Source organism: Staurois parvus, unplaced genomic scaffold (assembly GCF_062004578.1).
Source record: "Staurois parvus isolate SC_StPar_1 unplaced genomic scaffold, SC_StPar_1.0 ptg000145l, whole genome shotgun sequence".
Lineage (NCBI taxonomy): Eukaryota > Metazoa > Chordata > Amphibia > Anura > Ranidae > Staurois > Staurois parvus.
The window spans coordinates 824,143-968,321 of NW_028317941.1; the positions used below are offsets into that span (position 1 = coordinate 824,143).

Sequence of the window (144,179 nt, forward strand, 5' to 3'; positions counted from 1 at the left end):
CACCAGAGGATAAAGATCGTTATTGTAAAAGTGAACGCTCTTAGCAACTCCTAATTAGAAATAGAAGCCACATGGCTAAACCTAAAAATCCTCCTGGTGTAACGCATTACGAATTGGCTCTGCTGCTGACAGGCAAACACACGTGACTAGGCTGTTATTGCGCGGAACAGTGCCACCTACGGGCAGAGCACGGTAATGCACACGCAGCACGTTGTTTTCGTGAGCGTCTGACATCATCACGCTAGCTGGAACTCTTCCTTCACAAGCGGGATCCGCTGTGCGCGCGCTTGATGCTGTATGACACAAGGCGCGCTCTCGCCGGGCAGAAGCGGTGAGTGTTTTTGGGGGTGGTGGCCAGGACTGACTGCTTACCTGTCGGTAACAGGAGCACTTCCCGCTCATGTAATACAAGCTGCCCTCTGGTAGGTTACTGACGGGTGTGGTAAGGCTTTCTGAAGTGCTTACATGTGTTCTCTCACGGGCACAGCTTATCTGTACTATCACTGTCAGCACTCAGCTGTGATTGGTGGGGTCCTGGCCTCAGTGCTTGTGCAGGGCTTGCAGCCCTCACATCTAGGCTGCTGCTGGATTACTTGCATTGCTTTCATTTATGGACAGTGCTGGGTCACCAAGTACTAACTAGACTGTAGGCTTTTCAGGAACATGGCTTCACATTCAACTTCTGTACATTCGTAAAGATGCCTAAACTCAGTTATTGACAGTTTACGAGTCACTTCAAATGGCTGTAATCAATAATCACTCCGATCTCTACAGGAAGCATACATTTAAAACACTGGAGATCTATATATAGGCGGCACACACCCAATGTATCTTGGGGCTACTGTGTTTATGTAATGTCTCCTGTTCACACCCAGGTGAATCAACCATACATGCCAGGCACCAACTAAAGTCATTTAAGCCCGGATATGGCTGGAGGCCGTCGGGGCCCAAACCGGACATCTTACTGTCGTACACCCCTCTGTGACCCAGGATCTGGAAGTGGTGCTGTCCATGGTGGAACACCTGCTGTTAGTGGAGTGAGATCCAGAGCCAGGTAAAAACTAAGCAAAGTTCTCTTCTGTTGTAGCCAAGGGACAAGGTTTTGATTATAAAGCGGAACTAAACCCATCGATTTAAAGTGTTACTAAACCCACAACTGTAAAGTCAGTCTGTATAATAATATTATACAGTATTTAGCGCCAACAGTTTGCTCAGCGCTGTATATATGCAGTAAAGCATGCTTTTTATACTCACTGTGGAGCCTAAGGGGTTAATCCTCTGCATTGTGTAAAAATGCTGTTTGATCCTGACTTCTCTGATCCTCCCCTTCTTCCAGTGCCCAACTCATTTCCTGATAAGACCTATCATGTGGAGTCACTCTGCACATACTGTTTGTGTATTGCTAGAGAGGTTGTGTTTTTTTTTTTCCTTGGTAGAGTGCATATGATCAGCACAGGGCAAATCAGCACTGTCCAGGCAGAGGTCAGGGGTCCTGCATTCTTCTAGAGCAGAAGGAAAACTCTTCCTACAGGCTTTAACCATTGCTCTGCTGGACACTGATAGAAGTCACGCTATATACTGCGAAAAGGTATTTAGCAGTTTATATTTACTAAAATAATTGCATTTCCATGTTCTGTGTACTATGGGAGACCAGATAGAGTGAATGCAGGGTCCTGGGTTTAGTAACATTTTAAATAACAGAACTAAAAACACCTGTCCTTTACAGCCAAGGAAGCTGCCATCATAGCCTCTGTTTGATCTGCATTTGCGTCGGTGCTGCACATGTGATTATGTTTTGACACTTGTCATGATGGCTTGACAGTCCATTGAGAAAACAAGCACTTGACCGTTATTATAGGCATGCCTTAGAGTGAGCTCTACAAGCTACAAATACTGTAGCTTCTGACTTTTAATATTAGGACACTTACCTGTCCAGGGATCCAGTGGTGTCCTCACCTTGAGCCGATTCTTCAGTTGGGTGCTAATGCCGCCATCTTGATTAAGGGGATGCGGAATGGGCCCCAGCCTAATGGGACCTTTTTAAGTGTCCCGTATAGCTGTGGGGGAAAGAAGGGGGGCCAAACTTCCAGCTCAATTAGTCAAAACAAAGTACATCACCCCCCCAAAATAAAAGTGCCAAATGTGGCAAGGGAGGGGGGGAGGAGGTAGATAAAGCAAAGTTCCACCCAAAAGTGGAAGTTCCGCTTAAGGCCTCATTCACACCATATGTGCAGAAAAACTGATGGAAACTGGCACGCAGATTCCACTTGAAGAGACATCCATTTTCATGCAGGCTTCAATGAGTTTTATACACGTTGCAGACTCCTGCATAGAAAAAAAATCTGCATGTGATGCTTGTGGTGTGAACAGGGCACATAGAAAACAATTGATTATGTTGTGCCCTTGCAGAACTCATGCAGAAAAAAACGACATTTTTGCACCATGGTGTGAACGAGCCCTGAATGTAACTGCTTTGGGAAACAGCTGGTGGGTTTAATTCTGCTTTAGTGGAACTAAACCAATCGATTAGTTACCCACACACAGCTAGTTACCATCTGAGCATTGGTAGTTTTGACTGTTTACATGCAGCTTAAAGTGGAACTGAACTCATCAGTTGAATTGTTTCCCAAAACCGTTACATTCCAGGCACATGCTGAGAATGCGAACTCACATTTGCTTGTGCTCTCAACCAAACTGGCAAACCATCAAATAGCTGTCATAACTGATCACGTGTGCAACATCATGGCATTTGAAGATCAAACTGAGGCTAAGATGTTAGTTTCTTTGGCTGAAAATGATAGGAGGGTTTAGTTGTACTTTAACGGTTTCCCAAAAACAGTACATTCAAACCATGCCATGAATGATAATTGTCATAGTTATTAGTGTGCTTATGTTGACTTTTAACTGAACTGCCAAGCCATCGAATAACTGGTGCCATAACTAATCACATTTGCAACACCATTGCAACTGCAGATCAGAGGATACAATGGCAGCTTCCTTAGCTATAAAATATAGGTGGGTTCAGTTCTGCTTGAATTATTTCTGAAGAAAAAACTAATTAGAAGTGACTGTTACAGTTGGTTGCAAGCTTACTGTGATTCAGTAAGGACGTGGGTTAGGAAACCATTCACAATGGCATGCTTACCCTTGACTAAATTCTTTTTGATAATTATATGCATCTCAACACTGTACATGCATAACTGCATAGATTTGTATCCTGACATTGTTTAGATCTGCTGGCCCCTGAAATTCTCTTCAGTAACCATACACTGCTAGTTACCATCTGATCATTGGTGGTTTTGACTGTTTACATGTAGCTTATATTGAACTGTACTCCTCAGTTGAATTGTTTCCCAAAACCGTTGCATTCAAGTCATGCTGTGAATAACTGTTGCTTGTGCATTTGACCAACTGCCAAGCCATCACATGGCTGGTGTCATATCTGATCACATGTGCAACAACATGACAATTGCAGATCAAACCGAGGCCAAGATGGCAGCTTCTGTGGCTGTAGGGAATAGGAGTGTTTAGTTCTCCTTTCATAGCAGCTGAATATCTTCTTGAGAGCATTGAGCAGATTTGAGAGATTGCCAGGAAAATGTTAGATGCATAAGGCTGTAAACCTAAACCGCAGGTATAGTTCCACATTCCAGATACACAGCTGCCGCGTACAGCCAACTGTGGTAATGAATGGGTCTGTAAGTGGGTTTACTCTGCTACTTGTGCTGAGGGAAGAATGGTTTAATGCATGTAGTGGTGTGAACCTGCGTACAATGGCTAATAACCATTCGGCTGTATGCGACACCTATGTGTCCCAGATGGGGAAATACGCTTGCAGTTTGCTTTATACAGCCTCATGCACCCCTGTGCATAAGGCCTGATATCCATATCAACAAAATGTGTGGGGTTTTTTTTGTTTGTTTTTTTACCATGGTGACAATGTGGAAAACTTTTTTTTTTTTTTTTTTTTCCCCCCAGATTTGTACTCTACGTTTTTCTTTTTCCGTTATCTGTTTTTAAAGACCCACTATAGTGAGAAAAATTCTGTATGGGGTAAATACCTATAATGGTATTTTCAGTATGTGTGTTTCACAGGCCTTTATTTATATGCCAAACTTTCCAGGAAAGTGAAAGGTTTTGGGTTTGGGCTAAGCTATTATACTCACTATGGTTACTATGGTAACCATTTTATTCATGTGGATTAAACTTTTTTTTTTTTTCCCCCCAAGAGAACATTTTTGGAGTTGGGCTTTAATCTGTTTGCCAGTTACTAGATGTGACTCTGTAAAGATGTACTTGCAAATAAGATTGTAAATACTTGCTATTCCAACTGCCTGTGCCACTGAACACTGCTATAAGCAGAAAAATCAATGACTGAAGCCTCATCAAAAACTGCCACTTGTGGTAATGTTGGATTCTTGGTCATCCTTTTGACCCACACATGTCACCACTGTATCCTGTAGGGATATGGGGTTTGGCGGGAGGAAAATGAACGCAAAGGGCGAGAAAGAGACTGACACGCCTGAAGACTTTGGTCAGTAATTTTTGTTCATCATAGTAGCACATGGCAAAGGTAGCAGAAGAGGTAAGTATTTGCCATGGTCTCTGCAGATATATCTTTTATTAGCAACTTTATTTAAATGACAGTCATTTTAAAGTCCTTTTACAACTATATGTCCATCTAAGCCCTGGTTCACACTGATGGGGTGTGGAAAACGCAGCAATTCCTGTGAGTTTCTCAGACTGCATAGCAATTGCACTGTGTTTTGTAATCTGCTGCGGGTGTCCATGGAAAGTTAATGACACCCCAAAAGCAGGTTGCAAACACAATGCTTTTGACTGAAGCGGAATAAACACCCATGCAATCCAGTTCCAGTGTGGGGGGGGGGGGGGGGGGTTGGAAGTTGCCTGCACCAAAATGAATGGGCTCCAATTGCACTGCACAGAATCATGTGATTTGCACAGAAATGTGGTGTGATTCACAGTGTGAACCTAGGCTCAAACTACACAAATCTCATGGTGACACTGCTGCACTGGGTTTACTGCAGAACAAACACAGAAATGTAAAAGAAAGTTTGACTATATTGAGAGTCCTCATTTCTATTAATCAGACTGTTTTCCTTTTTCAGAAGCAGCTCCAGCACCGGCTTGTCCAGCCCCCCTCTGGCTGCTCAGACAGTGGTACCTCTACGGCACTGCAAAATCCCTGAGCTACCTGCAGATCGCCACCTTCTGTTTGAGCTGCAGCTTTTTATGTGTCACCTCATTGCCTTATTTGTACACTACATTAATATCTACAAGACTGTTTGGTGGTATCCTCCATCTCACCCCCCTTCACATACATCTTTGGTGAGTCCTATAAATGGTGGCTATTTTGCCATAGAATAATTATTTTAAAATGAGGTAATGACAACTATATATTAAAGCAGGGAAAGTGGTTCCAAGGGCTTCTGCCACTGGCCACCCCTGCAGCGGATTTAAATCTGCCCAACAGTGGCTTTACTGTTCTTCCTAAGATTTCATTCATGTACTGCTGGGTGAATTAATATCAACCTGATGGTACTGGTTGAGCTCCTGATGTCACCACATTGAGCCAGCAGAATGGGACTACAGGAAATGTATGCACTGAGCCAATGTGGGACAAGAAAAGCTCACTCATCCCTAAGGTAAGTAGCCTTATTTTTCCTTACTCTGTGCCCTGCTTGCGCTTTGAAATAACGGGCCAATCTTATTCGATAATGATTGCAGACACCAGATGCCACCACTTCACACAGGAAACCATATTCCAAAATATTTTCTTTAGCGTTTTGCCTGATGATTGCACCGTCTAGCTTTACACAGTTCAACATTGTTAAATATTATTTTCATGTTACTGGGGCTCCTTGAGAACTCTTAAGTACTTATTCCTCAAAGGTAAAGAGGTTGAGAAAGGGCTGTATTACAAATATTTTAGAGAATTAAGCCCCGTTCCAGCCTAAACAAAATTTTTTTTCAATTTTGAATGGAGCAGAGAAGGGTTAGAATCTTTTTTTTTTTTTTTTTTTTTTTTTTTTTTTCCTTAAGACATTTATGATCCCTTTTGGGGAGTAATGGGAAGACCCTATAAGACATAAAAACCTCACTAAGGTTCTACACGTTACACCTGCTTTATTAATTACAATGTTTTGTTGCGGTCTATGCCTCCATTGGAGGAATGTAATTTTCTAAACTGTCCCTGGAACGCCCTCTCATCGAGACAGGAAAGTGAAAGGAAATCCCTGATGGGTGCATAGATATAATAATCTGACAAAGGTTCAAAACCTTTCCCTTTGTCAAAAAAAAAAACCCAAAAAACTTGACTGAAGGTGGCTTAACTTGATTTCATAATCTGTATAATACCCTGTACATATGAAAGATCCTGCATTACTAAACAAGAGAAGGTAAGATTTTTTTTTTTTTAGTATACACTGGGTACATGAGTATTGAATACGAAAAGTCCAATAACCACAAGCACATCCTTAAGATGGGTGTGTGCATTGTTTGTTTGAAACCAGATGGTCTGAAAAAATGGGTAAGTGGACAAGTCTGTTTTCAATCCAGCATTGTGCCTGTCTGCTGCAGCTCTTCTCTCCTCTTCCTGTATTCACTGGAGGCTCTGACAGTAGCGGGAGCCAATGGCTGTCAGTGAAATCCAGTGAGGAAGGATGGGGGGGCAGGGCCGAACTACACTATGTGTTTATGGGCACTCTGATAGGAGGAATGGAGAGCACTAATAGGGGACCCCAAAAGAGAAGGTTTGGGGCTGCTCTGTGCAAAACCATTGTCATACCAAGTATGACATGTTTTTTCTAAAGTAAATCTGTCATGAGAAAACGACAAAAGCTACCATTTTTCACTGAACTGAAACAAGTAGGCAGATAAAAAAAAAAAAAATTACAAGTCCATATTCTGGGTCAAACACTCAAAGTTTTCAAGCCAGAAGGGTCAGCTGGATAGCTGCCAAATTGCATTTTCAAAAGAAGTTATCAATGGCAGCCTCTAGGTTTCCTTTAGTTTATGCAATATTATTTTAAAAGATAGAACATGTCAGATATTCTATGACTATAAATGGAGACATGACTTGTTAATTTGAACATGGTTCATATAAAACTGATTCATCTGATTTATTTCATTTACTACAGAACTTCCACTTGATAGATTTTAATGTGTTGACACTCACCACGATTGTGCTCGCGCGAAGATTGATTGCAGCTATTGTACGTGAGGTGAGTCTGCAGAAGAAACCTCAGTGGAAAAGTTGTGTGCATGGTTTTTTTTTTTTTTTTTGTTTTTTTTTTTTTAACAATTTCTTATCTTTGATTCTGTAGGCTTCACAAGGAGGGAAGTCCTCCCTGCCGCACTCATTGCTTTTGGTAGCTACACGGTTTGCAGTTTTGACTGGAACGGGATGGAGCCTGTGCCGCTCCATAATACTTTTGTTCAGGACTCATTCATTCCTCAACCTACTCTTCTTATGTTACCCGTAAGTAAGGGTGTATTAATGGTGTATGTATTGCATTTACAGCTTTTCATGTGAATAGCATAAAGTACTGCGGTCACTATAGTGAATTTACAAAGCCTGAGTTTTTAAAGAGTGCAGAAAATGTATTCTGTTACAGCTTCTGTTGGGATTTAATCTGCTAGAATAATTTGGTGACAGGACTCAAAGAATTGTTACTTTTATGGTAAATGTGTTCATCTTTGGAGCAGATTTACGAAGAATGGAGAGTGCAAAATCTGGTGCAATTTTTGAAGAAACCAATCGGCTTCTAACTTCAGCTTGCTCAATTAGGTTTTGGCAATAAAAACCTGGAAGCTGATTGGTTTCTATGCAGAACTGCCCCAGATTTTGCACCTTCCAGTTTAAGTAAATAACACCCTTTGTGTTCCTGGACTAGCAATGGACATCAGTTTAAGGGAGCTTTAATCAGAGGATAACTAGTGTTTGACAAATTTAAATACTCCAACCCTAGCTTTTCAATGTTGCAGAAATCTGTATTTTTAATGAGAAATTTATTTGCCATATTTTATATTGTGCCAATGTACTAAACTGCACTTTAGAAAGTATATAAACTCATTCATATGTTTAATGTCACTTCCACAGTCATTCTTTAGGGCAAGATAGCAAGGTGTCATTAAACGCACCAATATATTCTGAAGTTGTGGGAGGGAACCAGAGAATTTGGAGAAGTTATAAAAATATGGAGAGCGCTTTAAAAATCCATGCAGGGTTTTCCTGGTGGAATTTAAAGCAGTTGCAAACCACCTGAAATGAAAAATGAACAAAGAGTATCCTTTTTAGTGTATACTTGCCTCAGTCCAAAACATCTAGTATGGTTCATGTCTGCTCTCTTCCCTCCTGCTCTCTGCATGAGTCACTGCTGACAGATTATGCCAACACCACAGAACTCCAGGGGGCAGCATGCAGAAGGTGATAGTCTCAGCTGTGCATGTTTCCCTATGAGACTGTGTAGAGGGGTGTGTTCTGATTCACTCCACTCAGGTTACACTCAGCTGTTTGCTCTGTTTTGCGTGTGTGACGTCATATCCCTGCTCCTTGCTGGAGCTCAGGAATTCCATGTAAAATGTGTGCTTTCGGAGGCTGTAGAGGAGAGCTGTTCACAGATAAAGAAGTGCAACATATGTAGGGGGGGATTTGTTTCATTTCTGTATCACCTGAGGCTAGTCACTTCAGCGGTTATACGTTAAGGGTTTATAACTACTTTAAATGCAAAAGAATAAATATGTAATGTACATAAGCTACTTTTCTTTCCAACTGTTATGCAGTTTCCATTTAGTTAATGCCTTTCTAATTTAGCACTTTGTTACAGGTTTGGCATGTACATCCCTTTTCTGCATCTGGGATATGACTTCCGGCGTTCAAGTCTTTTTGCAAATGTTCCTGGAGCCCGTGTTGGAGATCTAAGTTCTGTGGACAAGGCAGGTCGGGATTACCTGACTGTGCTGCAGCACATGTGGAGGCCCAGCACAGATCCTCTTCCCACACATGCATGCTGTCTCTCTCCTGACCTTATTCGCAGTGAGGTGCATTATCTGAAGCTGGACTTCAACTGGCGTGTGCGGGAGGTGCTTCTTAGTTCCATGTTGTCCGCCTACTATGTGGCCTTTGTACCTGTGTGGTTTGTCAAGGTACTAGCATGGCATATTACTTTATATAACTGGCAGGGGGTGGGTGTAAGGGAACAAATGGCTCATATCTTAAAGGGCAATTAGATGTAAAAAAAAAAAAATTGTCAATAGGCAGACTTTATTGCAGAAGAGACCTACAATGTGTCTCTTGCAAAAAAATACTTGCCTGCCTATTCGCAATCCTTTGCAGAAGATGCCCAAGAGGGGCCTTGGTTTCAGACCGTTGGAGCAAAGGTGAGTATTTGTGCCTTTAGGCCTTTTAACAGTCCTAAAGTCCTTGGTCATCAGAAAACTCCACTATTCAGTTGCCACTCCATGTGATTTTGTGCAGTGTTTTTTACTGGACATAGTTACCTTTTTCAGGAAAAGGGAAATTTCCAACATTGTCAACTTTCTAGCATGCTGGGAAATCTTTCATTGGTCCAAATTCTATATATTGTATATAAAGTAGGCATGTGCACTCAGCGGGACTTACAGTAGGAGGAATTTTCCCAGGTCATCTTCCAGGACGGCTTTATGTGAGATTGGCTCCTCCCACTAGGAAACGCATGATCCACTTTTTTTCAAAAAACCTCAGCCTACCCTCCGGTCCTCAGTTTTATGTGTTTCCTCCGGCCAGATAAGGCACGTCTCCTGTTATTTTATTATCAGGCTGTCTGAAGAGGTGCAAGGGACTCCTAGTACGGCCATCCCCATCTTGCAAGGAAGGGGCTTTTTTGGTATTTCTTCTACTCAGGATTTGTAAGACACTTGCTGTCTTTTTTACTTTTTTATCAAAAGTAGTTTAATCAATGTCAACGGTTCAGTGGGGTACTGACCGCCTTTCTCAAGATAAGGTTATCAGCTTCCTCTCTCCTCCTGCCAACAAACTCCCAGTGCATATATAAAGTAAAATTCTAGCTACATTTAGAATACATCTTATAATATTTGTAATGAATACAAAACTGCATGAAATGGTTTGTCTGAAGTTCAGCTTTAAAGTTAAACTTTCATGTTATGCTCTGTCACGCTAGTAGGTCTTTTGTTATCTACTGCTTTGGCCTACTAATGTTAGGGAAGCAAGTGCGTTATTTTTTCTCTCTCCTATAATGCCATGTGGGAGGAATGCTCTGTAAATCTTACTTGACATGTATGCCTAATGTTTAATGCATGTTGGACAAATCCTTGTGGGGCATAATTGGAGTGCAATGTTTTTCCAAAGCCATCCTCCAGGATGGTCGCGTGAGAGCAATAGGCTCCTCCTCCAGGAAACACAAGCACAGAGACGTTAAAAGCTGCCCATCCACTACTGCCCTTTTTGTTCGTGTGTTTCCTACACGCACATGCACAGCAACTCCTGTTTGTTGTTTTTACCCCTTCATTCCTAGGAGGTGCCTGGGAATGCTTCTCTAGACTCTTTGGCATCAACAGGCGAGGTGGTCTGTACCCAAGAGTGGAGGAGAGAGTAGGGGAGGATGTTTGCAGGTCGCTTTAGGCTACATCCTCCCTCCCCTGATGTGTGACCTTCGGTTCTCCTTGCCCCCTAGCTTTCCGTTTGAAGCTGCATGTGTGTGCAGGGGTGAGGAGATCCGTCTGAGGAGCTCCCGTGGGCTGTCACGGGGGCTCCTTGGTGAACACTGGCAGTACGGGTGGAGGTACGCGTCTATGCCAGCATCCCTCCAATTTTCAGATGGAATAGGACAGACCTCACTTCCATTGGTCCTTGGAGGTGCACAGGCAGTGAGTTCTCTGCAGGCTGCCTACTACGTCCTGGGGAGAGGATGTTGTGTGGCAGCCATTTTCTTGCGACCAGACCTATCCCTCAAAGGTGGGAGAATCCAGCTGAGATGGCAATTTTTTTGAAGCCAGGCACAGTCCCCTCTATGGTAAGACTGTGACAAATTAAAGGGTAAGTCTGGTGGAGGGCTCTATAGGTCCAGCCCTTTGAGGGTGTGTGCGTCCGCCTATTAGAACGCACACTGGACAAGCATGGTGGTGTCCAGGAAGGTGGCCTAGGGATTACCATGTGGTAAGGCAAGGCTTCTGTGGGAGTTCTGGTGGCCCACATTGCTTAGCCAACACTAACCCTTCCTGTTACACTCAAGGGCAGGGTGACTTCCATTTTATTTTCATTTTGGAGCTCTACCCTATGCTGTTTCCCTTTTTGGGTTTGAGAGGACACAGTCAAATCTTCAAAGTCAGGCTTCTGTATCTGGGAGTGAAGAGGTGTGTACCCCTTCAGGTGGAGGTCTGGTACTTCATGGTGTTCATATTGTGAGTGCTAGAGTCCTTCCTGTATTAAATAGGCCTGACCTGGAAATTTTGCAAAGTTCTCTGATGAATTTGTTGTTGAAAATTTATAAAGGTTAGAGTATAAAACGGAACCTTGGGGCATACCCCGGCTCAGCTTATTACATCCAAGTACAAGAACAGTAACTTGTTCAACAACATCCCCCACTAAACAACCTTGACTATGCAATTCCAAAAACAGTCATTGACCGGAACAGTTATAGGATTTAGAAAGGACCATGCATTGGAAGGGATCACAGAACCAAAACAAGTCGACACATGCATTCCACATTGTATTTGGAAAGCAATTCAAGAGTTGGTAAAGCATTAACAGTGAACAGAGTACTATGTACTGTACCCCCCCTTATGTATCCTTTACAGTAAAGGACGATTCCAGCCAGATGTCCCATATTTTATGGAACTTGCTTGAGTACCCCCTGGAGAAATAAGTTGATAGAGTGGAATGACCACGTTTACTAATACTTTCCAATTGTTTAGGGGTTAGTTGGTCTTCTGTTTTAGCACTATAGTTTTTCTGGCATTGAAGAGCAACAAACCAAGCAGCATTCTGGTCACCCTGGTAAATGCTAGCATGCTAACCAGACCCAGTAGGCATACCTCCACAGTTTGAGGGACCTTGATAGTGGTCAGGGAGTGAAAAAAGGAAATTATCTTTGATGAAAATATCCTAATCTTAGGGCAATGCCAAAAGATATGGAAAAAGTCTGCTGGTGTCTTTTTACAACTCCAGGATTGTGAGATTAGTGTTTTCACTTTAAACAGATGCATGTTTTGAAGGGGCCAGGGTTTCTGAGTCTTAGGGAGGGGGTTAGGGCTCTGTCCCCAGGTTCATGTAGGGAGGGGGGGTTAGGACTCTGTCCCCAGGTTCATGTAGGGAGGGGGGGTTAGGACTCTGTCCCCAGGTTCCTGCTTAGTATGGTTTTGCCATGCAACAGAATTGATAACTTTACTAATAGAGCCTGCCTGATGGTGGGGAATGCCCTCCTGAAAAAGTGAGCATTTCAGTCAGTGGTCTAATCCTGCAGTGGGTTCTCCAATGACCATGCTTACAGGTGAACTACCAACAAGTAAAAGGAATGGTGTTCCTATTTTCTCCTGACAGACTGTTAGAATCTCCCTATTTAGATGCCAGTGACTGGGGAAGGTTAGGACTTTTTTATCCTACTATTGTAGTCTTCTGTGTATTCGGACCAAGGTAGTGTCAGATCCTCTACATATCATTGTTTAAATTTTATATAGATGTGAAATATCTTGAACTAGTAGGCTCCATGCATACTGGGAGGTTTGATAATGCTGGTAACTTTAGCTGTGTAAAGCTTTTTCTTTGCAGAGTTTTACAGCTAAAAAAACTAGAAATACACTAGTCCTGGGTTTTTTTTGTGTTTTTTTCCAGCCAAAAAACGTCCCTGCCAAAAAAGCTGATCAGTCTTTGTGCATGGACACATAGGATAACATGCTGGATAGTTTTCGGCTTTTGACTTTTTTTTTTTTTTTTTTACAGCCAGTAAACAGTCGCTGTAAAAACGCCCAGTGTGCATGAGGACATAGTGTGGATCCTGCAGCATGTTATTGACAAGCTCTCAGGGTAAACCTTTTATACAAGGGCTGTTTTGACAAACCTGTGTTGATTGCTTGTTACACTTCCAGGCTCTTATGTGGAACTCCTCTTCTTTGGGTGTCAGCAGTTTCAATTTAACACTAGGTCTAGGCTCCCTAAGACCTTGGAAGCTGGAAGGCTTGGACTGTCTCCCACCTGAGTGTGGGCTGGATAGAAGCATTTATGACTACTTCAGTGTATTGGAGGAAGCACTGTGTATGCACCATTTCTATATATGTAGTATAATGTCCTATATCTGCTTCTATTCTAACTAAAGCCTTTTGGGAAAGTTTTATGTGTAGGGGTGGAATCTGTACCTAATGTAGGTTACCAATTTCTGCTGCACATACCAATTGAAATGCTCAACCTTAGTTTTCTATCACCTGGCACTCCTTGAGTGCTCTACTGCTTTGGTTTGTAATGAATTGGTATCCAAAGACTAGGTTATACCGATGATATGTGGCTATGCTAAAGTGTTGTTAAACCTGCAACAATAAAATCAGTCTGTATATGCAGTAAAGAATGCTTGTTATGCTCACTGTGGAACCTAAGGGGTTAATCCTCTGCATTATGTAAAAATGCTGTTTGATCTTGACTTCTCTGATCCTCCCTTTCTTCCAGTGCTCCCCTCTTATCTCCCGATAAGACATATTGTGTGGAGACACCTGCACATGCTGAATCTGGTGTGTATTGCTAGAGAGGTTTTTGTTTTTTTTTTTTTTTTGCTTGGGAAAGTGCATGTGATCAGCACAAGGCCAGTCAGCACTGCCTAGAGGTCAGGGGTTCTGCATGTTCCTAGAGAACTCCTACAAGCTTTAACCAGTGCTCTGCTGGACACTGAAAGATGTCAGAAGACTGCTCTAACTGCTGATGGGGGAAAAAAGTATTTAGCAGTTTATATTTACTAAAATAATTGCATTTCCATGTTCTGTGTACTGTTGGAGACTGGATATGGTGAATGCAGGGTCCTCGGTTTAGTAACTCTTGCGTTTCAGCTTTGTCGGTATTTTTGGATAAATACACCATAAATCTGACCTAATGCTTTGGCAGTATGTTCCTGCAGTGCATGCCTCATAGCTGAAATTCACTATGTTGTCTCTATATAAGGGATATTTCTTAGGGTATGCTCTGTCATACGTCTCATTTGCATAAGTGGGCCCAAGAATTGGGAAATTTCTTATGTGAATGCACCCTTAAATTGATGTCTGCTATAGGTCTGTTTTTAAGGGTGAAATGTATGTGTTGTGGTTTCTTCATAAATGAACACACTATGACTGACCATGCTTTTGCGGTATGGGTATATATGCATTGTTGTAATAACACAACATTGCTCACGCTTGTTTTATTTTATGTTCTATTTTCTTTTTTGCGATCATGCCCCATTATGAAATTCACTGTGATTCTGTTTATTTGCTATTTCCTATAGTATGTTTGGTGTAAGCCTATTTGTATAAGTGGCCCGTGTATGGGGAGGTTTTTTCTTGAATACCTTTACACTATTTTTTATGTCTTTTTGTAATATGGTTGTCTTTATGCATAAATGTACATGGCTAAAATGGGAGTATATAGATTAGGGATAAAACTTCCTGGTTGTTGGGATTTTATCAGGACCTTTTTTACCTTGTGACTATGGTTTTTGCTCATGGGTTCTGGTTGCTAAAGCTTCAGACAGCACACAATCATATCTTTCACATTCAGGCACACCAATTGCATTTCCTGGTCCTGTAACTGGAAAAGTTATTGGACATGGTTCCAGTGATCTACCATTTATTATACAGAATTTATATAGCGCCAACAGTTTACTCAGAGCTTTACAATATAAAGGGAGACAAAACAACAATACAGTTCAATACAAGAGGGTTAGGAGGGCCCTGGTCATTGGAGCCTACAATCCTAAGAGTGAGGGGCTGGTGGTAAAAAAAGATAACTGTGGGGGATGAACTGATAGGAGAAACAGAAGATTCAGTTATAGGATAGGATTCTCTGAAAAGAGATTTTCAGAGATCGCCTTAAAGTGGGCAGAGTAGGTGATAGTGGATAGATTGGTGTAGAGCGTTCCAGAGGAAGGGGGAGGCTCTGGAAAAGTCCTGGAGACGAGCATGGGAGGAGACAAGGGAGCTAGAGAACAGGAAGTCGTGGGAGGAGTGGAGAGGATGGTTTTGATGGTATTTGGAGACAAGGTTGGTGTTGTAAATTGGGGCAAAGTTATGAATGGCTTTATATGTTAATGTTTTGCATCGTATTCGTTGGGCAATGGGAAGCCAGTGGAGGGATTGGCAGATATGGAACGGCTGGTAAGGTGGATGAGTCTGGCAGCAACATTCATGATAGACTGAAGAAGGGGATAGCCTGCGATTAGGTGGGCCAATGAGGAGGGAGTTACAATAGTCAAGGTGAGAAATCACAAGGGAGGGAATAAGTTGCTTAGTGGTTAAAAATGGCATATCTTGGAGATGTTGTGGAGATGAAGCCTACAAGATTTGGACAGTGATTGGATTTGGGGCTGAAATGACAGATGTGATTCCAGGATTGCACCTAGTACCCTGGCATGAGGGGAGGGACTGATGGTTGTATTATTGATCTTGATGGAGAAGTCAGGGAAGGGGGCATGGGCAGGAGGGAATAATATGAGCTCAGTTTTAGAAAGATTTAATTTGAGGAAGTGGAGTGACATCCATGCTGGTATGTCACTTAGTAGGTTAGTAATGCGCAAGGAGACTGAAGGGGTGAGGTGAGGAGTAAAAAGATTAGTTTGTGTGTTATCAGCATAGAGATTGTACTTGAAGCCGTGGGAGTTTATCAAGTGATCAAGGAAGGAGGTGTAGATGGAGAAGAGAAGGGGTCCAAGGATAGAACCTTGAGGGACCCCTACAGAAAAATATATAGTGGCGAGAGGAGACAGAGTTATAGGAAACACTGAAGGAGCGCTGCGTTAGGTAGGATAGAGCAGAGTCTTGGAGGGAAAGCGTTTTTTGAGGATGAGGGGATGGTCAACCGTATCAAAAGCTGCAGACAGGTTGAGTAGTAAGAGTGTGGAGTAGTGGCAATTTGTTTTAGCAGTTAACCACTTGCCTACCAGGCACTTGTACCCCTTTCGTGCCCAGGCCAATTTTCAGCTTTCAGTGCTGTTGCACTTTCAGTGACAATTGCGCAGTCATGCAACACTACCTATATGAAATTTTTATAATTTTTTTCACACAAAAAGCTTTTTTTTTTTTTTTTTTTTTTTTTGTGGTATGTACTCTCCACTGGGTGTTTTTATTTTTTGCGCTATAAACAAAAAAAAGAGCAAAAAATTAGTTTTTTTTTTTCTTTGTTTTAATTATAAAATTTTGCAAGCTGGTAATTTTTCTCCTTCACTGATGTGCATTGATGAGGCTGCACTGATAGGTGGCGCTGATGTGCAACAATGATGGGTGGCAGTGCCCTGATGATTGGTGCCGATTCGTCCATTGACAATTGCCGGTTATCGGCAGTACTTTCCTCAAGCTGTGACAGCGTGAAGAAAGTAAAGCCAATAACCGGCAACTGCATTTACCAGTGATCTGCTGTGTCATTGGACACGGCTGATCACATGGTAAAAGGCCACTGTGTTTGGCCTTTTACCACGTCACGTGATCAGCTGTGTCCGTAGGACACAGCGATCACGGAGATCGCCGGGGGCGCGCGGTAGGGTGCGTTGAAGTTGTCTTTCGGCTATCTGTGGACGGTAAGTGGTTAAATCATTTAGTGAGTTTTAGTAGGGCAGTTTCAGTGGAGTGTAGTGAGCAAAAGCCAGACTGTAAAGGGTCAAGAAGGTTGTTGTCAGTGAGGTAGGAGCTCAGGAAATTGTAGACTAGGCGTTCTAAGAGTTTAGAGGTAAATCAGAGCAGGGAGATGGGTCTTGCATCATTCAGGGTGGAGGGGTCCAGCGAGGGCTTTTTAACCGGTTCCCGTCTGGCAAGTAAAACAAAGGCGGCCGGCAAAACGCCTCGTCCCTCCGGGTGGACACCATATGGCGTCCTGTCAGTCATGCGCAGTGCGCCTGCCCGCAGGGCAGTTCTGCGGCGTGATCTGTCACCGGCCGTGTACCTCAGACACAGCCGATGACAGATCTGTGTACCGCACCGTTGCCAGTACCATGTGACCTGCTGTGACCAATCACAGCAGGTCACATGACAGTTGTATACAATGGATGGCTTCCTTTCATGCCATCCATTGTATCCAAGTGTGTCTAGCTGTGACTGGTCACAGTGATCACATGCACAAGCTGGGCCAATTCACAGCTAAGCACAAAAAAAAAACCCTGAATGAATCAGTGTCATTCAGGTAAATGCTTGCTTATAGCAGTGATTCTTTGCTATAAGCAAATTGTTTAAAAAAAAAAAAAAAAAAATACTGATCACTTGATACTATGGTAACATTATACTACTTTGGTCATAGTGAAATATAAAAAAAAAATTAATAAATTAAAACAAAATAAAAATTATAATTTTTTTTTTGTACTGTCACCAGTCAGTGTCCCTGATCACCGCCATGCCAGTTATATGATGACGCTGTACTGCACTGGTGACAGTATGTAAAAAAAAAAGTGAAAATTTTCTAATTTTCCGAAATATGACAAAAAAAAATTACAACTTCAAAAAACTCGCCATGCCTCTTATGAAATGCATTGGACTGTCTACTTTGCAAAAAAAATGGTCATTTTGGGGGATATCTGTACTGTTCTGACATTCCTGGACCTCAAGAAATTAGATTGGCTGTCAGTACTTAATGATTGATCAATTTTCAGATATGAACCATAGTTTGTGAACTCTATAACTTCCCTACAGACTAAATAATACATCCTAATTTGGGTTATTTTCACCAAAGACATGTAGTAGAACACATCTTGGCCTAAATGTATGAACAATTATTTATTTGCAAACAAACAAAGAAAAAAGGTTTTTTTTTTTTTTTTCTTCAAAATTTTTGGTTTTTTTGTTAATTTAGCAAAAAATAAAAACCCCAGTGGTGATTTAATACCACCAAATGAAAGCTCTAGTTGTGTGAAGAAAATACGATTTTAGTTTGGGTACAGTGTTGTATGACTGCGCAATTGTCATTCAAAGTGTGAGAGCACTAAAACACTGAAGATTGGCCTGGGCAGGAAGGGGGTAAAAGTGCCCTGTATGGAAGCGGTTAAGTATGGGAGTGATCAGTGCATGCTTTAGAGGGGAGGGGACGGTGCCAGTAGAGAGGGAGAGATTGAAGATGTGCGTGAGGGAGCAAAGGATAGAAGAAGAGGGTGACCATAGTAGTTGTGAGGGAACAGGATCCAGGGAGAAGGTGATGAGACGGTCTTCTGACTACTTTAGTAGTAGTAGGGTCAAAAGAGGAAAGTGTTGAGGGAGGTTTAGTATAAGGTATGCTAAGTGGGATAGATGTATGTGTAGTGGAGATGCCCTTAAGCATTGCATCAATCTTGTTTTTGAAATGATTGGCAAACCCGTAAGCAATGGGTTACAAGGTTGAGGTGGAGGCGGAGAAAGTAGAGGGTTAAAAGCAGAGAAGAGATGACGAGGACTGAATGACAAGGTATTAATAGAGTGACAAAGTAGGCTTGTTTGGCAGCATGGAGGGAGGAATTTTATTTTAAGAAATCAGATTTATATAGAATTAATGCTTGCTGGGATTTGGGTTTATGCCACAATCGCTCCAGTCAATGACTGTCTCAAGCTGTCTGGTGTTGTCTGCCAAGGTTGCAATGGTCGGGGCCTGATACTTCGTGTAGTTAGAGGAGCAAGTGAGTCTAGTGTGGATGAAAGTGAACTGTTGTAGACAGCAGTGGCCAGGTCAGGGCAGGACAGGGGAGAGATTCTGTCAGAGGTGGTCATTTGCAGAGTAGAAAAGAGAAGGGTTGAAGTTGTGAAGGACTGTTGCCACTCTTTTGAACTGGTCACTGAGCCACCTTTTGGATTAGCTGTGACACTTATGACTTGGTAGTATGGACCTTCTGTCTTTTTTGGACTTTGCTGTTTTTAAAGCTTTTTTTTTTTATTTATTTTTTTCTTAAATGGCTTTGTACCCTCCCAAAATATACATCTCTGTAGTCTCTCATGTGACCGTCCTGGAGGATGACTTGGGAGAGACACGAGTTATTACCTAATAACTCCTTTTCCAGGAATCCTCTAGGACGGTAAGTTTCCCGCCCTAAGGTTCTTATTTTGGGTATGGGTGGGTCCGCTTGCCTTTTGGTTCATCTTTTGGTAATACTGCAGGCCAGTAGTGGGTGGAGAGCTTTTAACTTCTCTCTGTGCTTGTGTTTCCTGTAGGAGGAGGAGCCTATCTCTCATGTGGCCATCCTGGAGGATTCCTAGAAAAGGGTAATTTGTGTCTTTTTCTTCCTGCCTTTTGACCTTTTGTAATGTTTTATGATGGTTTACAACTACTGCTAAATCATTTTTTTTTTCTTTCTTTTCAGAATACTCAGTATTATGACAAACGATGGTCTTGTGAACTCTTCCTCCAAGTCTCCCTCAGCACCTCTGTAATCCTTACTCAGCACCTTTTGCCTGCTAGGTACTGTGATTTACTTCACAAGGCAGCAGCTCACCTTGGCTGTTGGCAAAAGGTAGATCCAGCACTCTGTTCCAATATGCTACAGCATTCGTAAGTAAACACTTATTTTCATAGATCTACATATCTGTAATTCAGTAAGTGATCTAGAAAAAAAGATAGTGTTTAATTGTAATATTTATTACATGATTATTGGACTTGCCCCAACTTTGCTAGTTTTTGGTCACAAAAATAAAATCCACTTTTTCCCCAAAATGGGGGATCAGATAAGTGGGTTGAGTTAATACAGGTTAACTGTGTGATTATAGTCCCCCAATCAAGGCATTTGCTTTGAAACACGTTTTTCCATCATCCGTAGACTCTTGGGTCTCTCTAATTACCATCCCTGGGATCAGGGTATTGCATATGTCACATCTGGCTTGGTGGTCACATCATTTCCAGTCTGGAGTGTTGCCGGTTTGGCGAGCGGCCATCTTCTTGGTGGTTGTTTGACCGGCACTTGTGTGGAGTGATGTCACTGGATACCAAGGCTCCTTGTCCGGATGGTCTGGTGGTCTCTACACCCATGTTCACTGGCTTGTAACACGTATAGTTACACCATCTATCTCCACATTCTATCAGGAGATATACCGTGGCTGTGGTGAGATCTAGCTGGTTCATTCTAGATGAGCAATGAGTCTGTTCATTATGGTGGCTATCTGATGACATGAGACATTTACATGCTTTACAAAGTTTTATAAAAATCTAATTTTTAACTGATGTACTAAACATTCCTTTGGATTTATGGATGGATATGCAGTCAGGTCCATAAATATTGGGACATCGACACAATTCTAACATTTTTGGCTCTATACACCACCACAATGGATTTGAAATGAAACAAACAAGATGTGCTTTAACTGCAGACTGTCAGCTTTAATTTGAGGGTATTTACATCCAAATCAGGTGAACGGTGTAGGAATTACAACAGTTTGCAAATGTGCCTCCCACTTGTTAAGGGACCAAAAGTAATGGGACAATTGGCTTCTCAGCTGTTCCATGGCCAGGTGTGTTATTCCCTCATTATCCCAATTACAATGAGCAGATAAAGGGTCCAGAGTTCATTTCAAGTGTGCTATTTGCATTTGAAATCTGTTGCTGTCAACTCTCAAGGTGAGATCCAAAGAGCTGTCACGATCAGTGAAGCAAGCCATCATTAGGCTGAAAAAACAAAACAAACCCATCTGAGAGATAGCAAAAACATTAGGCGTGGCCAAAACAACTGTTTGGAACTTCCTTAAAAAGAAGGAACGCACCGGTGAGCTCAGCAACACCAAAAGACCCGGAAGACCACGGAACACAACTGTGGTGGATGATCGAAGAATTCTTTCCCTGGTGAAGAAAACACCCTTCACAACAGTTGGCCAGATCAAGAACACTCTCCAGGAGGTAGGTGTTTGTGTGTCAAAGTCAACAATCAAGAGAATACTTCACCAGAGTGAAATACAGAGGGTTCACCACAAGATGTAAACCATTGGTGAGCCTCAAAAACAGGAAGGCCAGATTAGAGTTTGCCAAACGACATCTAAAAAAGCCTTCACAGTTCTGGAACAACATCCTATGGACAGATGAGACCAAGATCAACTTGTACCATAGTGATGGGAAGAGAAGAGTATGGAGAAGGAAAGGAACTGCTCATGGTCCTAAGCATACCACCTCATCAGTGTAGCATGGTGGTGGTAATGTCATGGCGTGGGCATGTATGGCTGCCAATGGAACTGGTTCTCTTGTATTTGATGATGTGACTGCTGACAAAAGCAGCAGGATGAATTCTGAAGTGTTTCGGGCAATATTATCTGCTCATATTCAGCCAAATGCTTCAGAAATCATTGGACGCCGCTTCACAGTGCAGATGGACAATGACCCAAAGCATACTGCAAAAGCAACAAAAGAGCTTTTTAAGGGAAAGAAGTAGAATGTTATGCAATGGCCAAGTCAATCACCTGACCTGAATCTGATTGAGCATGCATTTCACTTGCTGAAGACAAAACAGAAGGGAAAATGCCCCAAGAACAAGCAGGAACTGAAGACAGTTGCAGTAGAGGCCTGGCAGAGCATCACCAGGTATGGAACCCAGCGTCTGGTGATGTCTATGCATTCCAGACTTCAGGCTGTAATTGACTGCAAAGGATTTGCAACCAAGTATTAAAAAGTGAAAGTTTGATTTATGATTATTCTGTCCTATTACTTTTGGTCTCAAGTGGGAGGCACATATGCAAACTGTTGTAATTCCTACACCGTTCACCTGATTTGGATGTAAATACCCTCAAATTAAAGCTGACAGTCTGCAGTTAAAGCACATCTTGTTTGTTTCATTTCAAATCCATTGTGGTGGTGTATAGAGCCAAAAATGTTAGAATTGTCGATGTCCCAATATTTATGGACCTGACTGTGTGTGTGTGTATGTATGTATATATATGTGTGTGTGTGTGTGTGTGTGTGTGTGTGTGTGTGTATATATATATGTGTGTGTGTCATACATACAGTTGGGTCCATATATATATTTGGACACAGGCACAATGTTCATACTTTTGGTTCTGTATGCCACCAGAATAAATTAAGATGAAACCATCCAAATGAATTTGAAGTGCAGACTTTCAGCTTTAATACAAGGGGTTGAACATAAATATCAAGTATAAGTTTTAGGAACTGCAAACATTTTTATACACAGTCCCTCCAATTTCAGGGGCTCAAACTTAATTGCACAAATGAATAAATGAAATGTTAATTTTTAATATTTTGTGGAGAATCCTTTACTGTCAATTACTGCCTGAAGTCTGGAACCCATGGACATTAAGACTGGGTTTCCTCCTTTCTGATGCTTTTCCAGGCTCTAACTGCAGCTGTCCTCAGTTCTTTGTGTGTCTTTCTGCCTTTAGTGTTGCCTTCGGCAAGTGAAATGCATTCTCAATTGGGTTGAGATCAGGTGATTGACTCAGCCATTGCGGAATATTCCACTTATTTTCCTTCAAAAGCTCCTGGGTTGCTTTTGCAGTGTGTTTTGGATCATTGTCCATCTGTACTGTGAAGCGCCATCCAATCGACTTTGCTGCATTTGGCTGAATCTGGGCTGACAGTATATCTCTAAACACTGCAGCATTCATCCGGCTGCTTCTGTCTTCCTTCACATCATCAATAAACACCAGTGAACCAGTGCCACTGGAAGCCATGCATTCCCATGCCATCACACTGCCTCAACCATGTTTTACAGATGTCGTGTGCTTTGGCTCATGATCTGTTCCAAGCCTTCTCCACACTTTCTTCTTCCCTTCATTCTGGTACAGATTAAACTTAGTTTCATCCGTCCAAAGAAGGCTTTTCTAGAACTGGTCTGGCTTTTTTAGATGTTTTTTTTTTCTCACCAAGTCTAATCTGGCTTTTCTTTTCTTCAGGATTATGAATGGTTTGCACCATATGGTGAACCCTCTATTTGCTCTCATGAAGTCTTCTCTTGATTGTAGACTTTGTCAATGATACACCCACCTCCTGGAGAGAGTCCTTCACTTGTCTGGATGTTGCGAATGGGTTTTTCTTTACCATAGAGAGGTTCCTGCAATCATCCACCACTGTTGTCTTCCGTGGACGTCCATGCCTTATGTTGCTGAGCTCACCAGTGTGGTGTTCTTTCCTCAGAATGTACCAAACTGTTGATTTGGCCACTCCTAATGTTGCTGCTATCTCTCTGATGCATTTGTTTAGTTTTTGAAGCCTTACAATGGTCTTGTTCACTTGCATGGATAGTTTCTTTGAACGCATGATGTAGGTTCACAGGAGATTCCAAATGCAAATACCACACTTAGAATCAACTCCAGACCCTTTACCTCCTTTACCTGCTTAATTTATGAAGAAATAACGAAGGAGTAGCCCACACCTGGCCGTGAAACAGCTTTTGATTCAATTGTCCAATTACTTTTGGTCCCTTGAAAAAGGTGGGGATGGCTACTTTTAAGAGCTGTAATTCCTAAACCCTTCCTCCAATGTGGATGTACACACCCTCAAATTAAACCTGAGTGTGCACTTTCAGCCCATATCCATTCAACTATAGTTTGAATACATTTTGGTAAATACCTGACAAACTAAAATTGTGCCTGTTTCCAAATATTAATGGACCTAACTGTGTGTGTATTCTGTGCCAATTACTAGTGCACTGTTTTTCTTATTTTTGGATGTACTTGCTATGCCTCCATTCCTAAGGGGATTTTACAGCAGCACCTGGAATGTTTTGTCTACATTGTGCAATCTAGCGTCTAGCCTAGATTGCCCCCCCCCCCCACCTCTCAGCTTTGAGACTGTCATCATATTCATCTCTTCATTTGTCAGATAATACCTTATAGACTTATATGGGGATAACTCCAAGCAGATGACCACGTTTTGCAAGTGGATTACGTAGGGTCCTGATATCAATGGACTAAGAAATCTGCATTTTTTTTGTTGTAAAGGAAACAGATGACTTCTTTAAGACTAATTCAGTAAGTTTTGTTTGGCAGGTGGATGGAGGAATGTATGTGGCCCCAGGGAGTGCTGGTAAAACACAATAAGAATGTCTACAAAGCAGTTGGTCACTATAATGTGGCGGTTCCCTCTGATGTATCTCATTTTCGTTTTCATGTAAGTCGTGCTATGGTTGTTGGTTAGTAGTTAGAGGAAATGCAAAACTTATTTAAAAGCTGCACTCCATACTGATGAACATTCACCATTTACCCACTTAGATATTACACAAAAATATTATAATGTACTTTTAAATGCTGCTGCTATGAATACCTGAATTTGTCTTTTTGTTGGCTTTCTATAATTCCTGCATAACAGGACTCAAACTAGGATATGAAGGTACAGGGACAGTTGTGAGCTGTTAATGCTCCACTGCAGGTTTTTTTCATTGTTACTAGGGTTCATTGAGCAGTGACAGATTTTATACCTTATTTACAATGACCACCAATGTAAAGGGGTAATTTCTCATTGATATTCAATGTAAGGGGTTACTTTTGCACTGATTACCTGTTTAAGAGGGCATTTTCTTACGGACCACCAATGTATGGGGGCATTTCTCCAATGGCCCCCAATGTAAGGGGATATTTCTTCACTAAACACTAGTGTAAAGGGGAGAGATTTTTCCACTGAGCACCAATGAAGGGAACATTACTTAACTGACCATCAATGTAAAAAGACATTTTTGAGCGGAGTACCAATGTAAAGAGGACATTTCTTTGCTGAGCACAAGTCTAAGGGGGCATTTTCCACTAGGCTGCAATGTATAGGGGCCTTTTTTGCACTGACTACCAATGTAAAGGGACATTTCTACACTGCGCACCAATGTAAGGAGACATTTCTACACTGACCACCGATCCAAGGGAACATTTTTCCTGTACCAATGTCAGGGAGCATTTTTCTATTGACCACCAATGTAAGAGGACGTTTTCCACTGTAAGGGGACACTGCAAATAATATTTCTGGTTTTTATTTCTTTTCTGGACATTTGTTTCATTCCATAATTAGTTTTGTTATATAGAGTAGGAAAGTGCTTTAAAATCTGCTGTGGATGTCACGTATTCTAGGTGTGGCATATTTAAATCTTTCAGCAGTTTACTGTGGAATGCAGGGTTGATTGCGTTCAAAATTTGTTTCAAGGGTTCCTTCAGGGTAAAAAGGTTGAGAAAGGCTTCTCTACTGTATTGCAATGTGCTTTCTTTCTAAGACTGGAAGGGACCTTGTCAATGTTACTCTTTTTTTATAGTTCAGATAGCAGCATTGCTTCAATGCTGTCTGGCTGGGGTGCATGGATCATAGGACAAGTTAAACATAATTAAAAATCATATGTCGAGTAAGAGTGCCAGTTTCTGCTTCTCTCATTTTGTGGTTTCCTTTGGGCTACGTTCACACCATGTGCAAAGATGACTGTTTTCTGCAAGGGCACAAAAAAAACATTTGTCCTTTGTGCCCTGTTCACACCACAACACTAGTATCACTTGCAGTTTTTTTTTTCTGTGAAGGAATCTGCAATGTGCATAAAACTCATTGAAACGCTTTTGAAAACTAGTGTAAAATCCGTGCATTTTTTTTTTTCCCCCCATCAGTTTTTCTGCACGTATGGTGTGAATGAGGCCTTATGGTTATAATAATCTATCAAAAAGACAGTGTACAATATTTAAAAGCAGTCTCGTCCATCATCGGAGCATTCTTTAAGTTTTTTGAAATGGCTCTGTGTCTTCAAGCAGTGGTTTTTTTTTTTTTGTTTTTTTTTTGTTTTTTATAGTGGCAATTCAAATACTGGTGTCAGTAAAAGTGAGTTTTTAAGGCTGGAATACTGGTTGGAAACCCAACAAAATAGACCCAACAGGTGGTGAAACTAAATTTAAAATCACTGGACTTGCATGTCTACACCACACTATACTATGTTGTGTGAACGTCGGCGGGAAAAACCACCGAGTGTTTAGAGAGACATATCCGATTTGACCCTGTGGCAGGGTCATTCTCAGATCAGACTTCAGTGGATTCCTCTTCATGGAAGCAGCGCACAAAGGCATAGGCAGCATAAAAGGTATGTATTCAATCCTTTTTTTTTTTTTTTTTTTTTTTTTTTTTTTTAGGGTGTTTTTTTGCCAGAATCTCCCTGACGGTCGTTTTTTTTTTTTTTTTTTAAGGGAACCTTTCAGGATCCATTTGTGTATGTTCAGAAACCTAAAAGGATGTCACAGGAGCCTGATTAGTTCTTTGCTGTTTGCTAAATCTTTTAATGTAGACCTGCAAGCATTGAAATGTATGAGCTGCCTTTGTGCCATGTCTAAATTGATTTTCCAGGTGTAATCTTTGAGTTATCTAAATCAATGTTTCTCAACCTTTTTTCAGTTAAGGCACCCTTTAAAATTATGGACAGTCTTGAGGCACCGCATTCTGAAATGTGAAAAACTATTCTAATAGTTTTATATAACATAGCAACATCCACACATGTAGGACACCCACCCAGGTGATTTATTCTTCCAAAGCAAATACACTTTTGCTCACTGGTACTGAGTAGTATTCCAGTGTTTCTCCCTCAGTTTTTCTCCATCATTCAGCTAATGTGACCCCAGCACTGATGGCGAGGGGTGAGGGAGGGTCCAACTAGGATGCTGAACAGGCAGCTGACATCCTCGTTATCAACTGATGTCATTGATTGTCAGGACACCAGCGGCTAGAAGGTCTTGATGGTGCACAATGAAAACCTGTGGCTTTGTGTAACTAAAAGGCAGGCTTGTTCCACCTGCTGGGTTGTATACAAGTTTTGGGAAATTTTTAGACATTTTGCTAAGGCACCCCTGAAGAAACCTCAATGCACTCCAGGGTGCCTGAGCACCCTGATTGAGAAATCCTGATCTAAATCATAGTTTCAGTGTCTATTCAGTCACTGACCACCAAGCATGTAGCCAATGAAGTCTGAAATGTCTTCAATCCAGTGCTTTCTATTTGGTCAGTTCACTGACTTTCTAGGTAGTGAAGCCAAGATCAGGATGATAGCTCTGACAACTGCCTGTCTGTTTTCATCCGATCCAATGGAAGGGAATTGGATCCCCATCCATCCCTTTTCCCTAGCGGATCAGATCATGTCTGCGGGTGTAAATTGATAAAATGTCCATTTACACCCACCACTCTATAGAGGAGAATGGAGGTTCCGATTGGGTCCACCTGAAAAACGGGCAGGCGGGCCCGATCGGATTGTTCGTGTGAAAGAATGCTAAAGAAAACCTACTCTGACCTAAATACTAATTCTGCCATTTTCTGATAACTCTAATAGTCTAACTGGGTAAGCTGGTCTTAAGGCTTTGGTAGCCAATATGTAGATCAGGAGTTCAGACTTTTTTGGCTGCATACTTGTTCCATGTCAGGGACTCAGCATTTAATCAAGAGACAGCCAACAAGCTAGCATTTTCAGAAGTCAGCAAAGGTAACCTACATATTTTTCATTAAGTAGTTGGGATTCAGGAGATTTCGCTGCAAATACTGCTGATGTAATGTAATTGTTTTAATTTGTTTGCTCTTTTTTTCAGTTTTTCTTCAGTAATCCACTGCGGGTCCTCAACATATTGACAGCCCTCGAAGGATTACTTATTTTTTACCAACTGTATTCTCTCTTCTCTTCAGAGAAGTGGCACCATACCATCTCTCTAGCTCTCATTCTGTTCAGTAATTACTACGCCTTTTTCAAGCTGCTTCGTGACAGAATTGTATTAGGGAAAGCATATTCTTATACAGGGGTCGCCAATACTGAACAGAAGCTGAACTGACCTCCCCTGCACCAAAGCCCTGTATTTTTGTTACAAATTGCTTTGTTTCTTTCTGTAATTAAAAGCAAGAGAATATTTTTTTACTCTCAAACTGTCTGTGTTTCCTTTGTTTTTTTTGCTGCACGGTTTGGTTTGTGTTCTGAAACATATTTAAAGGGTCACAAAACAAAGACAAACTAATAGGTATGTGTTTGTCAGAAAACGTACACTGATAATCAGGCCCACAATGTATAAAGAGTTAACCACCCTCAAAACACAGCTGTTTTTTGTTAAAGTGACCCTCATTTGAGAAGTATGGGAGTTGCCACTGTGTAGGCTTCCTTGATGAGCATGTCACATGCAGCCTCCATTAATCTTACATTACAGATTCCCTTTAATCACTGTTGGCCATAGTGCTAGTTTCAAGGGTTTTATGTGTTTCTTTATTATATTAATGTTATAGCCTATGCACATTACCAGGTACAATTTACAGCACCAGAAAACCCTCCTAATTGTTAGACCTGACGAACTGAGAGAGAGCTCTAGTTTTCCACTAACAAGGAACCAGTCCGCATGATTCCTGATCATGTTATCACCATGTCAATTGTCCCTAATAGCATGGCTTTGTTTCTTAAAGATCTTAAAGAGCTAGGTCTTTCAATTACAATGATAACCTATGACTGTTGTCAAATTGAAGCAAGACTGCCAGTCCTGAAGGTATTTTGCTTGTTCACTAGTTAAAACAATTTGGCTCATCCCACAGAGTGGGGATAGGTTATATCCAAATCATTGGATTCAGGTGTCCCAATCACCTCCATGGCCACAGGTTTATAAACTCAAGCACCCAGGCATGCAGACTGCTTCTACAAACAGTGAAAAAATGGGTCGCTCCTCAGGAGCTCAGTGAATTCAAGCCTGGTACTGTGATAGGTTGCCACTTGTGCAGTAAGTCAACCGTGAAATATTTAGTAGCAAGGACATTTCACCGATGAACAGTTAGTGGTATTATAACAAAGTGGAAGCAACTGGGAACAGCAACTCGGCCATGAAGTGGTATATGCCACGTAAAATGACATAACTGGGTCAGAGCACAATAACGGCGTGTAGAGAGCTTCATGGAATGGGTTTCCATGACCAAGCAGCTGCAGCCAAGCCTTACATCACCAAGTTGGATGCAGTGGTGTAAAGCACGCTGCCACTGGAATCTAGAGCAGTGGAGACGTGCTCTCTCTGGAGTGATCAAGCTTCTCTGTCTGGAAATCCGATGGACATATCTGGATTTGGTGGTTGCCAGGAGAATGGTACTTTCCTGACTGCATTGCGCCAAGTGTAAAGTTTGGTGGAGGGGGGATTATGGTGCGGAGTTATTTTTCAGAGGTTGGGCTTGGCCCCTTAGTTCCAGTGAAGGGAACAATTAAGGTGTCAGCATACCAAGACATTTTGGACAATTTCATGCTCCCAACTTTGTAGAAACAGTTTGGGGATGGCCCCTTACTGTTCCGACATGGCTGCGTACCAGTGCACAAAGCAAGGTCCATAAAGACATGAATCAGGGTGTTTGGGGTGGAGGAACTTGACTTGCCTGCACCTCAACCCGATAGAACACCTTTGGGATGAATTAGAGCAGAGACCGCGAGCCAGACCTTCTCATCTGATGTCAGTGCCTGACCTCACAAATGCGCTTCTGGAAGAATGGTCAATTATTCCCATAGACACAATCCTAAACCTTGTGGACAGCCTTCCCAGAAGAGTTGAAGCTGTTGTAGCTGCAAAGGGTGGGCCAACTCAATATTGAACCCTACAGACTAAGACTGGGATGCCATTAAAGTCATGTGTGTGTAAAGGCAGGCGTCCCAATACTTTTGGCAATATAGTGTAAGTGTTTTAGCCTTCCCTTACTCTACTTAAAGTGGTAGTAAACTTTTTTACTTTTACATACAGGTACGCTTATAATAAAGCTGACCTGTGGGTGAAATGAATATCTCCTAAACGTGCATAGTTTAGGCGATATTAGCTTTTTTTTTTTTTTTGAACTTGCGCATGCGATCTGAAGGAATGGCATGCCTGTGCCATTCCTTCAGAGTACTGTGCCGTGGCCCAGAACTCCTGCTCGTGGGAGTGAGGTAATCGTGCCTTGGCCAATCAGATGGCCCAAGCTTGTGAAGATGGAAACTGGAGGGCTTTGTTTTAAGGCAAGTCCTTCATAATGTGCTAGTATGCAAAGCATACTAGCACATTATGACATTTCCTGGCAGGAGATTTTTTTTTTTTTTACCTGCAGTTTACTATCATTTTAAAGGAAAGTGTTTTTTTATAGTAATGATCCTAAGCTGGGCTGTTGGCTCTCAATCACTTGATGCTCACTATGATAGCTAATTAAAGCAGTCAACTGTATAGCCCATCCCTTCTTTCTCTTAAATTGAGAAAAAGATACATTGAGTGAATATTACTAAGCCTGGAGCAGACAGAATCTGGAACAGCTGTGCACTGATAAAGCTGCATTAAAAAATTATGCTACCAAAATTAGTGTGCTGTAAATTGCATCCAGCATTGTTCCTTCTTGTTGGAGGCTGCCATTTTGTTGAAGCCAAGAGCAGTCACTTTCTTAATGAAAACCGTCAGTTTCTTCAATTAAAATATGTATATTTCCAGCCTTGATTGTATGCCCTTGGCTTAATCAGACAGGAAGACTGAAAGAAGCTTTACAGTGCTGATGTTCACAGGCTGCCTTGTAAGTTTTTAAGGTCACTTTCACACTTGTCTGTTTTTCAGGCAGACCTGATTGGAAAGTCCATTGATCTCTATGGACAGGCAGGTGTAAACGGAACTGCCTACTTCTGGGCCTGATCAGGTCCGCTACAAAAAAAACAAGGGGAATCCTCCTCTTCCATATTGGTGGGTAGTCATGTGTAAACGGACAGGAGTCCTTTTACTCCCAGTTGCCCATAGAGAAAAGCGGCCTCTATCCATGTCCGCTCTGCAGAAACTGCGTAGGCACAGATGAGTCATCCACCTGCTCTGCTCCAATGAGCAGAGGATCTGTGAGCTGATCAAAACAGAATCTGCCCCATGTGAAAGGGGACTAACTCTTCTGTGTCTTCCTGGCAGGAGAATTTGTCCTGTCACCTCTTCTGCTTTTCTTTTCTCCCTCTTTTAATCTCTGTTCCCCCCACATAGTCTGTGTCATTTGTGTTGCTTTTTTCCCTTCAGTAAATCTTAAAGGGCAAGTTCACCATTCTGAACATGGTACAAACATTTAGGGTTTAACATGTTCAGCATCAGCCCCCGATTTCCCCCCCCCCCCTCCTGCTGCAAGCAAGCTGAGGATCTTCTCTCAGTACTCGTTGGCACAATTCAAAGAGAACATGGCTGTGTGGGGCTTCCAAATGGCTGTGTCATTGATTTACAGATCCCTATGAATCAATAAACTACCATGGCACTGTTGAGTGCTGTGGTAATTTGTTGATTCTTCCTGTTGGTGTGAAACTGCCTGCTCGTACGATGTACGGGCAAACAGCTCATACTGAAAGTCTGCAGGAGACCTGCATGGCACCAGTGATCTGCTGATCAACAATGCAATGCTTTCCAGGCTCCTAAAACAAAACTCGTAAATGCACTTTTTTTTTTTTTTTTTTTTTTTTTTTTTACCTGCAAAAATCTGCACTTACTAATTTTTTGTTAAAAGGTGGCCTTATCCTTTAAAGTTGTCAGCTGATTGGCCTCTAGTGACTCATCCTAGGTACAGGGCTGAGAATAGAGCGCAACTGAGCATGTGCAGAGCAGGATGATCCAGTGTATTACTGGATTTTAAACTGTGTAGGCACTTATTTTTAATGTTGTACTTAGCTATACCTGCAAATGGGGCCATCAAGAAATGATCTATCAGGACTTCATTTTCTGATTAAAGTTCTACTTTAACAATTTCCTACCTGGCCTATAGCCTATTGATGGCTGCACGGGACACACTTCCTCGTGACTAGGCATCATATGATGTCCTGTCAAAAGGAGCCGCTCATGAGGCCACACAGCAGCGTGATCTGTGACTGTGTCCATGGGATTCAGCTGATGACATATCACTACACCGCCTGTTGCCAGTGTCATGTGACCTCTGTGACCAATCACAGCAGATCATGTCAATTGTATTCAATGGATGGCTTCCTGTCATGCCATCCATTGTATACAATTGTGATGTTAGCTGTGATTTGTCAAAGCAGTCACATGGTACAGACGGCTAATCACAGCCCATCTGTATCATGTGGTGAGTGTTTCCCAATCACAGCTAATCACAACAAAAGACTGAATCAGTTTCATTCAGTAACAATGATTGCAAATATCAATGAAATACATTGATATTAGCAATCGTGTGTGGGAAAAAAAAAATCCTGATCACTTGCCCAGAGTAGTTCAATGTTACTATGGTAACATTGTATTGCTTTGGTCAGTGTGCTGAAAAAAAGGACACATTTAAAAAAAATTACATTATATATTTTTTTCTTACATACGGTCATCACTCATGTCCCTGATCACTGCCACACCAGTTATATAATAATGCTGTACTGGACTGGTGACAAAATGTAAAAAAAAAAAAAAAGTTATATAATTTTTTTTTTTTTTCATTCCTACATTTTCCAAAAAATTGTAACAAATTACAACCTCCAAAAAACTCACCATGCATCTTACTAGATACCTTGGACTGTCTATTTTCCAAATATGGGTAATTTGGGGGTATTTGTACTATCCTGGCATTGTCGGGCCTCAAGAAATTAGATGGGCCATCGGTACATCAGGATTGATCGATTTGTCAGATATATATACCATGGTTTGATTTTCACCAAAGAAATGTAGCAGAATACATTTTGACCTAAATTTATGAAGAAATTTTATTTATTTGCAAAATTGTATAACAGTAACTAAGAAAAAAAAAACTGATTTTTAAGTCTCAGGTTGTTTTTGTTTAGCAAAAAATAAAAAAACTTGGTGATTAAATACCACCAAAAAGAAGCTATATTTGTGTGGAAAAAATATATATATTTTTTTTTTCTTATGGGTACAGTGTTGCATGACTGCACAATTGTCAAAGTGTGACAACACTGAAAGCTGAAAATTGGCCTGAGCAGGAAGGTGGTAAAAGTGCCCGGTATTGAAGTGGTTAAACAATCTTTTTTTAGTGCCAGTGTTTTCTAGGCAGGATATAAAAAAAAAATCAAAAAAAATCAGTGTGTTATTGCTGTTTGTCAGCAGTAGAAGAATTTATTTTGGGTTGTTCTTTGGTGCAGAGTTAGGCTACTTTCACACTGCGGAGTTTTTGAAGCGTTTTGCGTTAAAGAAAGCGCCTGAAAAGCTCAAGAATAATGCTTCCCTATGTATGTGAATGTATAGCCATGTATGTTTTCATACTGAGGCATTGCGTGCAGCACCTTTTGAGGCATGTTTGGTGAGTTAAAAAAAAAAACACCCAAAAATGCCTTCTTCCAATTGAAATCAATGAATAATGCCTAAAAAGATACCAAAAAACACCTCTGAGAAGTGTTTTTGGTGCAGTTTTTAAGTCATGTCTTTACAAAATGCTCAGAAAGCAGGGCAAAAGCATGGTAAAAATGCCTATGCATTTTTGCGGCAGATCAGTGTGAAAGTAGCCTTAGGGTAATGCCAAGAAATATACAGTTACATTTCAACAAATATTGTTTTTACTATTTTAGGTCAGTTTTCTTTTGTTAGCAAACGTTTTCTTTTGCTAACAAAAGAAAACAAAAACACTAAATGGTGTTCCATTTGTCCTGAAATAAACAAGGTAAAATTGACCTGGATACACTAAGTAGTTGCAAAACTAGGTTCAGGCATTAAAGTGGAACAAAAGTAGGGTAAAAAAAAAACTTGGAAGTCAGACTCCTTTTTGTAGAATAGACATGCCATGCCTCACCTGCAATAAAATACACTTACCTGCCTGTTCACAATCTTCTGTAGAATGTATACAGAGCTGCACATGCACTCATGGTGTGTGTGAAATATATTAAACTGACAACTTTGTGTAAAGAATACATTTTGCTGGTGCAAAGCTCTACAGGCTCCTGCAACCAAAAATAATAAATGCACATTTTTTTTTTTACCTGCAAAAAATGTGCATTTATTATTTTTGGTCAAAAGGTGAACTTACCCATTTTAGGTTAGGTGTAACTAAAGGCAAAACCTTTCAGTTTTTGGTAGATTGGAGAGGGATTAAGATGCCTGTCATATAATTCTTTTTTTTTTTCTTTTTTTTTAAGAGATATCCACCTGTTCTTGATCTCAGCTTCATATTTAAGATACTGCCCTCATGAGCCTTATTCATCCTCTTTATTATTATTATACATGATTTATATTGTGCCAACAGTTTGCTCAGCGCTTTACAATATAACGGGACACCTCTTGATGTATTTAAGGGTCCTTTCACACAGGCCGGACCTGTTTAGTGGATCTGCTTACTCAGCGGGGGATATCTCCGCTGATCCCCGCTGAGTAAGCAGATGACAGCTCTGTGTCTGCTCCGCTGCTGCAGAGCAGAAACAGAGCTGCTCACTCTCCTCAATGGGCGGTTGGATGAAAATGGACTGCCTGTCTGCTTCGACAAATTGTATCCCCATCTGTCCCTTTTTGGCAGATCGGATCGGATGTCAGTCAGTTTAAAAGGACACGTCCGTTTACACCAACCACTCCTTAGAGGAGAATGGAGATTCCGATTGGGTCTGCCTGAAAAACAGGCGGACTTTGTCGGAATGTCCGTGTGAAATAGCCCTAAAGGTTTTAATCATGTCTCCCCTTTCCCTTTTTCCTCCAGATAGAACAACATGTCACTAAGGGCAAAGGTTTTTTTTTTTTTCCTCAGTTTTGGATAGAGTGGGAAGGGATTAGAACATTTGTCAGGTTTTTTTGCTGTCTATGCTCCTGTTCAGGATATTCACCCTTTCTGTTTGTCCTGTTTGCTATTATCATTGAAAATGAAAGTAAAACATAATCCCACATTTTGGCATGACTCCAGAACAGGAAGTGAAGGGAAATATCCCCAATGGGACACAGCTGGCAAAAAATCTTGCAAGAGTTATAACCCTTTATTGACATGAAAAATGTTGTACCGTCCTATGCACTACCAATTTGATACGTGATAATTATTATAATACAGGCTTTATATAGCTCCAGTTTACTCAGCACTTTACAATATAACTGGAGACAATGCAGCAACAATACAGTTCAATACAAGAGGGTTAGGAGGCCCTGCTCCTTGGAGCTTACAATCTAAGAGGGAGGGGCTAGTGGTATAAAAGGTAGTAACTGTGGGGGATGGACTGGTAGGAAGAGTAGAAGATTCCATTATTAGCTGAGGGCAGGATAGACTTCCCTGAAGAGAGAGATTTTCAGTGATCGCCTAAATGTGAGCAGAGTAGGCTATAGTCTGATAATTTGGGGTAGAGAGTTCCAGAGGATGGCGGAAGCTCTGGAGAAGTACTGGAGACAAGCATGGGAGGAGGAGACAAGAGAGCTAGAGAGTAGGAGGTCGTGTGAGGAGCGGAGAGTACGGTTTGGGTGATATTTGGAGACAAGACTGGTGATGTAATTTGGGGCAAAGTTATAAATGGCTTTATATGTTATTGTTAATATTTTGCACTTCATTGGGCAATGGGAAGCCAGTGGAGGGATTGGCAGAGAGGAATGGCAGATATGGAAGGGTTAGTAAGGTAGATGAGTCTGGCAGCAGCATTCATGATAGACTGAAGAGAGGATAGCCTGGGATTAGGTAGGCCAATGAGGAGGGAGTTACAATAGTCAAGGCAACAGATAACAAGGGAGTGAATAAGTTGCTTAGTGGTGTCAGAGGTTAAAGCGGAGTTCCACTCATCCTGTCAAAAAATAAAAGTCAGCATCTACAAAAACTGTAGCTGCTGACTTTTAAAAAACCGCCACTTACCTGTCCCTCGGTAGTGTGGTGTGTCCCCCACAGCCCGTTTCACCGGCCGTCCTGTGTTCCAGGCCCTGGCATCTTCAGTGTGGGCACCCGGCTGTGACTGCTTGCGGCTTCACAGCCGGGTACTCACTGCGCATGCAGGAGTAGCGCTGCGCTTCATGAATGGTCCTGTAGTCTTCTGGGACTTGTCACGTGTCCCAGAAGACTACGGGGAGGGAAGGAGGGAGGACACCTTCCGTTTCCAATCGCCTAGGCAGTCTGACAGCAATTGGGAGCCGGTACCTGTCAAATTTGGATACCCGCTCCCCACCACCCAAAGGTGCCAATCCTTAATGGGGAGCAGGGGAGCAGTCCTTAAAGCGGAACTTCCCCTTTTGGGTGGAGCTCCGCTTTAAGAACAGGCGTATCTTGGATATGTTGCGGAGGTGAAGTCTACAAGATTTGGACAGCGATTGGATTTGGGGGTGAAAGGACAGATGGGAGTCTAGGATTACACCTAGTACCCTGGCATGAGGGGAGGGACTGATGGTTGATGGTCTTGATGGAGAAGTCAGGGGAGGGGAAATGGGCTGGAGGGCATATTAGGAGCTCAGTTTTGGAAGGATTGAGTTTGAGGAAGTGGAGTGACATCCATGCCGATATGTCGCTTAGTAGGTTAGTAATGTGAGAGGAGACGGAAGAGGTGAGGTGTAGAAATTTATGATACATAACTTTATACTTGAGAGCAGGTGCCCCATTTGGAAACTTGGGCAATGCCCGGGGGCCCCATGAGATGCCCCTGGTACCTTTTTCATAGGCTTTTTTGAGTTTGGGCAAGGACACAGGGGCCCCATGATCCCCTATTGCCCGGGCGCCCCATGAGTTGTCAGTCCGCCCGATTGAGAGTAGCTGCTAACACCGGGTACATGTCCCCAGATACGTGATTGCTTTATACAAGTACACCATGATTTACTTCTATATAACCGTTTATTACTTTGTACAAAAAAAACTGTCACTTTATTGACACTTACACAGTTTTCACACAATAAACTTTACAGCCTGGAGCTGTAAGTAGATTGGCTAAACACACAGCTTGTACACTATACCACAGCCATAAAGATGTTGAACGACGCTGTGCTGGGATTACCAAGAGCCCATTGTCACATCTAGGGTCTCTGCTCTATCAGAACATCGGTTGGATGACCAGTGCTGTAGTGTGGATCTTCCCCTTTAAGCAGGTGGAACGCACGTAGTATTCCTGTGGTACGCACGCACGCACGTAGAGTCCGTTGACGTCTACGTAAGCCTGTTTGATCCGCGCCTTCATTAGATTGTCGTCTAGAGGCTTCCGTTAGTCAGACATATTGTCCCGAAGGAGCCGGGAGAGGCCCTGACTTACCGGGGGGCAGCATGGGTGAGAGCCGGGGAACTGTGACATGTGAAAATGGTGTTATGGGGCTCGGGCACAGCAGTACATGGCGGGCTTGGGGACTCGGGCACAACAACCCCACCCTGGAAGTCCCAGGGAGGGACAAGAGTGGTGCCCTGTGCCCTTGTGTGTGTGGTGGGCACTTTGCAGACCTTCATTACCTGTGTGCTCTGTATGGTGACCAATGTTAGGAACCTGTTCCTATAGGAACAGGAATAGGTCAGCCTTCAGGGGGACGGTGTGGAGCTGCTTACCTGTCTGTGACTGAAGGGGGGCGCCGCTATCTGTCATTCCTGGCTCTGTCACGTGTCCTCATTTACTCTGAAGGGACAGAGAGGACGGAACACATCTCTCCTCTGGCCATCACTGTCTCAGGCTCAGGCTGAGTCCTCATACAGGACCATTATTAATTTTTAGGGACTGCTGTATTGTAGCTAGGAGGTCTGTGTCAGCCTCGTCCAGGAAAACAAAATAATTTCTCTAGATATAACATGGTTCAGCTACTTTTGAAGATGGCGATAGGACTGAACCAGTCCAGAGATGGGCAATAAAAATGGTGGAAGGTCTGAGGGATGAAACATATCAGAGAGACTTCAGGAACTTACGCACTTGCTCTCCAGAGGATTTACACCCCCCCCCCCCTCTTCCTGACCAGGGCTTTTTTTTGTGATACGGCGATGCGTTACTTTTACTGACAATTGAACGGTCATGCAATGCTGCACCCAAATTAAATTTATGCCCATTTTTTTCCCCCACAAATTGAGCTTTCTTTCGGTGGTATTTGATCGTCTGTGTTTTATATTTTGCACTATAAACAAAGACTGACAATTTTGGGGAAAAAAAACTGTATTTTTGACTTTTTGCCATAAAACATGCCCAGTAGAAACAATTAAAAAATCAAATTTCGTCAAATTTAGGCCAATATGTGATCTGCTACACTACTACAATACGTGTAAATATTTGGTTTACATGAAAGTTATAGCATTTACAAATGGCGGTATATATACTTCGGTTTTTATTTTTTTTTATACAGGTATTGGCGGCAATGAGTGACTTATGGCGGGACGGTGACGGGCATTCTGACACTGGGAAGGGGGGGTGGGGGGGACTGACATCCCCAGTGACACTAATACAATGATTAGTGCTAATAAAAATCACTGACACTGCTCTGACATTGGGCAGGAAGGGGTTAACATCTGGGGCGATCAAAGGGTTAACTGTGTGCTGTGTGTTTTACTGTGTGCTGTGCTTTACTGTGTAGGCACACTGCTTTGTATTGCCCTGCTTTGCAGAGCAATACAAAGCAGCGTGCTGGAGCTGATGGGAGAGATCTGTATTGTTTACATACAGGTCTCTCCCCCATCTGTTATACACGGCGATCGCTGTGTGCCGGCAGGGAATCACTGGCCAGGACCCCGTGATCGACAGCTGAAGACGCCAATGGCGCGGAAATACAAAATCACATATTGTCATTTTGCACCGCCCTGCCTTCCTGTAGCAGTAGTTCTACTTTAGGGCAGTCGGGAAGCAGTTAAAGTGATTCTAAAGGTTTAATTTTTTTTAAAGAAAAAAATAACTATGTCTATACTTGCTGTGTAAAGTGGTTTTGCACAGAGCATCCTGGATCCTCCTCTTCCTGGGTCACCCGCAGGCTCCCATAGCCCATCCCTTCTGTCAGGTGCTGCCACAGTAAGCAGTTTGCTATAAGGGCACCCACTGCTCTGTGTGTGTATTAACACATGAAGCCGCTGCTCGCCCCCCGTCTCATTGGCTCACTGGCTGTGATTGATAGCAGTGGGAGCCAATGGCTCCCACTTCTGTCTGAGCCAATGAGAAGAGGGATTCCCGGGATAGCAGAGACTCCAGTGCACATCACTGCAACGAGAGGGTGCTTAGGTGAGTATTAGGGGGGGATGCTGCACACAGAAGTTTTTTTTTTTTTTTTTTTTTTTTTACCTGAATGCATGAAGGTAAAAAACATTGAGCCTTTAGAACTACTTTACAGTGGTTGTAAACCTCAGAAATGAAATATGAACCAAGTTTATCCCTCTGTAGTATGTATTTGTTTCAATCCAGAGAACGAAATGTCATTTCTGTCTGCTGCCTCATTCTTCTGCTATCTGCATAGCATTTCTGATGAGTTTTCTTGAAACCTAGAGAAAAATGATGACGGAAAGGCACAGCCTGTGATTGACAGCCTCAACTCTGTTCCAGTGTGCTATATGAAGGGGATGTGTCCCTTCCCTTCAATCGGGTCTCAGAGCTCTCCTCACTGATAAAAACTTCAGCTCCCCGTCCCCTGCTTTTCATAACTCAGAAATCCTGTGTAAATTTGCACTTTGAATGGATGTAGGGGACATATAGTTGTAGATAAATAAGTACAACTTATGTAGGAGGATTTGTTTTATTTATGTGTCACTTGAGGCCAGTCACTTCAATGGACATCCAATTTAGGGCTTGTTCACACCATGGTGCAGAGACGTCTGTTTTTCTGCACGCATTCTGCAAGGGCACAACAAAATAAATTGTTCTCTATGTGCCCTGTTCATACCACCACACTAGTATCATGTCCAGATTTTTTTCTGTGCAGGAATCTGCGACATATACAGTTAGGTCCATATATATTTGGACACAGGCACAATTTTAGTTTTTTCAGGTATTTACCAAAACATATTAGGGCTATAGTTATATAATGGCTATGGGCTGAAAGTGCATACACTCAGGTTTAATTTGAGGGCATGTACATCCAAATTGGAGGAAGGGTTTAGGAATTACAGCTCTTAAGAGTAGCTATCCCCCCTTTTTCAAGGGACCAAAAGTAATTGGACAATTGAATCAAAAGCTATTTCATGGCCAGGTGTGGGCTACTCCATTATTTCTTCATCAATTAAGCAGGTAAAAGGTCTGAAGTTGATTCTAAGTGTGGTATTTGCATTTGGAATCTATTGCTGTGACCCTACGTCATGCGTTCAAAGGAACTGTCCATGCAAATGAAACAGGCCATTGTAAGGCTTCAAAAATGAAACAAATCCATCAGAGAGATAGCAGCAACATTAGGAGTGGCCAAATCAACAGTTTGGTGCATTCTGAGGAAATAAGAATGCACTGGTGAACTCAGCAACATAAAAAGGCACGGACGTCCACGGAAGACAACAGTGGTGGATGATCGCAGGATCCTCTCTATGGTAAAGAAAAACTCATTCACAACATCAAGACAAGTGAAGGACACTGTCCAGGAGGTGGGTGTATCATTGTCAAAGTCTAAAATCAAGAGAAGACTTCATGAGAGCAAATAGAGAGGGTTCACCACAAGGTGCAAACCATTCATAAGCCTAAAGAATACAAAAGCCAGATTAGACTTTGCCAAAAAACATTTAAAAAAGCCAGACCAGTTCTGGAAAAGCATTCTTTGGATGGATGAAACTAAGATCAATCTGTACCAGAATCACGGGAATAAGTGTGGAGAAGGCTTGGAACAGCTCATGATCTCAAGCACACAACGTCATCTGTAAAACATGGTTGAGGCAGTGTGATGGCATAGGCATGCATGGTTTCCAGTGACACTGGGTCATTGGTGTTTGTTGATGTGACAGGAGACAGAAGCAGCCGGATGAATTCTGCAGTGTTTACAGATATACTGTCAGCCCAGATTCCGCCAAATGCAGTAAGATTGATTGGACGGCGCTTCACAGTACAGATGGACAATGATCCAAAACACACTGCAAAAGCAACCCAGGAGCTTTTGAAGGAAAAGAAGTGGAATATTCTGCAATGGCCAAGCCAATCACCTGATCTCAACTCCCATTTGAGCATGCATTTCACTTGCTGAAGGCAAAACTAAAGGCAGAAAACCCATAAAGAACAACTGAAGACAGCTGCAGTTAGAGCCTGGCAAAGCATCAGAAAGGCCGGAAACTCAGTCTTTGGTAATGTCCATGGGTTCCAGACTTCAGGCAGTCATTGCCAGTTAAAGATTCTCAGCAAAATATTAAAAATTAACATTTTATTTATGACTATATTTAATTGACAGATTACTTTTGGTCCATTGAAAAAGGGGGGATGGCTTTTCTTAAGAGCTATAATTCCTAAACCCTTCCTCCAAGTTGGATGTACATACCCTCAAATTAAACCTGAGAGTGTGCACTTTCAGGCCATATCCATTCTATAACTACAGCTTGAGCATGTTTTGGTAAATACGTGAAAAAAACTAAAATTGTGCCTGTGTCCAAATACAAATGGACCTAACCTGTATAAAACTAATTGAAACGCTCATGTAAACTTATGTCTCTGCGATTGAAATCTGCGCATCAGTTGCCATCAGTTTTTTCTGCACGAATGGTGTAAACGAGGCCAAAGCAGAACTAAACCCTCCTATCCTTTTCAGACAGGGAAACTGCCATCTTAGCCTCTGTTTGATCTGCAACTGCCATGGTGCTGTATATGTGTTATCAGTTATGACACCAGCCATTTGATGGTTTGACAGTTTGGTTGGGAACAAAAGCAAATGTGACAGTTAAATGCCCAGCTTGATTTTTTTGAAACCGTTAAATTGATGGGTTTTGTTCAGTTTTATGCCTCGTTCACACCATACACGCAGAAAACTGATGGAAAAATCGTACAGATTTTACTTGCAGAGACACGAGCTTACATCAGTTTTTATGCATGTTTCAGTAAGTTCAAGTGCAAATTTTTTTTTTTTTAGCAGAGAGATGTAACATTCTTTTACAAGGGCACAGAAAAAACAGTTTTTCTCTGTGCCCTGTTCACACCATAACGTTGATGTTGTGTCCGTTCTTTCCCATGGAGAAAACTGCATAAATGTTTAATATTCTTGCGCAGAAAAAACCTGCACATGATACTAGTGTTGTGATGTGAACAGGGCACATAAAGAACAATTGATTTATTGCTGCCCATGAGGAACGCATGTAGAAAAACTCACATTTCTGCATATGGTGTGAACTAGGCCTTCAAGTGTCACTAAAAGCAAACCCTTCTCTTTTTTTTTTTTTTTTCTCATTTTGGATAGAGTATAACTCCTATCTCATACATTATATTGCCAAAAGTATTGGGCCAGCCCTCCAAATCATTGGATTCAGGTGTTCTAATCACCTCCATGGCCACAGATGTATAAAATCAAGCACCTAGGCATGCAGACTGTTTCTACAAACATTTGTGAAAGAATGGGTCGCTCTCAGGCGCTCAGTGTATTCAAGCGTGGTACCGTGATAGGTTGCCGCCTGTGCAATAAGTCCATCTGTGACGTTGCCTTGCTACTAAATATTCCACAGTCAACTGTTAATGGTAATATAACAAAGTGGGAACACAGCAACTCAGCCACCAAGTGGTAGGCCACATAAAATGACAGAGCGGGGTCAGCGCATGCTGAAGCGCACCGTGCGCTGAAGTTGCCAACTGTCTGCAGAGTCAATAGCTAAAGAACTCTAAATTTCCTGTGGCCTTCAGATTCGCACAACTGTGCATAGAGAATTTTATGGAATGGGTTTCCATGGTCAAGCAGCTGCATCCAAGCTTTGCATCACCAAGTGCAATGCGAATCGTAGGATGCAGTGGCGTGAAGCACGCTGCCACTGGACTCTAGAGCAGTGGAGACGTGTTCTCTGGAGTGACAAAATACACTTCTCTGGCAATCTGATGGATGTGTCTGGGTTTGGCAGTTGTAAGGAGAATGGTACTTACCTGACTGCATTGTGCCAAGTTTAGTGGAGGGGGGGTTATGGTGTGGGGTGTTTTTCAGGGGTTGAGCTTGGCCCCTTAGTTCAAGCGAAGGGAACTCTTAACCTCCCTAGCGGTCTGATTATGTCCATATTTCTGTGCTCAAAGCGGTACCTTTTTTTGCATGGAAATATGTATTTGTTTTTATTGTAGGCCTGTAATTTTTAGGAATAACTCACTGAAATCTGTCCGAACAAGAGTCTAGTAAACATCCCGGGTATGTTAAAATTTGAAACACGAAATCATAAATTATAATGTAATAATCATAAAAAAATTAAATTATATAATCAAACCAAAAACACTGAAATTTGAAATAGAGCGCCAAGTTCGCACATCACTGAGCAGAGTCGCAAAATCGTTTTCAGTGTCTAATGATGAATTTCCCCACGAATCATTATCACTCAATTCTGCAAGTGATTCTAATTTACTATCGCTGGTCTAAAACCACTTTTGACCTAAAGGGATGCTTTTTGGATGCCATGGACGTTTCTCAGTTTCCAGGCAAAAAGAACAGTAAAAATGCAGGCAGAGCACAGGACAAAGCACTAGGGACAAAATGATGTGAAATGCTTTGAAAAAGTAAAGTTTTACTATGTGATTTTAGTGAATGTTACTGTTACAACTTTCAAATTTCCTGCCAGTTCCGTCCCCCGTATGTCCCGACTTCGCAGGGAACAGAACCCAGAAGACAAATGCCGGCATCCACTGGAGGACATTGCCGGGGTCACTGCAGGGGGGACATCGCGTGAGCGAAGGACAAGGTAAGTGCAGAAGGGATCCTGGAGCAACGCTGCAGGGTATTCCCGAGTGTAGCTTGGGGTTACCGCTTGTGGTGCTGAAACTTTACCCCGAGCTACACTCGTGAATACCACCAGGGAGGTTAAGGCATCAGCATACCAAGACATTTTGGACAATTTCGTGCTCCCAACTTTGAGGGAACAGTCTGGGGATGGCCCCTTCCTGTTCCAGCATGACTATGGACCTTGCTTTGTGCACAAAGACATGGATAAGCGAGTTTGGGTTGGAGGAGCTTAACTGGCCTGCACTTCAACCTGATACAACACCTTTGGAATGAATTAGAGTGGAGACTGCGAGCCAGGACTTCTCATCCAACATCCATGCCTGATCTCACAAATGCGCTTCTGGAAGAACGGTCAAACATTCCCATACACTCACTCCTAAACCTTGTGGACAGTCTTCCCAGAAGAGTTGAAGCTGTTATAGCTGCAAAGGGTGGGCCAACTTAATATTGTACTCTACGGACTAATACTGGTGTGCCATTAAACGTCCAGGAACCGCCGGCAACATCCAGGAACTGAGCTTTAGTTCTTGGTGCCACTTATTATTATTATTATTATTATAATACAGGATTTATATAGCTCCAGCAGTTTGCTCAACGCTTTACAATATAACGAGAGACCATACAGCAACAATACAGTTCAATACAAGAGGGATAGGAGGGCCCTGCTCCTTGGAGCTTACAATCTAGTCCTGGAAGCATACTCAAAGCACTGAGACTGGGCTGTTGGTGACAGCCCCAGGTCTCCTACTAATGAACAGAACCAGATTCCATTCGCTTTATTGCTTTGATAGTCTCTAGCTATCACAGTGATTATTCACTCTGTAGCATTTCCCTGTGTTGTCTCTCCTCTGCTAAGAGGAGCAAGACTTGTCCAGTTATGTACACTATAGATGGGGCAACCCAGAGAGTTTAATCGGATGGAAGAATGGTGTTACAGCTTATTTGAGATTTCCAGAGGACTTGGGAGACTTTTGTGATAGACTGGAATTGCATAGAACAGTGATTACTGGGTGGGAAGAAGAGGGAGAAATAGGTATTGGGGGGGAAAGGAGGATTGGCAGACTGTTGGAGGGGGGAGGTAGGGAGGAGATAGAGGGGAGTGTTTTTTTTTTTTTTTTTTTTCCCCTTTCTCTTTTCTTCTTTCTCTTTCTCAAATGCACAGTTAAAGTTAATAGAAATAAACAGATGGAGGGTAATGGGGGGGTTGGAGGGAGGGAGAGCCGTACATGGGAGGAGTTCAACCCCAAGGTTTAAATCAATGGTGGGTATAGACCCACAAATGATTATAGGCAACTTAGAGGCCTAAAAATGAGTTTGGTAGCAAAAAGGGGGGTATTGGGTGGGGAGGATAGGGGAGTGGGATGGGAGGGGAGTAACAGGGGAGGGTGGGTGGAAGGGAAAGGGGAGAGGGTATTAAAGTTAACACTCTGCATAAGGAAGGGAAGCACAAGGGAATTGAGGGTGGAAAAGAGGAAATTGAGAAAAAAAGAGATACAAGAAGTATGGAAGATATACGGTTTTTAACATATAATGTAAATGGGTTGAATTGTCCTGAGAAAAGATTTAAGCTATTCAAGGAATTGCAACATAGAGAAGCTTCGGTGGTCTTTTTGCAGGAGACACATCTTGAGATTGTCAAATATTAAGTTGAATTCTAGACACTATCCAACATGGTTTTACGCAGATTCCCCAATTAAGAGAGTAGCAATAGGGTTTGCAAAAAACATAAGGCTTGAGATGGAGGAAAGAGAAATAGACCCTGAGGGGAGATTTTTGTTTTTGAGAGGTAGGTTGCAAGAAATGGAATGTACAATTGCAAATATTTATTGCTCAAATAAGAGACCGGAGTTATATTTGAAGGGTGTCTTGAGGAAATTGATGGCCTTCAAAAAGGGGCGCTTGATAGTGGCAGGGGACTTGAATTTCTGTATGGATCCACAAATGGATACGACCTCTTCTGCGCAGAGAGAGGGAGGTAGGTCTCTGAGAACTTTAAAGAAGGTGATGCATGAGTGCCAATTGGTGGATATTTGGAGAATAATACATGGAAAAGAGAGAGACTATACCTTCTTTTTTCTAATGCACACGAGATGTACTCGAGACTGGACTATATACTGGTGGACCATCAACTTATTGAGCTGGTGGCTAAAGTAGAGATAAAGGCAAAGTCTCTCTCAGACCATGCCCCTGTTACATTGAAATTAGGGTAGGGGAGGCGGTTGACAGGTGGTATAGGATGGAAGTTGAATGAGGCTCTTCTGGATCAGGAGATTGATCAGAAGATCAGGGAAGAGATTGAAAGATTTTTTTTCAGGTGAATGAGACGGGGGAAGTGTCGGTGGCTACAGTATGGGAGTCCCACAAAGCCTACATAAGAGGTATTTTGATTGCGTCCGGGGCAGAAAAGAGAAAGAAGAGAGAAACTTACTGGGCTGTTAAAAGAAATATTGGACCTGGGGCAGATACATAAAAATAGAATAACAAAAGAGATAAGACAGAAGGTAACAAAAAAGAAAGAACTAGAGTTACTGATGGAAGAGGAGAGAAGAGTTTTTAATAAAGTGGCAAGTGAGAGGTATAGATGGGGAGATAGACCAGGAAAATATTTGATGAGAGCCTTGAGGAAAAAGAAAAACAGGAATTATATAGAAAAAAGAAGAAACCCCAAGGGAGAAATGGTTTATTCTACTAAAGAGATCGCCAAGGTGTTCAAGGAATACTATAGCTGTATAATACTTCCCAGGATTCAGTAAATAAAAGTGGAAATGCAAGTAGAGAAAAAAGAAGGGTATATTTAAAAAACGCAGGACTATCGAAGTTAAGAGATCAACTGAATTCCCTTGATTTAGAAATTACACAGGAGGAAATAAAAATAGCATTAAAAAGTACCATGACGGGGAAAAGCCCAGGCCCAGATGGTTACACTGTGAGGTACTATAAAAAATATAGTGAATTGTTAATACCTAAATTGAAGAAATATATGAATGCCCTGGGTGGGGAGATGGAGATGAGGAGAGAATCTTTACAGGCCCATGTGGTGCTTATTCGAAGGGAAGGATGCTTATCACTGCTCTAGCTATAGACCAATCTCACTTTTGAACATAGACACTAAGTTTTATTTGCAAAGGTTTTAGCAAATAGGTTGAAAGATTTAATGCCAGAATGGATCCAGGGGGACCAGGTGGGATTTGTACCAGGGAGGAAGGGTAGAGACAATGGGTTGAGAACTTTGTTGCTTATCCAGAAAGCTAGGAAGGGGAAAACTCCAGCGGTGGTACTTTCAATCGATGCTGAAAAGGCATTCGACAGAGTAGATTGGAGCTTCATGATGGACACTCTGGAGACTCTAGGATTGGGAGTTAGAATGAGAGAGTGGATAGGAAAATTGTATAGAGAGCCCTCCGCGGTTATTTTGATTAACGGAGAGAGGTCGGAACCTATTGGGATGTCAAATGGAACAAGACAGGGATGCCCACTGTCCCCATTGTTGTATGTATTGACTTTGGAACCTTTACTGGCCACAATTAGGAAAAATATGGACATAAAAGGAATACAGATAGGAGGAATTGAACATAAAGTGGCAGCCTTTGCGGACGACCTGTTCTATGTGGGAAATCCTAGGATAACACTCCCAAATCTAATGAAGAGCTTAAAGGATTATAGGGAGTTATAAAATTTGAAAATTAACCCAACAAAAACTGAGATCTTAAATGTAAACCTTCCAAATAGTGAAAAAGAAAAGATACAAAAAGAATTCCCTTTTCTATGGAAAGATAGATGAAATATCTAGGGGTTAAACTCACTGCTTCATATACGAACTTGTGTAAATCAAACTATATCTCAGTTTTAAATGAGATTAAGGAGGAACTAAAGAAATTCGGAGGAGGTAACCCGTCTTGGATAGGGCGCATAAATCTGATAAAAATGGTAATTGTACCTAAAATCCTATATAAATTCCAGATGATCCCAATTAAACTTCCGGAGGTTTTTTTTTTTTTTTTAAGGTAATTCTAAAGATGTTAAGATACATATGGGAAAATAACCTAGAATATCTTATGATTTGTTGAGTAGAAATAAAGAGAAGGGAGGATTGGGAGTGCCAGATTTTAAAAGGTATTATAGAGCAGTAGTTCTAGCAAGAATTTTGACTGGACACACAATCCAGAGGGGAAAAGGTGGGTCAAGATTGAAAATGAATTAAGCGGAGTTAACTTAAGTAAAATCATATGGGTACCAGCACAATATAGAGGATTAAAAGATATTACGAGTGTTTTATACATTAAATGTTTTAAAGGTTTGGGATAAACTGCACAAGTTTATGAAATGGGATTTTAACTCCCAATTAATATCACTGAGGAACATGGAGTATTTCCCTCCAGGTAGGGAGGAGAGCACAGGAAAATGGTTTAAAAGGGAGGATATTCAACTGAGGGATATTATGGAAGGGCAGGAATTGAGAACACTTAAGGAGTTGAAAAAGGACAAAAGGGAACTTTTCATTAAGATAGACGAGTGGAGATATCACCAATTAAAACACTTTGTCGGGAGTCTTCCGAAACCTTTGGGATTGAGAAAGGATTGGAATTTGTTTGAGAGGTTGTTGGAATCACGTGGAGATGGGAAACTGGGCATGGCAAAAGTTTATAAGATTCTCACTGAGTTAGACACACACACAAAGCCAATGTACATAGTAAAATGGGAAAGGGATTTGGGAATAGAGATAGATGAAGACAAACAGAGAAAAATATATAGACTAACACATGAGAATGTAAGCATGAGAGAGGTGGAGGTAAACTATAAGTGTTTTACAAGATGGCACATTGCACCGAACGTTGAATATAAGATGAGTGGGGAAAATACACTAGAGTGTTGGCGGGGGTGTGGAAAGATAGGTACGTTATATCACATATGGTGGGAGTGCCCAAAGATTCAAGGTTTTTGGGAGACAATGGTTCATTTAATTGGGATAATCTCTGGGATAAAGATAGGATTGGATCCAGAGTTGTGTCTATTACATAGTATAGAGCTATCAGTGAACAAATACAAGGATCCGGGTATATGGTCCTATCTGAATGCGGCAAAGGGTCTGATACCTAAGTTTTGGCATAGTTTAGAGGTGCCGAGAGAAGAGGATTGGGTAGGAGGAGTGAACCAGATATGTAAGATGGAGAAACTGTATTATATGCAAGAAGACAAGATGGAGTTATATTACAGGAGATGGGGGGACAATGGGAAGATTTTGTGCCCAAGGTGAAATATTTGAAGCAGTAGAGGGATATGTGAAAGTACCCCTTATTTAGGAAAAGAGGTAATGGAGAAATGCAGAGTGGGTGGTTTTATTATTGGGGGGAGGATGGTTTCAGGGTGGGTGGGGGTATTAGATAGGTGGTGGGGGGTAATGGGAATAAAGATAGAAAGGGATATAACTGATGGTTTTATATGTATATGAGAGTAATGGAATTCCCAGTAAGTGCGGGTCATAAGTCCCTGAAGAAAAAAAAAAACAGACTTGTCCAGTTAAAAGGGCTTGTTCACATAAGGTATGGGACTGGGAATGTGTGCAAAATCACACATTTTCCTGCACCACACAAATGTGTTGCCTTTTGTAGATGTGTGCAGGATCCAATAATTTTTAATGGTACCCTTATGCATCTAAGAAATGTGGAGCATATAGTACTGTGGTATAGCGTGCATTTTTGGTCTGCTGCGATTTTTTAAAAGTGTGTGTGACGTGCATAAGGCAGCCCATTACTCTAAACACAACATGCATCCAGTTTTCTTTTTTAATAGAGTAGGGAAGAATTAGTCTCTTGGATATCCAGGACTACATTATATTTCTATTCAGGTTAAAGAATAGGTTCACAGTTTTGTAAAAAAAAAAAAAAAAAAATGGTGGTTTTAACAATTTTTTTACATCGCAGCCTTTAAAGCATTGCACCCACAATCATTAGATAGTGAGTGGAATGTCAGAATCCTACAAACTCTCAGTAAGCTGTCTGCCTGTACGTGTGATTTGGACAGGAATCGCACCGCATTCATGTTCAAATCACATGCGATTCTTTGCAGTGCGATTTAAGCCCATTCGTTTTGTATGGGCTGAATTCGCACTGCATGTGCATGAAAAAGGTACAGGCTTTTTTTTTTTTTTTTTTTTTTAGTTTGGGTGTTCATGCCCAGGTGATTTTGATTCTTTCAGTCGCACTACATTTTGCCTCCTGTTTTGGGGTGTCCATAATTTAACATTGACACCCATGGCAGATCGCATGAACTGCCTGCGATTTCAGTGCAGTGCTGGAAACGTTCAGGATTCACTGCGTTTCCCACATCACATATATGTAAATAGGCTCCATGAACAACAAGAGTTCGTAGCCTCCCTGGAGGTATTCCTGAATGTAGCTCGGGGTAAAGTTTCAGTACCAAAAGCGGTAACCCCGAGCTACATTCGGGCTTACCATGCTGTGGTGCTCCGGGATCTGTTCTTCTCTTACCTTGTCCTGCGCTCCCGCGATGTCCCTCCTGCTGTATCCCCGGGAATGTTCTCCGGCATCTCTTCTGGGTTTCGCCCCTGCGATGTCGGGACGTACAGGGGACGGAACTGGCGGGCAATTTGAAAATGAAAAAAAAGTGACATTCACTAAATATACTAAAATCACATAGTATAACATTACTGTGTCAAAGCATTTCACATACATTTTGTCCCTAGTGCTTTGTCCTGTGCCCTGCCTTCATTTTTACTGTTCTTTCTGCCTGGAAACTGAGAAACGTCCATGGCGTCCAAAAAGCGTCCCTTTTAGGTCAAAATTGGTTTTAGACCAGCTAGAGAACAGTGATAGTAAATTAGAACTACTTGCAGAATTGAGTGATGATGATTCATGGGGGAAATTCGTCATCAGACACTGAAAACGATTTTGCGACTTTGCTCAGTGATGTGCGAACTTGGCACTATATTTTAAATTTCAGTGTTGTTGGTTTGATTATATTATTGAATTACATTTATTATTAGATTTTTTTATGATTAAATTATAATTTATTATTTCGTGTTTCAAATTTTATCATACCCGGGATGTTTTACTAGACTCTTGTTCGGACAGATTTCAGTGGGTTATTCCTAAAAATTACAGGCCTACAATAAAAAAAACTACATATTTACATGCAAAAAAATGTACCGCTTTGAGCACAGAAATATGGACATAATCAGACCGCTAGGGAGGTTAATGGTGCCTTGCAGTTTCTGAACTACAAGCCCTCAGCCACAATGGCTGATGACACTTGTAGCATAATTAATTCACAGGAAACTAGCAATGAATGATGTGGCCCCATGGCCACGCTGTTTTTAAACTGTGACAGCGGGTGCAGGAAGAAGATTGCCCGCTGTCACAGAGAGGAACACTGGCAGCTTTCCAGTTGCATCAGAAAGCCTCACAAAATCTCATCAGCTCAGCCGATTTATTACAGCCCAGAGAGGAGACGAAAAAACAAAAACCCCATTGTGTAGTATCTTCAAAACAAGGAGTTTATATGTGCAATAAAGGTAATCACAGAATAAAAAAAGAAACAACAAACAACGTCAGAAGCATCTTACCTGGGCTTAAGAAAAACAGACCTGGTCTGTTGCTCAGTGGTACAAAGTCCTCTTTTCTGATGAGAGCAACTTTTGCATCTCATTTGGAAACCAAGGACCCAGCATAACATCACAAATCGGCTCCCTCCAATGCTTTTCATTGCCAGGGAAAGTCTTCAGGGGGCAGCACAGAAGTCAGCCTTCCTGATATAATGGGAGCCATCTAGTGGTGGAAGGTGTGATTTGCGCACTCCAAACTGCTGCTCAGATTGTAGGTCTTATACAGGTGAAACTCGAAAAATTAGAATATCGTGCAAAAGTTCATTTATTTCAGTAATGCAACTTAAAAGGTGAAACGTATATATATGAGAGACTCATTACATGCAAATTAAGATAGTTCAAGCTGTGATTTGTCATAATTGTGATGATTATGGCTTACAGCTCATGAAAACCCCAAATCCACAATCTCAGAAAATTTACAATATTATGAAAAGGTGCAATATTCTAGGCTCAAAGTGCCCCACTCTAATCGGCTAATTAAGCCATAACACCTGCAAAGGGTTCCTGAGCCTTTAAATGGTCTCTGTCTGGTTCAGTAGGAATCACAATCATGGGAAAGACTGCTGACCTGACAGTTGTGCAGAAAACCATCATTGACACCATCCATAAGGAGGGAAAGCCTCAAAAGGTAATTGCAAAAGAAGTTGGATGTTCCCAAAGTGCTGTATCAAAGCACATTAATAGAAAGTTATGTGAAAGGGAAAAGTGTGGAAGAAAAAGGTGCACAAGCAGCAGGGATGACCGCAGCCTGGAGAGGATTGTCAGGAAAAGGCCATTCAAAGGTGTTGGGGACTTTCACAAGGAGTGGACTGAGGCTGGAGTCAGTGCATCAAGAGCCACCACACACAGACAGATCCTGGACATGGGCTTCAAATGTTGTATTCCTCTTGTCAAGCTGCTCCTGAACAACAAACAATGTCAGAAGCGTCTTACCTGGTCTGTTGCTCAGTGGTACAAAGTCCTCTTTTCTGATGAGAGCAACTTTTGCATCTCATTTGGAAACCAAGGACCCAGAGTATGGAGGAAGAATAGAGAGGCACACACTGCAAGATGCTTGAAGTCCAGTGTGAACTTTCCACAGTCTGTGTTGATTTGGGAAGCCATGTCATCTGCTGGTGTTGGTCCACTGTGCTTCATTAAATCCAGGGTCAACGCAGCCGTCTACCAGGAGATTTTGGAGCACTTCATGCTTCCTTCCACAGACGAGCTTTATGGGGATGCTGACTTCATTTTCCAGCAGGACTTGGCACTTGCCCACACTGCCAAAAGCACCTAAACCTGGTTCAATGACCGTGGATTTACTGTGCTTGATTGGCCAGAAAACTCGCCTGACCTGAACCCCATAGAGAATCTATGGGGCATTGCCAAGAGAAAGATGAGACATGAGACCGAACAATGCAGAAAAGCTAAAGGCCGTTATTGAAGCATCCTGGTCTTCCATAACACCTCAGCAGTACCACAGGCTGATAGCTTCCATGCCACGCCGCCTTGAGGCAGTAATTGCTGCAAAAGGGGCCCAAACCAAGTACTGAGTACATTATGCATGCTTATACTTTTCAGAGGTCCAATATTGTTCTGTGTACAATCCTTGTTTTATTGATTGCATGTAATATTCTAATTTTCTGAGATTGTGGATTTGGGGTTTTCATGAGCTGTAAGCCATAATCATAACAATTATGACAAATCACAGCTTGAACTATCTTGCTTTGCATGTAATGAGTCTCATAAGTTTCACCTTTTAAGTTGCATTACTGAAATAAATGAACTTTTGCGCGATATTCTAATTTTTCGAGTTTCACCTGTACATGCTGTATTGACTTCTATAGCATAGAGGTCCTTTTATCTCTGGTAAGAAGATTGTGCACTTGGAGGTGGTAGAGTACATTTGGCACTGATTTAACAGCACTATTTTGGAGATACTTTTTGGACTTTGAGAATTAATTTTGACATTTATTTTTGGTGGTTATATATGCACTCTTATTCATGCTAACTTATTATACATCTGAGCACTTATTTTATTGTGTGGGGGTGTTTTTTTGTAATATATAATTTGTTCACGTATTCATTCACCTTAGGTATTTTTTGTAATTTCTTATGCTTGATTTGAGAGCAGGTCAAGGGACAGCGTGTCTATTTTGTAAAAATAACCTGACAGAGGTTCTAACTTTTCCCTTCTTTTTAGTGATAGTGTTTTGCTGTAGTCTGTTCCAACTAAAGATATTTCTCATAATTTACCGTCCTAACAGGTAAGAGTTTTACCTGTTTCCCACTGTGTCCAAAACTTAAAGCCCAACTCCAAGCATGTCTGTGTTTTTTTTTTTTTTTTTTTTTTTTTATATAAATTATTACTAACAGTTGACTTGAGATGTTAGTGACACAGGAGTAAAATGACTCAAACCCTCACTCTGAGAATGAGCAGTAAAGTACTTGTACAAGAGAAAGCAGAGCCTGTACGTGTAGTCACTAATAGGGATGAGCTGAACGTGCCTGGGTTCCATTCTAGGCGGGGTTGGCATACGTTGCTAAAGCTTGAAGTCCATGGGAGATGAATGTTTGTTTGTAAATAATTCCAGGCATAGCTATATTATACATACAGTTAGGTCCATACATATTTGGACACAGGCACAGTTTTCATACTTTTGGCTCTGTATGCCACCAGAATAAATTAAAACGAAACATTCCAAATTTGAAGTGCAGACTTTCAGCTTTAATTCAAGGGGTTGAACATAAATATCAAGTACAAATTTTAGGAACTACAACCATTTTTATACACAGTCCCTCCATTTTCAGGGGCTCAAATGTAATTGGACAAATGAACATAATCATAAATGTAAATTTTTTTTTTTTCAATATTTTGTTGAAAATCCTTTGCTGGCAATAACTGCCTGATGTCTGGAACCCATGGACGTTACCAAAGACAGGGTTTCCTCCTTTCTGATGCTTTGTAAGGCTCTAACTGCCGCTGTCTTAATTTGTTCTTTTGTCGGTCTTTCAGCCTTTAGTTTTACCTTCAGCAAGTGACATGCATGCTCAATTGGGTTGAGATCAGGCGATTGACTTGGCCATTGGAAATATTCCACTTCTCTTCCTCCAAAAACTCCTGGGTTGCTTTTGTAGTGTGTTTTAGATCATTGTCCATCTGTACTGTGAAGCACCGTCCAATCAACTTTGCTGCATTTGGCTGAATCTGGGCTAACAGTATATCTCTAAACACTGCAGAATTTATCTGGCGGCTTCTGTCTTCTGTCACATCATCAATACACAACCTCTCATTAGTGCACATCAGTGAAGGAGAAAAATCACTTATTTACAAAATTTTATAACAAAAATTAAAGTTTTTTTTTCAAAACTTTCAGTTTTTCATTGGTTTGTTTAGCAAAAAAAACCCCAGAGGTGATTAAATACCAAAAAAAAGCTCTGTTTCAAAAACAATGATAAAAATTTAATATGGGTACAGTGTTGCATGACTGCGCAATTGTCATTCAAAGTGCGACAGCGCTGAAAACTGGCCTGGGCAGGAAGGGGGTCAAAGTGCCCTGTAGGTGAGGGGTTAAAGTGGTTGTAAAGCCACTTCTTTTGTTTTAAAGTTCCGCTTTAAGGACTGCTCCCACGCTCCCCATTAAGGATTGACACCTTTGGGGAACGGGGGGGAGCGGGTACCCGAATTTGACAGGTACCCCCTCCCACTTCTGGTCCGATTGCCTAGGCGATCGTAAGCGGAAGGTGTCTCCCCTCCCTCTAGTCTTTTGGGACACGTGACAGGTCCCAGAAGACTGCAGGACCATTCACGAAGCACTACTCGTGCATGCGCAGTGGGTACCCGGCTGTGAAGCCACAAGCTATCACAGCCGGGTGCCCACACTGTAGATGCCGGCGCCTGGAATACAGGATGGCCGGTGAAACAAGCTGGGGGGGCACACCATGGGACCGAGGGCAAGTAAGTGGCGTTTTTTTAAAAGTCAGCAGCTGGGAGGGGCCAGGAGCGCCTTTGGGGGAGCTGAGAAGAGGAAGATCGGGGCTGCTCTGTGCAAAACCACTGCACAGAGCAGGAAAGTATAACATGAATGTGTAAAAAAAAAAACTTTACTGTGGAATGTTTGTTCTTTGCTAAATGACATTATTTTTTATCAAGTTGTAATGGGTAAAGTTCTGCTTTAATGTCCAGCGCACCTATGTGTATACTTGCTTTTCCTTCACTCATTTTCCAGTTTTTTCAGCTGTCAGCTGAGTATATAACCCTTTCCCCTTCTCATGATACAAGGATGGTAGCCATAGCATCCTAATGATAGGCTTTTGTGCGCCAACTATAACAATGTGAAAGACATTTTTAAAAAAAATGACTGTAAGGATAGCGATGCAATAGTACTACATACACTTCCTGAAAATACATTACATAATATTATGAGGGGGCTGTGGAGAGTACCAGTGAAGATGTATGCAAGGCCAGACCTACTGTTTTTTTGGAAATGCCCTCTACCCTTTGTGAAAATAAACACGACCAGACTTTCTGATTTTTGGTGATGCAAGGTCTTGCAGTACATTTTCAAAAATGAAGGCCACTGACTTAATACTGCCACAACAGGGCCGTTGGAGTTGTTACTGGTTTTGCATTCCTCTCCTATACTTGTGGTCTGTCTTCATGTGTTTTACCCTTTGCAGTCCTGTCCAGCACATACTGCCTGCAGTCATACCTGCGTTTCTATCCTGCATTTACTGCTCATGTTGAACTCACCTGCACACACTGCCTTCCCATGTATCCTCTGCCGTTCTTCTTCTGGACATAATGTCATACCTACCAAACATATTTCTTGTACATGATACCTGTTAAAATATTACTTCAACATTTTTTGTGACTTTTTAATCGCAACTATCTGAACTGGGCTTCCTTTTGTTAAATTACTGCAAATCATATTAAGAGCAGCAATAGCTGTACAGTAATGTTGTTTTAGAGGACCTAGTTCAAGCACTGCATTGCAGATTCTTCTAAAAATACTTGAAATGCATTTCACACACTTATTTTCTTAAGCAAATTATAGTGTTCTGTGTCCAGTTAAGATTTATTCCCAGTGTCACAGTAGGCATACCCAACAAGTAAAAATTCTGTTTGTTCCCCACCAGATTCCATAGCGAGCCCCAGGAAGGACAACAGTCGCATGAAGAGCTACAAAAACAAAGCTCTAAATCCAGAAGAGATGCGGAGAAGGCGTGAGGAAGAGGGAATTCAGCTCCGAAAGCAGAAACGTGAACAACAGGTAAGTATGTCTAGATGTAGTGCAAAACAGCCAGCCTGATTAAAGCTCTTCCTTTTCAAAAGTCTTTTTATGCAAATATCTGTAAAAACAAAAAAATAAATTTGTAGGAAGAGTACAGACTGTAAACCGGGGAGGATATTCCAGCATATCAAATGAGGCGATTGCTAATACATAGACCTTGGTTGCTACAGTTTATCCTATTGTGGACTACACTCAAAGAATGTCCGGGTAGGCATGCATATATTTTCTATTCACTATCTAGTAATGGTTTCTGCGACACATAGGTATACACTGTCCCGTTGCACAAAAAAAGGTAAAATCAAGAAATTGAGAGAGAATAGAAGAAGAAAGGGAAGAGTAAGTCGACTTCACTTCAAGGGTGTAATTGGTTATATATATATATTGAGTTCATGGGTCTCACGTTTTGCCAATGTGTTTAGAGATGTCATTAATTATCCCAGCACTTTTTCTAAACTAAAAGGAAACTTTTCTTCTTTTAGCTGGGGGGAAAGTGACAGCTAATTCTGTGAACTATAGTGAAGGAAAAAAGAAAAGCTGGAAATTTACATTTAAAAACCGGCACCGATGTATAGCGACAGCCAGTATACACTGCTTCTCTCCTGCCTTTCTCAACCCCCTCACATCTGCAGTACACACAGTCTCCTGTATCGGCACCTGTATTGGCTACATTTTTCGTATCGGCAAAATGCCGATAGGGCTATTTTTAGCTGATATGTTTTGAGGCCAAAATTTCAGTGCATCCCTAATACAGGCCCAAAAAGTCTAGTGACCGCTTTCAGGCCTTCACAGGTCATATTTCCTCATATCACTTCCTCACTACCAATCCGTTTTGGAGGCCATAAAATTCCAGGATAGTACAAACACTCCCCCCAAATGACCCCTTTTTGGAAAGTAGGCAGTAAAAGAGGTTTGATAAGATGCATGATGAGTGTTTTGCAGATAAAATTTTGAAAAAGAAAAGAGAATACATTTTTGTTTTTTTTCTTTTTCATTTTCAAAAAACTTGTGGCATTTCAGGGCCAGCATTAGAAGCTTCTGCCACACATCGCTGACTTTTCTAACCACTTGAGGAACAACTGTATTCTGACACTTTTCGTTTACATAAAAAAAAATTTTTTGCTAGAAAAAAACCACAATATATTGCCCAATTGTTTGATAAGGTATAAAAGATGATGTTACGCCGAATAAATAGATGCCAAACGTGACATGCCTTAAAATTGCCCTTGCAATGGTAACAAACTACGCAAATTTTAAATATCGATTGGCTTTAAAAGCCTTTACAGATCACCACTTTATATTTACACAGGGGGTCTAGTATTAGAATTACTGCCCTTGATCTGCCGTTCTTGGTGCAATCTCTGTTTATATGTTGACTGACATATACTGACTTTCACTTGCATTCGCCCTTAGGCATGAACACGGGAAGGGATGAATTTTTTTTTTTTTTTTTTTTTTATCACGGTTATTATCCCAGGGAATGTAAATATCCCCTGTGATAGCAATAAGCGATGACAAGTATTCTTTTCTGAGATATCTGAGGTCTATTACTCTAGATCTCTCCCCTGCCCTTAAAGCATCTGATCACACCAAGATCTATGTGATCAGATGCTTTCTCGATTTAAAAATGGTGCTAGCAGTAAAGAGAACCTGTCACCAAAAATCATATATATCGTATACATACGTACAAACGTAAAAGCACGCGCTGGGGCGTCTACACATGAAATGTTGATTGTGATAAACATGTTACATATCACTGTGCACACCAGAATGAGAGCAATAATTCTAGCAGGAGACATCCTCTGTAACACTATATTGATGACCTATAAAGTGCTTTAAAAGTGTCGCCTATAGAAAATATAGGGTACTGACGATCGTCGCTATTTCACGAGCACACGCAAATTTAAGGTTTGACATGTTGGATATCCATTTACTTGGAGAAACCTCATCTTGTATATTTTACAAAAAGTAGGGTAATTTATTGCTTTTTTGTACCCTAAAATTGTGTATTTTTAACTGAAATATTAGTAATATCATGTGACATTAAAAGTTGGAACTACAACTATTTTATGCTCTAGGGTCTCTGCTTTCAGAAAATTGTATAATGTTTGGGGATTTTGTGTAAATTTTCAAGCCTGAAATTTATTTAAACTTGTGCAAAAAAATGCAAAAACCGCTCTGGCAGCAAAAGGTATAAAGGATAAGCTCGACCCTCCCCTTTTCAGGATAACACCCAATCAGTGCTCATTACACTTTAAGGACTCTCTCCTCCCTGCTAGTCCCCAGGTGCGGTGCTGGAGACAGGCAGGAAGGAGTGGAGGAGATAAAAAGCGCAATGTTAAAAATATTAAACGTTTAAATCGCCATAAAGCCCCTTTTTGGTTTTCAAAACCCCAGACCTTCCTAAAAGCACCTTTTAGATTTAAATACGGTTTTGGTTAATGTTTTTATCTGGAGAAGTAGATTGTCATGAGGGACAAGTAGATTGGGACCCCAATTTAGTCTCTGGACAAGTAGTTTTTTTTCCACACCCCTAAGTTTTCAGCTCACACATAACAAAGCTGTGGTGTGAATTGACGCCTTGTCTGTGCATTGTGGCTGGGTTGGAAATTGCTGCCATTGCAGCTCCAAGGCATCTGGTATTAACACACTGATAAGAAAATAGTAGTTGACTGGCTGACCCACTAGCTTTAATACATTGAGTCGATGACCTGATAAACGTCAGTAGGTTGGGAGAGTTGGAGAAAAGTCAGTCCTTGTACATGTACTTGTTCTTCGTGAATTCCAAGTATTAAAACTAAAGGGCAAGCAAGGCAACTGAGGAGAGCTCAGCAATTAACAGATCTGCAGCTAATTGTGTTTCTACATATGAATAAATGTTTGCAGAAGTTTCAAAAATAATTACTTTTGGTTTTTGTGGGTTTTTTTTTTTTCCAGCTCTTTAAGCGCCGCAATGTGGAAATGTTTTCTGAAGACCCATCCATGTTTGATAGTCCATTAATGGATCCCTATGTTAGCTCAACCAATGTTGGGGTAAGTGCAGTAGAGAGGACAGAGAAGTCCCCTACAGCATGATAAACTATAGATACAGTATGTTTTTAATGGTGTGTGCTTTCACAGGATGGTGTTATTACCCGTGAGATGGTTGGGTTGCTGCTTTCTGATGATCCTGATCTGCAGTTGGCCACAACACAAAAATTTCGAAAGCTGCTATCTAAAGGTATGAAATCTTGTGAGTATATATGCCATTGAGCTGGCATCTGCTAAAATTAATGGTATAGTACATTTTAATGTGATTAAACTGTAGCATGCAGTCATGTCCCTGAGTCAGTAACATTGGTGCTATCCTAAATACTTAGTCCTTGGTTGCTTTGCATTTTCAGAGCCAAACCCCCCAATAGATGAAGTGATCAACGCTCCTGGAGTGGTAGAGCGGTTTGTAGATTTCCTTAAAAAAAGTGACAACTACACACTACAGGTGAGTGTATTGCCCTGGTTTCAGAGGTAGCTTGTGGAGAGGATTGACGTCTGGTATATACAGTAAGTGCAACATTGAGTTTCTTGTATTTTATAGTTTGAAGCTGCCTGGGCCCTGACTAACATTGCATCTGGCACTTCACAACAAACCAAGATAGTGATAGAAGCAGGAGCTGTGCCAATCTTTATCCAGCTGCTAAACTCTGAATATGAAGATGTGCAGGAACAGGTTGGAGCACTGTGTTGTATCATCTGTTTGTGCAGTCCTTTACATTTTTATAGCTTCTCATTCAATGTATGCTATTGCTGTCTTCTCTTCTTCTCACCTGTTTTCCTGTGGATTCCTTTAGGCTGTGTGGGCACTAGGGAACATTGCAGGTGACAGTTCTGTGTGCCGAGACTATGTGCTTAGCTGTGACATCCTTCCTCCTCTACTTAAGTGAGTACAACTTAGTGTATAGAGCAAAATAGGTCTACCTATTTAAAAAAAAAAAAAAATACCAAAAAAAGAAAAATCATTTATTGGTTAAAATAAACTAAACCTGGCCTGAAAAGTACCTAAGATAACAGTGCTGATGTTTGCCTACAAGTATTTGTGTTGATCCCTGTGGAACCCCTTGGATTCCAGGCCTAACTTAAACACAGAGCCTTGGCTTCTTTAGAGTAAGCTCTTTCCCCCTCTGTTACCAAGCCCTACTGATGTTAGTCACATACCCCAGCCTATAATATACACTTGATTGCCTGCCACCAGTACTGTCTTGCCTACCCTCAACACTCAGTTGATGTAATTAGAAATGACTGTGCAACTAGAACACTCTTGTTAACCTGATATAAAAGACCTGTGAGGTTGCAAGATCATGCTTGGAAGCCAGCTATCCTTTTAGTATCCGTGGTCAGCTTAACACAAGTATTTAAAGGCACCACTTCAGGTTGTTACCTTTTACGTACCTGTGGGCCAAATAGGTAAATATAATTATGAAATATTTATTTTAGGCTACTTATTGATATTTTTTTCACTTTGTGTTTCACTTGTCACTGAAACGGTTGAAATGTCCTCTGCTACCTTATGGTCCACAGTTTATTGTAATGCTGTCTGCAATGGACCTGCTAAAGGGACTAACACGCACAGCCTGGAATTTAGTCCTCTGCTTGAATTCATGCTGTCCGCGGAGTGTTTGTCATTTGTGTGACCTTGCACACTGCAGACCAAACGCAGACAAAGTAAATAAAGCTACACTAGTGGGATTTATTTACTAAAGCTGGAGAGTGCAAAAACAGACTCGCTTCTGCATAGAAACCAATCAGCTTGCAGGTTTCATTGCAAAAGCTTAAAGTATGACTAAAGGCAAAACTTTTTTTTTTTTTTTTAAAGTTTTGGATAGAGTGGAAATGGTATAAAATACTTGTCAGTTTTTACTGCTGTCAGTGCTCCCATTAAGGAGATTCACCCTCTCTGCTTGTCCTGTTTACCATTTATTATTGAAAGTGACCGTAAAAGAAAAAAATAAAAATTGGGGTAGTCCCCAGAAAAGTGGACACTAGTTCTGGGGGGATTTCCTCTCACTTCCTGTTTGGCTCTGGGACAGGAAGTGAGGGGAAATCTCTAAAATGGGACACAGATGGTGAAAAAATGGCAGGTTATAACCCTCCCTTACTTTATCTAAACCAAAAAGAATGTTTTGTCTATAGTTCTACACTAATTGAACAAGCTGAGGTTAGAAGTTGATTGGTTTCCATGCAGAAATGAGTCTGATTTTGCACTCTCTCACCTTAGGAAATAAACCCCTAGGTGTGAAATGTGTATCTTTTTTTACGTGTGCTCAGCTAAAATAATAGTAGACTTAGTGTTACTAAACCCGGGGCCCTGCGTTCACTATATTTGGTCTCCCACAGTACACAGAACATGGAAGTGCAATTATTTTAGTAAATATAAACTGCTAAATACCTTTTCTCATCAGAAGTTAGAGCAGTCTAGTGGCTTCTATCTGTTTCCAGCCCAGCACTAGCAAAAGCTTGTAGAAGTTTTTTTCTGCTCTAGGAGGTACAAATTCCCTGACTTCTGCCTTAGACAGTGCTGATTGGCCCTGTGCTGATCACATGCACTCTCCTAAGAAATATAAAAAAATCTATCTAGCAATACACACCAAACTGAGCATGTGCATGCCTACGGTTCAGTCTGGAGATAAGTGGTGGTCCCTTGAAAAAAAAGGGGAGGAACAGAGAAGAAAGGGATCAAACAGTCTTTTTACACAATGGCAGAGGATTAACCCCTTAGCTTCTACAGTGAGTATAACAAGCATGCTTTACTGCATATACAGACTTTTTTTTTTTTTTTTACTGTTGTGGGTTTAGTAACACTTTAATATCCAGATTTTTTATAAGCTTGGCTGTAACTGGTATTCTTTAATTTAAATGAGGATTGTAGAAGAATAAAATAGTTAGATTTGGTTTGGTAATGGTCTTTCACTGTGTCCCCTGCTCTCCTCTCACCAACTGCTTCATGAGTATTCAGGACTCAGAATTTTACCTTGTGCTACCTTGTCCCTGCTTTGTCAGACATGGCTTATAACGTGGTAAAAGGGTGCTGTGATTGGATCACAGAGATCGCTGGGTGCGTGCTGTAGCCATCATTTTGGTTATAGCCTGTCATCGTGGTTAACACAGGATTGGAGGAAGCTGTGTCAGGTTCTTTTTGTTTTGTTTTTTTTCTCTAGATTGACATTATTTTGAAGAGGGAGCTTCACTTAACATTGAAAAGCTTATTGCCTCTACCCTTAAGAACCTTAGCATTGTGCAGCCTGACTTCCCCGCCTAGCCATGCACCTTTTTGGGTACAAAGAAACCCATTAAATCCTGCAAAAAATTACCTGATCACAAACGGAATATGCAGTCCATGACAACTGGGCCATGCCTGATTTTCATTCCTCCAAAGACGGAGTGAAATTGCCTTCTGCTCTGTGTTTGTGTGGATGTCCAGAAACCTATCGTGAGACAAATTTCCATAATAACTCTCATATCCATTCACTTGCACAAAATCTTATTGCTTAAAGCTTTGAAGGAGTTGTTTGGCAAATGCCTCCACAAGACTGGTTCAAAAGGTTTCTACTCAAACCTCTTCACAGTATCAAAGCCCAGTGGGGATATTCACCCTCTTTTTGAGGTGAAATCCCTCAACAGTTTCCATATTCCAAAGTTCTGCATGGAATCTTCAAGGCATGCTTCTATTTACCTACTTCATTAGCACTTTCTGCACTTCACAGTGGAAGAAAATGATTTCCAGGATGTCACATTGCTCTTCTGTCTGTCCTCTGCTCGCACAGTGTTCACAGAGGTCTTAGAACCTTTGCTGTTCCTGCTTGGAACCCAGGGAATTAAAGTCCTAGGCTATCTAAATAACCTTTTCTGAAGGGCTCCTCTCCTGGTCAGTTGTCAGAAAATGTCCATGGGACAATTTTGGATACAGGGTTTAGGCTGGGTGATCAATTAAATATAAAAAAACTGCTCTTCAAACTCCTCTTTGCCTGTACATGGTTGGTCTGGCTGAGAGAAGACAAAAGTTCATCTAGTTCAACCATTAAAAAAATAAAAATAAAATAAAAATTTGATAATCCTATACGCACAGTTGATCCAGAGGAAGGCAAAACATTTCCCAGCAAAGCATGATCCAATTTGCTCCTGCAGGGGAAAAATTCCTTCCTGATCCACCGAGCGGAAATCTGATATTCCCTGGATCAACTTTACCTATAAATGTTAGTATCCAGTTATATTATGTGCATCTAGGAAAGAATCCAGGACTTTTTTAAAGCAATCTCCTGAGCTGGCCAGAAGAAACTCTTGAGGGAGTCTATTCCACATTTTCACAGCTCTTACTGTGCAGAAATCATTCCGTATTTGGAGATTAAATCTCTCTTCCTCCAGACATAGTGTTCCCTTGTGATGACCTCAGGGCAGAGTACTCTACATATGAACCACTGATGTATTTATACATATTGATCATATCCCCCCTTAATCTCTTTTTAAGAGAGAATAAATTCACCTCCTCTAATCTTTCCTCATAGCTGAGCTCCTCCATGCCTCTTATCAGTTTGATTGCCCTTCTCTGCACTTTCTCCAGTTCACCAGTGTTCTTTTTGTAAATTGGTATCCAAAACTGAACTGCATTTTGCAGATGAGGTCCTACTAATGATTTGTACAGGGGTTAAATAACATCTCTCTCTGGAGTCTATACCTCTTTTAATACGAGAGGATTTTTCTTGCTTTAGAAACCACAAATTGGCATTGCATGCCATTAAGCTTATTATCTACCAAAACTGGATCCTTCTCCACCATTGAGTCCCCCAGTTGTACTCCCCCTAGTATGTATGATGCATGCATATTCTTGGCCCCCAAGTGCATAACATTTACATTTATCAACATTAAACCTCATTTGCAACATAGTTGTCCAATTAAACAGTGCATTGAGGTTGGCTTGTACATTGGAGACATACTGTAAGAGCGTTATTCCACTGCACAGCTTGGTGTCATCTGCAAAGACTGATATGGGATTTTTAATCCCTGACCCTATATTGTTTATAAATATATTAACAAGTAAGGGTCCCAACACTGAACCTTGGGGTACACCACTAACAACGCTACACCATTCAAAGTATGAATAATTAACCACTACTCTTTGAATACGATCTTTTATCCAGTTTTCTATCCATTTACATTAATTAAACTAATTTTTCCAAGCCTGTAGACTTTACCTTACACATTAGCTGTTTGTGGGGAACTGTGTTAAACGCTTTTGCAAAATCCAAGTATATCTCCTCCTTAGCCTCCCCTCTGTGCAAGATTTTGCTCACCTGCCCATACAAAGCAATCAGATTTGTTTGACAACTTCTGTCGTTCATGAATCCATTCTGTCTGTTGCTTAAAATATTTTTTTTTTCCCAGCAAGAACTAATCTATGTTGTCTTTTATTAAACTCTCCAATATCTTCCCAACTATAGAAGTTAAACAGGCCTAGAATTGCTTGGTAAAGATTTCCATCCCTGCGGTGAGCAGCAGGATGGCCGCCAAGCAGTTTCCAGGACCAGCGTGACATCACGCTGCCTTCATTATTAAGTAAGAGTCATATGCAAGTCGGATGTTTGTAGCTCAGGGTCTGCCTGTATTCTTTATAGAATACAAAGCTCCTTGTGAATGACTGAGCAGCGCTCAGCCTGACTCTATTTTGTTCTAGGAGTGGGACGGGAAGTTCCCATTCCACTACTAGAACACAGCAATTGTATACTGTCTATAGCTGAGGCTACATAGAGTTTATGTAACACTTCCAGTCCCTGCATTTGTTAGTGAAGGTAATAGTTTGTTCGGACCAGCTTGGTGCAAATCAAGTATTTAAACGTCACTAAAAGCTGTAAATCAGCTTTAACTTCTAAACCCAAGCCAGGTATCAAGTTCACTGCAAATCTTGGGTTTCTAAGTCTCCGAAAAACTCAAACCCTTTTCTGCATGAAGTCATGCCTCCACTTGAAAGCCAGGGAGAAGTTTGTTAGCCTTCATGCACGTCTTGACCGTCAGCATCTCAGATACCTGGTTTTGGGAGGTAGTCTCTGGGGCAACAAACTAGAATTTCAGTTTCGGTCTCCTCCTTGGTTCATGTCTTCTCTCCTACCTATCCCACCACTCAGCTTGGCAGATCTCCATGCAGCCCTTGCGAGACTTCTGGAGCAAGAGGTCATCGCCCCAGTATTGGTAGCAGAACGGATCATGGGGTTGTATTCCAACTTGTTCCCTGTCCCAAAACAGAAAGGGGCAGCTGTCCCATTTTGGATTTTAAAGCCCTAAAGTGTGTGTGTGTGTGTGTGTGTGTGTGTGTGTGTGTGTGTGTGTGTGTGTGTGTGTGTTTTTCTTTTTCAGGCCCAAAAATCCCGCATAGAATAAACTAGATCTGTTATAGCCTTTCTTCACCAAGGGAGACGGTTTGGCTTTTGGACATCAAGGATGTGTACCTACATATCCCCATTTTCCTACACATCTTCAATTACTTTGATATGCTGTGGTCCCTGAACATTTTTCAGTTTTAGGTCTGGTCATTACACCTGTTCTTAGCCCCTGTGCTAGCCTTGCTGTGCTCCCAGTACATCCCCATTGCAGTATACGTGGACGATCTCTTATTAAGGGAGTGGTCAGCACATGTCTTGACCGATATGGCTTGAACTGTACAAACCTTGCAAAGGTTTGGCAGTGTCCCGAACCTTAAGTCTGCTGTGGAAACAGTTCATCGCTTGGAGTATCTGGGTCTCCTAGCAAGAAACCACCGCAAACTTGAGCTGGTCCTAGTAAGGATGTGTACACTTGAATGCCTCAGTCAATGCCGCTTCTCAGACCACATATTATGACATGTTTCACCCCACTCACGGGAGGCTTAATCATAGAGGTACCCCCTGTGATTAAGCCCTGGTGAGTGCAACGAAACCTGTCAGGGGGTGTGGTCTGGGGAGCGGCATTGACTGAGGCTTTCACATGTACCCATCTTTACTAGGATTGGCTCAGATGTGCGGCGGTTTCTTGCTTTTAATATTCACTTCTCACTGGATAAGTCACTTTTCACGCTGGAATCCCTGCAATCCTGAGTACCAGTAGGGATACACACCTCAGCTTGAAGCTGCACCACTAAGCATAAACTGACTGACTGGGTCTCATCCTAGATACACCTTAAAGCAAGTGTTTTTTTTTTTTTTCTTTTTCAGGAGAACTCTGTTTCCAGACTCTGACATTTCACCCCACTCTCTGCTTTTTCATATGAGTTCTACTGATGGTAGCCTTCTTTTTAAGGTCATATTTGCCCAGTTCCACTCCAGCCTCTACAACTAAACATCTTGTTAATATTTGATGTCTGTCCAGTCCTTCGACCAGCCTATTCACTTGCCACTGAGGACCTGGTTATTCCTGGTTTGGTGGTTTAGAGATCCAGTTCTGGGGTTGGAAGTATTTTTCTTTCAAAATCTGGTTGGGGAAGTCCTAGAGACTATATTGATGCAGGGGATTTAGATGCTGTAGAAATTTAGTCTCCAAATCATTCTGTAGTTTCAGGTAATTTTGTTGTCCTTGCCGTGCTGAACAACTCAACTGGAAGGTCATCTGAACCTAATTCAGTCAGACTGCACAACAGCAGTGGCATACTTTAATCATTGGGTAGGAGCCAAAGGTCTTGCCATGGTAAGCGAGCCAGAATGAATACTGTTCTGGGTGAAACTTCATGTTCAGCCTAGTTCAGTTTATATCCCAGGTGTGGCCCATTGGTAGGCATACTTCCTTAACCAGCAGTGCATGGACCTGGGGGATTAGTCCCTACACCCTGTGTGACAGGTGGGAGCTGCCTGATTCATAAAAAAACTGGTTTGTCTTCAGATTCAGAGTTCCCCTGGCAGAAGCAGTGGATGCTCTACTTCTATGAGATCAATGCAGCCTGATGTATGCCTTTCCTCCCATGATGCTTCTTCCTCATCTACTCCATTGAATCAAGACGGAGGGCCTTCCAGTGATCCTCATTGCATTTTAATGGCCTTGGCGATGTGATACTTTGATTTGTTTGGACAAATCTGGCAGATGCTCTGTGGGCTCTTCCACATCAGAACTTTTTGTCCCAAGGACAAATTTTACATCGTACTTCGTTTGCTAAATTTAATGGCGTGACTGTTGGGCCCCAGGTCATAAAGCACTGGAGCATGTCCAAATCAGGAATTCCAACGATGCTGAAATTGAGGAAATAAACTTGTCGCAATGTATGTCATAGCGCTTGGATGTCTTTCTTCGCTTTGTGTAAGGAGAGATACTTTCATTCCAGAAAATTCTTTGTGGGATGAAGATTGGCCTTTTTGCAATCTGGCCTGGATCAATAGTTAGCCCTGTGTATCAAGGGCTAGATCTTGGCACTTGTGATCTTGTTCCAAAGATAGTTGGCTTTTATTCCTTGATTAAGATGTTTGCACAGGGTATCTCTCATTAGGGTTTCCTTTCTGCACTCCCCAGTGACTCCATTGGGGTTTTATTTGGTTCTTTCTGAACTTCAGAAATTGCCCTTTGAACCTATTAGGGATATTCCCTTTTCCGTTCCCAAGGTTGTGTTTCTTGTTGCCATCACCTCTGCTAGGTGAGAGTCTGACCTGGCGGCTTTATCCAAGTACCCTCTCTAGTCTTGCATAAAGAGAAGGTGTTGAGGCCAGAGCTTCCTTCCTCTCCTAATGTAGTTTCAGCCTTTCACCTCAACCAAGACATCATTCTTCCTTTCCTCTGTCCTGCTCCCTAGAGGGAGATCTCTCTCCACTGCTTGCGATGAAATTTTGTGCTTTGTGTGTCTACCTCGCAGCCACTTTTTCCGTCCGTACTAAAAAACAAAGAAAAAACAGTGGAGCTTGCTTGTTTAAAACATTTCTCATTGGGTCAGGCACCTCATCATTGAAGCCTATGTATATTTTGCTTTTTGTGGGAAAATAAGGCAATGCATGGTGAGGTTACAAGCCTCCTTGGAAACGAAGCAGTGGTGCTTTGGTACAGGAGGAACACAAGTACCTGAAGGTGTTACTTGTAGACCTTTGGACTGGTGATGCTAACTGAGAGGAATCAACTGGATGTGTATGCATGAGTGTTAAGCGAGCAATCATTTGAGCCACGTGCATAATTTAGGTAAAATGTAAAGTTCAAAAAAAAAATGCAGTGGTAAATCTAAATAACTAGCTATATGGTTGGGGACAAATATCTAATCCACTCTGAGAATAACAGAAGAGATATACAGTATATACTTTTAGAGGTTGAATGTGGTACATATCAGACTCTGAGATCATAATTTTTATTTTAAAGGGAAAAAATGTAAAATCTTTCTGTTTTTGAAGATTTTCAGACAGGATTGTAATATACACTGCTCAAAAAAAATTAAAGGAACACTTTTTATAATCGGAGTATAGCATCAAGTCCGTTAAACTCTTGGGATGTTGATCTGGTCAGTTAAGTAGCAGTTACACTAGATGGGCAGCAATGAGACTATCCCCAAAACAGGAATGGTTTTACAGGTGGAGGCCACTGACATTTTTTTTCCTTTCTGCGCTTTTCTAACTGTTTCACTAGTTTTGCATTTTGGCTAGGGTCAGTGTCACTACTGGTACCGTGAGGTGATACAGAGGTTGCACAGATAGGTCCAATTCCTCCAGGATGGCACATCAATACGTGCCATTGCCAGAAGGTTTGCTGTGTCTTCCAGCACAGTTTCAGGAGCGTGTAAGAGATTCCAGGCGACAGGCAGTTACTCTAGGAGAGCTGGACAGGGCCGTAGGAGGTCCTTAACCCATTAGAAGGACTGGTATCTGCTCCTTTTGTGCAAGGAGGAACAGGATGACCACTTCAAGAGCACTACAAAATGGCCTCTAGTAGGCCAGTGGTTTGAATGTCTCTGACCAAACAATCAGAGGGTGGCTTGAGGGCCCGACGTCCTCTAGTGGGCCCTGTGCTCACTGCCCGGCACCATAGAGCTTGATTAGCATTTGCCATTGAACCCCAGAATTGACAGGTCCACCACTGGCACCCTGTGCTTTTCACAGATGAGAGCAGGTTCACCCTGAGCACATGTGACTGGAGAGGTCATGGAGAATATTATGCTGCCTGCAACATTGTCCAGCATGACTATTTTGGTGGTGGGTCAGTGATGGTCTGGGGAGGCATATCCATGGAGGGACACACAGATCTCTACGCTGGGGCAGTGGGTACTGGGTTCCTCCCTGGTGCATGACATGTGGCGAGAGTATGCAGGCACTTCCTGGAGGGTGAAGGAATTGAGACCATTGAATGGCCCCCATGCTCGTCTGCCCTAAATCCAATAGAACACCTCTGGGATATCATGTTTCGGTCCATCCGAAAATATGCCAAGTTATACCTCAGACTGTCCTGCATCTCTGTGATGCCCTGGTCCAGATCTGAGAGGAAATACCCCAGGACACCATCTGTCCTTTCATTAGGAGCATGCCCTGACGTTGTTCGGCTTGCATACAAGCACGTGGGGGCCATACAAACTACTGAGTACCATTCTGAGTTGCTGCAATGAAATTTCAGAAAAATGGATTAGCCTGCTGCATAATGTTTTCACTTTGATTTTTCAGGGTGTCTTTGAAGGAAATTAAAATTCTCAACCTACACAAGACTAAATACAAAAAATGGGCTTCCTTGCATTCCTAACACATTACTCAATCCATATCCGTATTAAATGGCCAGCATGATATTTTTCTCGATTTGATATCTGATGTGCTTTCAAATTGTTCCCTTTTTTTTTTTTTTTTTTTTTTTTTTCTTTTGAGCAGTGTAATATGCACGATGGAGTCTCCTGTCATAGGCAGGTAGCTTGATACACGCTAACCACACTGTCATTTATAAGGGCCATACACTAATGGATATTTTTTGTTTTAAGAGCTTTCGTTCAATTTTTCTAATAGTGGGGTCAAATTTGACGTTCGTTTTCTGCCAGTGATGGGGAAATTTTATTGAGTAGAAGAGAACTTTTCTCGATCAAACAAATTTTCGGACAGCGTACGTGGTTTTTGTTCAGAAATTACCTTCATTTTAAAATTGAATGTTAAAAGCAAGTAAATTTTTAGAACGACATTGGTCCATTTATCAAATGTATAAAGAATTTTCTTACAAATATTATTGTCTGAAAATTAATGTGTATGGCCAGCAGAAGACCTTTTATTAGCAGCCGCATGCTTTTCTTTTATCCCTTATCATGATGGGGTTAAAAAAAACCCAGCAGATGATCACTGCTATAAGGCAGTGCTTGACAAATCCCAGGTCGCCATGCCAACTAGAAATTGCACCCTGGTGCCTGGGTTCACACATTGCCTCCCGTAGACTGCATTGGGAAATTGCGCCTCCTGTAGACTGCATTGGGAAAATGCATGTTAACCATCCTATGTGAACACTTATCTGTCCAAGCCACTCTACTTGTGAGTCTGGAATGCACCACTACAAGCTCGCACAGGACCCTTTTCATAATGGCACTCAGAATACAATGGGTGTTTATTGTATCTCTCTGAACCACCTCAATAGGAATATCTAGCATGTCATGCAATGTGAGTTTCAAAACAAATCCAGAATCGCATGTGTTTTAATCAGGGCGGCTCCATTCACACCTTAGTGTTTTGGGATCGCTGCAATCCCGAAATGCAGGTTCAGGTGCCATTATTTTCAATGGCTTCTAAAACGTGGTGCGGTTTTTGCCATGATTGTCTCGCAGCAAAGCACATAGCGTGAAGTCCCTGGCACTGACAACCCACACTACTACGCTAAAATAAACCTGGCTTCTAACCTTCTTTTTTTTTTTTTTTTTTTTTTTTTTAAAGCTGGCTCCTAGATTTAGAGCAAATTTGTTGATCCCTGCTACAACAGGTTCATTTATAGTGTGAACCAGTGAAATATAGCTTCTATTTTAGATAGCTATAGACATAATATATACAGAAATAGGAAATACTGAGTCTTTTAACTGGGAGTCAGACATGAAAGGTAAAGGGTGGATGTGTACACACACCACACACACACACACACCACACGCTCCACCCAACCTTGCCCAGGTCCGCCCCCAACCATGCCCCCTTAAAGTATATGAAATTGCATTTTTCTTTAGAATAAAGAGTCCAAAATATAAAACTGTATACAGTAATGTATATCCCAGCTCCCCTGTACTCCATTATAGTGATATGACATGTTGTATACAGTACTTACTCCTAGTCCCTTCGAGTCCCCCGTGGCGGTGGAGAGGGTGTCTCCTCTCAGCGAAGCCGAAGAAGCCAGAAACTGGAAGTTGTAAACCGGAATTCGGCTTCACAATAAGGCTTGGAGCACAGGTGCAGTAGCTCTATGCTTCATCTGTGCCTGCCGCGTTTTGGCGAGCAGAGATATATATATATATATATATATATATATATATATATAAATTTATTTCAGCTACTTATATAGCGCCGTCAATTTACGCAGCCCTTTACATATATATTGTACATTCACATCAGTCCCTAACCCTCAAGGGGTGTACAATTTAAGGTCCCTAACCTACATCCATACATATATGTGCCAATTTAGACAGGATCCAATTAACCTACCAGCATGTCTTTGGAGTGTGGGAGGAAACAGGAGTACCTGGAGGAAACCCGCGCAGGCACAGGGAAAACATGCAAACTCCAGGCAGGTGGTGCCGTGGTTGGGATTCGAACCAGCGACCCTATTACTGCCAGGCAGAAGTGCTAACCATTTAGCGCGCGCGCGTGTTTGTTATCTCTATTATTATTATTTATTTTTTTTTTAACATGGATTTAATCCCTTCCTTCTCCTGCCCAGGACTACATGTCCCATGAGGAATTACTCCCAACACATTCACAAGTTCTCAGGAACTTACTGACATGTATGAACGTGTACTGAGCTGTATATGTGCTGCACTGTAATTTTTCTCATATGTAAACAATGCATTCTGTATGCAGGCCAACTAATTGATTTATAATAGTTGACAACTATATTTCATATCGATTATGCTGATTAGTTGTTTCAGCCCTAATTAAATGTTTATGTCCTTCAATGAACTACAAGAAATATATTTTACTGCAAGTACTAATCTACTGTGATTGATTGATTGATTTTCCTTTTTTGTTTTGTTTTTTTTGTTTTTTTTGTAGTCTGCTGACCAAGTCAACTCGCCTTACCATGACAAGAAATGCTGTCTGGGCCTTGTCTAACCTATGCAGAGGGAAGAACCCACCTCCAGATTTTGATAAGGTCTTCTACCAATTTATTTTTCATAAAATGGTGGTTTGCAATGTTTCCAGAAATCCCACAACATATTTGTATCTGTAATTCTCTAGGTGTCCCAGTGTCTTCCGGTGCTCTCCCGTCTCCTGTTTAGTAGTGACTCTGATCTGTTGGCAGATGCTTGCTGGGCACTTTCCTATCTTTCTGATGGTCCCAATGAGAAGATCCAGGCAGTCATTGACTCAGGAGTCTGTCGAAGGCTCGTAGAACTTTTAATGTGAGTGGAATACAACGACACCTAGTGAAATGTTTGAATAATGAGCTTTTACTCTCCTATAAATGGAAGCATATTCAATCTGTTTTACACTTACAAGCTTATTACTGATTTGTAAAGTAATTCGGGCCCCTTTGCTGGCTAGAAAGCTTAGGCACTGCAAAACTTTTATTTTGATCTTTTGTGATTTGTGCCTGACTGGATTGATGCATGGAGAAAAATGTGTTCGTATCTATTTTATCCTTTTATGTGCCAAAACAAGTTTCGCATGATTGCGGGGGCTGTCCATCTATGCAGATAGACCTCTCCTCTCCCTCCTGCAGTGCTGCCCCTCAATACAATATTAATGCTACTGTGGTAATGGTGTACATTTTACAACAGTTTTTAGTCTACAACATTGTTGCAAGTGCTTGATTTATTTCAGTGCATGCTATTGGACAATATTAGAAACTTTTTGCATATCAATTTTAAAGTGATTTGTGATGCAACAATACATAAAACCATGCAAGTGTGCAAATTAAATGTTACTTGGGGTTATATCTCCTAGTGAAAACAGCTCAAAGTGCATGGATCAACTATTTCATTAAAAAAAAAAAAATAATAATCTAAGTACCCAATTCTCCAGTCATGTAGCATCCACGGTTATCTAAATTGCCACTTCCAGTCTTCAACTGCTTTGGCTCAGGGTAGAAATAGACAAATGCCCCACATACACTGCCTTGAAAAAGTATTCATAAACCTTGAAATTTTCCACATTTTTTTTTTCATGTTACAATGAAAATATAAATGTATTTTATTGGGATTTTATGTGATAGACCAACACAAAGCTGCACATAATTCTGAAGTGGAAGGAAAATGGCAAATGGTTTTCAAATAATTTTTTTACAAATATGTGATAAGTGTGGCATGCACTTGTATTCAGCCCCCCGGAGTCAATACTTTTGTAGAACCACCTTTCACTGCAATTACAGCTGCAAGTCTTTTTGGGTATGTTTCTACCAGCTTTGCACATCTAGAGTGACATTTTTGCCCATTCTTCTTTGCAAAATAGCTCAAGCTCTGTCAAATTGGATGGAAAGCATATGTGAACAGCAATTTTCAAGTCTTGCCACAGATTCTCAATTGGATTTAGGTCTGACTGGGCCATTCTAACACATGAATATGCTTTGATCGAAACCATTCCATTGTAGCTCTGGCTGTATGTTTAGGGTCGTTGTCCTGCTGGAAGGTGAACCTCCACCCCAGTCTCAAGTCTTTTGCAGACTCTGACAGGTTTTCTTCTAAGATTGCTCGGTATTTGGCTCCATCCATCTTCCCATTAACTCTGGCCAGCTTCCCTGTCCCTCCTGAAGATAACATCCCCACAACATGATGCTGCCACCACCATGTTTCATGGTGTGTTCAGGGTGTGTGCAGTGTTAGTTTTCTGCAACACATAGCGTTTTGCTTTTAGGCCAAAAAGTTCAAATTTGGTCTCATCTGACCAGAGCACCTTCTTCCACATTTTTTGCTGTGTCCCCCACATGGCTTCTTGCAAACTGCAAACGGAACTTCACATGGCTTTCTTTCAACAATGGCTTTCTTCTTGTAATTTTTCCATAAAGGCCAGATTTGTGGAGTGCACGATTAATAGCTGTCCTGTGGACAGATCCTCCCACCTGAGCTGTGGATCTCTGCATCTCCTCTAGAGTTACCATGGGCCTCTTGGTTGCTTCTCTGATTAATGCTCTCCATGCCCAGCCTGTCTGTTTAGGTGGACGTCCATGTCTTGGTAGGTTTGTAGTTGTGCCATACTCATTCCATTTTCGGATGATGGATTGAACAGTGCTCCATGAGATGTTCAAAGCTTGGGATATTTTTTTTTAACCTAATCCTGCTCTAAACTTCTCCACAACTTTATCCCTGACCTGTCTGCTTTGTTCCTTGGCCTTCACGATGTGGTTTGTTCACTAATGTTCTCGTACAAACCTCTGAGGGCTTCACGGAACACCTGTATTTATACTGAGATTAAATTAAACAAAGGTGTACTCTATTTACTAATTTAGGTGACTTCTGAAGGCAATTGGTTCCACTAGATTTTAGTTAGGGGTATCAGAATAAAGGGGGCTGAATACAAATGCACGCCACACTTTTCAGATCTTTATTTGTAAAAGGTTTGAAAACCATTTTTTCATTTTTCCTTCCACTTCACAATTATCTGCCACTTTGTGTTAGTCTATCACATGAACTCCCATTTTAAAATACATTTTGTTTTTGGTTGTAACATGACAAAATGTGGAAAATTTCAAGGGGTATGAATACTTTTTCAAGGCACTGTAGTGTAAGAATCGTCTGGTACCTTGCCCAAATTAATTATAATGCGATACCTGAAATTTTTTTTTCATAAATTCAAATGGAAAATATAAACTACTTAAAACAACCTCAAATGTTCATAGTGGTCATACAATAGCACGATAAAAAAAAAAAGAATCCAAACAGAAGAATTGACAACTACATACATAGTACATTTGATGCTAATTAAATGTTAATTACATAGTTCATAAAGATTTTTACATTTTCCGTGGTAAAACCTCTCAAAAAGGGCAAAAAAAAACCTCATAAAACTAAAAAAATACATTTTCTGAGTGTTCTAATCAGTTCAAACAAGGAGCCCTAGACAACAGTCTTGGGGAGATGAAATGAGCGGGGAGATTAAGCAAAAATGAAAAAGGGTAAACAAAAAATTCTAAGCCTATGAAAAATAAGTAGGACCTTTTTATGAAGCGTTGAATTCCCACTCAACAGTGGTGAAAGTGTAGATCAATTTTTGTCCACAGCATGTCCTCGCCAATGGGGATTGAATTTATCTATACCAAAGACTAGTGTACCCGCGGAGTCTTTGTTGTGGACAGTCCCTGGGGACACTATGGCCCTTAAAGAATATGTAAACCAAACATTTCATATTCCTGATATGTGCCTGCTGTACCATTTACTTGTATGAAAAAATATCCTGTTTGTATTGCTTCCTTTGTGTGAAATTTCTGTTGTTCCTGCAAGTCCCTCTAGTTTTCTGTTAAAAACTGACCACATTAGGAAGGAGAGCACAGCATGGTCAGTTCTCTAGCTATGCTATGAACTCATCTTGCTCTCCAATGATCACACTTGTCCTGACCCCCCCTGCACAGCCTATCACTGGGTAGTTCAGTGTACTGCTGTTTTCTCCTTCCCTAGCTGTTATGCAGTTGAGAACAGAGGCTATGTGATCACATGTTAAAAAAGGTATTTGTGTGTGTGTGTGTACTTTTGTGTTTTTATTTATACAAAAATGTTTTGCCTTTTTCATTTCCATTTTAAATTGACTGTGTTGTATTACAAGGTGAGGGTTCACAATCACTTTAAAACTTTTTTTTTTTTTTTTTTTGCCCAAGTGTTTGGTTAGGCGAACATCCAATGCCCATTTGGTCCTCGCAAACATACTGAAGAGCACACAAGCATTGTAACAAATGCACAGCATGGTTGTACATGTAATAATGGGTTTGACAGTATAGTTCCAGGATATGGCCGTTAAATGGAAGGTTTCAACCCTCCTGTCTCCACAACCATTCACCTAACACATTACATTTCCTACAATGTAAAAAGCCAGCTAAGGTATTAAAAAAATACAGGATATTTTAGGTGGACCAAAAATATTCAGAGCTGTACGATCAAAGAAGAAACACCCCATATGTGTTTAGACGGTAGTTTCGGTCTCAAGATTCTATCCTTCTGTAATATGTGCCCAGTGGATTGTTGACTACTTTGCACGTAGAAAATGCACCAATGTTTACACAAGACCTATTTTCGTTAAAGCGGAGCTCCACTCAAAAGGGGAAGTTCCACTTGAAGGCTTCGTCCCCCGTTAAGGATTTTCAACTTTGGGGTGCAGTACCCAATCTTGACAGGTACCTGATCCCACTTCCAATCCGATCGCCTAGGCGATCGGAAGCAGAAGTTGTCTTCTCGCCCCCGCTGCTGACTTTTTTTTTTTTTTTTTTTTTTTTTTTTTTAATTGTGACTGGAGCAACGCCATTCCCCTTATGATATTGTGACTAAAGTGCAACTTTATTCCCTTGGTCTTATATGAGATGATTATCCTTAGAAGTGAATACTGCCTTGTATCTATTTATGGCCAGGCTGATTGTACCCTAGTCAATCTAACGATCGACAAGGGTGCAACCAGCCTGTTGGATTTCTCTGCTGGGCTGCCTTACACTAGCAATGGTCTTCTTTATGCACTAGGTTACAAACTTCCAGTGTTTCCTTGGTAGCAATGGATAACCTTAAAACCCAAATTACTCATTACTTCTGCTGGTAATGTAATTTTCAGTAATATTCATACCTCTGTGTGCTTTAAGCTGCATCTAAAGTGGATGTAGAAATGTGTTGTGGTGTTTTCGATGGAACTGGTTTCACCTGTGCATTTGTGTGGTTTTTTTTTTTTTGGTTTTTTTTTTTTGGTTTTTTATTACATCTCGATTTCCAGTGTTTTTCATTGGCACACCTTTTTATAAGGATAAATGGTAACATATGTAACATGTACAGTGTGCTGCACAGAGATATTTCCTCTTCCTGTAAAATGCCACCAGAAAACATGTTAAAACACATGCCCAGTTGCGTTTAACGTTTTGTTTTTAACCCGCTTGCCTGCCGCCCTATAGCAGAAATACTGCTACAGGTTGGCAGGGCTGTGTGTGTACTTGTATTTCTGGGTAGGGGGAGTGCCCGTGCTGCCATTGGTGATCACTGGGTCACTGCCAGAGATTCCCAACTGACACCTGGCGATCGCCGAGTATCAGTGACTGGGGAGAGGTCTGTATGTAAACAGTACAGATCTCTCCTATGTCAGCTCCAGCATGCTGCTTTTGTATTGCTCTGCATAGCAGAGCAATACGAAGCAGCATGCTTACACGGTAAAACTCTCACACAGCACACATTTAACCCTTTGATCGCCCCAGATGTTAACCCTTTCCTGCCCAGTGTCATTAGTATAGTGCCATTGCTTTTTATTAGCACTGATCACTGTACTAGTGTCACTGGGGATGTCAGTGGCAGTCAGTTCTACCCCAGTGTCAGAATGCTCGCCGCAGTCCTGATATAAGTTGCTGATCGCCGCCATTAGTAGTATTAAAAAATAAATATAAATTTTTTTTTGTATATATTGCATTTGTAGACTAACTTTTTCACATAAAGCAATTAATTTGCTTGTAATAGGATTTTTTTTTTTTACTGGACATGTTTAATTGCAAAATAATTTTTTTTTTCTCAAAATTGTCAGTTTTATTTGTTTTATAGTGCAAAAAATAAAACCCACTGAGGCGATCCATTTGTGGGGAAAAAGACAAATTTAATTTGGGTGCAGTGTTGCATGACCACGCAGTTGTAAGTTGAGGTAACGCAGCGCCGTATCACAAAAAATGGCCTGGTCAGGAAGGGGGGTAAATCCTCTGGAGGACAAGTTTGTTAAGCAAACTTTTATAAGCATAACTAAACCCAAGAACAAAATTTTAATATATTCTACTTCACTGGTCCTTAGGTGTGTTGGCTGCTTTTTGTTTTCTTTTATTTGGTTAAGAACATTTTAAGCAAGTACAGAGAATCTTTTGAATTTGCCTAAAATGCAGTGTCTTTGTCACTTCCTGCATCTTTCATGAGTTTAAACTACTAATCTCCCCACCTCCTAGGTAATGAAGAACAACAAAGACAGACATGGTTGTAGTCCATCCTGAGTGGCAACCATGGCTTCCTCAGTGTATATTGTGGAGTAGTTAGTGTAGCTACTGTGGACAGGAAATTTTATTTTAAAAGATAAACGGGAGAAAATAAATGGCCACAAAAAAATACTAATGCAGTCCCCTTATCCAGGAACTGCAATATATTAAATATTATGGATTTGGATACTTTTTGTTGCAGAAGTCCAAACACACCCAGGAGATACTTGCCATGTGTAGACTAGATAGTAGCAGTTTCACTGTGTAACTATAATGCAAATGTATAATACAGGGGAAAATGCATACAGAAGCCAATGTACTTGGGCATCAAGCACAGCAGCAAGTCCAGTGCACTATGACTTTACATATGTTTCCCAAACTACCAAAGGAGTTGCTTCAAATTTATTTTTATATTCACCTGTATGGGGGGAAAAAAAGGAACTCCGATGCAAACATCCCTGTACTTTGATTCCTAGGGCATGCCACCAATGGTCCAGTGTATTATATGGGCAAGGATTAAGCCATTAGGGTGCCCTGAGGTGGCCATAATGAGTGCTTCCAACATTGAAAGTGCTTTTTGTTGCTAATGGAGATTTTTTAGCTTGTTAGAAAATCTGTATTGCCTAGTTGATAAAGATGTTAAGTGCTCGTGTGTCACTTCTTCAGTCCGCAAAACACCTAACCATTGCACCTATCTGAGCTTTTTATCACCTGATTCCAAAACGGTGGCCATGAATTTTGGAGTTGGGCAACTTTGTGACTATGTAACAGCCTTCACCCCTATGAGAGGGATTTCCAAAAGATTTTGTAGTGTATGTGAAAGTTTGTGAGGTGAAGTGCTAATGTTAGATTCGAAGATCTGGCTTGCAGCCTGCATCCCAAAGCAATAGGTTTAACCACTTCCCAACTATGCTACGCTATAGTGCAGTCCGCTACTGCTGGGAAGGCTTCCATGGAAGTCCTCCCAGAACCACACCCCTTGTGTGCCCACTGGGGTGTGCTCCAAGTGCGATTTGTGATCGCTGTGTCCTTCAGACACAGTTGATCACGTGTCCAAGTAAAGAGCCAATCGGCTGCCTTTTGCCATGTGACCAGCTATGTCCAATCATGGCTGATCAGTGTAAATAGGAAATGTCGGTTATCGGCAGTCTTTTCACACTGACAGTGCATGAGGAGAGCCTAGAGGCAGCATTTTTCATGGGGACATCTACATTGACCATCAATTTGGCCAATAGTGCCCATCAGTGCTGGCTATCAGTGCCTCCTCAGTGATGCCTGTCATTGCCTCCTCATCAGTGCCCATGAGTGTAGCCTATCATTGCCAATCACTGTAGGAGAAAAATCACTTATTTACAAAACTTTATAACCAAAACTTAAGAGAAATGTGTTGTGTGTGTGTGTGTGTGTGTGTGTGTGTGTGTGTGTGTGTTTTTTTTTTTTTTTTTGTTTTTTTTTTTTTTGTTTAGCAAAAAACAAAAACCCTGAGTGGTGATTAAATACTGCCAAAAGAAATCTCTATTTGTCCAAATAAAAGGTAAAAATGTAGTTTGGGTACAGTGGTGCATGACAGCGCAACTTCATTCAAAGTGCGACAGTGCTGAAAGTTTAAAAATTGGCCTCGGCAGGAAGGGGGTAAAAGTGCCCAGTAGGCAAGCGGTTCAGAACCGGTTTCTATGCAAGCCCTTTATATTTGTTCACACTGAGCTTGCAAAATCATGTCCTTACGGACCTGGCTTTGTGTAGATGTGCACCATCATAGTGCAACGGAAGAGGGTCTCAAAATGTTGCCACAGGGTTGGATGTGTACAGTTGTCTAACCATTTTTGTATGGTATGCTGTAGCACAGTACCCTCCTGAGTTCAGTAATTTGGAATAATGTCCACGCTTTTGGCCATATGGTGTATAGGAATCCAAGTATTTAGTGGTTTAATAGTCAGCAATTTATTGGCAGCCTGTAGAGAATTTGGGTAATGTGTTCATAACAGGGATTAGAATATAATACGTGTTAAAGCAGTTTAGTAAAGTCAGTGCAAATGCATGAATTTAGATGGTAAAGTGTTTACGTTTATTTGTCCCTGATGCCTGAGTTGTAATGTACATTTATCTTGCTTCCCATCTAAGGCACAACGATTACAAGGTGGCATCACCTGCACTGAGAGCTGTAGGAAATATTGTTACAGGAGATGACATCCAGACACAGGTGAGAGCCAGTATGTAACTATACTATATATTAGTTTTTACTTTTCTTTTAAGGAAATGTATTGTTGGCTTTTGCAAATTGTATTTTTCCTGCTGAATTCTGTCAGTTTAAGCACACGTAATTGTATGAATGCTGGAATAACACCCCAGAAAAATTGCAGATAAAATGTTCCCCAGTATTAATTTTCTTTGAAAAACAAGTGAATTCTTGCAATAGACTGGTAATCATGGAAAGCCTCTGTTTTGCAATAAATTATTTTTTCTTTCTCATTCTCAGCATTGCAGAGGAGGCCAAGAGCCATGGCTATGAAAATCAGTATGTTGTGTACAGCAATATGTAACACCAGACAGCACCCTAGCAACATAATTACTACACACTTACTATAATTATCTATTTATAAGCCGCCAATATGTGCTGACCATTGCATAACAATAGGGGGCTGAGTGTTTGATTTTAAGATGAGGGTTGTCCAAGAGAAATTTTGAAACTTTTTTCATACATACCTTTTGTATCCGTTTTGTGAGCGAGGGGAACATTAGTATGCCATTGGATGAACGGTGACGATAGTTTGGGTTATTTTTGGATGAGGTCTGAAATATTCATGAAGCATAGGTTGTGAACTGTTAGTAAGACAAAGTATAGTAACTTGAATTTTACTATTGGATCGATTGGAAGCCAGTTGAGAGACGGGCAGTGTAGTGGGAAAAGTATGTCCACGATTAATTGTTTTCATTAGCAACCACCTTAGGCAAGATAAGTCCAAATTGTGAGTTTATTAGCATATGAGGAGTCAAACTAGAACAAGTATGCAAGTTTCCATCAGCACACCGTATATTCGTGTACATTCGTGGTCAGTTAAAGTGGTTGTAAACCTCAGACATTATGAACAAAGCATATCCCTCTGTAGTGTGTAGTTGTCTGATTCCAGAGCACTGTTATTTATTTCTGCTGCTTCATTCCCCGCTATCTGCATGATTCATTTCTGAGAAAAATGTCAGTGAAGGGACCTTCAGCAGATTGACAGCAGCAGTTCCTGTGTTTTGTGTGAAGGGAAGTGTCTCTTTCCTCAAGTCAGCTTGCAGAGCTCTCCTCACTGAGCTTTGTAAAGTGTGACTTCAGCTCTCTGCCCCCTTTTTTTTTTTTTTTTTTTTTTTTTTATCTGAACTCTCAGGAAAGCAATACTTTTCAGGCTCCTGCAGACAAAAATAATAAATGCACATTTTTTTACCTGCAAAAAAAGTGCATTTTATTATATATATATTTTTTTTTTTCTAAAAGGTGAACTTTATCCTTAACTTTTTTTTCTCCAGCACTGTGAATGTTTTAATGAGTATTCAATAAAGACGCAACAAATTAGGCATGTTGTTTGTCTATTGTAAAAGGATTAGGGAAATTTGTACCAAAAAGTCTGAGCATTTTGTCTGTCGTTTTGAAAGATTGTTTGTTTGCTTTTAATGTGATTTTGGAAGGAATGAACTTTACTGAACAAAAACCACATACAGCGTTAGAAATGCATCTATTTGAGAACATTTTTCCATCCTGCTCCCTTGAGTGTTCTTGTCACTGCAGTTGATAACAACCGTTGACTTTGCCCATTATTAGAAAAATGAACTAATTTTCTTAGAACCACCTTTCCCCAAAAATTTTCATTAGAAATTCTACGCATCTATGGCCAACTGTTAGATGAAGATCAGATCACATTTTATGGCAAATTAATACAGAACGATTTTCTTTTGGAACATACTAAATTTATAGGCCTCATCATACAACTGGGAAGTATTGTGCATCATGGGAGATTATGAAGAAGGCAGAAGCGAGGAATAGATTGAGACAACTGTTATTTTGGCTGGGGTAAACTGACAAATGTAAAATGTATACACTCTAAAATCTAATCAAGGGAGGGATACTGACTGGAGCAGCAGACAATTTGCAAGCCCAAGGATATATGTAAAAAAAAATTTGAGTCAGGAGCCACGATTGAGGGAGAGGTTGGAGCCAAGCAGTGTTAAGGGTTTGGGGGAACCAGAATCTAGATTCATGCACTGTATAGAAGAAATCAGAACCAAGTATGATGAAAAGAACATGCTGAACAAAGTGAATCTAGATACTCTACATACTCATGTAATAAATGGTAATGCAGCAGCCAGATTGGTACAGGCACAAATTGCCAAATTTTGCATCCATTAATAAAAGCAAAGAATTGCAGCACTGAAGATGTTACAGGCTGAACAGAATGAAGTATTTCATATGATTGTCTATGGATAAATATGACATTCTGGAACAGCATAGGAAAGGAATTAATGATGGCTGTTGTATGCGTACTGCATAGAACTCAAAATGTTTACCCCTGCCCGAATAAGCCATGCGCTCATTTGTCTGCACATTGGCAGAGCACATAAAAGAAACCTCTCACCAGCACAAAGCATTAGTCTATTCTGTTCGTACCCCAAGTTTAAAGGTCAGCCATCAGGCCTATTATTTACACTGGCAGAAACTAACTTCTATATTAGTAATGTGGAACAACTCTCCAAGGCCATAGTTGCCATCATTGTCTGTATATACCCACCAGCACACACTAAGTGCTTCTCCTTATTGTCATAATACTTGGTTCTGATTTCTTCTATACAGTGCATGATTATAGATTCTGGTTCCTCCAAATCCTTAACACTGCTTGGCTCCAACCTCTCCCTCAATCGTGGCTCCTGACTCAATTTTTTTTTCTTGTATCCTTGGGCTTGCAAATTGTCTGCTGCTTCAGTCGGTATCCCTCCCTTGATCAGTCTTTAATGGCTCTTCTTCCTGTACAGTACAGGTGCCATTTCATGACTTATTATTCCAGGTACTTGTATAGTGCCGTCAATTTACACAGCACTTTACATATATATTGTACATTTACATCAGTCCCTAACCCTCAAGGGGCGTACTGTCTAAGGTCCCTAACTAACATTTTATACATACACATACTAGGGCCAATCTAGACAGGATCCAATTAACCTACCAACATGTCTTTGGAGCGTGGGAGGAAACCAGAGTACCCAGAGGAAACCCGCACAGGAAGAACATGCAATTTACAGGCAGGTGGTGCCGTGGTTGTCATTCAAACCAACGACTCTAGTGCTGCCAGGAGCAAGTGCTAACCATTTATCCACTGTGCTGCCCCAGACTCTTCTATGCATAGTGCTGTTTTCAGTGCGCAGTTATAGAACTGTGCGTCTGTGTAATACTGTTTTATTTTTATCTGAACTTTAAGAGATGACAGGTTATTTCTGTGTAAATGCAAAGTCTGTGGTTGACTTTATATGTAGTACTGGGGGTCATGAGCTTGTGCAGAACCTGGTTTACTTTAGGCACAGTTAAGAATGCGGTGCACTTTCCATGCAGCAAGTCTAGTAAACTGGTCTACAGATAGCCATTGGAAAGCACAGATAGGGTTCTGTGTAGAGTATTACCATGTAGAGCCCCCTAGTTTCCTCTAATACAGAGAACTTATTTATTTTTCATAAGGTTATCTTAAACTGCTCAGCCCTGCCTTGTCTCCTGCATCTACTAAGTAGTCCTAAGGAATCTATTCGTAAAGAGGCCTGCTGGACCATTTCTAATATCACGGCTGGAAACAGAGCTCAAATACAGGTAATGTGTGCATATTGCAAATTTTAAAACTTTTCTATAAGCAGCTCCTTTTTCATTGCAAGGTTTTAAGCAGTACCGTTTTTTTTTTTTTAACATAGGCTGTTGCAGATGCCAATATATTTCCAGTGTTAATTGAAATTTTACAAAAGGCCGAGTTTCGAACTCGTAAAGAAGCTGCATGGGCAATCACAAATGCCACATCTGGAGGCACTGCAGAACAGATTAGGTAAAATATTGTGTATTAATTAAAATTAAATTAGGAATCCTGTATTAACGTTTACCTTTTCTTCAGGTACCTGGTAAACCTGGGCTGCATTAAACCACTCTGTGACCTCCTTACTGTCATGGATTCTAAAATCGTGCAAGTTGCCCTAAATGGTCTGGAAAATATCCTGCGACTTGGGGATCAAGAGGCAAAACAGGGAGGAAATGGTGGCATAAACCCATATTGCGGGCTTATTGAAGAAGCATATGGTAAGTAGGATTTGGCAAGGAATAAAGTCTGTAGGTCTCATTTGTATTAGGTCAATGTTTTGAAAATCTGTCCTGCAATACCAAGGGACCAAACTAAGAAAGATCTAAATATTTTTATGGTTAAACAAACTTGGCTCGTGAATAAGCCTAGTTCATGCAATTGCACATGAGATACAGCAGGTAAAACAAGTATTGAACATGTCACCATTTTTCTCCGTAAATATATTTCTAAAGGTGCTATTGACATGAAATTTTCACCACATGTCGGTAACAAATTCAATCCATACATACAAAGAAGTTAGGAGTAATAAAATGGAATGACACAAGGAAAAAGTATTGAACACATGAAGGGGATGTGCAAAAAGGCATGGAAAGCCAATACACCAGCTATGGAAAGAACTAAAGATCAGAGTTCATAGAAGAGGCCCACGAAACCTTCAAGATTTGAAGAGTGCAGAAGAATGGGCCAAAATCACACCTGAGCAATGCATGCGACTAGTTTCTCCATACAGTGAGGCATCTTGTCATTCCATTTTCCTACATATAACTTAATTTCTGAATTTGTTTTGGTTTCTTTGTATATATAAATTGCATGGGTTGTTACTGACATGTGGTAAACATTTTCATGTCCGTAGCACCTTTTGGAAATATTTACCTAGAAAAAATGTTGATGTGTTCAATACTTATTTTGCATATGTTTAATTATAGCCTATAGCACAATTTGCATTTTATGCATGTTAAGCCAATGCTCCATTTAAGCAAAGCAGTGTTTCTCTATCATTCATTGATAAACACAGTTGTTCTTGACCATAGGGTTTATAGCGCCACCTACAGGAGTAGGGCATTCGGCAGAAAAAACTGCACTGTCTATGAGCAGTCCTAGCTGGTATAAACCCCCTCTCTGCTATAGTAAGCTCATTTATTTTGCCTAGTGTTCAGGTGTAAGGGCTTAGTTCACTGCTGGGACCTGTCGTTCCGTAGCCTTCCCTTTTTTGTGGGATTTTTTTTTTTCCCCTGCATGGTTCTTAAACAGCCAAGTTGGGCAATTTAGTTCCAGTGGTCTCCCTAGTCTGGCTATCGAGCGCTTGAGGACCTTTTAGCTAACCACTGGGTCAGCCGCAAGATGCCCCATCCTGTACCGGTGTGTTTAGTGAGTTAAACGTCACGCGGGAAAACAGATGACCAGGCGCCAGAGTCTGTTTCACAATAAATGGGGGGGAAAAAAAGGGGGAGGACCCCACTTCCCACCACCCCCTCCCGCCCCCCGCCTTTATGGCTGGTGGGAAGTGGGGTCCTTCCCCTTTTTTTTTTTTTTTTTTTTTTTTTTTTTTTTTCTCTCCCCCCCCCCCCCCCCCATTTTGTTGCTTTGTGGGACAGGACCCTTTACATGGACCTGCCCTCCTCTTGTGGGGTTTTCTACAGATGGGATTCCGACCCGCAAGTGGGGTGCCCCTTGTTTTTTGCACAATGCAGTGCTTTTTCTACCGGAGCAAACCTCTCTTCCTGTCTTGTATTTCTTCTCCAGGTTGGATGGGGCATTTGGGATTCTGGAAGGGCCCTACCACCTTTTAAGTGTCCCATGGGACCGCAAGATGGTATTGGTTGCCCATCCTCTGGTTTCAGTCACTGCTTCAGCTCTTTGTCCGATCTTGTTCGTGGCTCTGATGTCGCTAACACCGAGTAAGCTCTACGCTTACGCCTAGGCCAGGTAGAAATCGATCTCCCCAAGTTTCGTGGACTTGGGCCTCAAATACATATGTTTCATTTTGGATGTGTCCCATTGTCTTCCAGTTTCCATCTCGGCTGTGGTGCTCTAGTCAGTTCTCTGGCTTCTGAGTTGGTCTGCGTTCCGCAAGTCTAAGACAGTCTGGGTCTGTTTACCCTTCCAGGGTATGGGGCTCTTTGGTGCCTCTCAGGTCCCAGATAGTGCCATCCAGACAGGAGAGTAGAGATCATCTTCTCCACAATCCAATGTAGGCTGGAGCTGCACCACTACCAGGGTTTCACTTCTCTGCACACAGGTGTTTTTGTTCACCAGGCTCCTAGAGCAAGGAGCCCAGCTCTTCAGGTCCCCGCAGGGGTTATGGGTCACCCAGGGTTTGTGAGCCCTCTAAGCTGTGGACACTCCGTCTCTTCTGGCTGGGGACTCGCTTACTTCGCTGCACTGATCAGCTCGCTCTACAAATGCCAGGTTGTCTGGCTGGGAGTTGGAGTTTGGGAGTTGAGGGCGGATCAAGGCTGCTGGGTGCCGGTGGATGCTCTACTTCCGTTCAATGTCCTGGACCTGGTGCAATGGCTACAGCTTCTTCGTGGGTGCCCGTTCAGGATTCCATTGAGCTATGCCACGATGGCCTTTGTCAACATTCAAGACAGCATGAAGAGTGTGTCCGGGGCGCTGGATTACTTTTAGATCCCTGCGGTGGGCAGAGCTTCACGTGCCTGTGTACATTACTAGGCATGGTAAACTGGCAAGCGCACTACTTCCGTCGGATGCTGGATCTGGGAGAGTTGTCTCTACTCCTGGAAGGGTTCGACAGCCCTTTCTGTGATGTGACATGACGGATGTGGATATTCTGGCGGCCTGTCTCAATAGGAGAGTACCGGGGTTTGTGACAAGAGCAAGGAATTCTATAGTTGATTTGAAAGTCGCTGAGGTTGCACCATGGAGCCTGTATCTCTCTTTTCTGCTTTTCCTCCTCTCAAGCTTCTCGTTTGCTGCTCAAGATGGGGCCGTAGGTGTTCTGGTCATCCTGGTGGCCCCAGACTGGCCCTGTCATCCCTGGTACACCAATATGGTGCAACTAGTTGCAGACCCACCTGTCCCAAGGATCGATCTTCCACCCCGCTTCCTGTCACTGGCTGGACGGTTTGAGTGTTACATCTGAAGTCTGAGTGACATGGGGTTATCCGGCGTAGTGATTCCTACCAAGTTTTATCGCACTTGCAAAACTTTCTTGTGGTGTGAGGCTGCAGAAATACATCTGTGTTCCTTCTCTGTGACCTGGACTTTAGCCTTTCTTCAGCCAGGGGTTGACCAAGGAGCTTGTCTGTGTGGCATTAAGGGTCGGGTTCTTCACTTGCTATTTTCTTCATTCTTCTTTGGCTACTGACTTGATTCATACCATTACCCACGGGCACCCTGACCTTGGTTCTTTCGGTCCATTGGAAGCCTCCGTTTTGGAGATTAGGGTTCTGCATCTGCCCACGCTCTCCCCTTAGGTCGCCTTCTTGGTTGCTGTCCTTGGTGCTCAGTTTCGGAGTTTGCTGCTGTAGCAAGTGTACACCCAGAGATGGACGCGGTTTAACCATTTTGGCTTCAACCTCCATCTTGGCAAAGGGTCAAACATATTCTTCCCCCCCCCCCCCCATTCTCCCCCTTCCTCTCTGTTCATACACAGTAACATATGGCCTGTGTGTTAGACGTGTCACAGGCCTGCCAGGGCCCAGCAGGGAGCCCCGAGCTATAAAACCCCCAAGGGAGCTGGGGCCTCGCTGTCCAAAGAACCTGAGTAATCTAGCACATCGTAGCAAGATAACACAAACCTTCCCAGGAGTTCAAAGACATTCCAGAGGAGCACGAATCAGATAACCCTTTTAAAATCCATTTTTCCCCTATGTCTCATATCTTGGAATTAAGAGACTTGCAAAAAAAACAGGCATATCTTCAGATTGCCCACGAGAAGACAGTTTGATAGGTCACACTCCTTGACTGGAATACCTAGGAAAGCAGAGTATAATTTCATATCTAATCATTTCTCAGATGCGTCTGTATATTAATCTACCCACAGCAGAGTGTTATTTGTACCTAGGGAAAGTTATGAGCTATGAAAGATTTTGGCTCTAGTTTAAGTCTATGCCCAGACCTTCCCTCCCTAAACGGGGCATTGGTCCTTGACTTCAGAGACACCCCCTGCTAGGGAACTACAAAATGGGCTGTCGGGCCTAAGAGTTAAGTTGAAGAATTCTCCCTTTAACATCAGAACCAACCTGGGAGACGTGCCCTTTTGCTTTGAAACTTAATCTGCAAACCCAAGGCTGATTAGCAAATACTTTAACCTCCTTTGTTACTTCTTTGCTGTGCTGTTGTTCTCTGTATGTATGTATATGTGTATATGTGTGTGTGTATATATGTGTGTGTGTGTATATGTTACATCTTTTTTCTGTAAATATTTTTATTGCACCCTTTTTGACCTTTTTAGTAATAAATCTTTCTTACTGAAAGTGTTGAACTGTTTCTAAAGCTCTTAATGCAATTTACGAATTCCTGCCTCTAAAAGAGCGCTACTGTGTTTTTTGTTTAACCCTCTGTATAACCGGTCTGCGGTGACAGTGTTACACAGACGATTACCTCAACCATTATAGTGTTATTGCTGAGATTGACGAGTTTTCTCTTTCTCTGTACAAAAAGGAGGTGGTGGCAGTGTGAAGGGTTAATTGCATAATTACCCTGACCCAGTAACAATCGCTCCCAGGCTGCCAGTACATCGATTGTGGTCCAATTAGCTGGAAAATCGTTGTGCAGGGTACAGCTGGGTGTGGCATTGTTATGCACGTGACATCGTGGTTTCAGATTGGCTAGTCCTTTGGTCTTGAGTTTGGCGAGAAGGTCAGTGGTCTGATGCCACGTTCGTCACAGCTGCCTTGTCTATAAGTTCCCTCACCTGGTTAAAAACACAGATATGGTGGTTTTCTCTCCCATTACACGTGGTGCAGGTGGTTTATGTTTACTTTGTCTGCTATGGCCCCCTTGCTGGTTTTTTTTTGTCATGGATGGATCGCAAAAGGGCCTGCCGGTCTCCTTTTGCCACCATTTTTTTGTTGGATCCAGCAGATGGCTGTTCAGGATTCTGCCTGCAATAGGTGTGCTTCCCCCTTCCCTGTTATGGCACACTCTACCAGGACACTTCTTGCCTCCTGGGTGTTCTGACATCATGAGGCTGTGTCTCAGGTTTGCAAGGTTGCTGATTTGGCCATCCATGATTACCATTTTTATCACATTTTTCCAAGGTTGATGTGTTTGCATTCTAAGATGCTTCTATTGGCCACAAGGTTTTGCGGACTGCTTTCTTTTTTTTATCTTATTTTTTTCCAATACAAAAAGAGCATCTAATACACGCAAAAATATAAAAAATTTCACCAATACATAAATTCCATTTGCATCCTCTTATACCCTCCTCTCCCCTTCGATTTTCGATTTTCCCCAGTCCATACTGAAATCCTAATTTCTATCCTTTCTCGTGTTTTTATCTTTCAACATTTGTATCCTCTCCGTTATCACCTTCGCTCTGTCGGGTACACCATTAAAACTCCCTCTACTATTCTACCACCTTTATTCCCACCAGTTCCAGATATATTTTGAGATGTTTTGAAAATGAACCATTTACTCCACACTTTCCTAAATTTTTCTATTCTCTCCTCCTCGATTTGACACTGCTCCTCCACCCTGTAGATATTTTCCACTCCTGTTAACCGAGTCATTTATTCTCAGTGATTCTGGGGCAAGCTAAAATTTGGGAATCAAGCTCTTAGCCGCACTGATTAGATGATATACAATAGTACCCTGTTCTTATGTAGTTTTACTAAAGGTTCAAACTTATAAAATAAACATGTCTTTCTGTACAGTAATTCCACTTATTTCCTGAATATATTGTAATATTCCCTTCCAGTAATCCTGTCTTTTCGGGCAATCTCAGCATGTGTGTGCCATTGTACCCTTTTCCCCACATCCTCTCCAACATAAAGGTGAAACATCTATTTTGTTGTTTGTGCCTTACTCTGTGTAATATAACATCTAGCCAAACATTTATAATTCGTTTCAACTGTGCTCATATTTGTCACCTCGTATTAGTTTGAATATTTTATTCTTTTGTTGCTCATTCAATTTTGTTCCAATCTCCTGTTCCCATTTTTCCAAGAACTCAGGAGGATCAGTACCCTCCATATCCACAAGAATCTTATAAATCCTGGAGGTACCTTGTTTAGGAGCTATAGTTACATTCAACAGTTTTTCAAATAGATACAGATCCTCTGAAGTCCTCAATGGTTGTGGGATCGCTGAAACAAAATGACCAAATTGACCAAACTGCCACTCATCTAATGTAAAAAAAAATTTTTTTTTTTGTTTCTCTTCAAATCCGAAAAAGTGTACAATTTCCCCTTATTCAATATATCTTTCAAACATGCATTCTGACCTTTAAACCATTTTTCGGAAATACTATCCTTCCCTGAGGGGAACTATTCAGTTCCCACAAAGGGAATCAAAATTGAGTTATATTTCCATCCCTTTTGCTTATACATTCTATCCCAAATACGTAAAACTTTCTTTGTCGGTGGACTAATATTCACATCTAATGTGCAAAATTTATGTGTTACCCAAACCATCTTCCCTAACTGTGCCTTACTCCAGAATCCCTTCTATATTCATCCAACCTTTCCCTTGTGAGTTAAATATCCAATCTATTATTTGTGATATCACCGCTTGATAATATTTGTAACATTTGGCATACCAAAACCCCCATTCCCTTTTGCCCTACACAATATCTCATACCTAATTCTTGGTTTCTTGTTTGCCCAGATAAACTTGAGTATCATCTTCTTTTATTATCCTGAAGAAAGATCATGGTAGATGTACTGGGAGCATGTGAAACTTATACAGGATTTTTGGTACTATCACCATCTTTACCAGTTTTATACCACCTGTCCAGAAATCGCCACTTTTGACAATCTCCCCAGCTCCTCTTTAATTTCATTTACTAATGGGACATAATTTATTATAATTATACAGGATTTATATAGCTCCAACAGTTTGCTCAGCACTTTTACAATATGATTGAAGGAGTTAGTTTTTTTCCCATGTAGCCTATTTCCTTTTCCCTCCAACTAAATGGAAAGTCTTTGTAGACTCAGCTTTTCAACTTTTGGTATATGGATGTTTAAGATCGCTTACTTTGCAGGGTTTATTTTCAGATTTGATAGCACGCCATACTGTTTCAATAGTCTCATTAAATTAGGCAACGTTATTCTAGGATTTACAATATATAACATGTCATCTGCATATGCTGCCACCTTATGCTCCACTTCCCCTATCTTTATTCCTGTTATGTCTACACACTTTCTTACCCTTGCCAGGACAGGTTCCAGGGATAAAACAAAGGAGAAAGTGGGCATCCTTGTCTGGATCCATTCTAAATTTTAAAGAACTAAGAGCGGGATCTGTTGACCTTAACTGCCGCTGAGGGAGTGCTATAAAGCCCTTTTATCCTCTAACATTTTAGGCCCTATTCCTAAGACCTCTAATGTATCAATCATGAAACCCCAATTAACCCCGTCAAAAGTCTTTTTGGCATCAATTGATGGGAATAATGTTTTTCTCTCCTTTTTACTCTTTGTAGGAGGAGCAATGATCTCAGACCATTGTCCATGCCTTCTCTTCCCGGAATGAATCCTATCAGATCCAGGTGTATCCACTGCGGCATCAACTCCTTCAGTCTTGTTGCCAATACCTTAGCATACAATTTGGTGTCAATGTTTAGTAGGGATATGGGCCTGTAACACTGTGTGCTATCCTTCCCTTTTAAGTATAATAGTTATATGTGCCTGCAATGACTCCTCCCTCATTTCCAGCCCCTCCCCCATTGCATTCATATAACACATTTTAGGGATCTCTAAATTTTTTATAATAACCCACAGTATATCCATCCAGGCCAGGGCTCTTTTCTTTCAGCCTTGTTTTTTTAAGGTCAGGGTGATATCCTCCAGGTCAATAGGTCTTTCTAGGGCCTCTAAATGTTTTCTTCTGCTATTCTTAGTAACTCCACTTTCTTCTTTTCCTCCTCCTTTTTTTTGTTTCTGGGAATCGCATTGTACAGCCGACAATAATATTTTTGGTACCTGTTAACGATATCAGTAGTGACGTACACCATTTCTCTTTTAAAAACTTTATAGAAAACATTGAAAGATAATTTCTTTTCCTTTTAGTTTCCTCATCAAATATTTTCTAGGTCTATTCCCCTACTGATATCTTTCTTTTGAGACCCTGTTGAATATTCTTCTCGACTCCTGTTCCATAAGATTTTAATTTTTCTCTTTTAATAATTATCTTCTGACATACGTCTGTACCTGTCTTCTTTTTGTGTAACTGTTCTAACTTGTAGAGCTCCCTCATCACCGTCTTTTATTTTTTTTCCCTCGTTCTTCTTTTTTTTTTTTTTTCTGCTCCCATCGAAATCAATATTCCTCAGATATATGCTTTATGTGGCCACCGAGACCTCCTCAGTCTCATTGAGCTCAAAAAATTCCTGCCTTAACCTTTTCTCTAATTCAGGATCCTGTATAAGCATCTTATTTAATCTCCACATAGTTAGTTATTTTATCATGGTCCCTTCCTACCCGTAGTCTCACTGTGACTAGAGCATGATCAGAAATAGACATAATCTCTGTGTTGGCACTAACCAACGACTCCAGTTGTCTGTGTTCAATCATTATATAATCTAGTCTTGAATAGGATCCGTGTACTGGGGAGAAGGTGTTATCTTTCACTTGGATGTTTTACTCTCCAAGTGTCGGTCAATTTTAAACTGATATAATCTCTTCAATAGCTATGATTTCTTACCCCTTCTCTCCGTGTACAGGATGACGCGCCAAGCTGGGGGTTCAAACACAGATTTAAATCTCCAGCCCCAACCAGGCTACCTTTTTTTTTTTTTTTTAAATTCAGAAAATTTTATTAACACACCCTCCAAGAATATTACTGTATTTTTACTTGGACAATAGATATTAACCATTTGCCGCCCGCCCTATGGCCGAATGGCGGGCGGCAAATGTCATCAGCGATCCGGGTGGACGCCATATGGAGATTGCGCTTCTGCAGAGCGGCGCGATCTGTCACCAGCCGTGTACCTCAGACACGGCCGATGACAGATCAGAGTATCTGCCCCGTTGCTGGTACCATGTGACCTGCTGTGACCAATCACAGCAGGTCACATGACAGTTGTATACAATGGATGGCTTCATTTGTGCCATCCATTGTATACTAGTGCCTAGCTGTGAATGGTCACAGCTAATCACATGCACGTCATGTGATTAGCTGTGGCCAAATCACAACTAAGCACAAAAAAAAAAAACCCTGAATGAATCGATGTCATTCAGGTAAATGCTTGCTTATAGCAAAGTAATTCTTTGCTATAAGCAAACTGTGTAAAAAAAAAAAAAAAAAAAAATATATATATATAAAAAATTACTGATCACTTCCCCAAAGTAGTACAATGTTACTGTGGTAACATTGTACTACTTTGGTCATAGTGAAATATGAAAAAAAAATCTTAAAAAAAATAAAAATATATAATTATTATTTTTTTTTCATACTGTCACCAGTCAGTGTCCCTGATCACCGCCATGCCAGTTATATGATGACACTGTACTGCACTGGTGACAATATGTAAAAAAAAAGTGAAACTAATTTTTTAAATTTTTTTAATTTTCCGAAAAATTGACAAAAAAATACAACTTCAAAAAACTCGCCATGCCTCTTATGAAGTATGTCGGACTGTCTACTTTGCAAAAAGGGGTCATTTGGGGGATATCTGTACTGTTCTGACATTCTTGGACCTCAAGAAATTAGATTGGCTGTCAGTACTTCAGGATTGATCAATATTCAGATCTATACCATAGTTTTTGAACTCTATAACTTTCCTACAAACTAAAAAATACATCCTAATGTGGGTTATTTTCACCAAAGACATGTAGCAGAATACATCTCGGCCTAAATTTATGAAGAACAATTTATTTGCAAACTTTTATAACAGAAACAAAAACTTTTTTTTTCAAAATTTTTGTTAGCAAAAAATAAAAACCCCAGCGGTGATTAAATACCACCAAAAGAAAGCTCTAGTTGTGTGAAGAAAATTATAAAATTTTAGTTTTGGGTACAATGTTGTATGACTGCGCAATTGTCATTCAAAGTGTGAGAGCGCTGAAAACTGGCCTGGGCAGGAAGGTGTAAAATTGCCCAGTATTGAATTGGTTAACTAGTGTATTCAGAGCACTTTCGCTGCCAGAGCTGTTTTTGCGTTATTTGCACATGTTTAAAAAATAGTTTTAAGCCTGAAGATGACACAAAACCCCCAGACATGATATATTTTGTGAAAGCAGAGATCCTAGAGAATAAAATAGCGGTAGTTCCAATCTTTTATGTCACATGATATTATCACAAAGGTCTAGGAAACACAAAATTTCAGTAACAAATACACTTAAGTTGATTTTAGGGCACAAAAAGCAATAAATTATCCAATTTTTTTTTTTTTTTTTTTGTAAAATATAAAAGATGAGGTTGCATCGAGTAAATAGATATCCAACATGTCAAACCTTAAATCTGCGTGTGCTCATGAAATGGCAACAAACTTTAGTACCCTATATTTTCTATAGGTGACACTTTTAAAGCCCCTTATAGTACGGAGGAGGTCTGGTGCTAGAATTATTGCGCTCACTCTGGCATGCTCAGCAATATGTAACGTGTATCGCAATTCACGTTTTTATGTGTAGGTGCCCGAGTATGTGCTTTTATGTTTGTGCGTGCGTGCATATGTGGGGGGGGGGCTTTAAAAAAAAAAATGTGGGTGTTATATGCTTGGGTATAACTTCCATTTAAAAAAAACCAAAAACATTTTTAATCGCATACAGGTGATGATTTTTGGTGACAGGTTCTCTTCTTCTTTTTTCATTTGCACACACACACACACACACACACACACACACACACACACACACACACACACACACACACACACACACACACACACACACACGCACACACGCACACACACACACACGGTCTAAAAGACCCTGCATGTCTTCCCTGTACTACACTGAATGTAATGTAGTGCACTTCGCACCACATTACATTCTTTCCCGGCCTCAATGACCGAGAATCTGTTGACCGGGGACCTGGAAGTGACATCACATCACTTCCAGATCAGAAGAAGGGGAGGGGGGAGCGGATGTGTCCACTCTCCTCCTCCCTCCCCTATACCACATCCTGCGGCACCCGCAGAACCAGTCTCAGGCCCACAGATGGGCAAGCGGAGCCCAGGACATGGGGCGGGGGAGAGGCTGACACTGTGGGCTGTGTAGAAGCAATTGGCAGCAGTGCTGCTGCCAGATTGCTTCCACCTGCCTGGTGAGCCCTGCTGCTTAGCCGCAGCAGGGCTAAGGGCAAAAAAAAACCTACCTGCCCGGCGCCACATGTCGGGCGAAAGGAATTGGACATCCCTGCAATATCTCCCCATTTTTATACCTCTCCCACCAATGCTGTTCCACCCAACCCCCCACTCCCCCCCCTTGCACCTAAAAACAACCTCTGACCTACACATTTCCCTGCAATCTGTCGTAGATTATTCCCACAAACTGTTTCTAATCTGTGGTGAGACTCCAAATGCGCATGCCAACTCCAGTCTATCAGATTGGAGGTGACCGCATGTCCAGCCCCCAGACCTCCTGCCACGACCATGTTCTCCATGCCCCCCCCCCCCCCATACCTCCCCCACGTTGCCTTTACCGGGACTAGGGCAGAGGAACCATGGTGCGGTTCCTCTCTAAACCCTCTTTCCCCCCCCCCCCCCCATCCCCACATCATGCCTTCCTACCTCTTCTTCTTAGATACCCTATGCCATTTTCCTGCTCCTTGTCCTCCACTCTCTAGACCACTCTGACCACCCTTTTTAAGGACTATTTTTTTCTGTAAATCTAATTTCTCACAAAAGTCCCTGCGATCTTGTGGGAACCTCATCCATGCCAATTTTTCAATCTTTCCATCCTATTAAGCATGCAGGAAAGCGCAAATTATATTGAACTTTTTTTTATCTCAAAAAAGCTCCAGCAACAGTTTCAAAGATCATCTTCTAGCCAGAGTCTTTGAAGCAATATCAGCAAAAATATGTAAGTTTGTTTCCTTATATTTTATTTCCGTAAAATCACGTAAGCCTTTCCATATTATCTTTGAAGTATTGAAATCGGACTATTACATCTCTGGGGATTTCCGCCGGTATTCCTATTGGCCTTCTAATCCGATGTACTCTATCAATTTTCAGTTTATCTGTCGCTGATCTTCCCATTATTGGATTACACACTCTTTATTATTTCTCGTAGATCCTCTTCCTTTTTCTCTTCTTACGGTAGACCCCTGATCCTTACGTTATTTCTTCTATTAAGATTTTCCTGGTCTTCCATTTTAAATGTGAGGTTTCTCTGTTTATTAATTAAATGCATTAATTTATTAGTTAAATGCATCTATTCCTCCATTCTCCCCTCTACTTCAACTCTGGTTAATATCTGGCCCAGATTCTTGCAGTGTCCCCATCTCATTTTTTATGGATAGCTCTAATTCCGTGAACATTTTCGCCATGCCAGTTTTTGTGGGTATTTGTGACATGGCTACTTGCTGTTCCATGTTTCCTTGTTCTTACACTTTCCCTGTTTATCGGCTTTCATCTGGCTCTCGTTTTAGTATCTCAAATGACAGTCTAGATCAGGGGTCCTCAAACTTTTTAAACAGGGGACCAGTTCACTGTCCCTCAGACCGTTGGAGGGCCGGACTATAGTTTAAAAAGAAAAAAACTATGAACAAATGCGGACACAGTACAGGAGATGACCAGAGACTGCGGACATACAACGGCGGCAGGAATACTGGGCCGGCCGCTCCATAAGACGCACAGACATTTCCCCCCAAGTGTGTCCCATCATTGGTGTCAGTGGGAGGAATAGTGCCCCATCATTGGTGTCAGTGGGAGGAATAGTGCCCCATCATTGGTGTCAGTGGGAGGAATAGTGCCCCATCATTGGTGTCAGTGGGAGGAATAGTGCCCCATCATTGGTGTCAGTGGGAGGAATAGTGCCCCATCATTGGTGTCAGTGGGAGGAATAGTGCCCCATCATTGGTGTCAGTGGGAGGAATAGTGCCCCATCATTGGTATCAGTAGGAGGAATAGTGCCCCATCATTGGTGTCAGTGGGGAGAATAGTGCTCCATCATTGGTGTCAGTGGGGGGAATAGTGCCCCATCATTGGTGTCAGTGGGGGGAATAGCGCCCCATCATTGGTGTCAGTGGGGGGAATAGCGCCCCATCATTGGTGTCAGTGGGGGGAATAGCGCCCCATCACTGGTGTCAGTGGGGGGAATAGCGCCCCATCACTGGTGTCAGTGGGGGGAATAGCGCCCCATCACTGGTGTCAGTGGGGGGAATAGCGCCCCATCACTGGTGTCAGTGGGGGGAATAGCGCCCCATCACTGGTGTCAGTGGGGGGAATAGCGCCCCATCACTGGTGTCAGTGGGGGGAATAGCGCCCCATCACTGGTGTCAGTGGGGGGAATAGCGCCCCATCACTGGTGTCAGTGGGGGGAATAGCGCCCCATCACTGGTGTCAGTGTGTGGGGGGAATAGCGCCCCATCACTGGTGTCAGTGTGGGGGGAATAGCGCCCCATCACTGGTGTCAGTGTGTGGGGGGGAGGAGGAATAGCGCCCCATCATTGGTGCCAGTGTGTGGGGGGGGGGGAGAAATAGCGCCCCGTCGTTGGTGCCAGTGTGTGGGGGGGGGGGAGAAATAGCGCCCCGTCGTTGGTGTCAGTGGGGGGGAAGGGGATAGTGTCCCATCTTTGGTGTCAATGGGAGGAATAGTACGTCATTGGTGTCAGTGGAGGGGAATAGTGCCCCGTCTTTGGTGTCAATGGGAGGAATAGTACGTCATTGGTGTCAATGGGAGGAATAATACGTCATTGGTGTCAGTGGGGGGGGGAAATAGTGCCCCATCTTTGGTGTCAGTGGGAGGAATAGTACGTCATTGGTGTCAGTGGAGGGGAATAGTGCCCCGTCGTTGGTGTCAGTGGGAGGAATAGTGCTCCATCGTTGGTGTCAGTGGGGGGGGATAGTGTCCCATCGTTGGTGTCAGTGGGGGGGGATAGTGTCCCATCGTTGGTGTCAGTGGGGGGGGGGATAGTGTCTCATCGTTGGTGTCAGCGGGGGGGGGGGATAGTGTCCCATCGTTGGTGTCAGCGGGGGGGGGGGGATAGTGTCCCATCGTTGGTGTCAGCGGGGGGGGGGATAGTGTCCCATCGTTGGTGTCAGCGGGGGGGGGGGATAGTGTCCCATCGTTGGTGTCAGCGGGGGGGGGGGGGGGGGGGGGATAGTGTCCCATCGTTGGTGTCAGCGGGGGGGGGGGTAGGGGATAGTGTCCCATCGTTGGTGTCAGCGGGGGGGGATAGTGTCCCATCGTTGATACCATTGATGGGGCACTATTCCTCCCACTGACACCAATGACACGTAACTTGCTGATCCCTGCTCCAGCCTAGGTGCTACTGCAGCCAGCATAACTGGTTGCAGCAGCACCATCAGCACGGCACACTTATCTGTCAGCTGTCCTTCACTCCGGCCTTTCTCTCACTTGATGTTCGCGGGGCCGCTCGGCTCCGCCTCCTCACAGGTGATTGGCCGCCTGTGTGCCTTTTCTGAGCTACAGTTCTGGCGCCCAATCACTGGTGAGGAGGCGGAGCCGAGTGGCAGGAGTGAGGGAGTGTTCGGAGTGAATGAAGGAGCAGCACTTCCTGGACTGGATCGTCGTGGGACTGGAGCCAGGTAAGGTACAGCAGCCCCCTGCCCACCCCTGTACTTAGTGTCCCTTCCTGTCCCGCCCCTGCTGGCGGGCCGGATAAATGGCCTCGGTGGGCCGCAGTTTGAGGACCCCTGGTCTAGATTGATCATCATACTTTTTAATTCCTTCAATCTGTTTCTCCAAGGATTGTATCTCAGGGCTTTTATCCTGCAGGGGCATGTATTTTCCAATTGTGCTTGTATTTGCGTTTGCATTTAAATTTGGTTGTTTTTTGTTTTTTTTACCCCCCCCCCTTCCTTTTTAAAGATCTACCCTTCATTTCGTTTAAGGATTTACAGTTAGTTTTCCTCTATTCCAAGAATTGCTGACCCCGAGGTAGCATTCTTTCTGCTTCTATTGGGGTCCCAAGTACCCCCTTGTGTCTTATTTAAATAAAATAGTCCTGCCAGCCCCTGAGACCCCCTGAAAAAGTTATTTTCCATCCACACTCTTTGTCCCAGCAGACACTTATTTGCAATAGGCACTACAGTTCTTTAAGGATATCTTTTTTCTTTTTTTTTATTCCGCTACCAGCGGCACCTCACCATCACTGTCCATGCCACAGGTATGGGACTACTTGCGGACTGCTTTCATATTCCTTTGTTCTCCCCGTTTTTAAAGGAGAGGTTTTTTTTTTCAGGTGCTTGCGTGGTTTGCTAGTTTTCCTTTTTGTTATCCCCCCCCCCGCCCCCCATCATTGGGACATTGCTTTGGGACATCCCTACAGTCAAGATTAAGGAGAGCTGTGTCTGCCAATGAATGCAAAAGAAAACTGTTTTTTTGTTGCTCACTGTAAAATCCCTTTTTGAGTTCCTTGAAGGACACAGCAGCTGCCTGTCTTATGGCTGTGTTTTTTCTTTGTGCTGCTTTGTGACTAACTGAGCTTCTTATAGCAAAGAAGGGGTTATACCAGCTAGGACTACCCAAAGGCAGTACTGAATTGTTTTTTTTTTTTTCTGCCTAGTGTTCTACTCCTGTAGGTGGCGCTATAAATCCTATGGCCAAGATTAAAGTGGAACTTTAGTCAGAAAATTAATTCTTGCTAGATCACTTCAGGCTGTCTCATTTTGCTAGTATTGCTCTGTAAAACATTAAAAGTAAGTACCTATACTTTAAATTCCAGTAATATACTGTCTCACCCTGCTCTGCACATGCTCAGTTGCTCTGTTTTTAGGTATTTTTTGGCACTGCCAAATTTGCAGAGGCCAATCTGTTGACAGTCTAAAGATTTTAAAGCAGACTTACTCACCAGTCACACCGCTGCGATTTAAGATGGCGCGATTTGTCTGCAATTTCAGGTGCGATTTCTGAAGACTTTATTGCGACTTTTTAGCGAAATCATGCGATTTCCATTGAATTCGAAGTATGTGAAATCGCAATACAGTAATAGCTCGGTTTACAAATTTAATTCGTTGTGCAGAACTTTTCGTATAGGGAAAAATTTATAAAGTGAAACGCCGTTTCCTATAGGAATGCTTTGAAAACCAAGTAATCTGTTCTGGAGATCAGAAAACTGTAAACGCTACTAAAATACTGCATAAGTTATTTTATCAAGTCATGCAGCATTTTAGTAGTGACAACCATGTGTTAATGATTCAGCTGCCAGCGGGGTTCCCCATTGACAGCTGAATGTAAAAGAATTGCTGGCAATTAAAAAAATAATTTAAAAAAAACGGCGTGGGGTCCCCCCCACCATACATACCAAGCCATTCAGGTCTGGTATGAATTTTGAGGGGAACTCCCACACAAACGGTTTTAAAAAGAATTGGCGTGGGGGTCCCTCCCCAAAATCCCTACCAGACCCTTATCCGAGCAAGCAGCCCGGCAGGGCCACATGTCCTCAACATGGGGGGGGGGTACTTTGCGGCAGGGGAGCCTCCCCAATGGATTTTCATTCGTAAACCGAAAATTATGCTAGCCAAGGCTTTTGTACATCGAGGTATTACTGTAAACTGCATAAAAAGTAATGCAAAAAGTGTTTTAGAAATAGGGATGCAGCAAGTCACACTTGTTAAGACACTAACATTCATTAGATGTGATTTCAGGTGCGATTTTTCAATTTGCCTGAAATTGCACCTGGCATTGAACCTATCAATTTAACAGTTTCAAAAAACCCTTACATTCCCAACATGCCTGGAATGCTAACTGTCACATTTGCTTGTGTTCTCAACCAAATTGTCAAACCATCAAATGATGTTACAACTGAACACATGTACTGGTCTGAAAAGAATAGGAGGGTTTAATTCTGCTTTAACCACTGCTCAAGGGCTTTGGGCTTCAACAAAACAGCAGCCTCCAGCAAGAAGGAACCGGAACAATGCTGGAGACCGTTTACTCATATGTTCTTTTGCAAGGAAGTGTCTGCTGTAAAGTTTTTTGCTTTAGAGCTGTGTCCGTTGGTGAACTCAGAGAAAGGGATTTCAGTGAGAAGCAAAAGTTTGCACGAAGGATGAATGCAATTTCATGAGAAGCGTTCTCAAAAGCAAATGCAAAAAATTTGTCAAAAATCTACACGTTAAACATGAGTGCATGAACCAACCCTAATGTCTTTTCCAAATCTATGTACCACCTTTGAAAGGGTCCAGGGTATTTTGTTGCTGGCTGTGGGGGGTCTTTTTTTGTAACCGTAAGGGCATCTACTCATGTAGTTCTTGGGACTACATGGTCACATCACATCTTCATTCCCAGACACTGGGGCTGATTTATTAAAGGCAAAAAGGCTGTCCAATGAGCTCTAGAGAAACTTCCTTTGCAAAACTGAATGAGGTGAAGCTCTGCTGATTTTCATCATCCAGTCATGTGCAAGCAGAATTTAGGAGCTCCAAGCAGGAAAATTTTCAGAGCCTCAAGGGTGGTGTAAAATATATATTAGAACATGCTTTCACAGTACTTGTTTTCGGGCTTTCTCCTTTTGAAATGGTACTAAATGACACACCTATGCTTCTGCTGGGAAGTCTGGAAAACCTATGTCAGTACTACTAGCTGAGAACTTTGAAGGCAAAACGGACTGCTATTAGCAACTAGTGGGATTGATTCAGTTTGTTTCACAGTTTTCTCAGAGTAAGGGCTGAAATCTGGTTGGTTGCTTTTGCCAACAGTTCCTCTTTTGCTGCATTTTAGAGGTTCATAAAATTTTTAATAGGAAATTCTAGAAATGGATTGACTTTTATTTCACTGTGTTATGGGTTTCTTTTTTCTCCCTTAGGTTTAGATAAAATAGAGTTTCTGCAGAGCCATGAAAATCAGGAAATTTACCAGAAAGCTTTTGAATTGATAGAACATTACTTTGGTGTAGAAGATGATGATCCTCAGTTGGTTCCATCTGTGGATGAAGCTCCACAACAGTTCATCTTTCAGCAAACAGAGGCTCCTATGGAGGGATTCCAGCTATAATCGGAATAGGACAGTCACACCACCCTTCTACATCAGGTTCCATTCAGTTGGAAGCAGCACTTCACGCCGGAGTAAAGTTAAATACAGTTTATTAGAAGAGATTTTGTCCCCTTCCTCTTATTCTTGCGCTTTGTATGTGCAGACAAAGCTGTGATTCTAATGGCGATGTGAATGCCTCAGTTTAAACTCCATGAGCTCAACCTTTATGCTGCTTTTTGTGAGGTTTGTATGTAAAATGCATACTTGCCTCCAGCTCTGAACTTTCTCTGCTTCAAAGGGTCCTGTAATTTTTTTTCCTTCCCTTTTGGTTGATTTCAAAAAGGACTTTCAGAATTTAAAACGCATTAGAATGAAATGCGTTGAGCCTTCTTTTGTGCAGAAGCACATGGAGCAAAAGGAATTGTACATTTTTTTTTTTTCTTTTTTTTGTGAAAGAGATATTTGGTATTTAAAGAAGAAAAAGGAATAAATGAGTAAAATGTCTGAACAGCAGTAAGCAGTAGTAATCAAAATGAAGCCGTAGTTTGGATACCTTCATAAGTGGTAACTGATGGTCACTGAACATGGCTTTAGGTATTGTTTCAGCAGTCATTTCATCAGGAGTTTATTTGCCAGTGGCCCCATACTGTACTTGGCTTTATATTGGGCTGGGTGCTTGCTGGCAACGCAACCTCCTGCGTGCCTTATCATTACCTGCCTCCAGTGGCAGTTTTCTCATATTTGTTTCTGATTATCTGCCTCCTAATGCAAAGATTTTTCATTGTAATTTGTTTGCCACAACCGTTTATGGTAGTGTTCTCAACAAGGTTCTACCTGAAACTCATTTAAACTGTGCCTGTTATTAACATACTTTAAAGGACAATTTATGCCATGAACCAATCCATTTTGGAAGGCAGGTTAACCTATAATTATAGAAAACTGGGAAAGTTCAGTGCAAAGAAAAAACAGAAAATGAATAAAAACGGATGTGGAATTAGGACTTTGTGCCCATCATAATCCATAAAGGGTTCATTTTATTCCCATCCTGACACACTTGACTGCAGCGCCTCTAAAAAAACAAAAAACAAAAAAAAACACTGGAGAAATCTCTGTGGAAAACAAGGGTGCACAAGAGGGCGCAAGACTAAGTATTAAGACTATTAAAAAGCTTTAATGGATAAAAGACAATTGGTAACACAAGAAATAAAATGGAGAACTGCGTCCGTCATCAAAGTGTCATTCACTTTTGTAATTGATACTGGGAGCTTTCCTTTTATAGGAATCTAGGTTTATCGGTAATGGATGGCTTCAAATGGGGGTCTTGTAGGAGGATGATGGCTCAGTGCTTGGCAAAGATTTTTTTCCATCCTCCTGATATTGGCTATGGTACTGAGTGGTAAATCTCGCTGTGCTACCTTCATTAGTTTAGTTTTAGCTATTTTTTATCTTGACTGGCTGCAGTAAGATAAAAATTTATAAGCTTTGTCAACTAACTCTAATGAATAGACCTGGTCAGAAAACTGTTTTTAAGACTCCAACTCTGCTGGATATAATCTTCTCTGGTACAGTTTGCCTCAGTCTGCAAAATTAACTTTCAGGGATATTTTTATCCAGCTTGGGTGATGGTAGATCATATAGTGTAAATTGGATTTTCCCGCTACAGGTTCAGTGTAGTTTTTTTGCTATAGTGTATTCTGAGTTCATGCTCGAAAATGGCTAGTAATGTGGTATATCACTATGTGTATATTACCACAAAAAAAAATGTTTAAATTCAGTTTGTGAAAAATGTCCATCACAAGGAATAGTGTATTTTCCCAAAGAAAAGGACCCCCACCAAACCCCAAAAGGTTTCTGCTCACCTTAAAGTGGTTGTAAACCTCAGACCTGAAATATGAACAAAGCATATGTCTCTATAGTATTCTTGTTTAAGTTAAGAGCACGCATTTCCGTCTGCTGCTTTGTTCCTCGATCGGCATGAAGCACTTCTGACACTTTTTTTTTTTTTTTTTTTTCTTCTTGGTGTCAGAAAAGCTTAACAGGAGGGATCTCCAGCACCACAGCCTGTGATTGACAGCCTTAGCTCTGTTCCTGTGTGCTATGTGAGGGGGGCTGTGTCCATTCCCTTGGCTCTCCTCACTGAGCTATGCGGTGTGTCATTTCAGCTCTCTGTCCCCTGTTTTCTGGTAGCTCAGACAAGCTTTCTAAATTCTGCACTTTGAACTGATGTAGAGAGAAAAGAATCTTGCAGATAAACGCGTACATCTATTTCATCAGTTTACCACCTGAGTCTACTCCCTTCACTGGGTATATCTAAGGGTTTACCACTTTTGATAGTTGACCCGTATCACAAAGGGCACATAACACTTTTAGGACCCAGATAGCAACAAGATTCCTCCAGGCAGCAAAGGTCTAAACTAGTTAAATTACCATCCACTGCTGAGTCTCCAAAAATGCTTTCTGGCACAAGTACAATTAATTGGATCCAACAATTATGCTCTCGAATAAATTTAAAACCAACCATTGAGTTCTCAATTTGCTCTTTATTCTAAAAGAATTAAAAATGCACACATAATGTTCCAGATAGAATCACTTTGTACAGAAAGTCTGCTGCAATGAAGATAAACCGCTCACAAGAGCAAAGATCACTCCCCTCAGTAAACAGCCAGATCTTCCTCAGACTCCCAGGCTCCACCCAACATGTTTCGTCAATCATGATGTCTTCAGGGACCCAGCTTGATTAACGAAACATGTTGGGCTCCTTAGTTTCCTTTTAATACAGTGAACTTCTTTATTCTCATAAGGTTATCCTAAACTGCTCAGCCCTGCCTTGTCTGTGGCATCTACTAAGCAGTCCTCAGGAATCTATTCGTAAAGTGGCTTGCTGTACCATTTCTAATATCGCAGCTGGAAACCGAGCCTAAATACAGGTAATGTGTGCATATCGCAAATTTAAAATTTTATATGAGTAGCTCGTTTTTTATGCAAGGTTTTAAGCAGTACCTGTTCTTTTTTTTTTTTCTTAGGCTGTTGTGGATGCCAATATATTTGCACTGTTAATTGAAATTTTACAAAGGCAGAGTTTCGAACTTTTAAAGATGCCATATGGGCTATTACAAATGCCACATTTGGAGGCACTGCAGAACAGAATAGGTAAGATCATGTGTATTCATTTAACTAGAAACCATTTGGAATTCTGTTTACCTTTTCTCTAGGTACCTGGTAAACCTGGGCTGCACTAAGCCACTCTGTGACCTCCTTACTGTCCTGGATTCTAAACGTTGCCCTAATCTTCAAAAATATTCTTGAACTTGGGGAGCAAGAGGCAACACAGAGGAGATGGTGGAAAAAAACACGTATGTTAATTAAGACTTTACTGTCATGGATTCTAAGATAGACACTGCACAACTGATGAAACATTGTAGGCGAAGCCTTGGAGTCTGAGGTGGAGCAAGCTGTTTGCTCAGTGAAGTGATCTTTGCTCTTTGCTGAGTGGCTTATATTCACTGCAATGCTGCTGACTTTCTGTACAAAGTGATTCTACCTGCAACACTATGTGAGTGCATTTTTATTTAATAAATAGCAAGCAAAACACTATGGTTTGTTTCAGTTTTATTTGAGAGCATAATTTTGGGATCCAGCTAATCCTGCTTGTGCCAGACTCGGCAGGAGTTAGTAGTTTAATTGGGTTTTACATCTTTGCTGCCTGGAGGAATTTTGTTGTAATCTGGGTCCTAAAAGTGATGTTATGCGCAGTTGTGTTAAGGGTCAAATATGGTGAGCGGACATCTTTTGGGATATAGTTTAGGTCCTTTTCTTTGGGAGAATGCATGCATTGCAAGTGTTACAATTGGATGGATTATCGCATACTGAATTTATACTGTCAATTTCTGTCACTAGGTCTATAAAGCTGTACCCCGCCAGATGCACATAGAGAATGGAGTGATCAGACCGTTGCTCGCTCAGTCTCTCGGGTCTGCTCTGAGCACAGTGTGGTGACTGTCAGTCACCACTTTGTGCTCTGTCCCTTCATCGCTTACTAGTGTGCCGGACTGTGGGGGAGGGGCAGGATCAGCTGGCTCAGACTCTCTGCAGTGTGATGATAGGCTGAGCCAACTGCTGGTCAGGCATCTGGGTGGATCCTAACATTGTTAGGATCCCTGCAGAGCCTTGACAGGCTCTGTGACATCAACCAACAGCAGACTTTAGCCTGCTGTTGGCTGAATCTGTGTCATAGGAGTCCAGAACTAGGTGCACTCCTGTAACCCACAGAAGTATGGCCAAAAGAGCTTTGGCCATACTTCTCTCTTTTAATAATTGGTTTCCTGAAAAGTTTTGTTAAGGGTGTAAGTGATGGGCATTCTTTGAAGCTGTGTGTTAAACTCTCACCATGCAGTCTCAATGAACAGCAGGGCAGTTCTGCTGTAACTGATGGTTTTGGAATTCTGCATCCGGTTTGCGCCTTCTAGCAACGTCACTAACACTTAGTTTATTTTCTTTAACACTTGTGACAATAGCCTGTGCTGGTGTGGAATGCAGAAAGAAATGTATCTACTTGAATTAAAGTTCTACTTAGCTGGCTTTTTATTCTCCCCTCATTTTCACTTGTTCTGGTTATTACAGTAAATGTTTAATATACTTTTAAAAGTTTCTGAATATTTCTATGGCGTCAGGTCTAAAAAAAAAAAAAAAGACACATTCTTCCAGATACCACCCACAAGTATTCCAAGTCATCACGAAAGGGATCAGACCCAGCTCATTCTGTGTTTAAAATGCTGTATTTTTAATATGTCAGAGCATTGTTACAGCCATATTGGCTGTGATGTTTCATTGTCTCAGTACTAAGAGCTGGATTTATTTGTGACAACAATCAAATAAATTGAAACCTGTTCAGAACTGATACATGTTTCTAGTTTATGGTATTGACACTTGGATACATGAGGATTATTAGATGTTAAAGCAAAACTGTATTTCATTTTACTGTCCAACTGAACATTTTAGTTTAGATCTGTAAAATACATTTCAAGTGCATTAAATTAACCACTTGCCTACCAGGCACTTATACCCCCTTATTTACCAGGCCAATTTTCAGCTTTCAGCGCTGCCGCACTTTGACAATTGCGCGGTCATGCAACATTGTACCCATATGAAATTTTGATCATTTTTTTCTCACAAATAGAGCTTTCTTTTGGTGGTATTTAATCGCCGCTGGGCACTTTACTTTTTGCGCTATAAATAAAAAAAGTGCAAAAAATTTGGAAAAAAAAAAGTTTCTTTGTTTCTATTATAAAATTTTTCAAACAGGTAATTTTTCTCCTTCACTGATGTGCGTTGATGAGGCAGCACTAAAGGGCACTGATAGGCAGTACTAATGAGGTGGCACGGATAGGCGGCACTAATATGCAGCACTGATGATGGGTACTGAGACGGCACTGACTGGCACAACCGCTGGGCACTGACTGGTGGCACTGGTGGGCAGGCACAGGTGGGTGGCACTGGTGGGCAGGCACAGGTGGGTGGCACTGGTGGGCAGGCACAGGTGGGTGGCACAGGTGGGTGGCACTGCTAGGCACAGGTGGGTGGCACTGCTAGGCACAGGTGGGTGGCACTGCAGAGTGGCACAGGTGGGTGCACTGCTGGGCACAGGTGGGTGCACTGCTGGGCACAGGTGGGCGGAGCTAGTGGGCGCACTGCTGGGCACAGGTGGGCGGAACTTGCGGGTGGCACTGCTGGGCATCGATCATCAGGGCACTGATCATCAGTGCCCTGACCAGTGCCGATCCTCGCTCTGACAACTGCCGGTTCTCGGCAGTACTTTCCTCACGATCTGACAGCGTGAGGAAAGTGCAGCCGAGAACCGGCACTTGCATTTCCCTCTGATCAGCGTGTCATTGGACACCGCTGATCACGTGGTAAAAGGCCGCTGTGATTGGCCTTTTTCCACATCACGTGATCAGCTGTGTCCATAGGACACAGCGATCACGGAGATCGCCGGGTGCGCGCCCCCTGGGGCGCACAGGAGAGCGCGTTCTGGGAGGACGTCATATGACGTCCACTCAGAACTGGCTGGCCGCAGTGCAGCCGTCATTCGGCTATCTGCGGTCGGCAACTAGTTAATAGGTTGTGCAAAAGTTAATTTTCTTTGGAAAGTAGCCATAGCTTTAGTAGACAGCCTGTTTTCTGCCAGCACGCAGTCTACTGATTGGAGAACTCTACCTGTGACTAGCAGGCAGTGTGGCAGACCTTTGGAGAGAGATCATTGCTTTCACACTCACATCATGGGTCCTTCTCTGCAGCATGCTGGCAGCGAACATGCATTTCATTCATTGAGGGACACAGCTGCTCTTCTTCTATTGATATTTAAAACCGATAGGGTTTTATCACCACCTATCAGGAGTAGAACATTAAGAAGAAAGGACCTGTGGCTCCAAAGCTTCTTTTTTTTTTTTTTTTTTTTTCTCTATCAACAGTTGTGCAGGGCGATGTACTGGATAATCTAGAACCAATGGTCAGTCCAGTCTGACCAACGAGCTCCCTTTGTGCGAGCAGGTCCCACCCATCAGGCAGAGCTGTTCCATTACACATTTTGGAGCGTGGGCAGTTGTTCTTTGTTGTGCCTGGGGATGCATTGTGGTGCTGCAGGAGCGCTTGGTGCCAGTGATGCTGAGTATTGGGTTTGTCAGTGTCCCAACTGGCCTGGCTTCCCCCATCTAGTCACATGGCTGTAGGCAAGGCAGCTGCATAAGCATGTACACACTCACCTCTGCCTTGTCAATCAAGATAGAGGACCACTCCCACATCGACTTTTGTGCTTATTTTTTTTTTTTACTCTTAAAGAACATGTGTTGTAGGCCTGGCCACTATGGGCCCTACAGTGGATTAGCATGTAAGCTCCCTATGTGAGCTCTAACCAGGGCACAGTGAGTGGGAGGGCTCCTATGATAGGATATATGATTACACCTATCTCTTAGATTTGCATCCAGTTGCTGGGTCCTGTAAATCTATCACCTGCAATGTATTCCTGTCACTGGGTTGGCCTCTAGTGCATTGTCCCAGGAATATGTGGAACTGGTGGACTAGTTGCTTCAGCAGTTAAAATTTGGTGTGTAATCCACATCACTTGATGCTGCCCTGCGTCTTTCCAAACCATCCATTTAGGTGGTTTTGCTTGATCATGTCCTTTGGCTTAGGTGCTGTTTGGCTGACCTCAAAGAAAGCCCTAGCAGATCTGTCCTTGCAGGGCGCAGGTCTTTTTGGGGCTATGTTGGGAAACATCAGCAAGAATCTTATGGAGAGCAGGAGTCCCTTCCTCCCTTCCATACCAGAAGCCTTGACTTTCCTTTCCAGCTCACAAGAAGACTTTTCATTCCACTGGGGCTCCAAGTCCTTTAAGGTTTCAACGGTCAGTGCCAGGCCTTCCTGACTCCACTTGCCCTCCAAGTCCACAGATAAGTCCTTTTTTAGCATGCAGGTGCACCCCCACAAATGACTGCTGGGGGAGGGGGTCATTTTTGCTAGTTCTTGGAACTGCCATTTCTGACATGTCTGCAGTCTGGCATCTGGTTAGGGATCGAGCTTCACTCCTTTCCACCATAAAAATTTCTTTCCCTTCAAACTCTGCTTTTTCTCCTGCATCTCCAGACCTTGTATGCTGCATCAGGGTGTTCTGATTCCAGTACCATAGCCATGTGGTGCTGGGGTTTTTACCCCAATCTGTTCAGTTCCCAAGGAGGGGACAGGGTTTGTCTGATTCTGGACCTAACGACCTTGCATGCATTTGAATGGATTCCATCTTCAACCTCTGAACCTGCTCACTCAGTGGTGGTCTTCCCTCCTCCAGGGGATCTCCTGGCTTCCGTTATCAAGGATGCTTACCTGCCCATCCCCCTCTGCGAAGGGTGTCGGTGGTTCATCTGCTTTGCTATCGGGAAGCACATTATCAGTTTGCGGTGTTTCCCTTTGGCCTAGCCTCCATTCCCTGGGTATCTCAAGATTTATGTCCCGATCCTTGCCGTGCTCAGGCACCTGGTTAATTTGCACTTATGGGCAGAGTCTTGCAGCCTTTCTGGACTGCGCTCCTGCATGCAGGCTCTGGATCAGTTGGTCTCCACCTCCTGAGGCATTCCTTCATGTGCAGCTTCATGCAGGGATTCTGCAGAAGAGGATTGTGTAAAAATGAGACAGGTTTCCTTCTCTCTGGGCCATTTGAGATTTGTCTCGATCAGTCGCCGGGGTTCTTTCTTTGCTAGCTCGACTGCTTATCAATATTCTGGAGCTCCAAGCAATCGGGTGTCCCGAAGTGTTGCATGGATTGTCTGAGGGCTGCCGATCTAGATTCCATAGGACATCCCCACCATGGTGGCCTATGGTCAGTTATCATGGAAGCTAGAGGAGTGCAGCAGTGGTACTACAGGTTCTCGCATTGTTCAGTGGGTGGAATGGTTTGGTTTGTTCCATCTCTTTCTGCCTTGCATATTCACAGCATCACAAGCTGCTAGGCCAGCTTTCTGCTGGCAGATGTTGGAACAGGGAGGGCAGTCCCTGCACCTTGAGGTGTTCTTGCAGATTTGATTGACCTGGGGAACACTGGACGTAGATCTGTTGGTTCCCAGGTTGGTGGCGAGGGGGATGGTTCCCATGGTGGACACAGTTGCTGGTGGTGCCATGGGACCAGTATCATAATTTTTTACTCCTTCCTTCCTCTCACACTGCTCCCTGCCTTGATAGGGGATGAGGCAGATGCATAGGGGCCACAGGTATTCTGGTCCTTCTGGTGACCCTGGATTGACCTCGGAATTCCTGGTACACAGACATGGTACAGCTGGTTGTGTCTAGTCTTCCACCTGGTTTTTACTGTATCTGGCTTTGGCAGCATGGCTACTGACAGCTAGGTTCTGAAGGACAGAGGTTTGTCAGGGTTGGGGATGTGCACTATGTTTCAAGGCTCACAAGTCTTTCTCGGAAGATGTATCGCTGCACGTGAAAGGCCGGTGGCTTGGGTATTGGCCTTTTCTGCAGCGGAGTGTTGATCACTGGCTTGCCCTGTGTACCATTTGACGGCCAAGTCCCTGCTTTGGTTATCCTTTGTCATGCTTTGTGTTTCGTACCCTCCCCCAGGCATTCCTTGTTGCCGCCGTGGGCTTTGAATTTGGTCCGCTTGATCCTCCAGAAACCTCCTTTTTGGGGAATTAGCTTCTATCTATGGCATGTTCAGTTGAGCTTTAATCATGAAAGAAGCTGATTGGTTGCCATGCACAAGTGCTCCAGTTCTGATACATTCCAGGTGCACCTAAACAAAGGAATTTATTTAGCTGGATTATGGCGAAAGCTCTGAGTTTTCAGTGTTGAAGAACTCATTTACACTTCAATATGTGGCATTGGACATTTTTTTTTGTTTTGTTTTTTAAAAGCACTCTGCCAATTAACGCCCCAGTCACTAAATAAAATGGCTACTTTTACAGTCCTGTTTACATGTGCTTGCGTCGCTTTAAAATTTATACCCCCTGTAGCTTTCACGATGCTTCATATTCTCCATAGAAGGCTAGTACAAAGCTCGCTTACTACACCTGCAGTTTTTGAGAGGCTTTTATTCAGTTTTAGCTTCACTTTGTTTTGTAGGTATGAGATATCCCAGGATGCACTGGTAAACCAACAAACGAACCAGAAAGATGTTTTCAGCGGTTAATGTGTATATGTTCTGGAAGTGTCTAGTGCAGATGTCACATCTGGTGTGCAGCAGGAAGGTGAGTCTTAGACTGCAGCAGAGCAATTAGCAGGTGGCACACATGGTGCGCAACATGGGAACGCTGTAGTGGAAGGTGAGCAGGGACCAGAGCGAGAGGACTGAGTGGCAGTGGATCACCAGAGCTAGAGAACTGCAGAAAAACAAACTAGCTAGATCACATGTGGTGCAGTGTGGGAGAAAAATAGCAGGAGCTGAGTGGGGACCAGAGAGTGGAGGATCAGCAGACCTGGGAGTTACTGAGGGGGGGGGGGGGGGGGGGGAGGGAGGATCAGCAGAGCAGGGGCTACTACTGAGCAGGGGCTCTGCTGAAAAAAGGGTACTAATAGGCTGGGGATCTGCTGAAAAGGAGTACCAATGAGCTAGGGACCTGCTGAGTGGGGATACTACTGATCTGGGGTTATACTGGGCTTATTTAAAACAAATTGACATCAATACACATACAATTTGCCAATCTTCATTGAAGCTTCACAGAAGCATAAAAAAAAGCATGCTGAAGGGGTAGGCACTTTAATGTGTGTTTAAAATTACAGAGATGCAGGTTTTCTGGCTAATAAAAAAAACTTTGGGCAAGCCTTTTAGGGCTGATTTACACTTGCTTCAAATTTTTAAAGTTAAAAAAACCAAACAAGTGAAACTAAAATTCGAGAGCCTCAGTTTTCACTTTGGTGCATTCCTATGTAATAGGAAGTGCTGGTATTTGAATTACCTGTGAAATGCAGCAGCTAATGCAGCAGCTAATGCTATCTCTACCACCACAGAAGAAAGATACAGAAAGCATTTTAGCACATTGCAATAAAACCACATTAAAGTAGGTGTACATTTTGGCTAAGATGGTGATATGAGGCTGCAACCATTAAACAGTCTACAAAAACATGCATGTTTTAGATGCTTAGAAATTGATGTCATCCACCTAATCCCAGGTGGAGAAGCAGTGGTGATCTGTCCAGAATATCCAGTTATGACTGTAGGTATCTTTTTAAAGCTGCTCTTTTCATATTTGGCAGTGGTTTCTGTAACAATGTGTACTTTTCAGCATAGAAGTACCTCACCACTACACAACCAGTGAAGAAAATTCTTCTGTAGTCTGTCCCTAAAAATACTTTATTCACTGACATCTTGTCAGCTACACAGGGTAAAAGCCAGACTGTCATCCACAGCCTATGGGGTAGCCATCTCAGCTGTTCCTGTCCTACATACATCAATAGCCGGATGGAGTGGGTAGAGGTAAGGGCCTAGCTGTTTACTTGACAGAATGTCAAAAATCTGTAAAGTAGTAGCAGTGCTATTTAGACTGCAAAATTTAGGGAAAGGAGAAGTTTGTTTAAAGCTGCTGATCTAGCAGATTGAGGATCACATTAGGTCTACATACTTTTGGCATGAAAAGTTCAATTTGCGCTACATTCACATCTGTGTTTTGGTTTTGCATTGTGTAGATGTGAGAAAATCAGTGATGGGGAGGTCCTGGCGGTTAACGTCCAGAGGCAGCCCTGCTGAAAGTAGTGAGAGGCTGCTAGCTCCTGCAGCCACTTGCATGTAGCTGTGTTTTTGTTGTTACCATAGCCTACCACCAAAGAACTCAAAATAAAATTTCTAGCTCTTGCCGATTGCAGTGATACCATATATGTATGTTATTTGTACCCGTAAACAATAGTGTGCATTTTGTTTTTACCTAAAACACACTGACACCAATTATAAAAAAAAATAAATCCTGAGCTCGACTCTGACCCAAACACTAACCCTGGCACTGAATTAAACTTTTTTTTTTTTTCTCTTAAACTGTTTTTGTTTTGTTTCTCTATCCAAGGAGTTAGAGAGACACAATGTATCTCCTCCATTCGTAGAGGGGGGAAAAAAAAAAGTGGGCTATACAGTGACTGACAACTGTGATAGCCACTCAGAGGCTATCACAGCGATCTTGGGTCCCGATCATTAAAATGGGTCCTGGGGCTCTCAGTGACACCTGCTTCCAGAACCAGCGCCTTCCCACCACAAAGACAGGTATGCAAATATGCGGCCACAAGGCAATACAGCCCAGTTCTGTGAGGCTGCAAATTTGTGTGAAGGAGTTAAACCTTTGATTTAGAACACTTGTATTCATCAGAGAAGAACCCTGATTGTAACATGTATCCTTCATATCTGAATGATATTGTTTATTTGCCAGCTGTAAACAAAACACAAAGCTGATTTCCTCACTGACTTGAGTTTACTCTTTGTGGTTGGGAAAAGTAATTTTTTAAAAATAATAGGCCCTTATTATTCTGCCACAATTCCGTCTATTAATGGGTGATACCCAAGAAAAGAACAGTCAAATGCAGTAACTGATAACATATGTATTCTGTATATTTTGAGAGTATACAGAAACAAATTTAAAAGAATCTGTATCAAGGTAGATATTATGACCTGAAGCTTAAGATCAGTTATTGGGGAAAAGAGACCATCCTTGGTGTCACTTGCAGCGGTTTTAAATCTTTTTAGGATGCTTTCTATCACTGGGGGTGAGGGATGCATAGGTCTTGGTCTCTCAGGCCTTTCACATAGGGCCTACATCCCTGTATGCCCATGTTAACTCGTATTGGGATGTACAGGTTTTCAGTATATCCCTGTGTCAATCCCATTGTAGTCAATTGGTATACAGCTGCTGCATGGATGCTAATGCTCCCACTGTGACAGGTGTGGATGACACCCCTGCATGGATGTTACATTGAGAGCAGTGGCTATGTCTCATGTGGATGACCAGCAATAAGTACAGAATGAACTACAGGCAATTGCACTTAAGTCAGCCCTAAAATAATCCTTATACGCAGCATGCCTCAGTTTTGCTAGTGCTGTAGATGGTTGGATACATTTTCTTCAGGTCTGCTGAGAATTAAAAAAAAAAATGTGGTGTTTTACTAGTCATTTGTATTTTTTTTTTTCTTGGTGACTTAAAACAAGATCTTTGTTATGCCACTGCTAACTTTTTTTTCCACAGTGACTTCAATCAAAATTTCCTACTTCCCTCTTGCTTGAATTGGTCTTCCACTATCTGCAGCAATATTTAGATCATCAGCACCTGCGTTGAAGCCCAAACCTACATCTCACCAGACTGGATAGGCTGGGTTAAGCTGGCCATACATGTGTAGATTCTCCATTCAAGAATTTTAGTTTCAAGAATAATTGTTTGATTTTCTAATCAGTAGTGGGGGGGGGGTGTCAAAGCAATGTTTGTTTTTGACTGCAGTGATGAAAAAATTAGGAGGGGCAGGAAGAAAAACGTCTTGCTTAAATAATTTTTGGCCAGTGTATGTGATTAGTGTTTGGAAATTACATTCATTTCAAAGTTGAGTATTAAAAGCAAAAGACACCAGTTGTCCAGTCACTGTATGTTCAAAGAATTTTTGTACCAATATTCTTGCCTGAAAATCTACACATGTATGGCTTGCCTAAGCCTGGAATGATTTTTGGATACTGGGCTATATATTTTGGTGCTTTCCAGACCTTAGCCTACTGTGCTGGTCACAGAGTGCTTGCCTGGTCCAGAGCTGTGCTGTTAACCTCAGGTGTCATGCTGTCTCTAAAGGTTCACAGTCTGAGTAAGGCTGTTTATACTGAAGCGCTGGCCCCTATCTCACTACTGCACCATTTACCACAGTTAATCAGGGGTGGCAGGAATTTGATACCACGGACATGAAAAATTAGCAAAGCACAGCTCTCTACAGTATCTACTAGCCTGACTCTAATTTACTGGTTGTTCTCTGCATGATTCACTGACGGAACTCTAAGCCCCTACTTCAGCTTCCTGGCAGATGGCCTACTCCCCTTTTCAAACAGGAGACACATCCCCTCAGCTCTGTTTCTTTGAGCATACGAAGAGAACACTGTGGGGTAGATTTACTAAAACTGGTTCACTCAGATTCTGGTGCCCTTGTGCATAGTAGCCAATCAGCTTCTAACCTCAACTTGTTCAGTTAAGCTTTGGCAATAAAACCTGGCAGCTGATTGGTTTCTATGCAGAAGTGCACCTGATTTTGCACTCTCCAGCTTTAGTAAATAACCCCGTGTCTTTTCCCTCCAATCCCCTCTGATTTTCCCGGGGCTGCATGCTCTAGCTCTGCAGTATTTGTGCCATCAGATCCTCACCCCCTTTCTGCTGCTGTGAAAAATGAGTGTTTTGGAAGACTAGAGCAGGAGTAGGCAACCTTTGAGAGGTGGAAATCTACTGAACAACGTGGAAAACATCAAAGATCACTGGGCTTTTTAATTTAGAAAAATACAGTTACTAGCAAGACCAAAACAGTGCCTGACCTGGCCGCAAAACAAAGTATTGTGGCTGCAGCATGTACAGCCACTGCCTCTGCAGCTAAAGGGTGGGTGGTTGGAAGGTGGTAAAGATGTGGCTCATTCGAGGGGCTTTACTGCCCCCCAACTTCTAGTGTTAATAAACCCTACCCCACAGATTACAAAGTATCACCAAAGGCTTCATTTAGACCTGTGGTTTGGGAGGTGGCTAAAATGTGCAGTTGAGCTGCATTTTTGCTGCCTAGCAACCGCCTCTCCCAAACTGCAGTAGGTAGCGGATGGGGATGTTTACATGTTGCAGCCACAGTGCTTCACTTTGTCTTGACAAAGTTCCCCCGACGTGGCAATCAGTAGGCAATATGGCCGCTGAACGTTGCTCATTGAAGTAAATAGGGAAGTGCGACACATGCTTGGCAACTGCATGCAGTGCACACGGATGCAGTGAGATTGTCGGAGAAAATGGCATTAAAGCAGGGGATGAGGAGATGTTGCATTACTTCCTTCCTATCCGTACCCTCTGAAGTGGGATCTAAATGCAGTTTGGGCTTCAGAGGTAAGGGCGGTTTAGATGCATGTCTAAATCTTTTCAAAAAATGACCCTTTTTTGCACAGTAAAATTCATCCCGTCCCCAGTTGCTTGGTTTCTGAGTATTTGAGGCCTTTACTCCATTTGGTCTTGGCAAACAAATCTTTCTCAATGGTATTGCAACTAAGACACAGATGACAGTCCTGCTGCCAAGGATGACTGCAGTCTGTCTACACTACATTAATGGTTTGGTGGATATAGAAAAGAGTTACCACCTCCCCCCCCTCCCTTTTTAAAATAATCACACTTGTTTGCTTTGCAGTCTGACATGAAGACAGACACAGTTTTTTGTTTTATGTAGCAGCATTTACTCAGTGCAACTTATAAGCTAATTCCCTTCCCAATGACACACACAGCCATTTGACTTTCAACTGTGATCAGCTGTGGTCATTTTGATCAGTTCAGCATGAAAAGAGATTTCCTGCAGCATTTCAGTCTCTGGTAGTGCAACTGAAACAAACCATCAACTATGACAGTGCCAAGGCACTGTCAAGAGATCTCCGGCATAAAGTTGTGGACAGGCACAAGGCAGTAGATGGATCCAAAAAAATTTCAACGGCTTTGTCAATGCCTAGAAGCACAATGAAGTCTATTATGAAGAAGTGGAAGGTATTTGGAGCAACATCCTGAACCAGGGAAGGTCACTGTTGTACCAAACTGGATGAAAGGGCAAAAATTAATGGGAGGGGTTAATTGACCACGGGTGCTCCAGGTACTATTTTACTTTCTGTAGAGCACACATTTTTGTCTAGCTCATTTTGCTGGCTGGAAGCTAAAAAGAGTGGGAAATTTGAGTGGAGAGTGAAAAACTGTTTTGCTTTTGACTGCTGGTGCTTGTAGTTTTATTTTCTTCTTTGGGGTCTTGCTAACAACTTTTACTTTTTCTGTCACTTTTTAAATAGTATTTTTTTTCCTTTCTTTCCTTCAGTCTGCTGATTAAGGGGAGGGGTTAATTGGGCACAGGTGCTCTAGAACATTCTGTAGAGGTTACTGAGCTTGCCTGTATTTTGCTTGCTGGACCTTTGAGAAAGTGGACATTTGATTAAGTGGAGTTTGGAAACCAGGAGTCTTCTAACCTGTAAGTGACAACTGCCATTTCCTGTTAGTAATAATGATACTGTAACTGGGATAATGAGTGATAGCAGGGTTGAAGGTTTTGTGCAGTGCACAGTGTGCTGCATGTATGCAACAATGGAGCATAGAGGTAGCTAATGGGATTGATGTGAGAAGCTAGCCAGGATTATCAGGTAGGAAGATGGGTTACTGTAGCGAGACGGAGTGGTAGGGGTTCACAGAAGAAAGGTCAGCCCTGGGTTTAGGCACTCACACAGATTTGCCAAGTTGGGTGAAGATATGGGGATGGTAGCCCTGGATGTCACTGCTATCCCTAACAACGAGGAGGCCAGACCATCTTGGAGGGGTGGTGAGGGTAGTGCAGGAAGGGCTAGACAGTTGGTGGTAATAGGGGATTCTATAATCAGAAGGACTGATAGAATAATTTGTCTCCACGATTGCCTCAACCAAATTGTTTTCTGTCTCCCTGGTGCCAGGGTTCAACATGTGGTGGGCTGGGTGGATCAATTACTGGGAGGGGCTGGGCATACTCCAGCTGTCTTGGTCCATGTTGCAACTAATGACAGAATACATGGAAGGTGGAGGCTCCTTAAGAATCAATTTAAAGAACTAGGCTGCAAGTTGAAGAGAAGGACCTCCCAGATGATATTCTCTGAAATCTTTCCTGAGTTGCGCATGGCACAAGCAATATAGGGAAATTAGAGAACTAAATGCATCGTTGAAGACCTGGTGTAAGAGGGAAGGATTTGAGTTTCTACAGCACTGGGCTGACTTTTCATTGGGAGGCAACCTATAAGCTTGAGATGTTTTGCACCTAAATGGAAGGGGGTCTGCTGTGTTGGGAGTAGAGGTTTATGGGATGGCTGGAGGAGTATTTAACCCCTTTACGCTGACGCCTCCCGCCCTTTAAGGGTTTCAGAAACCGGGGGGGTGGGGTTTAGGGTCATGTGACACGCCATCACATGATCGGGAAAGGTCCCGATCGAAAGAGGAGATCGGGACCTGTGAGTACCGGACATATGTGGTGGGAGCACGCAGGGAGTGCGCTCTCAGCACATATGTTCTTTTTTAATAGAACGCAACTGTGTGGCCCAGACGCCGGGAGGCTGCACATTTGCGTTCGGCCGGCGTGAAGAGGTTAAACTAGGATTGGGGGGAGGGAGAATTTGATTATATGGGGGCAGACAGATCAGATAGGGATCAGTCCTTATTGGTGGGTGGAATGAGGAAAGATGGGGGGGAGCCAGGTGATAGGAAAGTTCCCATGTTACAAACAACAATTGGAATTGGTACCATTTTGTATGAAAATAAAAAATATGCAAAATATGTGTGCACAAGATGTCAATGCATTAAAGTGTTCACCAATGGCAGAAGTCTGCCAAGCAAAAGAGGTGAGTTGGAAGCTTTGGTGCATGAAGAAAACTGATTTATTTGGTATTCCTGAATCTTGGCTTCATTCTTCACATTACTGGGCGATTAATATTCCTGGCTATGTTCTCTTTTGGAGAGACAGGGTAAAAAGGAAAGGTGGTGGTGTCTGTCTCTATGTGAGAATTAATCTCCGAGCGAGTGTGAAAGAGGACCTAGATGATAGGAGAGTGGGATGAGGCTGAAGCATTATGGGTGGAATTGCACATGGGGTGTGTACTACAAAAGGTAAGTTGGAGTTTATAGGCCACCTACTCTTAATGAGGAGGTAAAGACTCCTTGTACAGATCAAAAGGGCTGGGACACTGATAATAATGGGAGATTTTAACTACCTGGAAATTGATTGGAGTAATGGCACTGCACTACTACCGGACAATTTGATGGTACAGTTCATAGTCTCAAACTGTGCAGAGCTTATTCCTAATGTCCATATAAAAGAACATTGGGGTCACAGTGACCGTAACATGATTTAATTAAGCTGTAAACAAAAAGCACACATGGGAAAATAAAAACACTCAACTTTAAGAGAGCTAATTTTCCAAGGCTGAGAATTGCTTTCGAAGACAGACTGGGTATGAATAATATGAACGCAACACAGAAATGGGAGTTTTAAAAAAACAAAACAAAAAAAAAACTATATGTGAACACACTGCAAAATATATTACCATGGGCAACAAGTTTAAAAGGCTAAAAATCAAACTTATGTGGCTTATGGCCAAAGTTAAAAAAAGCTATAAATAATAAGAAAAGAGATTTTATTAAATATAAAAATGAAGACACTATCATCGTTTAAACATTACAAAGAATATAAGAATATGTAAAAGGAAATCAAAGCTGCAAAAATTTAAAACTAATGACAGATTGCAAAAGATAGGACAAACCCCAGAAAATTTTTCAAATATATTAACAGTAAAAAGGTTAGATCTGCATGCATCACACATAGTAGGGGGGAGTACAACTGGGGGAATCAATGGTGGAGAATGATCTGGGAGTTTTGGCAGATCACAAGTAGGGATGCACCAAAATGGCGGTGGCTGAAACAAAAAAGCACCGATACAAGTGCCTAAAAACCCCTGCCACCGCTCGGTAGTTCTCAGCCTTACCAGAGAAACCATCGATCTCGGGGCTGGGCACAGAGATTAGTGAAGGAAAGATGGCCGCCACTCATTTCTATACCCTTGGAGAACCGGATCGATTTCACTTCCCATTTCGACCATTTTTTTAATTTCTTTTTTTTTAAGCACTAGATCAATGCTTTTTTTTGATCCAATGCTTTACATTGTAGAGAAGAGATGTGGGGTCTTATTGACCCCACATCTCTCCATAAAGAGGACCTGTCACTAATTATTTCTATCACAAGGGATGCATGCATTTCTTGTGATAATAATAAAAGTGATTAAAAATTTTTTTAAATGGACAGTGCAAACTATTTAAAGTGCCCCGTCCCCCCATGCTCGCACGTAGTGGTGAACACATATGTAGGCCGTGCCCACATAAATGGTGTTCAAACCACACACGTGAGGTATCGCCACGAACGTCAGAGCAAGAGCAATAATTTTAGCACTAGACCTCCTCTGTAACTTTACACTGCTAACCTGTAGAAATGTTTAAAGCATCACCCATGGATATATTTAAGCACCACAGTTTCCCACCATTCCACAAGCATGTGCAATTTTAAAGCGTGACATGTTGGTTATCTATTTACTCGCCATAACATCCTCCTTTCATATTTTACAAAAAAATTGGGGTATATATTTTTTTATCAGTGTATTTTTTTCCAAAAAATATATATCCATTTTTAAAAACTGCACATTTCGGTTTTCGGCCAAGTGCATTTTGAATTTTTGTTTTCAGCACCAGAACTTTCATTTCGGTGCACCACTAATCACAAGCTTAATAATGGCATGCAATGCCAAGCTGCGGTTTCTAAAGTGAGCAAAATCCGTTCTTGTATTAGCAGAGGTCTAGAGTCCAGCGAGAAAGATCATTTTACCCCTGTACAAATCATTAGTAAGACCTCATCTGGAATATGCAGTTCAGTTTTGGGTAACAATTTACAAAAAAAATATTGGGGAACTGGAGAAAGTACAGAGAAGGGCAATCAAACTGATCAGAGGCATAGAGGAGCTCAGCTATGAGGAAAGATTAGAGGAATTGAATTTATTCTCTTGAGAAGAGAAGATTAAGGGGGATATGATCACCATCTATAAATACATCAGTGGTTCATACAGTGAACTCGGTGTAGAGTTATTCACCTTGAGGTCATCACAGAGGACAAGGGGGCACTCTTTACGGCTGGAGGAAAAGAGATTTAATCTCCAAATACAGAAAGCTTTCTTCACAGTAAGCTGTGAAAATGTGGAATAGACTCCCTCAAGAGTTAGTTCTGACCAGCTCAGTGGATTGCTTAAAAAAAAAAAAAAAAAAAAAAAAAAAAAAAAGCCCTGGATTCTTTTCTAGATACACAAAATATAACTGGATACTTACATTTATAGGTAAAGTTGATTCAGGGAATATTCGATTGTTCCTGCAGGGGAAAACATGCCTTCCTAATCCCCCAAAAGGCAAATTGGCTCATGCTTTGTTGGGTTTTGTTTCCTTTCTCTGGATCAACTGTGGGTATTGGATTGTAACTTTTTTTTATGGTTGAACGAGATGGACTTTTTTGTCTTTTTTCATCCAAACTATGTAAAATAAAAAGAGCCAGGAGGAAACTGGTCAGAGAGGCTACAAAGAGGCCTACAGCAACTCTGAAGCAGTTGTAGGAGTTTATGACAAACAGTGGTCATTGGGCGAAATTTGTGATATATTGTCACGTCACAAAGGGGCTTGTATGGAAGGGTTGCAAGAAAAAAGCCACTCCTCAAGGCCACATGCAGTCACTACTGAGGTTTGCAAAAATGCACGTTGAAGATTCTGAGGCCACATGAAAAATGGTGTTATTGGACTAAAATTTATAGATGTGGTCTCAACACTAAACAACATGTCTGGCGGAAATCCAATACAGCTCACCATCCAAACACCATTCTTACAGTAAAGCATGGAGGTGGTAATATATTATGGGGGTGTTATGCTGCAGCAGGGACGCTGGAGCACTTGTCAGGATAGAAGGAAAATGGATGGGACAAACGTCAATGAAAAGAAGGTTTACCTTCCAACATGACAGTGACCCACACCAAAAATGACCACATAGTAGTTGAAGGAGAAAAAGGTGAATTTCCTTGCATGGCCCAGTGACAGCCCAGGCTTAAACCCCACTGAAAATCTGTAGAACGATTTGAAGACTTCAGTCCACAAATGATCACCACCATTTAACTGAACTTGAGCAGTTCTGCAAAGAAGAGTGAGCAAAAATTGCAAATCTACAGCCCTGGCCAAACATTTTGAGAATGACACATATTAATTTACCTGCAAAGAAACACGTGCAGTCATCATTGCTTTACACAAAAAAAAAAAAAGGATTCACAGGCAAGGATATTGCTACTACTAAGATTGCACCGAAATCAACCGTTTATCGGCTCATTAAGAACTTTGAGAGAGGTTCAGATATTGTGAAGAAAGCTTCAGGGCGCCCAAAAAAGTCCAGCAAGCGCCAGGACCATCTCCTAAAGTTGATTCAGCTGCGGGATCAGTGCACCACCAGTGCACAGCTTGCTCAAGAGTGGCAGCTGGCAGGTGTACGCACAGTGAGGCGAAGACTTTTGGAGGATGGCCTGGTGTTAAGAAGGGCAGCACAGAAGCCACTTCTCTCCAGGAGAAACATCAGGGACAGACTGGTATTCTGCAAAAGGTACAGGAATTGGACTGATGAGGACTGGGGTAAAGTCATTTTCTCTGATGAAACACATTTCCGCTCGTTTGGGGTATCCAGAAAAAACGTTGTGCGGAGAAGAAAAGGTGAGCACTACCATCAGTCCTGTGTCATGCTAACCAGTAAAGCAGCCTGAGCCAGTTTGTGTGTGGGGTTGCTTCTCAGGCAAAATTGTGAGTGAGCCCACTCCCTTGGCTAAGAACACTGCCATGAATAAAGAATTGTACAAAAAACATCCTCCAGGCGCAACTGCTACCAACCATCCAAGAACAGTTTGATGACTAGTGATGAGCTGAACACCCTTCTGTTCGGTTTGTGGTCGAACGCTCGAACCTAATGAACGTTCGACCGGGAACTTCGAACCCAGAAAACAGTTCACTCAGTGGTATCTTACCACATCCGAGTATGCAGTAAGATACTGCACATTTTTCCCAAAAAAGTTGTCATTCACTAAAAAATGCTACTAAAAAACTGCATGAGTTATTTTATTAAAACATGCGTTAATGTTTCAGCAGTCAACAGGGTTCCCTACTGACAGCCGCATGTAAAAAGAATTGCCGGCAATTAAATATTTTGCAAAAAAACGGCATGGGGTCCCCCTATCCATACCAAGCCCTTCAGTCTGGTTTGGATTGAGGAGAACCCCCACCAAAACGGACATTGGATCTCCTTCAGGGGACATTTTCTTTTATTTTTGTTGTTTTATTAAAAATATTTTTTCTACACTACGCTTTTTTTTGTAAATTAGTAGTGGTACCATGTAATCCATCCTCATAAACATGGGGGGGGCTTATTAAAGGGGGTTTCCAGATTTTGATAAGCCCCCTGCCTACTGACCCCCACAACCATGGGCCAGGGTTGTGGGGAAGAGGCCCTTGTCCCTATCAACATGTGCCCCAAAGCACCCCCCCCCCCATGTTGAGGGCATGTGGCCTGGTATGGTTCAGGCGGGGGGGGGGCCACTCGCTCCCCCCTTTCCTCACCTGCTGGACTGCATGCTCAGATAAGGGTCTGGGATGGATTTTGGGGGGGACCCCACGCCATTTTTTTTAAAAAGTTTGGCGTGGGGGCTCCCCTAAAAATCCAGACCATGTAAATGAGTATGGGGTACCCCTATCCATTAACCAAAATAGTATACAATGTGAATAAAAACTAAATTATTTTACAAGTCTCTTAATAAAATAGGCAAAAAAATGGCTTTCATCTGTGTAATCCATCGTCAATCATGGCAACCAGTGTTGTCACGACGCCGTCAACTCGCCTAAATTTTTAAGAAAATTTAAAAAGGCACCCGCATACCAGTCCGCACCTGCCAAGTACTCGCCACTATCTGATGGTTTCTGGCCAGATTATGATGGTTGCTCCGCTCAATTATGTTGTGATTGGCCAAAACATTATGCCTGACCTGTGGTCAGGCGCATTGTTTTGCCCAATCACAATGCACTGTCAGAGTGCAGTGCATTGTGGGATGCAGTGGGCAAACAACCCGCTGAACACCCTAACAGTTAGTCTGTCCGCAGAACACATGAACACCCGATGTTCGAGTTGAACTTCTGTTTGATTCGAACATCAAGGACATCCCTATTGGTAACAATGCGTTTTCCAGCATGATGGAACACATTACCATAAGGCAAAAGTGATAACTAAGTGGCTTGGAAAACAAATCTAAATTTGGGGTCCATAGCCAGGAAACTCCTCAGACCTTAATCCCATTGAGAACTTGTGGTCAATCCTCAGGAGGAGAGTGAACAAAAAAATCCTCACAAATTCTTACAAGCTCCAAGAATTGATTATGCAAGAATGGGCTGCCATCAGTCAGGATGTGGCCCAGAAGTTGACAGCATGCCAGGGCGAATTGCTGAGGTCTTGAAAAAGAAGGTTCAACACTGCAAATATTGACTCATTGCATAAACTTAAAGTAATTGTCAATGAAAGCCTTTGACACTTAGATCTAAAAACACTGAAGCAACAGACTTTGTGAAAATTAATATTTGTGTAATTCTCAAAACTTTTGGCCATGGCAGTAGATCTGCAAAGTTAGAGACCTATCCCAACAAACTGCAGGTCACAATTAAAGTGTTACTAAACCTACAACAGTAAAATCAGTCTGTATATGCAGTAAAGCATGCTTGTTATACTCACTGTGAAACCTAAGGGGTTAATCCTCAGAATTGTGTAAAAAGGCTTTGATCCTTTTGATCCTGTCTTCTCTGATCCTCCCCTTCTACTGTCCCCAATCCATGTGCTGATAGTACAGAGCCCTAGGAGTCACTCTGCACATGCTCAGTACTGTGTGTATTGCTAGAGAACTTATTTTTTGTTCTTTGGGAGGGTGCATGTGATCAGCACAGGGCCAATCAGCACTGTCCAGACAAGGGGTCAGGGGTTATGCAGCCTCATAGGACAGTCAGAGCAGAATGAAAACTCCTCCTACAAGCTTTAACCAGTGCTCAGCTGAACACTGATAGAAGTCACAAGACTGCTAAATACTGCTGATGAGAAAAGGTATTTAGCAGTTTATAGTTACTAAATTAATTGCATTTCTGTGTACTGTGGGAGACTAGATATAGTGAATGCATGGTCCTGGGTTTAGTAATACTTTATAGCTAAAGGTGGTTCAACAAAATACTGACACCACTGGGTGATCCTTTTTCCAACGCGGTGATTTTGTTTTTGAATTTTTTTTTTTCTGACATGCTGGTGTTATATCTTTCACTTGGATGTTATCAGCCACGGCACCTCCTGCCTGGAGTTTGCATGTTCCCCCGTACCTGTGTGGGTTTCCTCCGGGTACTCGGGTTTCCTCCCACACTCCAAAGACATGCTGATAGGTTAATTGGATCCTGTCTAAATTGGCCCTTGTATATGAATGTGAGTTAGGGACCTTAGATTGTACACCCCTTGAGGGTTAGGGACTGATGTGAATGTACAATATATATGTAAAGCGCTGCGTAAATTGACGGCGCTATACAAGTACCTAAAATAAATACGTAAATAGAAATGGATAAAACAAAAACTGTGTCTGTCGTCTTTTCAGTCTGCAAAGCAACAAAATGTGATTTTAAAAGGGGGTGATTCTTTTCTATATCCACTGTGTACCCAGTATCCCCTGAAAGTACTTGCTTTGAACCTGGGACCCCTGTTGTCACAGATTCCTCCCCTTCAGAGGCCAACTCTGCTCTGTCAGGTGCAGTAAAAGTATCCTCCATGTTTACAGAGACCTCCTAAGCTGCTTCAGCTCAGATTATCAGACATTTTACCTGCAGAGGCTCTAGGCTTTCTGTGGTACCATCCCTTGCAGTGTCTGTCTCTGAACAGCCTGAGCCTCCTATTCAAGGTTGCCTGGTATCCCTTCTCTGACAATCCTGTGACAATTGCAGCTGAGGCTACATACAGTTTATACAGTACACACAGCAGGCATATCTAGTAGTGAAGTTGATCCTTTAAACAAACTATTTAAACTTCACCAAACGTGTAGATCAGCTTTAGAGGGAAAGTGCTATAAAGGAAATGACCTGCTTTGAGGTGTGCTTATGTTGTATGGTAATAGCAGGCATTTATGTGATTACTCAGCTGTGTTTTTCTGTATTTAACCCCTTCCCGCCGGCGCCTCCTGGCCCTTTAAGAGTTTCAGACGCCAGGAGGCGGGGTGGATGGGGCGTGGTTTCGGAATCATGTGACCGCTGTGACGCGTCATCACGGCGGTCACATGATCAGGAAAGGTCCCGATCGAAAGAGCGGACCAGGACCTTTCCATGAGTACCACACGTGTGCTGGGAGCGCGCAGGGCACGCTCTCTCAGTACATATGTTTTTGCTACATGAACGCAAATGTGTGGCCGCTCGGCTTCTAGGCCCAGACCCCGGGAGGCCGCACATTTGGGTGTGGCCGGTGCAAAGGGGTTAACAAGTTGCTACCTGGCCTATAATCAAATGACGGCCGGGCGGACACTTCGTCCCTCTGGGAGGGTGTCTTATGATGTCCTTCCCGGATTGCGCTTAGCGTAGGGCCGTGCTGTGGCGATATCTGTCACCAGCTGTGTACCTTGAACACGGCTGATGACAGATCTGTGTACCGGCCCCGTTGCCAGTACCATGTGACCTATCACAGCAGGTCACATGATAGTTGTATACAATGGATGGCTTCCTTTCATGCCATCCATTGTATACAAGTGTCTAGCTGTGAATGGTCACAGCGATCACAGGCTGGGCCAATCACAGCCCATCTGTGTCATGTGATTAGCCGTGGCCAATCACAACAAAAAAAACCTGAATGAATCGATTTCATTCAGTTAAATGCTTGGCTATAGCAAAGAAATTCTTTGCTATAAGCAATCAAATTGTGTAAAAAAATTAAAAATACTGTTCACTTCCCCACAGTAGTACAATGTTACTATGGTAACATTGTACTACTTTGGTCATAGTGTAATATGAAAAAAAAATCTTAGAGAAATGTAATAAACTAAAAACAAAACTTAAAAAAAATTGAAAGCAAATTATCAATTTTTTTTTTTTCGTACTGTCACCAGTCAGTGTCCCTGATCACCGCCACACCAGTTATATGATGACGCTGTACTGCACTGGTGACAGTATGTAAAAAGATAAAATTGTGAAAATAATTTTTTTGACTTCATTTTCCGAAAAATGACAAACAAAAACTTACAAATTCAAAAAACTCACCATGCCTCTTACGAAATACATCAGACTGTCTACCGTATATACTCTAGTATAAGCCGACCCGAATATAAGCCGAGGTACCTAATTTTACCACAAAAAACTGGGAAAAACTATTGACTCGAGTATAAGCCGAGGGGGGAGGAATAGTGCCCCATCGTTGGTGTCAGTGGGGGGAGGAATAGTGCCCCATCGATGGTGTCAGTGGGGGGAGGAATAGTGCCCCATCGATGGTGTCAGTGGGGGGAGGAATAGTGCCCCATCGTTGGTGTCAGTGGGGGGAGGAATAGTGCCCCATCGTTGGTGTCAGTGGGGGGAGGAATAGTGCCCCATCGTTGGTGTCAGTGGGGGAGGAATAGTGCCCCATCGTTGGTGTCAGTGGAGGGAGGAATAGTGCCCCATCGTTGGTATTAGTGACACCAATGATTGGGCACTATTCCTCCCACTGACACCAATGATACTTACCTTGCTGACCCCTGCTCCAGCCTGGGCTCGCTCGCTCCCTCCCTCTCCCATGGTACACACTTACCGGTCAGATGTCTTCCTTCTCCGGCCGCTCTCCTCCTCTTCACTCGCTCGATCTTCGCGGTGCCGCTCGGCTCCTCCTCTCCAAGCTCCACCTCCTCGCCGGTGATTGGGCGCCTGTGTGCCTCTCCTGAGCTACAGTTCCGGCGGCCAATCACCGGCGAGGATTGATCCCGGGGGTGTGCCCAGATGACAGGGACGGCATGTCCTCTGCAGACGTTGACTCGAGTATAAGCCAAGGGGACCGTTTTTCAGCACAAAAAATGTGCTGAAAAACTCGGCTTATACTCGAGTATATACGGTACTTTGCAAAAATGGGTCATTTGAGGGATATCTGTACTGTTCTGACATTTTTGGGCCTCAAGAAATTAGATTGGCTGTCAGTACTTCAGGATTGAGCAATTTCAGATATATCCCATAGTTTGTGAACTCTATAACTTTCCTACAGACTAAATAAATACTGATTTGGTTTATTTTCACCAAAGACATGTAGTAGAATACATCTTGGCCTAAATTTATGTAGAACAATTATTTATTTGCAAACTTTTATAACAGAAACAAAGAAAAACGTGTTTTGTTTCAAAATTTTGGGGTTTTTTTTTTTGTTAATTTAGCAGAAAATATAAACCATGGCAGTGATTAAATACCAGAAAAAGAAAGCTCTAGTTGTGTTAAGAAAATGATAAAATTTTAGTTTGGGTACAATGTTGTATGACCGTGCAATTGTCATTCAAAGTGTGAGCGCTGAAACCTTAAAATTGGCCTGGGCAGGAAGGGGGTAAAAGTGCCCGGTATTGAAGTGGTTAAAGCTGAACTCCAGCTTTTAGCACACTTTACATAGTATGTTTGGGTCAAGCTGGCCCAAACGAACTAGATCCATCATCAACCTGTGAGGCCTCTGGATGTGCTGTATAAACTGTATGTATGTGCATAGAGCACTGCGTTCCTGGTGCAAACCGAGACCTTTCTGTCTCCTACCTGGAACAAAATAGTCTGAGCGGCGCTCAGCCAATCATAGAAAGCGATGCATTCTATCAATGAATACAAAGCTTCCTTTGGTTGGCTGAGTCAGAGAGGTGGGCTGATGATGTTACCACCCCTGATTTAGCCAATCAGAGGAAGCTTTGTATTCATTGATAGAATACATTGCTTGCTATAGATGGCTGAGCACCACTCAGACAGACTCTATTGTGTTCTGAGCCTGAGGAAGGTCAGGAAGGTCTCGGCTTGCATCGGAACATAGTGTTGAATGCTGTATGTAGCTTCCACTACATACAGTTTATACAGCACATCCAGCAGCCTCACATGTCAGTGAGGGACATAGTTCATTTGGGCCAAGCAAATTGTGTAAATAGTAACAAACGCTGGAGTTCAGCTTTAAAGACCCAACTTTCTTTTTTAAGGCACTTTTGCTGAAACAAAACACTTAGCTGGCATGTCACTTTCCACTGGCAATATTCCAGAATGCCTCTACTCCTGCCTTGGCACGGTCAGTATTGCTAGCTTGATGCATTTTCCTGGAGATAGAATAAAAATGATGTCACATAGCTGCTCTGTCCTATCTCTTATTTCCCAGTACTTTCCAGGATGCAGAAACAACCACTTTTTCTCCCCCCAGTTTCCAGCTAACACCTTGTAAACTCTTCTTTAACCACTTGCCTACTGGGCACTTTTATCCCTTTCCTGCCCAGGCCAATTTTCAGTGCTGTCGCACTTTGAATGACAATTGCACTATCATGCAACACTGTATCCATATGAAATTTTTATCATTTTTTTCACACAAAGAGCTTTCCTATGGTGGTATTTAATTGCCACTGGGTGCTTTATTTTTTGTGCTATAAACAAAAAAAGAGCAAAAAATTTGAAAAAAAAAGTTTTTCTTTGTATCTACAGGTGAAACTCGAAAAATTAGAATATCGTGCAAAAGTTCATTTATTTCAGTAATGCAACTTAAAAGGTGAAACTAATATATGAGACTCAATACATGCAAAGCAAGAGATAGTTTAAGCTGTGATTTGTCATAATTGTGATGATTATGGCTTACAGCTCATGAAAACCCCAAATCCACAATCTCAGAAAATTAGAATATTGTGAAAAGGTGCAATATTCTAGGCTCAAAGTGTCCCACTCTAATCAGCTAATTAAGCCATAACACCTGCAAAGGTGTAACGGACCGCCTGACAGCACCTCTATCAATCCCCTGGCAGAGCCTCCCCAGAGTGCGGAGTCTAAGCATCAGAGCACTTGTTCACCAGGGCCCCTGATGGTGGGGATGGACTTGAAGCGCTCCGGTACCAGTTGGCAGCTGCTAGGTATCTCCAACAGGGGTAGAGGAGTCTGACAGGAGCCCCAGGGGGCCAAGAGTGATGTGAGGGAGCCTAGTGATCCCTGCGGGATGGATGGATGAGCTAAATCAGAGTCATACAGGCCGGGTCGGTAACTAGCGGGTCGGTGAGGTACAAAACAGTAGGCAAAGGATAGTTGGGTCACACGCAGGGTCAATACCAAAAGATCAGATTTAAAGGGGAACATCCAGGAGCAGAGTCAGGCAGGCCAAGGTCAGGACAGGAGAAGGCAGCAAGGTCAAACAATCCAGATCAAGATACTCACAACACAGGTAACAGCATACAAAGACCATTCGGCAACAAGTGTTTGTGCAGAGCTGGTTTAAATAGCCCGCCCTGCACCTGACAGGCGCAGCCTAGGTCCTAGTGCCTGCCTAGTACTGTCAAGACAACGGGTGCGCCTGGGTCCTAGTGCCCTGCCACCTACACGTCTTGGCAGACACCTACGCCTGTGTAGACCCATGCGTCGCGATGGTCCCTGACAAAAGGGTTCCTGAGCCTTTAAATGGTCTCTCAGTCTGGTTCAGTAGAAACCACAATCATGGGAAAGACTGCTGACCTGACAGTTGTGCAGAAAACCATCATTGACACCCTCTATAACAGTGGTTCTCAACCTTTCTAATGCCGCGACCCCTTAATACAGTTCCTCATGTTGTGGTGACCCCCAACCATAAAATTATTTTCGTTGCTACTTCATAACTGTAATTTTGCAGTGGGAGGAGTAGTGCCACGTCACTGGTGTCAGTGGGAGGAATAGTGCCACGTCATTGGTGTCAGTGGGAGGAATAGTGCCACGTCATTGGTGTCAGTGGGAGGAATAGTGCCTCATCATTGGTGTCAGTGGGAGGAATAGTGCCCCATCACTGATGTCAATGGGAGGAATAGTGCCCCATCATTGGTATCAGTGGTAGGAATAGTGCCCCATCATTGGTATCAGTGGTAGGAATAGTGCCCCATCATTGGTGTCAGTGGTAGGAATAGTGCCCCATCATTGGTGTCAGTGGTAGGAATAGTGCCCCATCATAGGTGTCAGTGGGGGGAATAGTGCCCCGTCATTGGTGTCAGTGGGAGGAATAGTGCCCCGTCATTGGTGTCAGTGGGAGGAATAGTGCCACGTCATTGGTGTCAGTGGGAGGAATAGTGCCACGTCATTGGTGTCAGTGGGAGGAATAGTGCCACGTCATTGGTGTCAGTGGGAGGAATAGTGTCCCGTCACTGATGTCAATGGGAGGAATAGTGCCCCATCATTGGTATCCGTGGTAGGAATAGTGCCCCATCATAGGTGTCAGTGGGGGGAATAGTGCCCCATCATTGGTGTCAGTGGGGGGAATAGTGCCCCATCATTGGTGTCAGTGGGGGGAATAGTGCCCCATCACTGGTGTCAGTGGGAGGAATAGTGTCCCATCACTGGTGTCAGTGGGAGGAAAAGTGCCCCATCACTGGTGTCAGTGGGAGGAATAGTGCCCCATCACTGGTGTCAGTGGGGGGAATAGTGCCCCATCATTGGTGTCAGTGGGGGGAATAGTGCCCCATCACTGGTGTCAGTGGGGGGAATAGTGCCCCATCACTGGTGTCAGTGGGAGGAAAAGTGCCCCATCACTGGTGTCAGTGGGAGGAAAAGTGCCCCATCACTGGTGTCAGTGGGAGGAATAGTGCCCCATCATTGGTGTCAGTGGGGGGAATACGGCCCCATTATTGGTGTCAGTGGGAGGAATAGTGCCCCATCGTTGGTGTCAGTGGGAGGAATAGTGCCCCATCGTTGGTATCAGGGGGAGCAATAGTGCCCCAACGTTGGTGTCAGTGGGAGGAATAGTGCCCCATCGTTGGTGTCAGTGGGAGGAATAGTGCCCCATCGTTGGTGTCAGTGGGAGGAATAGTGCCCCATCGTTGGTGTCAGTGGGGGGAGGAATAGTGCCCCATCATTGGTAATAGTGACACCAATGATTGGGCACTATTCCTCCCACTGACACCAATGATACTTACCTTGCTGACCCCTGCTCCAGCCTGGGCTCGCTCGCTCCCTCCCTCTCCCATGGTACAAACACTTACCGGTCAGATGGCTTCCTTCTCCAGCCGCTTTCCTCCTCTTCACTCGCTCGTGCTTCGCGGTGCCGCTCGGCTCCTCCATTCCAAGCTCCACCTCCTCGCCGGTGATTGGCCGCCTGTGTGCCTCTCTTGAGCTACAGTTCCGGCGGCCAATCACCGACGAGGAAGGATTGATCCCGGGGGTGTGTCCAGATGACAGGGACGGCATGTCATCCCGCCCACACCTGCAGACGGATCAAGGAGCGGTGTCTCGGTTCCTAAGGCCAACGGAAATATGCGTTTTCCGATGGTCTTAGGTGACCCCTGGGAAAGTGTCGTTCGACCCCCAAAGGGGTCGCGACCCCCAGGTTGAGAACCGCTGCTCTATAAGGAGGGAAAGCCTCAAAAAAGTAATTGCAAAAGAAGTTTGATGTTCCCAAAGTGCTGTATCAAAGCACATTAATAGAAAGTTATGTGGAATGGAAAAGTTTGGAAGAAAAAGGTGCACAAGCAGCAGGGATGACCGCAGCCTGGAGAGGACTGTCAGGAAAAGGCCATTCAAAAGTGTTGGGGACTTTCACAAGGAGTGGACTGAGGCTGGAGTCAGTGCATCAAGAGCCACCACACACAGACGGATCCTGGACATGGGCTTCAAATGTCGTATTCCTCTTGTCAAGCCGCTCCTGAACAACAAACAACGTTAGAAGCATTTTACCTGGGCTAAAGAAAAACAGACCTGGTCTGTTGCTCAGGTGGTCCAAAGTCCTCTTTTCTGATGAGAGCAACTTTTGCATCTCATTTGGAAACCAAGGACCCAGAGTATGGAGGAAGAATGGAGAGGCACACACTGCAAGATGCTTGAAGTCCAGTGTAAAGTTTCCACAGTCTGTGTTGATTTGGGGAGCCATGTCATCTGCTGGTGTTGGTCCACTGTGCTTCATTAAGTCCAGGGTCAACGCAGCCGTCTACCAGGAGATTTTGGAGCACTTCACGCTTCCTTCCACAGACGAGCTTTATGGGGATGCTGACTTCATTTTCCAGCAGGTCTTGGCACCTGCCCACACTGCCAAAAGCAACGAAATCTGGTTCAATGACCGTGGGATTACTGTGCTTGATTGGCCAGCAAACTCGCCTGACCTGAACCCCAGAGAATCTATGGGGCATTACCAAGAAAAAGATGAGACATGAGATTGAAAAATGCAGAAGAGTTGAAGGCCGCTATTGAAGCATCCTGGTCTTCCATAACACCTCAGCAGTGCCACAGGCTGATAGCTTCCATGCCACGCTGCATTGAGGCAGTAATTGCTGCAAAAGGGGCCCAAACCAAGTACTGAGTACATATGCATGCTTATACTTTTCAGAGGTCTGATATTGTTCTATGTACAATCCTTGTTTTATTGATTGCATATAATATTCTAATTTTCTCAGATTGTGGATTTGGGGTTTTCATGAGCTGTAAGCCATAATCATCACAATTATGACAAATCACAGCTTGAACTATCTTGCTTTGCATGTAATGAGTCTATCTCATATATTAGTTTCACCTTTTAAGTTGCATTACTGAAATAAATGAACTTTTGCATGATATAAATTTTTCGAGTTTCACCTGTATTATAAAATTTTGCAAACAAGTAATTTTTCTCCTTCACTGATGTGCGTTGATGAGGCTGCACTGATGGGCAGCACTGATGAGCTGGCGGTGAGTGGCACTGCTGGGCACCGATCATCAGGGCACTGATTATTAGTGCCCTGATGATCAGTGCCGATCCCTTCGCTGACAATTGCCAGTTTTCGTCAGTACTTTCCTCACACTGTGACAGCGTGAGGAAAGTGCAGCCAATAACCAGCAACTGTATTTACCCAGTGATTGCTGTGTAATTGGACACAGCTGTTCACGTAATAAAAGGCCACCGTGATTGGCTATTTACCGTACTCTGTGATCATCTGTGTCCGTAGGACACAGCAATCACCGGCGCCGCTGCTGGGGACGTGTTCTGGAATGATGTCGTCCCAGGATTACACAATCGCGCTGTAGCCGTCCTTCAGCTATAGCACGTTTGGGAACCAGTTAAGGTGCCTTAGCCCTTTCATTTTTATTGCACTGTGTAGTGCCCTTTGTAATATTAAAGGGAGAAGTACAGCCAAAGCTCTTTTGGCTGTACTTCTGTGGATCACAGGAGTGCTGTTCGTTCTGCACTCCTATGACCCATTTTAAACTGACAGCGGGCTGCAGCCTGCTGTTGGCTGTGTCACTCAGCTGGTCCAGGCTGGGGAAAGATCCCAACTTTAAAGTCGGGATCCACCCCAGAATCTGGTGCGGCACATGGCTCAGCCTCTCAGCGAGCCACTCCCTCCCTCTCCACAGCTCAGTGATTAGCGGTCATGTGAACGCAGAGTTCTCACACTTAGAGTCGGCAGGGGACAGATGCAGCATCGGTTCAATGCTGCATCCTTTTGGCTAAGATCAAGTGTAGTATCTGTTCTTATCAGTGTCCAGTGGGGGTGCTTCCGGCCATTCTAGCTTTGCGGGGATGGCTGTTGTATAGTACCCTCACTGGTATGATGGGGGTCTGGAAGGCTAGTACCGGGGGGACAGAAACCGGGATGCCCACATGTAGCTGGGACCTGGGAGTAATTCCCCCGAGGAGACCGGAAGGACCCAGTACCTCCTGATTTGGACGGATCTACCTTGTCTGGCCAGGGGCTGGGAAGGCAGAAAGTCCGCAAACTCAGTGCCCCCTGAGTAGACGCCCTCAGGGGTGCCACTAGTAACACCTGGGTGTGGGACCCCACAGTGTGAAGATGGCACAAGGTCACTGTTTTTTCACAAGCGCCCTTAGGACCAGGCCTTTTGGCTAGGACCAGGGCAATTTTTGCCAACTGCCTCAGGGCCTGGTCTGTGCACAATTTGGCACGGTCCACTTTTTTATTTTCTATTTAATTTATTCACTCCCACGTTTTGTCACTTTTTCTTGCTTATGTGTGTGTTTTTCACAGGATGGAGGGTGTGGGTCCTCGGGCCTGCCCTGAAGTCTAGGGGGAGGATGTGTGGCCTTTTGGTTCCTGCCTCCCCTGATCCCTAGGGGGTTTTCTCTTCGGGAGAGCCCCCTGACCAAGTACTGGGTGTCCAGCCTCGGCTGGACACAAGGAACGGTGGTCCACCAGGCCTTTTGGCCAGGAGGACCAAATGGGAACCTTGTCCCTGTCAGGAGCTTCGTGCCCCGGGGGATCAGGGTAGTGGTCCAGCCCCTTTAGGGGTAGGACAAAAGCACACCCCTAAGTGCACTTTTTCGTGTGGTGTTCGCACTTGCACTTTTTTTGTGATCACTTACGGGTTTTTCGTTCTAGTTTGCACGTTTGCGGACTAGAAAAAAAAAAAAAAGAAAATCCGTTCAATGCTGCATCCACCTAGGTATGTATAATTTGGGAGGAAAAAAAAAAACAAAAAAACTTCTCTTTAAATGATGATATGTGTTGAAGGGTAGTTGAGAGGCTTTAAAGGATAAGTTCACCTTTAGTAACATATTGCAGCCATGTTCTGGGTATAACACAATTTACTAAAGCACCTGCACACACTTCTACCAATTCCCCATTGTGACAGCAGGCAGGGGATCCTCAACCCACAATTTATAAACATTGCGGCCGTGTGGGGCTCCACCCACACCACCGCAGCATTCATTCAGAGTTCTGTAAATGAATGAGCTATGCATACTGTCTGCCACTGAGGCAGATGGCTTGTAGTTCTCAATGAACTGTGAAAGTGCTGGTGAGCGCTATCATAGTTCACTGATCTTCCTGTCAATCAGTAACTGCCTGCACATACAGGAGGTACGGGCAGACAGCTGTACTGAAACTCTGCAACTGGACATTGCAGCTGGGATCTGCTGACTGCGGGTGCAATGCTCTGCAGGCTGCAAAGAAAAAAACATGCAAACAATGTGCATTTATTTGTTTGTATTTTTAAAGTGAACTTTGTGGCGATCACAGCGTCAGACCCCAGCCCTTCTCACCAAACTCATGACCAAAGGACTAGCTAATCTAAAACCGCAATGTCACGTGCGTAACAATGCCACGCCCAGCTGCACCCTGCACAACGATTTTCTGGCTAATGGACCACAATCGATGTACCTGCAGCCTGAGTGCAATTGTTAAGTCAGGTTAATTACGCAATTAACCCTTCACACTGCCACCACCTCCTTTTTGTACAGAGAAAGAGGAAACTTGGCAATATCAGCAATAACACTATGATGGTTGAAATAATCATCTGTATACCACTGTCACCGCAGGCGGGTTATATAGAGGGTTAAACACACACAGTAGCGCTCTTCAGCGGCAGGAAATCATAATTTGCATTAAAGAGCTTTAGAAACAGTTCAACGCTTTCAGAAAGTGAGATTTATTACTAAAAGGTCAAAAGGGTGCAATAAAAATATTTACAGAAAAAGATGTAGCCTATATATATATATATATATATATATATATATATATATATATATATATATATATACATACATATATACACATACACAGAGAACAACAGCACAGCAAAGATTCTTATTATTATACAGGATATATATAGCGCCGACAGTTTGCTCAGCGCTTTACATTATGAAGGGAGACCGTACACGAGATGTACAGTACAGTAACAATACAATACAGTTCAATACAAGAGGGTTTGAGGGCCCTGCTCCTTGGAGCTTACAATCTAGGAGGGAGGGGATAGAGGTACAGGAGGACATAGCTGTGGGGGATGGAGTGGTTGGAAGAGTAGAGGAGTTCAGTATTAGCTAAGGGCAGGGTAGGCTTCCCTGAAGAGATAGGTTTTCAGAGTGCGCCTAAAGGTGGGCAGAGTAGGTGATAGTCTGATGGATTGGGGTAGGGAGTTCCAGAGGATGGGGGAAGTCCTGGAGACGAGCATGAGAGGAGACAAGGGAGCTAGAGAGTAGGAGGTCTTCTGAGGAGTGGAGAGTACGGTTTGGGTGATATTCAGAGACAAGATCAGTGATGTAGTTTGGGGCAGTATTATGAACGGCTTTATACGTCAGTGTTAGCGGTTTGAATTTTATCCGTTGGGCAATTGGAAGCCAGTGGAGGGATTGGCAGAGGGGGGGTGGCAGATACGGAACGGTTAGTAAGGTGGAGGAGTCTGGCCGCAGCATTCACGATAGACTGAAGTGGAGATAGCCTGCGGTGAGGTAGGCCAATGAGGGAGTTACAGTAGTCGAGGCATGATATAATAAGGGAGTGAATGAGTTGCTTAGTGGTTTCCGATGTTAGGAACGGTCGTATCTTGGAGATGTTGCGGAGGTGAAGTCTACATGAGTTTGTCAGCGATTGGACCTGGGGCTGAAAGGACAGATTGGAGTCTAGGATAACACCTAGTACTCTGGCTTGAGGGGTGGGACTGATGATAGTGTTGTTGGTCTTGATGGAGAAGTCGGCGGGGGGGGGGAGGCGCGGGCTGAGGGGAATACTAGGAGCTCCATATTAGAAAGATTTAGTTTGTGGAAGTGGAGTGACATCCAATATGTAGCTTAGTAGGCTTGTGATACAGGTGGAGACTGAAGGGGTGAGGTGAGGGGTAGGGAGATAGATTTGTGTGTCGTTGGCATAGAGATGGTAATTGAAGCCGTGGGAATTTATCAATTGGCCAAGGGAGGAGGTGTAGATGGAGAAGAGAAGGGGTCCGAGGACAGAACCTTGAGGGACCCCAACAGACATAGGGAGTGAAGAGGAGGTGGCAGCGTTATAGGTAACACTGAAGGAGCGCTGTGATAGATAGGAGGAGAGCCAGGAGAGAGCGAAGTCTCTGAGGCCAAGAGAGTGTAGTTTTTTGAGGAGGCGGGGGTGGTCAACAGTGTCAAAAGCCGCAGAGAGGTCAAGGATTAGGAGTACTGTATAGTGGCCATTGGTTTTGGCGGTTAACAGGTCGTTGGTGAGTTTGAGTAGGGCAGTTTCGGTGGAGTGTAGGGGGCGGAAGCCAGACTGTAGGGGATCAAGGAGGTTGTTGTCGGTGAGGTGGGAACTCAGGTGATTATAGACTAAGCGCTCTAGGAGTTTGGATGTAAATGGCAGCAGGGAGATGGGTCTTAGTTTGTTCAATTCGGTGGGATCCAGGGAGGGTTTTTTTAAGTATGGGAGTGATGTGCGCGTGCTTTAGAGGGGAGGGGAAGGTGCCAGTAGAGAGGGAAAGATTAAAGATGTGAGTGAGGGAGCGTAGGATGGAAGAAGAGGGTGACCGTAGGAGTTGTGAGGGGCCAGGGTCAAGGGGGCAGGTGGTGAGGCAGGCTTCTGAGAAGACCTTAGTGACCTCTTCAGTAGTAGCGAGGTCGAAGGAGTGGAGTGTTGAGGGGGTTTTAGTGTGAGGAATGCTAGATGGGGTGGAAGTCTGAGCAGTGGCGATGTCCCTATGAATTGCGTCAATCTTGTTTTTGAAGTGGTTAGCAATCTCGTGGGCGGTGAGTGAGGTACTGGGTGGAGGTGGGGGCGGAGAGAGTAGAGAGTTAAAAGCAGAGAAGAGCCGGCGAGGACTGGAGGAGAAGGTATTAATGAGGGTAACAAAGTAGGCTTGCTTGGCAGCGTGAAGGGAGGAAGTGTATGTTAGGAAGGCAGATTTATATCGGGTGAACGCTTGTTGGGATTTGGTTTTACGCCATAGTCGTTCAAGCACACGACTACGTCGTTTGAGATTTTTGGTGTGGTCAGTCTGCCAGGGTTGTAGCGGTCGGGGCCTAATGCTTCGTGTTGTTGGGGGTGCAAGTCTAGAGCGACTGACAGCGAGTTGTTGTAGACAGTAGTGGCCAGGTCAGGGGAAGGATACTGTCGTAAAGTTGGTCAGCTGCAGAGTGGAAAGAAGCAGGGTTCAAGTTATGGAGGTTTCTTCTGGTGATAGTTTGACGTTTGGAGGGATAGGTGTTTGAGGACGAAGAGACCGAGAAGGTGATGAGGTTGTGATCAGAGAGAGGAAAGGGGGTGTTTGTGAGGTTGTAGGGAGTGCAGAGATGAGAGAAGACAAGGTCTAGGGCAGTGGTGGCGAACCCGTGGCACGCGTGCCACAGCCGGCACGCCGAGCCTTATCTGTGGGCACGCCAGGAGAATCCAGCGGCGCGCTGTCTTCCCGGCTGTAGTGTGCGTGACAGCCGGGTCCCAAGTGCGCATGCACAAGAAGCAGTGCTCCTTGTGAATGGTAAGGCGGTACCTGGGACACATGACAGATCCCAGAAGCCGCCGGACCAATCACAAAGCGCAGCGCTTCTCGCGCATGCGCACTGGGCATCCGGCTGTCCGACGAGCGCCCACACTACAGAAGCCGGGAAGACAGCGTGCGGCTGGATCGAGGAACAGGTAAGATAAAAAAAAAAAAACTCTGCGGAAGTAAGAGCGGGTACCTGTCAAATTCAGGTACCCGCTCCCCCTCCCTCCCCAAAGGTCAGCAGTCATCCCTGTGCTGTGTCCCCAGTCTCTGGTCATCCCTGTGCTGTGTCCCCAGTCTCTGGTCATCCCTGTGCTGTGTCCCCAGTCTCTGGTCATCCCTGTGCTGTGTCCCCAGTCTCTGGTCATCCCTGTGCTGTGTCCCCAGTCTCTGGTCATCCCTGTGCTGTGTCCCCAGTCTCTGGTCATCCCTGTGCTGTGTCCCCAGTCTCTGGTCATCCCTGTGCTGTGTCCCCAGTCTCTGGTCATCCCTGTGCTGTGTCCCCAGTCTCTGGTCATCTCCTGTGCTGTGTCCCCAGTCTCTGGTCATCCCTGTGCTGTGTCCCCAGTCTCTGGTCATCCCTGTACTGTGTCCGCAGTCTCTGGTCATCCCTGTACTGTGTCCGCAGTCTCTGGTCATCCCTGTACTGTGTCCGCAGTCTCTGGTCATCCCTGTACTGTTAATTAGTTTGCACTACTGTACGAGTTGTTTTTTCTAAACCAAAAGCTCGATATTCAGGTTTCATTGCAGTGTTGGCACTTTGAAAGAAATAAGTTGGTTTTGGGTTGCAGTTTGGGCACTCGGGCTCAAAAAGGTTCGCCATCACTGGTCTAGGGTGTTCCCGTCGGAGTGAGTGGTGGACTGTATACACTGTGCAAGTGCAAAAGAAGAGGTTAAGTGGAAGAGTTGGGATGTAGTCGGGTTACTGATGTTGATAGGGATGTTGAAGTGTCCAAGGATGATGGTGGGTAGTTCAGAGGATAACAGAAAGGAGTTTAAAGGGTTAAAGTACTTGCCAGTCAGCCTTGGTTTAAGCAGTTTCAAGTCTTATGAGCCCAAAAGGATTTTTCTTGTCTGTCACTTTCGATGTTAAAAAAAAAACAGGAGACTTCTCACAGCTCAACTCAGCCTAGCATTTCTAGCAAATCCACAGGGTGTCTCCCTGGAGCAGTAAACCAATTGTCTCCTTTTGGGGAGGGAGGTGTAGGTGGAGCCCTAAGTTATGACTAGAAACTCTCATAGCTGCTATTATGATTCATAACTCATTCTCGGAGCATTTGGCAGCCTGGGCACTAGTATATTAATACTCACCAGCATCTGCGGAATAGTTAGAGATGAAACGTCATATACACTTAAATGGTTCAGGAGATATACTTTCCTGCTCTCCTATATATGCCAGCTAGGTAAGGTAATTGTCAGGAATGGACTGGCCAGCAATGGTGGGACTCACCTGCCTTTTGATCTGCAGTACCAGGGCTGGCCAGCGGGTGCTCCCAGCAATCAGAGACTCTGCCAGGGCTGGCCAGCTAACACCTGGAACTGATGATACTGGTGTATTTAAGGGATGGCCAGACTTGCAGACTCTGCCTTGGTGTTGTGTTTGTCCTGGGCCCTGTATCTGTCCTGCATCCTGTTTCTGTTCCTTTGCTACCTGTTCTGATCCCTGGCTTGTGACCCTGACCATCCCTCTGCCTGACCCTCTGTACTCCGCTGCTTGCTACCTGTTCTGATCCCTGGCTTGTGACCCTGACCACCCCTCTGCCTGACCCTCTGTACTACGCTGCTTGCTACCTGCTGAACCTGGCCTGTGACCCCGACCATTCTCCGCTTGCTCCCCCTGTACCTACCTGCCCAATTGATATTGACTCGGCCTGCCTGACGACGCTTGCTTGTATGTACTGTTATCTGTGGGTGGTTGGTTGGGTTTGTTTGCACTGTATTATGTTTAGTATTGCACTGCGTTTATGTTTGTATTGTTAGTGTTAATAAATTACATTGTTAATCACATATCTGAAGTCTGCGTTTCCCTGCTTCAGTCACACACCTCTGGTCATACCTGGGAGCCCTGACATTACACCAAGGCCAATCCTGACCAGAAGTGGCTGCACAGGGAAGCCATCTTGACTTGTTGATGGGAAGGATGGATCTGGATGAGGTTGCGTATTTATATCTGCTAGTGTTTGATGACAGGGAGTATGCTTATCAAACTCTGAAGGAGTATACCCGGGATGAACTGCTAGAATGTATATGGCTCGCTCATGTTCTAGTAGATCAGGGCAGAGTTCTCTGAGGTGCAGCCTTTGATTGAGGTTTGTGCTGAGTTGGTTTCATCTGGTTCCCCCGAATGCAGGGATGAATTTTTGCCACCATTTAGTGCAGACCAGGTAGAGTCCCTGGTGTGGTTATTAGAGGATGATGTGGGTTACTTTCTGGAGCGTTATTCCACATGTTCACCACAGACACTAAGAGATTGTATAAACGCAGTGCAGTCATTGACCAGACAGGCTTTGTGTAAGCTCAGCTTTGTTCAACCCATACTGCAGACATGGACAGACTTGTTGCACCCAGCCTCAGTCAGCTTACAAAAACCCAGTCCTGCTTCTAACTCTACTCCTGTATTCCCAACAGCTCCTCCAGTTACAGCCCAGTATACTTGGCTATCTACCGCATGTCAGTACCCTGTTCCCACTCGCTGCACCTATCCTGCCTTTAACCCTGTAAAAAAGCCCTCTGTAGCAACTGCTCCCTCTCCTGTTCCATCCTCCAGTTCTTCTCTGTCTCCAGCTGCTCCATTCGTTTGCAGACCTTCGTTTACTTGCAGTGCTCCAGTAGTTAAAACCAGAAAAAAGCGAAAATTCTTTCCAACCAATACCATCCTGCCAGTATCCAAACCGGTGAGCCTGCCTTCCGTGGTTCAGCCTGAAGCCTCTACTCGGCCTGATGCCTCTACGCGGCCTGAAGCCTCTACTCGGCCTGAATCCTCTACTCGGCCTGAAGCCTCTACTCGGCCTGAAGCCTCTACTCGGCCTGAAGCCTCTACTCGGCCTGATGCCTCTACTCGGCCTGAAGCCTCTACTCGGCCTGAAGCCTCTACTCAGCCGGACGCCGGCATTCAGCCTGATGAACTGATCCAGCCTGACGATCCTATTAGGCCAGTTGACTCGATGCCCGCTGTTGATCCAGATGATCCGGTGCCCACTGTCGTGCCAATTGACTCAGAGCCCGCTGTCGTACCTGGTGACTCGGTGCCCACTGCCTTGCCAGATGACGCGGTGCCCGCTGGCGAGCCAAATGACCTGATGCCTGGTGAC

The 144,179-nt window shown here is 42.8% G+C and overlaps 2 protein-coding genes across 7 annotated transcripts; both read left to right on the plus strand.

Moving 5' to 3' along the window:
- Nucleotides 1-225: 225 nt before the first annotated feature.
- On the plus strand, nt 226-27,979 carry TMEM39B (transmembrane protein 39B). 3 transcript variants are annotated; one of them, XM_089673832.1, is made up of 9 exons: nt 226-331; nt 876-1,054; nt 5,130-5,349; nt 7,161-7,244; nt 7,347-7,501; nt 8,850-9,168; nt 19,497-19,684; nt 24,118-24,238; nt 27,652-27,979. In XM_089673832.1, the coding sequence occupies exons 2-9, from the start codon at nt 927-929 to the stop codon at nt 27,886-27,888; spliced, it is 1,452 nt and encodes a 483-aa protein (XP_089529958.1). In that variant the 5' UTR covers nt 226-331; nt 876-926; the 3' UTR covers nt 27,889-27,979. The 3 variants fall into 3 exon arrangements, with proteins under 3 accessions (XP_089529958.1, XP_089529960.1, XP_089529959.1); XM_089673834.1 differs by having other exon boundaries at nt 8,850-9,063; XM_089673833.1 differs by having other exon boundaries at nt 324-422.
- A 9,072-nt stretch (nt 27,980-37,051) lies between these two features.
- On the plus strand, nt 37,052-108,086 carry KPNA6 (karyopherin subunit alpha 6). 4 transcript variants are annotated; one of them, XR_016312261.1, is made up of 15 exons: nt 37,053-37,196; nt 56,486-56,619; nt 59,575-59,670; nt 59,758-59,857; nt 60,021-60,115; nt 60,212-60,343; nt 60,465-60,553; nt 72,804-72,903; nt 72,990-73,153; nt 80,998-81,076; nt 84,581-84,706; nt 84,805-84,932; nt 84,999-85,180; nt 103,023-106,116; nt 106,213-108,086. XR_016312261.1 is itself a non-coding variant. In XM_089673835.1 (14 exons), the coding sequence occupies exons 1-14, from the start codon at nt 37,193-37,195 to the stop codon at nt 103,208-103,210; spliced, it is 1,617 nt and encodes a 538-aa protein (XP_089529961.1). In that variant the 5' UTR covers nt 37,053-37,192; the 3' UTR covers nt 103,211-108,086. The 4 variants fall into 4 exon arrangements, 3 of the variants coding, with proteins under 3 accessions (XP_089529963.1, XP_089529961.1, XP_089529962.1); XM_089673835.1 differs by having other exon boundaries at nt 103,023-108,086; XM_089673836.1 differs by lacking the exon at nt 37,053-37,196 and adding an exon at nt 43,591-43,705 and having other exon boundaries at nt 103,023-108,086.
- Nucleotides 108,087-144,179: the final 36,093 nt, after the last annotated feature.

Bases quoted from the DNA above. Each gene is read 5' to 3' on its own strand.
- TMEM39B (XM_089673832.1), top strand. From the start codon at position 927: ATGGCTGGAGGCCGTCGGGGCCCAAACCGGACATCTTACTGTCGTACA. The intron at 9,169-19,496 runs GTACTAGCATGG...CTTTCTTTTCAG, and splicing joins TACCTGTGTGGTTTGTCAAG to AATACTCAGTATTATGACAA. The intron at 24,239-27,651 runs GTAAGTCGTGCT...TCTTTTTTTCAG, and splicing joins TATCTCATTTTCGTTTTCAT to TTTTTCTTCAGTAATCCACT.
- KPNA6 (XM_089673835.1), top strand. The intron at 56,620-59,574 runs GTAAGTATGTCT...TTTTTTTTCCAG, and splicing joins AGCAGAAACGTGAACAACAG to CTCTTTAAGCGCCGCAATGT. The intron at 84,707-84,804 runs GTAATGTGTGCA...TTTTTAACATAG, and splicing joins GAAACAGAGCTCAAATACAG to GCTGTTGCAGATGCCAATAT.